At 47.0% G+C, this 144179-nt stretch overlaps 3 protein-coding genes and 1 pseudogene across 3 annotated transcripts; 2 read left to right on the forward strand and 2 right to left on the reverse strand.

Moving 5' to 3' along the window:
• Positions 1-60875: 60875 nt before the first annotated feature.
• LOC109775515 (xyloglucan endotransglucosylase protein 7) lies at positions 60876-63138 on the reverse strand. The gene is made up of 3 exons (XM_020334255.4): positions 62733-63138; positions 61565-61758; positions 60876-61464 (listed from the first exon to the last, which is right to left on the reverse strand). The coding sequence occupies exons 1-3, from the start codon at positions 63033-63035 to the stop codon at positions 61047-61049; spliced, it is 915 nt and encodes a 304-aa protein (XP_020189844.1). The 5' UTR covers positions 63036-63138; the 3' UTR covers positions 60876-61046.
• A 3928-nt stretch (positions 63139-67066) lies between these two features.
• On the forward strand, positions 67067-75409 carry LOC109775513 (syntaxin-132-like; annotated as a pseudogene).
• Positions 75410-75431: 22 nt separating this feature from the next.
• On the reverse strand, positions 75432-76280 carry LOC109775516 (protein CHLORORESPIRATORY REDUCTION 42, chloroplastic). Its single transcript, XM_020334256.4, has 2 exons — positions 75946-76280; positions 75432-75861 (listed from the first exon to the last, which is right to left on the reverse strand). Exons 1-2 carry the CDS (start codon positions 76206-76208, stop codon positions 75726-75728), a joined length of 399 nt encoding a protein of 132 aa, XP_020189845.1. The 5' UTR covers positions 76209-76280; the 3' UTR covers positions 75432-75725.
• Positions 76281-98551: 22271 nt separating this feature from the next.
• On the forward strand, positions 98552-98914 carry LOC141027369 (uncharacterized). Its single transcript, XM_073504375.1, has one exon. The coding sequence runs from the start codon at positions 98552-98554 to the stop codon at positions 98912-98914; it is 363 nt and encodes a 120-aa protein (XP_073360476.1).
• Positions 98915-144179: the final 45265 nt, after the last annotated feature.

Consider the following 144179-nt stretch of genomic DNA (forward strand, 5'->3'; position numbering starts at 1 on the left):
AGACGCTTCAATTCCATCCGCGATCAAGTCAAGGAGGGAGACATAGAGATTTGCAAGATACATATGGATCTGAATGTTGCAGACCCATTGACCAAGCCTCTCTCACGAGCAAAACATGATCAGCACCAAGACTCCATGGGTGTTAGAATCATTACTGTGTAATCTAGATTATTGACTCTAGTGCAAGTGGGAGACTGAAGGAAATATGCCCTAGAGGCAATAATAAAGTTGTTATTTATATTTCCTTATATCATGATAAATGTTTATTATTCATGCTAGAATTGTATTAACCGGAAACTTAGTACATGTGTGAATACATAGACAAACAGAGTGTCACTACTATGCCTCTACTTGACTAGCTCGTTGAACCAAAGATGGTTAAGTTTCCTAACCATAGACATGAGTTGTCATTTGATCAACGGGATCACATCATTAGAGAATGATGTGATTGACTTGACCCATTCCGTTAGCTTAGCATTTGATCGTTTAGTATATTGCTATTGCTTTCTTCATGACTTACATGTTCCTATGACTATGAGATTATGCAACTCCCGAATACCGGAGGAACACTTTGTGTGCTACCAAACGTCACAACGTAACTGGGTGATTATAAAGGTGCTCTACAGGTGTCTCCGATGGTACTTGTTGAGTTGGCATAGATCGAGATTAGGATTTGTCAATCCGATTGTCGGAGAGGTATCTCTGGGCCCTCTCGGTAATGCACATCACTATAAGCCTTGCAAGCAATGTAACTAATGAGTTAGTTGCAAGATGATGCATTATGGGACGAGTAAAGAGACTTGCCGGTAACGAGACTAGGTATTGAGATTCCGATGATCGAATCTCGGGCAAGTAACATACCGATGACAAAGGGAACAACGTATGTTGTTATGCAGTTTGACCGATAAAGATCTTCGTAGAATATGTAGGAACCAATATGAGCATCCAGGTTCCGCTATTTGTTATTGACCGAAGACATGTCTCGGTCATGTCTACATAGTTCTCGAACCCGTAGGGTCCACACGCTTAACGTTCGGTGACGATCGGTAATATAACTTTATGTGTTTTGATGTACCGAAGGTAGTTCGGAGTCCCGGATATGATCACGGACATGACGAGGAGTCTCGAAATGGTCGAGACATAAAGATCGATATATTGGAAGCCTATATTTGGATATCGAAATAGTTCTGGGTGAATTCGGGAATTTACCGGAGTACCGGGAGGTTACCGGAACCCCCCCCCCCCCGGTAAATGTATGGGCCTTATTGGGCCATAGTGGAGAGAGAGAGAGAGAGGAGACCAGGGCAGGCCGCGCGCCCCCTCTCCCTCTGGTCCGAATTGGACTAGGAGGGGGGCGGCTCCCCCCTTTCCTTCCTCCCTCTCTCCCCCTTCCTTCTCTCCTAGTCCAACTAGGGAGGGGGGGATCCTACTCCCGGTGGGAGCAGGACTCCTCCAGGGCGCGCCATAGAGGGTCGGCCCTCCCCCCTCCTCCACTCCTTTATATACGGGGGAGGGGGGCACCCCATAGACACACAAGTTGATCATTGATCTCTTAGCTGTGTGCGGTGCCCCCCTCCACCATAATCCACCTCGGTCATATCGTCGTAGTGCTTAGGCGAAGCCCTGCGCCGGTAGCTTCATCATCACCGTCATCACGCCGTCGTGCTGACGAAGCTCTCCCTCGAAGCTCTACTGGATCGTGAGTTCGTGGGACGTCACCGAGCTAAACGTGTACAGATCGCGGAGGTGCCGTACGTTCGGTAATAGGATCGGTCGATCGTGAAGACGTACGACTACATCAACCTCGTTGTCATAATGCTTCCGCTTTCGGTCTGCGAGGGTACGTGGACAACACTCTCCCCTCTCGTTGCTATGCATCACCATGATCTTGCGTGTGCGTAGGATTTTTTTTGAAATTACTACGTTACCCAACATACCGTGCACCATATGCGGCGTCGGAGAGTGCGACTCCACCTCGCCAATGTCCCTTGTTAGGGCTCTCGCGATCTCCCACATACGCTGCCTCGCACGGCGAGCATGTCGCGCTATACTTGCGTCGGCCGAGGCCCAAACATTGACCTCTGCCTCGACCCCCAACGAAGCGGTTGCGCATCTGCCACGGCGTTCGATGTTAGACGGACTGCACTTCCTCCGCCGAGTCAGCGGCGACACGCTCATGCCGGATCCTTGCGACATTTGGGCGGACGGAATGGATCCCTATAGGATGGAGTCCGACCGCTGCCGTCGGGCGGACTCTTCCTGGGAACAGCGGAGCGCATGGAGGACTACCATCACCTTGTTTGGGCCCCATGGGACGAGCTCCGGGGCAACGGATCCAGAGGTGTAGGACTCCGGATCCGCTGTCGGTCATGCCGAAAAAGGGGAAGATTGCTGGACGGGTTCTTGTGGGCCGACGGGAGTGGACTGGAGTGGAATGCGGCTAGGGTTTATGTGTGGCCGCTGCATCAGAGTGGGCCAGATCCGACGTGGTGGGTGCCCGGGCGTCCCATATTCACCGGACATATGAGCTGGATATGTGGTTGCTGGTCAGTGCTCGCGTTTGAGTGGATATGGGGCGTTTGGTTGTGTGGTTGCCGATCAGATGCGTTTGTAGGCAGAGACGGAAAAATAGTTTGTGCACATATGCCTAGCTAGCAGGCTAGTAGCATCCCGCCCAATTCCCAACACATGAGCTAGAAATCGAGAATGATTGTTGGGTGATGCTGACGAGAGCATTTCCAACAGACGCGCTAAATAAAGCGTGCGCTGTAAAAGTTGTCTATATAGAGCGCGCGATAAAAAACAGTGCTCCAGCAGAAGCTGTAAAATAGAGCATGCACAAAAACGAAGTTGTAAATTTAGCGCACGCAGGCTGCGGGGCTATAAATTTGGGGCGCCAACTTGTGCGCGCGGGCTGCTGCATGTGGGACCGCAGGGGTGGGCATCGTGTTTTTGTGCGTCTGGTAAACCTCCCGCGTGCAAAACCGCTATTTCAGCACTGTAAAACTTTGTTAGCGCGGAGATCAAGCATAGGCCATTGTTGGAGATGCTCTGAGGCCAATCAAGCATAGGCCGCCGATGGAGTATTTGACAAAAAACTACCACATTAGGGGTATCCGTCCCACAGAACTACCACTTTCAGAAAAGTGACTAATAACTACCGAAAATTTCTAATTTTGTGACAAAAAACTACCAAGTCGTGTTGATCGTCCATTTAGCCATTTTAACCGCTTAACTGACATGGATGGCCCACATGGTAGGCCGACGGCGGCCCTAACGGCTAACGGACGCCCGCTCGCGACCGTTAGTGGCCCGACTCGGTCGGAACCAGCCAGGGGCTAGGTCAAAACAACCGACCGGCCGGCCGACCCTCACTCACTCACTCCTCTCCCTGAGCTCTCTTCTTCCTCTGTTTCCTCCGACGACTGCGACGCGGCGGCGCGAGGATGCCTTCCTGGCCCAACAGCAACGAGACATCCGACGCCGACGATGACGAGCACATGGATGAGTACAGCAGCATGCAAATGGAGTATTTTGTAAGTGAGCTCACTCTGTTCTCTCCTATGTTAGGGTTAGGGTTAGGGTTTGAGCTCACTTTGCTCTTCCATGTAGTTCTTATGTGTGAGGTGTTGTGGCTGATATATATGGGGTTGGTACTGCAGCAAACTCATGACACGGTGATAGATCCAAGTTTCAGTGGGCTTGTGGTTGAATCTGACCGTAAGTGCATCCTGCACAGGCAGAGACCAGGCAGGTTTGTGGCATTTGAAGGGACTGACACTGGAAGGAGATTCATTGGATGTGCTACTACGGTAAGAGCAACTATTGTTAGTGGTTTTCATGTGTAGATTTATTTGGTGGTACATAGTGCAAACAACATTGATATTCTTGTTGTTTCAGTACCTGTTTACTGAAAACTGAAGTACAAAGCTGGTGTGGTGTTCATGTGTTAGCTAAATCTCTGATAGGAACTGAATCTAGGCAGCATCTAAAATTGGTCTAACTGAATTTCTTTGTTACTGCATTCAGACAAACATTGATATGTATGTATGAATTCTGTAACTGAATTTTACTGGATTTAGTTATCATTAATATTTCACTGCATTTTCAGGATGGTGTGAACTATGGTGTTCTGGAGTGGGTAGATGCCCCTTGGCCAGTAATTCTGCAGAGGTGTTTAACCAAGCTGTGGGATATGTATCATGAGGAGAACCTTGGTAGAGTCCAAGACAAAGAAGCTCATGAGATAGAGGTTGAGAAACTGAAGAAGGAGCTGGATTCTCTTGCCAATCAGTACAGTCAGCTTGTGGATGATGTATCCAAGCTGTTTGATTACCAGGATGGGCAGAAATCCCATGACATGGATTACACAAGCCAGGCAATCAATGAACTTAAGGAGAAGAAGCATCAGCTTGAGGAGCAGGCAAAGATTGAGGTTCAAATGGAGAAGCTTAAGCTGAAGAAAGAACAGAGGTGCATCCTGTAGAGTCAAGCTGATACCATTCAAAACACCAGGAAGGCCATGAAGGAGATACAAGTGGAGAGAGACCTCCTTAAAGAAGAGAAGAAGAAGCTGGAGCATGTCATTTCTGAGCTACTGAAGGCTGGTCATGGGTGCAAGGAAAAGCTGGACAAGATCAAAGAAGTTGTCATGGAGGAGTGATTTTTTAGGCATGGTTGGTAAGTAAATATGAGGCCTCTATATATAACTGGCCTAGCAATGAAGGAGTCTGATGCAAATATGCATCTCATCGGATGCAAATATGCATCTCAGTACTAATATTAGCTAATGAACTGCCTAAGCCTAAGAACTGCCTATGGTTTGAGATCATTTTGGTTGTGGTGTGGGGTGCTGTTATGGCCCTGATCTGTAATGCTCTAACATGATGTTATCTTTAATGCCCTGATGCTAAGTTAAGAACCTTATTATCTAAGCCTGCTGCAGTTTCTATCTGTCTTTTTTATCCTACCTGCAATATGGTCCTGAGAAGTTCGTTGTAACATTTCACAGATTGCACAAACTTGGTAACACTAAACAAAGGTAGGTAGTTCACATAGGAGGCACCATAGGTAGCATTACATAGATAGCACAATACTTGCTAAAACTGAAGATTACTGACACTGACGAAACTGACATAGGTAGTTCAATTGACGAAACTGACATAGGTAGTTCAACTACTGACGAAACTGAATCTGAAACTTATAGTTTCAGATTCACTTAGTTGTCTGTCCTGCTAAGTGTCCGGATCGTCGTACCTCTTGCTTCAGTTGGGTGGGATTTGGCTGCACCTCCACCTCCTCTTCCTCTCCGTCTTCATCGATGATGATGATGGGAGGAGGACGGCGGCGAGCCTGCACAGCTGGCTGTGCGACGATCTGTAGGTCGTCGTCGTCTTCGTGCAACTCTGCTGCGTTTGCATTTGATGTAGCTTGTGCTGTAGCGACATAGCGGTGGTCTGCCCACCGCTGCCTCTGCCCAGCATCGCCGGAGTCGGCCTCCTTCATTGCCCATAGGAGAATGTCGATGGGCATGACCACCTTACCTGGGTTTCCATAGCGCTGCTCCATGCGCTGCTTCTCCTCGCTAGTCGCCTTCTTCCTCACTTCCTCTGCTGCATCTACCAGCCCAATAGCGCTGGTGTACCTCATGGCGACCTTCATGTAGTCGAGGAAGAGTTCTTGGTCGCCGCGTGCTGAACCAAGAAGCATGGCAACCCATCCCTTGCCAGTTGGGAATGGGTTTAGCCATGGGTCTGGGGAAGGGGAAGAGGAAGAACCAGCCATGGTTGGAGCTAGGGAGAGGAGGAGTAGTTCTGGGTGCGGCAGAAGTGAGGTGGATAGGTGTTGGAGTAGTAGTTATGTGGATGAGTTAAGTGGGGGGAGGTGTTGTGTGGCAGTGGAGTAGTAATAGTGAGGAGATTTTACTAGTCTGTACAGGTGGTAGATGTGTTGTATTTAATGTTCAGAGTTTCAGTGTGTTGAAACTTGTGATAATTTGCTGCCATTTCTCATCGGGAAAGTGAAAGTTAGGTTCGAATGTAACCAAACGCAAAAAAGATTTCTCAAGTATTTACAGACATTCATGAACGTAAACCTGATTCATAAACTTAAACCAAATTTAGAAACATTCAGCAATGCTTAGATAGCATGATCCTTAACCAGATTCAGACATAGATAGAGACGAAACATTCAGTACCACGCATTAAAACGCATAAAACATAGATAGTTCGAGCTGATTTAAGCAAACATAGTACTAATACAGACGACGAAGATGACGATAATTTGGTGCTGCATCTCCATTGTTGCATGCTCTCTCACTCTGCAGACGACGAAGATGACGCTGCTCTGAACATTCAGAAGTAACAACAAGAAGTGCAGGCAAATGCAGTATAAAGGAAGAAATAAGTTCAGAGACATACATAAACAGAAAACACAGAGCATGCAGAGAACATGCAGAGAACTAATCCTCTCTTCCTTCGAACGCAGCCAACATCCTAGTCCACCGAGTCCTTGTTACTTGGAATCGATGGAAGCTTGCCATGTCTCTTGCCCACCAGATGACAAGGTCATCCGTGATGTGTGTTCCTTCTGGGAACGCCTCATTGAACTGTTTGACATCGTTGGCGTTGCATTCTGCCATAATCCTGGCAGCCAGCCTCCGCCGTCGCTCCAGCGCGTGCGCTCTGCGATTGGCCCTCGCAGCAGCCCTATCAACCTCCTCATGGTCATCCACTAGCTCTCCTAATGCTGGATCCATCTCTGGCTGAACTAGGGTCCGCGTGCTTCCGCGGCGGCTAGGTTTTGGGTTAGGGGAAAGAGGTTGTACGATCGCTGCGGCTTTTGTAGACAGAATGGCAGGCTTGGGAGGGGGGCAGAGAGATCCAATAACCGAGCCCGGTACCAGGCCCAAATTAATAAAGCATAACAGGGCAGCAGGCCCATCTTAGACAAGTTCAGTTTCAGACAAGTGCAGAAACTAAGTGCAGAAACTAAGTGCAGAAACTAAGTTCAGAAACTAAGTTCAGACTTACCATTAGTTACCACTTGCATAGAAGTAGCCCTTCAATTTGGAGCTTGGATACCTCTTCCTTTTGGTCCCTGCCAAACCTTGTGCAGAAGTTGTGGCAGATCTTGGTGCACTGAAGAATTTCTCCCTCTACCTGCAGGCCTGCCCCTTCTGGATGTACCAACAGGGGTTGGTGCTGATGCAGAAGGTCCTGGAGCAGAATGTGATGCTCTATTTGCTGTTGCAGTAGGGACTGATATGGTAGGATTGGCTCTTCTTCCAGTTGTAGCATGGCCTTGAGCTGGTGCAGCTGGTGTATCTGCATAAACTGCCCTGTTTTCCTGCATTCAAGAACCAGGACACATTTAGTGAGGTAAATACCATGGAAAAAGGAAACTTGTAAGTCATGTAATTACCTGATGTTTGTTTTTCCTCATCAGAAGCTTAGGCCTCGGAGCCTTCTGGCAACTTGTATACTTGTGTCCTTCTAGCCCACAGTTACTACATGTTATAGTCCCCATCCTACTACTATCTCTTGGACCTGGAACTTCAAACTGCCCTTTCCTCCTTGCAGTTTGTTTTTTCCCTGCCTTTTCTTTAAAAATAGGAGGCTCAATGTCTGCTGTGTTTGTTTGAGGCCAGCAATCTGGACCAGGGACAGGGTATATAATTTCTTTGTATGTCTCAAAATATAATGTCTTCTTGAAAAATCACTAACATAGTCCTCAGGATGTAGTTTTTGCATGGTAACAGAATATTGTTTTTGTATAATGTCTCCTTGCAGTTTTTGTATATTTTTCCATGTCAACAGAATATTGTTTTTCTTTGCTGGTAACTTGCCATATTGTTTCACCTGCTCTATCAGCGTGGCAATACTTGGCATGTTTCTTGTTCTCTTCTAAAATCTTTGCATAGTTGGGTGTGATTGTCCACCTGCTAATCTGTAACTTCTCTCTGGTCTGCTGCCTCTTGATCATCTGCTTGGTCCTAATCCCTTCAAACATTGTCCTTATAGGCTTAGCCCTAACATCCAGTATCATCTTGTTGAACACTTCACTCAGGTTGTTCACCATTAGATCTGTTTTGCATGTATGATCCATAGCAAACCTAGCCCAAGTAGAAGCATCAACCTTTTTTAGCCATTTCCAAGCATCCTCACACTGTGCTTTCAAATCTGCCATCCCTAATTCATGACAATGTTTTGTGTAAGAGTAGCTAGCCTGGTCCACACATTTCTTTAGTTCCTGCCCCCTAAATTCAGCTGCTTGGAAATTTGCATATATGTGCCTAAGACAGTACCTTTGAGGTGAATCAGGGAATACCTCATTTATTGCCTTAAGCAAGCCTTGTGCATTAACAAATTAGTAATGCACATGATCAAACTTAAATAATTCCAATAGGTCTAACCTTTTGCCTGTCAGATATGATGGTGTATGTTCCAAACTTGTTGCCACTACCAATGCAACATCTCAACTGAGTTAAAAACCAAGTCCAACTCTCTCCATCTTCCTTGTCAACCACACCAAAAGTTATGGGGTTGATGTTGTTGTTGCCATCCCTTCCTGTGGCTGCAAGTATTTGTTGTCCAGTGGTTAACTTGATGAAGCATCCATCAAGACCTGGATTAAGTGACAAATTAGCTACAACATAGAACTACTAGGAAACCACTAATTAATAACAGTTAAATCTTCAAAAATTACCTATAAATGGTCTGCAACCATTAAGGAAACCTTCCTTTGAAGCTGCTAAACAGTAGAAAAGATACTTGAATCTAGGAGTAGGTGCTGGGTTTTCTGGATCTTCAAATGTTGTCACTATACACCTGCTCCCAGGGTTTGTATCAAGAACAGCTTGAAGATAATCTCTTAACCTCAAATACTGCTGCTTGTGATCACCTTGCACCACATCAACAGCCTTCCTCCTTGCCCTATATGCCACACTCCTTGACACATCCACTGAAAACTTGGTCTTTGTCTTTTTAATTAATGCATCCACAGGAGATCTAATGTCTTCTCTCAATGCTTCCTATACTGATCTGGACAACCACTTTGTAGTAACCTTTGTGGACTCTGCACATGCTCCACAAGTGTGCACAATATCACACTTCTTGATGCAGAAAGTTTTCTCATGAGCTATTTTAGAGGCAGTGATATATAAATCACATCCTTGTGCTCTCTCTGAGCACCAAACAATAATCCTATCTGGGGCATTTCTATGGTATTGACAGTTCCTCAATGTCCTAATGTGAAAATCCCTAAGTGCATCTTTGTACTCATAAACACTGGTGAAGCACAATCCCTTACAACACTGTTCTTCTGGGTTTGGTAGTTTGGGATTGAACCATACCCTTTCCTTCAACTTCATATTCCTTCTCTTCCTACCACTTGGTAGTTTATAGGATCCTTCAGGCTCATCTTCTTCATCACTAATGCCATAATCACCAGGAAAACATTTTTCATCAGCTTCAGGCAACCAATCTGGTTTTTCCATTTTTTCAGCCTCATTGTGTGATCTAATTGTTGGACCAGGATTTCTCACTGGCTTTAGTTTCTGTGTCATTGGTCTATCTTCATCATCAGATGAAGAAACTGCTTGCAGTTCCACACTGTTGCCATCTGAATCAGACAGAAATTCTGATACATCAATGTCACCTTCAAAATGATTGAGGTCAGCTTCTCTCGGAAGAATACTTTTCTTAAGCTCTTTCTTTCTGTCCATGCTTGTATCCACCAACTTAGTGCAACTTTGTTGGGTGTTAATGCAATGATCAACAAAATAATAATCTCTGTTTTCATCTGCATTACACAGCTCATTTGCTCTCACAACTCTTATGTTCACACTCTTTTCATTTAGAGAGTGAAGCAACATCTGCTGCACATCATCTTCAGAAGATATTTTTTCTAAGCCTTCTATCCCTTTATGAGCATCACTAACATAGTACATATAATCATCAGAGCAGCAACCCTCACTCCTAATAAGAGATATCAGAGTCCCAAATGATATGTCTGACTGGTACATGTTTCTAACAATAGAATCTCTGCCTTCTAAATGGAACCAAATTCCCCATTTTGGGTCATCAATACTGGACAAAAATGGAATGAATTATTATAAAGAATGCACACTGCTAAAGTTTCTAACAATTTGCAATTACTCTGTTATCATACATTAGGGGAAATTGACCTAAAATACATCCTGTCAATAAAACTGAAAAAGAAGAAGATATGTTGTACATGCCGCCTCCCGCACGAGGAAGCTTGCGCCGGCCACGAGGTGCACTTCTTGTCGTCGTCGGTGGTGGAGCCGCCGCCAACTCCTGGGATGGCTCGTCGGTGGTCGAGCCGCCGCCGCCGCCAACTCCAGATTCAGGCTGTTGCGCCGCAAAGCTAGAGCTGCCTAGCCACGTATCGACCTCCGAAAGGTCGACGCGGCCCCCAACTACGTCAGGAGGTTGGCCGCCGAACAAATCGCCGTCGGGGTTTGGATCCACCGCCGCCATTACCACCGCCGCCTAGGGATACAGAGGAGAGAGCTCGGGGAGAGAGATGTGGTTCGGTCGGTCGGCCGGCCGGTCGGTCGTTTTGACCTGGCCCCTGGCTGGTTCCAACCGAGCCGGGCCACTAACGGCCGCCAATGGGGCGCCGTTAGCCGTTAGGGCCACCGTCGGCCTGCCATGTGGGCCATCCCTGTCAGTTAAGCGGTTAAAACGGCTAAATGGACGATCAACACGACTTGGTAGTTTTTTACCACAAAATTTTAAATTTTCAGTAGTTATTAGTCACTTTTAAAAAATGGTAGTTCTGTGGGACGGATACCCCTAATGTGGTAGTTTTTTGTACTCCCGCCGATGGGGCGAAGGGCGGCTTCATCGGTCGTTGGTTAGTCACTCAAATCGCTAGACCACACCTCCAAAGTTGAAGATCACTGTCGACCTGTCTCCCTGTGTATTTGCCCTTTTCTTACCGGCCATCACGATCAACTTTTCTTTACTGGTGCTCGCCTGCACTTCCTCCTCTAGGCTGGAACAAACACAATCTTGTTACTTGTACTAGTAGGCTCTACCCAAGATATCTATCTCCAATTTTCCACTCAGCCTCGGCGGCGCAAAATTTTACGCTTTTTTGGAGGCTCTGCGCATTCGAGCAACCGGCAACGCACGATGTACATTCAGGCAGCGCTGAAACCTGACAGGAAGGAAAGAACTGAACGAAAGCCTGCTCTGTTCATGCACCTGTCAGTCAGAGTGTCACACCAGATCACTTGACGGAATGGAAGACCAGCATCCAACGCACGACCGTGCCTGTCCTACCGGTGCTACGTCGCGTGCCCGGTCACGCGAACCCTAATTAGTCTGTGAAGCATATCTGCATGCATGCGTGGACGGAGATAACACGCCAGACCATTCATGCATGATCCTCATGTACGTACGTGCCATCGACCGGACGGTGCACCAACCGGGACATGCACGCACGTCGAGTCCACGGGAGGCTTGGATTGGACGGAGGCACGCCCAACGTCCGTCCCATCCCATGAATGCTCCTGCCGGACCCCATCTCTGCCGTGCCAGACCTAATATCTCTCCCGTGCTTGCTTGCATGCATGACATATACCGACCTATCACGAGAACGACGTACTGTAGGCCGTATTCAGGAGGCGAGCTGGAGGCAGCTGGCCGGGACTAGACCTTCCCTGTCGTCGACCAATTCCGTTGGTCTCCAACAGTGGCATTTGGTAGTGGTCGCCGTGCGTGCATGTAAATCGCCAGCACTGTCCGAAAGGGAGGCGTGGGAGAACCGTGGGGAGCTCAATTTTGAGGAGGGTGGTGAGCCGACGAGGATAATGCTGAGAGAATTCTTGAACTGTTGCACATCCGTTTTTTTCCTATTGGTGAAGTGTCGTGGCGAGTTGATGCGTTTGATGGGAACGTTGGATGGACAGGCAGACACGGTTTACTGTGCATACGCGAATCGGAATAAGTGTATGGTCGCACATGAATACATGGCGCTTTCTTTGTTTTTGGATTTTTATTGGAATGGCCAGTAAAAGGTACTGTATGATCTGCATAAGCACATGAGTGAATTAACTATTACTCCCACCGTTCCTAAATATAAGTCTTTTTGAAGATTCCAATAAAGGCTACATACGGAGCAAAATGAATGAATCTACTTGCCTCAAAATACTTATATTTAGAAACAGAAGGAGTATATTGCTGCGAACCGTAGAAGAGAAGAGTTAGAGAGGAGAAGAAGCTTCTTAAAAATTGGCGAAAATATCTTCCTACTTTAATAAAAATAAAAATATTCCCTGCAAAAAAAAATTACAGCACAAAACATTGACGCCCACATACATGCACTAGTATAAAACAAGGCTTTGGTTGAAGCTCAATCTACACATTAATCCCGGTTGCATTACGAACCGGGACTAATATGAGCACTAGTCCCGGTTCGAGCGGCTAGTTCGCCGGGTAGGCATTAGTCCCGGTTCAAATGAGACTTTTAGTCCCGGTTTGAGACACCAACCGGGACTAAATGGGTGCGATGCCCTTTAGTCCCAGTTGGTGTCTCCAACCGGAACTAAAGATTAGACCTTTAGTCCCGGTTCGAGCCACTATCGGGACTAAAGGGGGTGAGGCTTTAGTCCCCGTTGGTGGGACTAAAGATTAGACCTTTAGTCCCGATTCGAGCCACCAACCGGGACTCAAGGGGTTCTGAAATTTAATTTTTTTTGTTTTTTCATTTGTTTTTAGTTTCTGTATTAAATTGCTTATATCTTTTAGGATATTTGCTGTTTTTGAGTGATTCTTTTTGCATTAGATTCAAAAAAAATTCTAGTTTCTGTTTGTGCCATTAGTTTTCAAATTTGAATGATTTAAATATGAATTTGTTCAAATTTGCTTCAAACCCTAGATTGTGAATAATTTGAGTTTAAAATAGTTTTTAATTTAATTCTTTTTGCTCCTAGTCACATGTTAGATTGTTGTCACAGTAAGATTTATTTGCTTATTTTTAGAATAATTTAAATTAGGATTTTAATTAAAATAGTACTGTTTTGCTTATATAGTTGTTTTAGTCCTTTAATTGTTGTTTTCAATTATTTTTAGTTAGTTCTTTCTGTAGATTTTAACATGTTGTAGTATGCTTCTGTTAGACAACAGTAGGTAAATTTTTATAATTAATTAATATTAATGTCGCTACTGTTTTGTATTAATAGTTGTTTAGCCTTTAACAATAGTTGATAGAATTAGTTTTGCTATATTAAAAGGTAATTATTTTTGTCACTTTAATAGAACGTGACTCTGGCTTGGTTAACCTTAGTTGTGACTCTGGCTGGGACGGTGCTAGCAGATGTAGCCGACGGTAGGATTGGATGGACACCATCCCGGACTAAAGGAGTTCCGCAATTTTCAAACTCTACGCGCCCCCTCCCCCCCCCCTTATCGCCATTTCATTTTTGAAAAAAACAAAAGAAAATGATAAAAACTTCAAAAGTTAAAATCCTTCGAGATGTAGTTATGTTACTACATCTACTAGTTAGGAAAATTAAAAAACATAAATTTTGACATGTTTTGCAAAAAAGTGTTATAAAAAAGTAAAACGGCTATAACTTTTGCATACGATGTCGAAAAAAACGTATAATATATCCGGTTCCGATTTCGACCGCCATAGGCCGTTTTGCAATCTTTTAGAATCCTCAAATTCTGAAAGGAAAAAAGTTATCCTCAAATTTAAGTTTTTTTGAATTTTTGGTCAAACCGTGGTCAAACTAGTTATTCAAGAAATATTAGTGTTACTTAATAATTATTGTTTTTTAGAATAATAGTTTCAAACTCAAACCGTGCTTCATGCTCAAGTTCAACTCCTAAGGGTTAATAGGATTGACAGCTTACTATTGTCAGGAAAGCAACAAGTGCAGAGTTGGAAACTAGGGGGAATAGAACTCGGAAGTTAAGTGTGCTTAGGCCGGGGTAGTGAGAGGATGTGTGACCAGCCGGGAAGTTAGACGATTTGGAATGAGTGGTCCATACTTGAGCAGTGATGAGGGGTGATTAGAGATTAAATTGTCAAATCATTCAGAAATTTAAAAATCAGAAAAAAAAATCAAAATTTTATTTTTCAAAAAAATCCAGAAAACAAAATTTACAAAAATTCCTTTAGTCCCGGTTGGTGTTACCAACCGGGACTAAAGGTGGAGCTCCAGACAGCGGCCACGTGGAGCTCCTTTAGTCCCGGTTGGTGTTACCAACCGGGACTAAAGGTGGAGCTCCAGACAGCGGCCACGTGGAGCTCCTTTAGTCCCGGTTCATAAGCAAACCGGGACTAAAAGTTTTGGGCTTTAGTCCCGACCCTTTTGTCCCGGTTCCAGAACCGGGACTAAAGGCCCATTTTCTACTACTGATGCACATTCAAAATATTATTTTTCAAAAAAATAATCAGAAAAAAAAAATAAAAAAATTCCTTTAGTCCCGGTTGGTGTTAAAGGTGGAGCTCCAGACAGCGGCCACGTGGAGCTCCTTTAGTCCCGGCTCGTAAGCGAACCAGGACTAAAAGTTTTGGGCTTTAGTCCCGACCCTTTTGTCCCGGTTCCAGAACCGGGACTAAAGGCCCATGTTCTACTAGTGATGCACATACAGTCACCCATATGAACACACACATGAGGTATTAATTCCACCACAACGAGCCTAACCATTTGAGTTACGCTCAGTTCACAATATCTTCCTAAATATGAAGACATAATAATGTATAATTTATGTTACGATTTTGTTTACACAATTTTGAGATGTGTTATTTTATAGCACAGCGAAAGAAGGGCATCTGGTTACCCACTGGCTCTCATTCTGGTTTGGCGTAAAAAAATAACCTCACACCTTTCTTGGAAATATTCTGACATATGACAGTAATGTTGTGTTCCAACCATGGAATATATTTCGAAAGGAATGTTCATGTGCTTAACAAACATGTACATGCATTTGTTAAGAAAAATATTCAAGACTTTAAAAATGTTTATCCGTGGCAACTAAAATGTTGTGTGTGTCAAATAAAATATTTATTGCTCATTTATATAATTGTTTCGATCATTAAAAGTGCTACATATGAAAAGTAAATAAATCAAAGATATACCACTATACATTAAACTTATTATTCCTTATCACAACATATACTAATACTGTAAAATACATATTAGTTAACAAGAATATTTTTCCACATTATGAGAACATAAAGCATCAGTCAAAGAGAATATAATATTTTTAATTACTAATAAAAGGTAAACAGGCAAATGAAAAACAAAACAATAAACGATTTATGAAAAATATATTCAATGATAAAAAAACAAAAATTTAAAGGAAATAAGTATGAAAAACTAAACAAAAGCCCAAAAAATTATTGAAGAAAACTAAAAGGTTAAAAACCAAGGCAAAAGAAGAAGACGACGTAAGTAACGAGCTGAGCCCAGCACAGACGAGTATGTTGTTCAAGCATACTTTGGACACTGAGTGTGCAATAGGATTCACAGAGGATGTAGAGTCCAGAGAAATTTTTTTTTTAGGGGTGAAAAACAATTTATTCATCACAAAAATCCACATAAAGTGGGATACATGAAGGGTCATGGGGGTTTCCAAGCCACATATGGCGTCCCGGACCCTGCGAAAGAGCAAATTTAGCTAATCTATGTGCCTCGGCACGACCCTCCCAAACAAATTTGTAATTAAACGTAGTAGCACTGAGTTTTATTTTGCTAATGATAGTACCATATCGGCCTCTGATCCCCTTTTGAATGTCCGAGACAACTTGTTTGCAGTCTGAGGCAATGATGAACTGTTGCAGGTTGAGGTCCTCTGCCAAAGCTAAGGCCTCCCGGCAAGCAATTGCCTCCAAAACAGTAGGATCGCATACACCATAAGTGACGAGTGCAGAACTTCCAAGATAGAATCCTTGGTCATCCCTGCAGATAGCAGCAGCAGAGCCTCCCCGCTCGAACCTGACTCCTGCGTCCACATGAATTTTTGCATATCCCATAGGAGGAGCCTTGGGTCTAGCAGCAGGCGACGCATGCGATACCGGTCCCTGGACGGCCCGCGGATTGCTAGTACCAACGATTTCCAAATCTGATATATACCTGTTTACAAACGCATGTGTGGATTGAGGGCTCTGGAAAATACCTTCATGTATCGCCTTTCGTCGTGCCGACCAGATAGCCCACAAAGTTACCGCAAGCAACATGAATTTCTGCTGCGACAGAGTTTCTATGAGAGTAAACATCCATTACTTGGCGGAGGGTTCAATGATTTCCGTAATTTGCTGCACAAGATCACTGTCGCTGAGAGCCCAAGTGCACCTTGAAGCGGTGCATTCGATGAGAGAGTGCCGCCATGAGTCAGGCGCGCCACAAACCCCACAGCTGGCTGAATCTGTCATGCGGCGATGCATGCGTACATCATTTGTTGGTAGCGAGTGTCTGGAAAGGCGCCACAAGAACATCCTCACCTTAGCCGGAACACTCATCTTCCACCATCTTTTCCAGCTGTTCTTCTCTGCGTTTGAACTCGAGGTGCCCGCGGTTCCCTCCAACCATGCTTCTCTTCGCTGCTTCGTTGCTACGAGCATGTTATAAGCTGATTTCACAGTGAACAGGCCATGCTTATCGTAGTGCCAACTCCAAAAGTCAGGAATATTGCGGGTGCAGAGAGGAATCCAAAGAATAACGGTGGCGTCCATTGGCATGAAATTTGCCTCCACCACCATTCTATTCCAAGTTGCAGATGTATGGTCAATTAGTTCCGAGACCAAAGATGGTGGGTTCTGTACTCGGCTGCCGTATGGGCGAAGCATCTCATCCCTAGGGAGCCAGTTATCGTTCCAGATGTGAGTCGTGTCGCCATTACCCACCCGCCTTATTAAACCCTGCTTTAAGGTATCTCTTCCTTCGATGATTGCCCTCCATATCTGACTAGGGTGGCTCCCGAGGCTAGCCTGCAAGATCTCTGAATTTGGAAAGTAAATGCTTTTCAAAAGCCTTGCACTCAAAGTCTCTGGGTTCTGTAACAACCTCCATGCCTGCCTTGCCAACATAGCAAGATTGAACAACTCGGAATCTTTAAAACCCAGACCACCCATACCTTTCGGTTGGGTCATAGTTTGCCAAGAGACCCAATGAGGTTTGCGTTTTCCCTCTTTGCTTCCCCACTAGAATTTTCTTATTAGCATATTGAGGTGTTCACACAATCCTCTTGGGAGCTTGAAGCAAGACATAGAGAATACTGGCACTGCTTGAGCTACAGATTTAACAAGGACTTCTTTACCTGCTGCTGACATTGTGTTTGCAATCCACCCCTGGACTTTGCTCCACAACCGATCCTTTAGATATTTGAAGGCACCATTCTTTGAGTTACCAATGTCAGACGGCATTCCCAAATACTTCTCGTTTAATGTCTCGGTTGGAACATTGAGCAGCTCTTTGATCTCATTCCTCACAGACTCAGGCACTCCTTTGCTGAAGAAGACTGATGACTTTGCAAAATTTATACGTTGACCAGTTGCCTGACAGTATGTGTCCAGAACCTGGTTTACCTCATTAGCACCCACACTATTAGCCTTGAAGAACAGCAGGCTATCATCGGCAAATAATAGGTGATTCACTGGTGGAGCCGAGGGGGCTACCTGCAAACCACTTAAAGTGGATGACTCATTTCTGGATTTAAGGAGGCACGAAAGGCCCTCTGCTGCTAACAAGAACAAGTATGGGGAAATGGGGTCCCCCTGTCTGATTCCACGGGTTGGTGTGAACTCCTACAATTTATTACCATTGAACATTACGGAGAACTTAACTGTGGTGACAAGATTCATCACTATATCCACCCACCGCACTGTGAAGCCCAGCTTTAGCATTATAGCTCTCAAATATTCCCACTCGACCCTATCATATGCCTTCATCATATCAAGTTTCAGTGCACACGATTGATGCTTCTTCGCCTTATTTCGCTTCATAAAATGCAAGCATTCATAAGCAGTTATAATGTTGTCGGTGATCAGTCTGCCTGGGAAAAAAGCTGACTGCTCCTCAGAAATAATGTCGGGTAAGACTAACTTTAGGCGGTTGGATATTACCTTTGATGCAATCTTGTACAGTACATTACATAGACTGATCGGTCGAAACTGGGTTAATAGGGTGGGATTTTTTACCTTAGGTATTAGGACTAACACAGTCTCATTGATACTCGCCGCCGTCTCAGTACCCTCGACAATTTTCAGCACCACTTTGGTGACTTCATCACCACATATCTCCCAGTGACGTTGAAAAAATGTGCAGGATATCCATCCGGGCCAGGTGCTTTGAGTGGGAACATTTGGAATAAAGCATCCTTGACCTCCTGTTGGGTATACGGCGCGTTAAGCGATTCATTCATTGACTGGGTGACCTTACGAGGCACAGTGTCCAGAACTTGATTCATGTTTTGGACCCCCTCCGATGTGTAACTCCTCATAGAAAGCTGTAGTCAGAGACTCCATCTCACTTTTATCAGTAGTCATTTGCCCGTCCGGTCTCTGTAAGGATTTGATCTGATTTTTTCTTCTCCTTCTACTAGCTCTAAGGTGGAAAAAATACGTGTTTATGTCCCCATGTGCAAGCCACTCCAATCTTGCCCTTTGTCTCCATAGCATTTCTTCTCTGTGATACAACTCCGTGAGGCGATCGACAATTTTAATCTCCAAATGATTGGGACCTGATCTACCTTGGGAGTCGCGTAACTCCTGTAGTTGTCTCCTTAACCAAGAGATCTCCTGCCGAATATTGCCAAAATGAGTGCGATCCCACCTCGATAGATCCCCTGCCAGCACTTGCATTTTGTCCTTTAGCTCTTGGACCGATGAAGCCCCCGTCGCTGTCCATGCAGTCGCGACCACAGCCGGCAGCGCTGGGTCCCTCTCCCAGCATGTTTTGTATTTAAAAGACCTTGGCCCAGAGCTGCATGCATGCACCTCGCTATAACATACGTAAACAGGTACGTGATCGGATGTAGCTGCGGTTTTGTGCTCCAACGTAGCTCCCGGATAAGCAATTGACCAGGAAGGATTTGCAACACCTCTATCTAGCCTGACTCTAGTAAAGGTTCCTCCGGTGACCTTCTTTTCGAAAGTCCAGCTGCTCCCAATGTATCCTATATCTGAGAGGCCACACATATCCAAAGCATCTCGGAACAAATCCATCTGTGCCTGACTCCTCCTGCCGACGCCGTCGTGCTCGTGCGCATGGAGGACCTCATTGAAATCCCCCACGACTAGCCAAGGCAAATCACTCGTTCCGACGATACTGAAAGGATCGATACGGTCGACTAGCGGGGGGGTGAATAGGAGACTACAAATTTTACTCTTTCTTGTCAATTTTAAGGCTTAGCGGATAAAAAGGGTTCACTAGATATGCAACTAGGTGAACACAACCTATATGACAAGTAAGCTCTAAGCTAAATATGCTAGGCAACAAACTAATTAGCAAGCCAATAAGCATACAAGGCTAAGTAAAGTGCGGGAAAGGATTAACCACAAGTGAGACGAGGACGCGGATTTTATCCCGAAGTTCACTCTTCCTTGGGGAAGAGCTACTCTCCGTTTGGAGCGGTGCCGGAGCCAAAGCTTGCGGAACACCACCGAAGGCTCACCGTAATCTCCTTCGAGTCACCCCCAACGGATGAGCCTCGAATCACTCGGGGTTGGTCTTGAAGGCGACCACCACACATTTACAAACTTCTCCGGAGCACACCACAAGCAAGGAAGCTTCCGGAGGAACCTCTAACCGCCTAGGAGCCCAAGCTCCAAGAGTAACAAGTCATGGTGGATGAATGTTGCGGGGAACGCGATTTGGTTTGGTCAAAGTGTAGATTGGGTCTTGCTCTCCCAATCCCCAAAGTTTCAACAAGATTGGGTGGAGGGATTGAGAGTAGTGAGCAAAATGGGGTGTAGCAATGGAGGAGCTCAACAAGACATTAGGGTTGAGGGATGGAGGAGGAAGAAGGGGGCTTATATAGTGTTCTTGGCCGGGAGGGGATTTCTGCCCGTTGGACCCCGTGCGCACGGGCCAAGTCAGCCCCGTGCGCACGGGGTGTCCAATGAGTTTCGAGGTACCCTGCGCGCACGGGGGTCAGAGACCCCGTGCGCACGGGGTGTCCCGAAATATTCTGACTACCCCGTGCACACGGGGTGTCCAGAAGATTTCTGATGAGACATCACAGGACACCACGGCAAAGCACACAATAAGTGGAATATCTGAGGAGGTGTAGGAGGGCTGGTGTATCTGTCTTGGAGGCATTCCCACATGACACTAACTCCACGAAGACCCCTCTTGATAGTGCGGTTTTACCTACGACTCAAATCGAACCAAAACGAAAAAACTTCGAGTCGCCGGTAACCACGCCTTTGATCTTTTTGGACTGGGGGGTCGCACACCTCCATCAATGGACACCTTGGAACCAAAGTCCTGAGATAAACTTTAGCAACCAACATTAGTTCCACTAACCACATTGTCATCACACCAAAATATAATCTAAGTGATACTTGCACTTTCAATATCCCCCTTTTGGTGCATTGATGACAATATGGTTAGGACATGGCATACAGGATACAACTTAAGTAAACAACCATGCGACAATAGTTGATCAAAGGAGCTCCCCCTATATATGTGCAAGGAAAAAAATGCTTGATTATGCATCAAGCACACACATATGAGGCTCCCCCTAGATCCACATTGTCAAGGCATGCGATCAACATAATAATACCCAACACGGTGCCTAGATCACATGCAAGTGTGGTGAGCAGAAAACGTGAGACTAACCTATAGAAGCTTGATCATACTCCACAAGATATATCAACATAAGCATAGATAAATTCCATAAAGTAGATAGTCTCTCACATAGACTAGGTAGCGCACGACCACACCGTGAAAGCAAGTAAATAAGAGTATCTCAAGCCAAATAAACACAACCAAAACAAACGAGGGTCCTTGAGATCTCACCCAACTGAAACCAACTGCAAACGCCCCTAATATAACACTTCTCCCCCTTTGTCATCAAGACAACAAAAAGGGAAAAGGCGATGCTAACGAGACTCTAGACAAGAGGAGGTGCGCTCGAAGCATCATCATCATCATCAAAGTGCCATCCCTCCAAGGGAAAAGAACGAGCTGTGGCCACACTGTCGTTGTCCTCGGACCTTGGACCAACCTCCTCACCAGCTGCAGCACGCTCAGCCTTCTTCTGACGCCTCACCAGCTTGCCCTTGTTGATCTCCTTGACCTGACGGCGCTGAATGGACTGACACATTTTGAACATGTTGCTCACGGTCTTCAGAAGAGACTTCTTCTCCTCTCTGGTGAAACTGGCATCAGTAGCGACCTGCTTCCCTTTGCTACGTGGAATCTGCACATAGGATGAACATCCCTCAGTGTAGGTAGCACGACCCTCAAGCCTGGGGTTGCGCCCCTTCTTGGGAGGCACATATGGTGGAGGAGCAGCCGGAAGCCAGTTGGCATCACGCTTCGGAAAAGGAGGTGCGGTACTTGGCAATGTACCTGGTGGGACAGACAGACTCAATCAAAGCTTGGATGAACGGAGCATAGATGCATGACTTGTTCTCCTGAACACACTGCCTGATCTCAAAGAACATGAAGTCCAGAACATCCACTTTCTTCTTGTCATGAAGGTAGACAAAGATGTCCAACATGGAGCTCCTCAGATTGTGAGAGTCCCCGGTCTTAGGATTAAGCGTGTACCTAAGAATGTGACGCATAGTATCATAGGTTGGCTTCAAATGTTTGATAGAACCGGTGGTGAAGGCCTTGTCTGGCTTGTAAGCAAAAGCAATCTCATCCTTGTCTCTACCTGTCTCCCGAGCACGGCCATACTCAGGATGCTCCTCAGCAAAGAACCGATACGGAATGATGTCAGAGAACTTGGCCATGGAGGCCTCACACTCATATGTGCCAGACATCCAAGTCATAGTGCGAGCCTCATCATTGTGGAAGTATACGGTGGCAAAGAACTGCATCACAAGATCTTCACTGTACGGATGGTGGAAGGCGACGAACGGGATCAAGCCAAGCCTCCCAAGAGCATTATACACACCGGGATAGATATGATCATTGTCCCGAAGAGCCTCCACATTGATTTGCTTGTGGGGGGCAAACTTGTTTTTCTTGGTCATGATCAGCTCAGAGAACACACGGTGTTGAAAATCACTCTTGAATCTTGGGTCAACCCCTGCATCAGTGTTTGGCACATAGGGGAAATCCTGCCTGCGAGCCCAAAGCTCTGGCTTGGTCCACTTAGAGAGAGGTAGATTCTTGACATTCCGACCTCCTGGGAGCACATGTTCCTCTCCTTCCTCCTCATCAACATCATCAGCAGAATCATCCTCATCTTCTATCTCTGCATCTGCGGGGTTCTCATAGTGAGCATCTTCCTGCGAATCATACTCCTCTTCTGAATCCTCGAAGGATTCAATCACTGGCTGCTTGGAGGCGGCACGACGAACACGGCCCAGCTCAGAGCCCTGACCAATTCTTTCGGACGGCTGACGAAGAGCCAAAGTGAATCCCTGGAACCTGCCTTGGTGCGCTTGCGACAGAGCTCGGACCTCTTGTCAGCAGAGTCTGAAACACAACAGCAACAAAACACGAGAGACACAAATAAGTACAAGTGCTCGAGAAGCTGGCGAGGAATGGAAGACAGAGAAGAAACAGGACGGGCACCACTGTGTACCCCGTGCACACGGGGGTCCCGTGCGCACGGTACAAGGCCCGTGGACACGGGGTTCGCGCAGCGGCAACCACTTCCAGATCGAGATCCAGGAGTGAGTGCGGCAGGGAGAACCGCCACAGTAATGCCCATCCGATTCTAGTCTATCACAAGGGAACGACTGGCCTAGACTAGTAGAGGAGGAAACCCTAGACTAATAAGGATCCAAGGAGGAAAAAGAAGGACAAGGGGAGGGGGATACCAGAGGAGGACCCCATCCCGGGAGATCTCCACGGAGCAGCGAAGTCCCACGGCGCGCGGAGGAGCACCGGCGACAAGGAGGCGACGGCGGCGGCCTGGAGGCGATCTGGGGCGTGGAGGGGGCGACTGGGTGGGAAAGAACCCAACCTCCCCCCCCCACGTCCCACCTCTTCAGGGCCAGAAACCGCTGACCCCGTGTGCACGAGCTAAAGGCCCCGTGCGCACGGTACAAGGGCCGTGGGCACGGGGTATCCAGAGGATTTTGACAGGAAGAAGCTTGTTGGGTTATGGCTGAATGCAAATTCTTACCAAGACCCCAAAGAGCATTTCCGCCTCACTTCTGAACACGTCGCAGAAGAAATCCAACACTACTAGAAAGGAGTATGTGTAGCACTTGCACTGGAAGAGAATCGAGAAACACACACACACCGAAACACGAACACAAGGACAAGAAGAACCACACAAAAAATAAAAAAAGATCCAACCTCCAACGGAGGGCGGTGGCCGAAGCCACCATGTTTGAGTTTGTTTGGTATGGCACCGCGAAGATATGAACCTTGGGCCCAAGACCAATACTCATCTTTGAAGCACAAATGCCATCTTCAAATGGCTAATGTGAAAGATTTTGTTCAATTTATGCACTAGTAGGATAAGATAGCTCATTAGTTGAGCTAGCTCCCCCTACTTAGGTGCCTACATCTAAAACAAGATACTAGTAGAGTATGTGTGTGTATGCAAGAACCTCAATCCAAGTTACTTATATCCACGATATTCAGCTCATGCCTTAACTCGCGGAATCTTGCTTCATCAAGTGGCTTGGTGAAAATGTCGGCAAGTTGCTTCTCGGTGTTGACATGGAATAAATCAATGTCTCCCTTGGCCACATGATCTCGAATGAAGTGATGACGAATCTCAATATGTTTGGTTCGGCTATGTTGCACTGGATTGTCGGCGATCTTGATTGCACTTTCATTGTCACAAAATAGAGGCACTTTGTCACATTTGACACCATAATCCATCAAAGTTTGCCTCATCCATAATAATTGTGCACAACAACTTCCTACGGCAATGTACTTGGCCTCGGCGGTTGAAAGGGACACACAATTCTGCTTCTTTGAAGACCAACTTACCAATGACCTCCCTAGGAATTGACATGACCCAGAAGTGGACTTGCGGTCTACCTTGTCTCCGGCCCAATCCGAATCCGAATATCCCAATAACTTGAAAGTTGCTCCTTTGGGATACCAAAAGCCCAAGTTTGGGGTATGAACCAAATATCGAAGGATTCTTTTCACTGCCGAAAAATGGCTCTCCTTGGGAGCGGATTGAAATCTTGCACACATACACACACTCAACATAATATCCGGCCTAGATGCACAAAGGTAAAGCAAAGAACCGATCATAGAGCGATATACCTTTTGATCCACATCTTTACCATTGGGATCAAGATTAAGTTGGCCATTTGTGGGCATGGGCGTCTTCATGGGCTTGACATCTTGCATTTTGAACCTCTTGAGCATGTCTTGAATATAAAGTGCTTGGTTGATGAAGGTTCCTCCTCTCAATTGCTTCACTTGAAATCCGAGGAAAAACTTCAACTCTCCCATCATGCTCATAGCAAATTCCTTGGTCATAAGATTCTCAAACTCAACGTTAATAGCATGGTTAGTGGAACCAAAAATAATATCATCAACATATATTTGGCACACAAACAATTCTCCTTTTACCCTCTTCGTGAAGAGAGTGGAATCTATTAACCCGATCTGGAACCCCTTCTCGCTTAAGAACGCCGTAAGGTGATCATACCAAGCACGAGGTGCTTGTTTAAGTCCATAGAGCGCCTTATGGAGTTCATAAACGTGAGAGGGGTGATCGGGATCTTCGAAACCGGGAGGTTGTTTGGCATACACCAACTCCTTAAGAGGACCATTAAGAAATGCACTCTTCACATCCATTTGATACAATTTAAAATCATGATGTGAAGCATATGCAAGCAAGATACGAATGGACTCAAGACGGGCAACGGGGGCAAAGGTTTCACCAAAGTCCAAACCTTCAACTTGGGTGAACCCTTGTGCCACTAACCTTGCCTTGTTTCTAGTGACTTGTCCATGCTCATCTTGTTTGTTCTTAAAGATCCACTTTGTTCCAATGACATTATGATGTTCTTTGGGTCTCTTCACAAGAGTCCATACTTTGTTGCGGGTGAAGTTGTTGAGTTCTTCATGCATGGCATTTACCCAATCCGGGTCGTCAAGTGCATCTTCAACCTTAAGGGGCTCAACACAAGAGACAAACGAGTGATGTTCACAAAAGTTTGCCAAACATCTACGAGTAGTTACCCCTTTGTTGATGCTTCCATAAATGTTGTCGGTGAGATGTTGAAGATGCTTTAACTTGGCGGCCGCTTTTTGCACTTTAAGGGTAAGCTCTTCCTCACTTGGTTTTGAACTTGTGGAAGAAGCTTTGCCTTGGGAATGCTTTAGCCTTGGAGACACCCTTCTCTTCACAACCTCTAGTTCTTGATCACTTGGATGTGATGATGTGGAAGACACTTGAGGTTGGGATTGATCTTGATCTTGATCAAGAGCTTGACCTTGGGCCTCACGGATTGGTTCTTCGCCATTTGGTTGAGCTTGCCCTTGATCTTGCTCGGGAACATGAGGGACTTGATCTTGTTCTTGGATAGGTTCATGATTTCCCATAGCATCTTGACCTTGTGGTGGCGGTGATGACTTCCCTTGTGGAGAATCCACAAGAGGGGCTCTTACTCCTTCTTCTTCTACTTGGACTTGGGGTGTTTCTTGTGGACGAATGTGGCCTATCCCCATAGTCCTTATAGCTTGTGAAGGAGCCTCATCACCTACAACACTAGGAACAATTTGCTCCGCACGGGAACCGTTATCTTCATCAAACTCCACATTTACCGTTTCCTCAATACATCCGGTGGATTTGTTGAGAACACGGTAAGCATGAGAGTTTGATGCATATCCAACAAATATGCCCTCATAAGTTTTAGGCGCAAACTTAGCTAAACGGGATTTCTTATTTAGAATGAAACACTTACAACCGAATACTCGAAAGTATTTGACGTTAGGCTTTCTCCCGATTAGGAGTTCGTAGGGAGTCTTGTTCTTGAGCTTACGAAGATAAAGCCGGTTTGTAGCATGGCACGCGGTGTTGGTGGCTTCGGCCCAAAGCTTGTATGGAGACTTGTACTCGTCAAGCATGGTCCTTGCCATATCAATGAGAGTCCGGTTCTTCCTTTCCGCAACACCATTTTGTTCGGGAGTGTATGGCGCGGCATATTGATGCTTGATCCCCTCATCGCTCAAGAACTCGTTCATAGTGTAATTTTTGAACTCGGTGCCGTTGTCACTTCGAATTGCCTTGATCTCACAATTATGTTGACGTTGAGCTTCTTTGGCAAAGTTGATGAAGGTGTCTTGAGTTTCATCTTTAGTCTTGAGAAAGAACACCCATGTATATCTTGTATAGTCATCGACAATGACAAGGCAATACCTCCTCCCTCCCAAACTATCATAAGATGGAGGCCCAAAGAGATCCAAGTGAATGAGCTCGAGAGGCCTCAAAGTGGTAATGATAGTCGTCACCTTATGAGCTTTTTCATGAAGTTTTCCGGAAATGCAAGCACTACAAGGACGATCTTTGGCAAAAGACACATTGGTTAGTCCAAGGATGTGCTCCCCCTTTAAGAGAGCTTGTAAATTTCTCATGCCAACGTGTGCTAGCCGACGGTGCCAAAGCCACCCCACGTCGGCCTTGGCCATTAGACATGTTGCAAGATAAGTTTTCTCATTAGAGAAATCAACCACGTAAAGGTTGTCTTCAACATGCCCAACAAAGACCACTTTGAGATTGCTTCTCTTAAAGACGGTCACATGAAATTCACCGAAATGAGAATCATAACCGGCACGTGCCAATTGAATCATAGAAAGTAAATTGTAGTGAAGGGATTGAACAAGCATGACATTCTTAAGTGATGCATCACTAGAGATTACCACCTTGCCCAAACCCAATACCTTGCCCTTGCTATTGTCACCAAAAGAGATGTTTGAAGTGGCCTTGAGCGAATCAATGAACTCCACAAGCATCTCCCTCTCTCCGGTCATATGATTGGTGCAACCACTATCGATCACCCATTGTGTTCCACCGGAGGTATAGTCCTACAAGAATCAAGCTTTGATTTTAGGTCCCCATTTTGCAATGGGTCCTAGAGAGTTAGCAACAAGGGTCTTAGGAACCCAAATAGTCCAAGCATAATCATCATAGTTAGTGCCAACAAATTTAGCAAAGGTATAACCATCATCTCCTCTCATGAGGACATAAGATGGGTTGTTCTTGCCGGCAAACTCTTTGGGAATGGCCTTGTCCCTAGTGACCTTGCCATCCCCAACATTCCCTTTTTCCTTCTCCTTCTCCTTGTACCCTTCATGAACAAATGCTATCTTTTGTTGGGGAGGAGGAGTAGGACCGATCTTCTTCTTGTGGCTCTTCTTCTTGGTCTTCTTCTTCTTAGAAGAGGGGGTCAAACCCAATTCCCTCCTTGGCAACACACTCCTTTTGGTTGCTCAAGAGGTCATTGAGGTTTTTCTCCCCTTGAATGCACGACACAAGCCCTTTCTCAATTTAGGCTTTTAACTTCTTATTCTCCTCTTGGAGAGAGGTGCAATCATGAGCAAAGTTAGCCGTACAAGATTCATCTTTTAAATCAATATGAGGGACGGAAGTAAGAGCCTTAATGGTTGTAGCTTTAAGTTGAGCATAAGACTCGGTGAGGGCAATGAGGTCACCTTTGACAACCTTGGAACTAGTCACAAGGAGCTCATGTTCCTCAACAAGTCTCGTGTGATCAACTAGAAGCTTTTCAACCCTTACTTTAAGGGCATCTTTGTTCTCAAGAGCAAGTTGCAACGCATCATCGGTTTTAACGAAGTCAATTTTATGAGAAGACAAGGCTTCCTCAAGTGATGCTCTCATGACACTCTCTTCATGTAGCTCGTGCTCAAGGAGTTCGACTCTCTCTTTTTCCTCTATGAGGAGGTTTTCAACGTTCTCAATAAAATCATCGCGTTCGGCGAGTGATTTAAGGAGATCGCTAAAACGAGCACGAGCTTTACCATGAAGAGTTTTCATGAAAGCCATCAAGGATTCCTCATCATTATCCACACCATCATCACACTCATCCTCCACTATCTCACATGAAACATTGGGAGTGTGGATGAAGGGTTTTAGAGATTTGGACTTTGTTTTTACCTCTTTGGCCATGAGGCAATGATGAGTGAACGGCTTGTCCTCGTTGGGAGAGTCGAAGAGGCCGGTGGTGGAGGAGGAGGTAGTGGCATGCATGGCAATGGCGGCCGTGCCCACATGATCATCATCACCGTCATCTTCATCTCCGGACATGTACTCCTCATGAACAAGAGCCTTGTCATCTTTCCTCTTGGAAAACTTGGTGAACTTCTTCTTCTTGAGCACAAGCTTCTCGGACTTGTCTTCACGTCTCTCATAAGGACAATCGTGCACAAAATGTCTTGGGCTATCACAATTGTAGCATTTTCTTCGTCCAAACGATCTTCCTTGCAGATTCTTCCCTTTGTTTGCCATGGTCCCGGAATATTTCTTGACCAAGAGAGCCAAGTCTTCCGCAAAGTCATTTGCCGGGCATGAGGTGTCAACATCTTCCTCACAAGTCTCTTCAACAACTTCTTCATCCCTTGAGGGTTGGGCAACTACTTTCTTGGCCTTCAATGCAAGATTTGAGTTCTTGGTGGCTTGAGCTATGGCAAAGGTCTTCTTGGACTTGGTCTCCAAAAGAACATGAGTTGAGAAAGTTGATACAACTTGTGCCGCGGTCAACTTTTGATAGTCCGGGCGTTGATGTATCATCATCACCATGGTATGTTCCGTGAGAACCATAGCATCAATGAACTTGTCCTTAATGAAATCATCATTTGCCCAAGTGCACCCAAAGTTTCTCAAATTGAGCACAAGAGACTTCAACCTTCGATATACCTCTTCCGCGGACTCACCCTCATTTCTCACAAATAGGTTGACTTCTTGCTTGAGCAAAGCCAACCGAGATCTTCGAATTGCTTCATCACCTTCGAGGGCCTCCTCAAGGCAATCCCAAATTTCCTTGGCGGTCTTGAGTAGAGCAATGGAGTCACTATAGTCATCGGTCACCGCGGTGCGCAACATGTTGTGGGCGGTAGCATTGAGTTGATCATCAACCGCTTCTCTTGGAGTGAGATTCATGGGATCCTTGGGGTTGAAACCGTTGACCACAATCCACCATAGTTGTGTAGATGCACTGCGAATATGAGACTCCATATCTAGCTTCCACTTAGCAAACGCGTTAGCTTTCAAAGGGGGCGGAGGCCCCACAGGATTAATGCGAGGGTGCTGCAAGGGTTGTGGTGAGTAAAAGGGTTCCACGGCATTGTACTTGGGAACTTGAGTGCGAGCCGGGGATGCAAGAGGTTCTCTCAAATCATCCGCACCATGAACCGCATTTGGATCAAATGAGTTTGAGGCGGATGTCGAGGGCTTTAAGCGAGCATCAATTTCCTCCTTGACCGAGGAGCGAACTTCTTTCAACATAGCAGTTTTGAGGTCCGCAAACATTGAAAGAATATCGGCCGCGGTCAACGGGGCCCCCGGGTTAATGGGGGCGACAGGAGCAACGGCCGGAGCAACAAGTGCGTCGGCCGCGGCGGGGGGTAGGTTTTGACCATCCTCCGCAAGTGGTGCGTCACCTCCCTCATTCCCTAGATCGACCATATCCTCTAAGGTTGTAAAACCTTATATTAGAGCACGAGGCTCTAATACCAATTGAAAGGATTGATACGGTCGACTAGAGGGGTGGTGAATAGGAGACTACAAATTTTACTCTTTCTTGTCAATTTTAAGGCTTAGCGGATAAAAAGGGTTCACTAGATATGCAACTAGGTGAACACAACCTATATGACAAGCAAGCTCTAAGCTAAATATGCTAGGAAACAAACTAATTAGCAAGCCAACAAGCATACAAGGCTAAGTAAAGTGCGGGAAAGGATTAACCACAAGTGAGACGAGGACGCGGATTTTATCCCGAAGTTCACTCTTCCTTGGGGAAGAGCTACTCTCCGTTTGGAGCGGTGCCGGAGCCAAAGCTTGCGAAATGCCACCGAAGGCTCACCGTAATCTCCTTCGAGTCACCCCCAACGGATGAGCCTCGAATCACTCGGGGTTGGTCTTGAAGGCGACCACCACACCTTTACAAACTTCTCCGGAGCACACCACAAGCAAGGAAGCTTCCGGAGGAACCTCTAACCGCCTAGGAGCCCAAGCTCCAAGAGTAACAAGTCATGGTGGATGAATGTTGCGGGGAACGCGATTTGGTTTGGTCAAAGTGTAGATCGGGTCTTGCTCTCCCAATCCCCAAAGTTTCAACAAGATTGGGTGGAGGGATTGAGAGTAGTGAGCAAAATGGGGTGTAGCAATGGAGGAGCTCAACAAGACATTAGGGTTGAGGGATGGAGGAGGAAGAAGGGGGCTTATATAGTGTTCTTGGCCGGGAGGGGATTTCTGCCCGTTGGACCCCGTGCGCACGGGCCAAGTCAGCCCCGTGCGCACGGGGTGTCCAGTGAGTTTCGAGGTACCCCACGCGCACGGGGGTCAGAGACCCCGTGCGCACGGGGTGTCCCGAAATATTCTGACTACCCCGTGCGCACGGGGTGTCCCGAAATATTCTGACTACCCCGTGCGCACGGGGGTCAGAGACCCCGTGCACACGGGGTGTCCAGAAGATTTCTGATGAAACATCACAGGACACCACGGCAAAGCACACAATAAGTGGAATATCTGAGGAGGTGTAGGAGGGCTGGTGTATCTGTCTTGGAGGCATTCCCACACGACACTAACTCCACGAAGACCCCTCTTGATAGTGCGGTTTTACCTACGACTCAAATCGAACCAAAACGAAAAACCTTTGAGTCGCCGGTAACCACGCCTTTGATCTTTTTGGACTGGGGGGTCGCACACCTCCATCAATGGACACCTTGGAACCAAAGTCCTGAGATAAACTTTAGCAACCAACATTAGTTCCACTAACCACATTGTCATCACAGCAAAATATAATCTAAGTGATACTTGCACTTTCAGATACCCCTCATCATATCCCAGGTTTTGTATCGTTCATTGACTTGTGCCTCCCCGTACACAAAAGTAACTCTTGTCCTGTGATCAACCATTGCATCAACAATTGCATCAATGTGGTAATCAGAGTACCCGACAACTTCAAGCTTTATTTCATCATTCCAAAAAATACATAGTCCTCCACTCCTTCCACGACTACTAACAGCAAAATTTTTATTGAAACCTAAAGTGCCTGCTAGATTCTCTACTCGAGAGCCCTCTAATTGAGTTTCGACGATACATGCGATAGAGGGGGCAAGTTGCCTCGTGAGATCACGAAGATCACGAACTGTCGCGGGTTTGCCAGCCCCGCGGCAGTTCCAGCATAGAAGACTCATTGCGCTCGGCGCGACTCCACAAGGGAGCCCGCCAAACGCGCATCAAAAGGGTTGTTGCTGCTTGTTGCATTCAGGTTTCCTTGTTCAAACATCAACACAGTAGCTTTCGTCCTCTTTGGTTCTTGCTTAGAGGTTGGGCTAGGGGGTACCACCGCAGGGGGTAAAGCCAGAGGAGCTTGACCCGAACTGTTTTTTGCAGCATATTCTGGCACAACTGGCGCTCCCAAGCTGACTTGTGCTGCTCCACGCTTTATGTTGCCTTCAGCCCCTACCATGTCTATATCATCGTTAAGACTGGGATCATCCCGTCCCATGTATTCTATGCTTTCATGCTGGCCTGCACCCCTTTGATTGGCACCACGGCCAGCTCTGCCTCTGCCTCTACCACCACCTGATGCACTGTCGGCTCCAGGTCCTCGCCCTGGCCCCTTGAACCAATCAGCTCGAAGATTTTTGAAAACTAGTGCAGATGGAGGATGAATCCCGTTGCCACATTCTTTATATAAGTGACCTAACATACCACAGACGGCGCACCAGTCGGGCAGTCGCTCATATTTGACCCTGAAGATCTCCCTCTTCTTCTTAATCACCAAAGAAACAGCGTTCTTGAGAGATTTTGTGACATCCACCTTGACACGCACCCTGAAAAAATTGCCTTCGAAATCTTGGGATTTGGGTTCAGCATAGATGAAGTCTCCGACTGTGCCAGCAAGGGATTTGATCAGGCCAAAAAACAGTTCCGGGAGGTCGTGGGTCTGAATCCATTTTGTTCAAGCTAATCGATGACGGTCTGGTGATTCCATCATATGGCTCAATGACGACCGCCTTGCCTTTGAAGGTCCATGGCCCGTCTTCCATTACCCGCTCCCAATCCCCGAGGCAAGAGAACTTCAGGGTGTATAGGTTATCCTCCAGGGGACGAAATTTAACTTCCTGAGCAAGATCCCAGGCAACCCTCATGTTGCGAAAGAACCAATACTGACTATACGGCCTGTCGATGTGCACACGAGCAATTGCCATCCAACGAGCAGCTTCCTCCGGTAAATCACCGTCCTCCACAACTATGTCCACCAAGTCATCCTCCTTCAACCCTAGCTCCTTCATCATTGATTCCATGTCGCTCATCGTCGCTCCAGAAGCCGACGTCGAGCCCTCCATCGTATCTCTTGCCCGAGAAACTGCGGATTCCGCGGGCGGGATGTTCCCAAAACTGGCCTCCAGTCTGCCACAACGCCAGCCACCCGAGGGCGTCGGCGATCGGTGGTAGGGAAGCGGTGGGGATCGCGATCTCCACGTCAGGCGCGCCGCCGCCGGGAGGAAGAGAAAACCCTAACTAGAGGGGACTAGTTGTGACACTCGCACTTGTCAGGTGGCAGCGGTATAGTCCAGAGATAAATTTATTTGGTAGTTTCCATCTTCTCCACAAAACACATGATATGAGGTATTGGCCTAGTCCATGTTTTTCATGGCCGAATATCATCCCAGAAAAGTGCTTCCCATTTCTGTCCCTTCCTGTAACGAGCAATAAACCAAGCTCACCTACATCTTTTATACATGGGCCAGCCTTCGGCACAACCCATGGACAAGTAAATTTCTTTTCTATATAAATATTTAAAATTAATATATTATTTTTAATAATCTTCATCAAATAATAAATAAGTACAAGCATTAATGTGTTTCAAGTAATACATGGTCACACAAATAAAAACGGTTTATGCAATTTAAAAATGCTTATAAATTCTAAATGTTCTTGTATGTGACATCAAATGTTCTTGTGATGCAAGAAAAAACATTTACATATATGCAAAAAAAAAATGTTCATATATGTTTTAGATTTCCCTATGGAAATAATGACCATATATCTCAATCTGATATCCATTTTTTGAAAAATAATATTCAAGTGTTCATAATAATGGTCTTGTATATCTCATAAAATATATCAATGTATTTTAGGTAGGGAAAACAAAGAGAAAACGAAAAGGTGAGAAAAACAGCAATACTGGTCCAATGGGCCGGCACATGTAGCCATGTAGGGTAACACCGTGAGTGGACATTGCATATCGCTCATCATCATCATACCAGACATCTTAATGTTTTGAAACTCCAATGATAAGACGAGTGCCGTTCCACGCAAAAAAAGGAAAAGCGGAGGCCTTTCCAAAGCCTTGTTCTTGGGGCAACTAGGGTATTTCCTATTTGACACACTCTCTTTCAGGAGGGAGATTCTATTCCCCAATCTGTCCGGGCAAAGCAAGCAAACGCCCCCCCCCCTCCGCCCGTGATTTTGCGTTGGCCCGTTGTGTGGCGGGGTGCCTTCTTTCATTTTGCATTTTTCTTTTTCTTTTTATTTTTTTTGTTTTATTTGCTTTTAGGAAAATTCTTCGGGGTTTCAAAAAAGTTATGTATTTTAAAAAAATGTTCACTAATTTAAAAATTGTTCAAATTTTAAAAAATGTTCATGAATTTTGGAGGTTTTTTAGATTTAAAAAATATTCTACATTTAATATTCGTGTATTTCATAAAATATTCCAAATTTCGAAAAGAACTTCATGAATTTGAAAATTCTTTCTGGATTTCAAAGTCTTTTTGAATTTTAAAATCATTTCCGAATTTAAAAAATATTCGTGAATTTTAAAATTGTTCCTAAAAGTGTTCCCGTATTTCAAAAAATGTTCCCGTATTTCAAAAAAGTTCCGAATTTAACAAATATATCTAAAAAGTGTTCCCGTATTTCAAAAAATTCCGAATTTCAAAAAATGGCTCCAGATTTCATACGATTTTCATAAATTTAAAAATTGTTCCCGAATTTTTTAAAATAGTCACAAATTTAAAAATCTTCCCACATTTTGAAATGTTGTTCAGAAAGTTATAACATGTTTGTGTGTTTTCAAAACAAAATCTGAATTTTCAGGATTTTTTAAATAAAATTTGCACAAAATTTTAATAGTTGTTCTTGCATTTTCAAAAAATCACCAGCTTTTCAAAGTAAATGAATTTTGTCCTTTTCTAGAATAGAAGAAAAAATAATAACGAACGCTCGGTAGGATTGGCGGCCTAAGTTTCATATAGGGGCTCCCGTCTCGTCAGCATGCCGAAATCTCGAAGAAGAGAATCGACTGTCGAACTTGGAAAGAATTTGAGAATAATGCCGAAAAACTGGAAGAGCCAGGTGTTGGGGAACTTAGTAATTTCAAAAAAATTCCTACGCACACGCAAAATGATGGTGATGCATAGCAACGAGAGGGGAGAGTGTCGTCCACGTATCCTCGTAGACCGTAAGCGGAAGCGTTATGACAACGCGGTTGATGTAGTCGTACGTCTTCACGATCCGACCGATCCAAGTACCGAACGCACGGCACCTTCGAGTTCAGCACACGTTCAGCTCGGTGACGTCCCACGACCTCACGATCCAGCAGAGCTTCAAGGGAGATTTCCGTCAGCACGACGGCGTGATGACGGTGATGATGATGCTACCGACGCAGGGCTTCGCCTAAGCACCACAACGATATGACCGAGGTGGATTATGGTGGAGGGGGGCACCGCACACGGCTAAAAGATCAATGATCAACTTGTGTGTCTATGGGGTGCCCCCTGGCCACGTATATAAAGGAGTGGAGGAGGGGGGAGGGCCAGCCTAGCTATGGCGCGCCCTGGAGGAGTCCTACTCCCACCGGGAGTAGGATCCCCCCCTTCCAAGTAGTAGGAGTAGGAGAGAAGGAAGGGGAAGAGAGAAGAGAAGGAAGGAGGGGGCGGCGCCCCTCCCCCTAGTCCAATTCGGACTAGGCCTTGGGGGCGCGCGGCCTGCCCTAGGCAGCCCCTCTCTCCCCCCTAAAGCCCAATAAGGCCCATATACTTCCCGGCGAATTTCCGTAACTCTCTGGTACTCCGATAAATATCCGAATCACTCGGAACATTTCCGATGTCCGAATATAGTCGTCCAATATGTCGATCTTTACGTCTCGACCAGTTCGAGACTCCCCGTCTTGTTCCCGATCTCATCCGCGACTCCGAACTACCTTCGGTACATCAAAACACATAAACTCGTAATACCGATCGTCACCGAACGTTAAGCGTGCGGACCCTACGGGTTCGAGAACTATGTAGACATGACCGAGACTCATCTCCGGTCAATAACCAATAGCGGAACCTGGATGCTCATCTTTGCTCCTACATATTCTACGAAGATCTTTATCGGTCAAACCGCATAACAACATACGTTGTTCCCTTTGTCATCGGTATGTTACTTGCCCAAGATTCGATCGTCGGTATCTCAATACCTAGTTCAATCTCATTACCAGCAAGTCTCTTACTCGTTCCGTAATGCATCATCCCGCAACTAACTCATTAGTTACATTGCTTGCCAGGCTTATAATGATGTGCATTACCGAGAGGGCCCAGAGATACCTCTCCGACAATCGGAGTGACAAATCCTAATCTCGATCTATGCCAACTCAACAAGTACCATCGGAGACACCTGTAGAGCACCTTTATAATCACCCAGTTATGTTGTGACGTTTGGTAGCACACAAAGTGTTCCTCTGGTATTCGGGAGTTGCATAATCTCATAGTCATAGGAACATGTATAAGTCATGAAGAAAGCAATAGCAACATATTAAACGATCAAGTGCTAAGCTAACGGAATGGGTCAAGTCAATCACATCATTCTCTAATGATGTGATCTCGTTAATCAAATGACAACTCATGTCTATGGCTAGGAAACTCAACCATCTTTGATTCAACGAGCTAGTCAAGTAGAGACATACTAGTGACACTCTGTTTGTCTATGTATTCACACATGTACTAAGTTTCCGGTTAATACAATTCTAGCATGAATAATGAACATTTATCATGAAATAAGGAAATAAATAATAACTTTATTATTGCCTCTAGGGCATATTTCCTTCAGTCTCCCACTTGCACTAGAGTCAATAATCTAGTTCACATCGCCATGTGATTTAACACCAATAGTTCACATCACCATGTGATTAACACCCATAGTTCACATCGTCATGTGACCAACACCCAAAGGGTTTACTAGAGTCAATAATCTAGTTCACATCACTATGTGATTAACACCCAAAGAGTACTAAGGTGTGATCATGTTTTGCTTTGTGAGAGAAATTTAGTCAACGGGTCTGCCACATTCAGATCCGTATGTATTTTGAAAATTTCTATGTCTACAATGCTCTGCACGGAGCTACTCTAGCTAATGGCTCCCACTTTCAATATATGTCCGGATTGTGACTTAGAGTCATCCAGATCGGTGTCAAAGCTTGCATCGACGCAACTCTTTACGACGAACTCTTTATCACCTCCATAACCAAGAAATATTTCCTTAGTCTTCTAAGGATAATTTTTGGCCGCTGTCCAGTGATCTACTCCTAGATCAAAATTGTACTCACTTGCCAAAATCAGGGTAGGGTATACAATAGGTCTGGTACATGATGTCTACTACGCAACCTTCTCCTTGTAGACGTTGTTGGGACTCCAAGTGCAGAGGTTTGTAGGACAGCAGCAAATTTCCCTCAAGTGGATGACCTAAGGTTTATCAATCTGTGGAAGGCGTAGGATGAAGATGGTCTCTCTCAAGCAACCCTGCAACCAAATAACAAAGAGTCTCTTGTGTCCCCAACACACCCAATACAATGGTAAATTGTATAGGTGCACTAGTTCGGCGAAGAGATGGTGATACAAGTGCAATATGGATGGTAGATATAGGTATTTGTAATCTGAAAATATAAAAACAGCAAGTTAGCAAGCGGTAAAAGTGAGCGTAACGGTATTGCAATGCTAGGAAACAAGGCCTAGGGTTCATACTTTCACTAGTGCAAGTTCTCTTAACAATAATAACATAATTGGATCATATAACTATCCCTCAACATGCAACAAAGAGTCACTCCAAAGTCACTAATAGCGGAGAACAAACGAAGAGATTATGGTAGGGTACGAAACCACCTCAAAGTTATTCTTTCCAATCAATCCATTGGGCTATTCCTATAAGTGTCACAAACAGCCCTAGAGTTCGTACTAGAATAACACCTTAAGACACATATCAACCAAAACCCTAATGTCACCTAGATACTCCAATGTCACCTCAAGTATCCGTGGGTATGATTATACGATATGCATCACACAATCTCAGATTCATCTATTCAACCAACACATAGAACCTCAAAGAGTGCCCCAAAGTTTCTACCGGAGAATCAAGACAAAAACGTGTGCCAACCCCTATGCATAAGTTCATGGGCGGAACCCGCAAGTTGATCACCAAAACATACATCAAGTGAATCACGTGATATCCCATTGTCACCATAGATACGCACGGCAAGACATATATCAAGTGTTCTCAAATCATTAAAGACTCAATCCGATAAGATTACTTCAAAGTGAAAACTCAATCCATTACAAGAGAGTAGAGGGGGAGAAGCAACATAAGATCCAACTATAATAGCAAAGCTCGCGATACATCAAGATCGTGCCAAATCAAGAACACGAGAGAGAGAGAGAGAGAGAGATCAAACACATAGCTACTGGTACATACCCTCAGCCCCGAGGGTGAACTACTCCCTCCTTGTCATGGAGAGCGCCGGGATGATGAAGATGGCCACCGGTGAGGGTTCCCCCCTCCGGCAGGGTGCCGGAACAGGGCCCCGATTGGGTTTTGGTGGCTACAGAGGCTTGCGGCGGCGGAACTCCCGATCTATTCTGTTCCCCGATCGTTTTAGGGTATATGGATATATATAGGCGGAAGAAATACGTCAGGGGAGCCATGAGGGGCCCACGAGGGTGGAGGGCGCGCCCCCTACCTCGTGGCTCCCTCGTTTCTTTCCTGACGTGCACTCCAAGTCTATCGGGTAGCTTTCCTTCCAAAAATAACTTCACCAGAATGTTTCATTCCATTTCGACTCCGTTTGATATTCCTTTTCTTCGAAACACTGAAACAAGGGAAAAAACAGGAAGTGGCACTGGGCTCTGGGTCAGTAGGTTAGTCCCAAAAATAATATAAAAGTGAATAATAAAGCCCAATAATGTCCAAAACAGTAGATAATATAGCATGGAGCAATCAAAAATTATAGATACGTTGGATACGTATCAAGCATCCCCAAGCTTAATTCCTGCTCGTCCTCGAGTAGGTAAATGATAAAATAGAATTTTTGATGCGGAGTGCTACTTGGCATAATTTCAATGTAATTCTTCTTAATTGTGGTATGAATATTCAGATCCGAAAGATTCAAGACAAAAGTTTAATATTGACATAAAAATAATAATACTTCAAGCATACTAACAAAGCAATCATGTCTTCTCAAAATAACATGGCCAAAGAAAGTTATCCCTACAAAATCATATTGTCTGGCTATGCTCTATCTTCACCACGCAAAGTATTTAAATCATGCACAACCTCGATGACAAGCCAAGCAATTGTTTCATACTTTTGACGTTCTCAAACTTTTTCAATCTTCGCGCAATACATGAGCGTGAGCCATGGACATAGCACTATATGTGGAATAGAATGGTGGTTGTGGAGAAGAAAAAGGGAGAAGATAGTCTCACATCAACTAGGCGTATCAACGGGCTATGGAGATGTCCATCAATAGATATCAATGTGAGTGAGTAGGGATTGCCTTGCAACGGATGTACTAGAGCTATAAGTGTATGAAAGCTCAACAAAAGAAACTAAGTGGGTGTGCATCCAACTCGCTTGCTCACGAAGACCTAGGGCATTTTGAGGAAGCCCATCATTGGAATATACAAGCCAAGTTCTATAATGAAAGATTCCCACTAGTATATGAAAGTGACAACATAGTAGATTCTCTATCATGAAGATCATGGTGCTACTTTGAAGCACAAGTGTGGTAAAAGGATAGTAGCATTGCCCCTTCTCTCTTTTTCTCTCATTTTTTTATTTTTTATTTGGGCCTTTTCTCTTTTTTTGGCCTCTTTTTCTCCTTTTTTTATTTTTCGTCCGGAGTCTCATCCCGACTTGTGGGGGAATCATAGTATCCATCATCCTTTCCTCACTGGGACAATACTCTAATAATGATGATCAACACACTTTTATTTACTTACAACTCAAGAATTATAACTCAATACTTAGAACAAGATATGACTCTATATGAATGCCTCCGGCGGTGTACCGGTATGTGCAATGACTCATGAGTGACATGTATGAAAGAATTATGAAAGGTGGCTTTGCCACAAATACGATGTCAACTACATGATCATGCAAAGCAATATGACAATGATGATGCGTGTCATAATAAACGGAACGGTGGTAAGTTGCATGGAAATATATCTCGGAATGGCTATGGAAATGCCATGATAGGTAGGTATGGTGGCTATTTTGAGGAAGGTATATGGTGGGTGTATGATACCGGTGAAAAGTGCGCGGTATTAGAGAGGCTAGCAATGGTGGAAGGAAGAAGGGTGCGTATAATCCATGGACTCAACATTAGTCATAAAGAACTCATATACTTATTGCAAAAATCTACAAGTTATCAAAGAAAAGTATTACGCGCATGCTCCTAGGGGGATAGATTGGTAGGAAAAGACCATCACTCGTCCCCGACCGCCACTCATAAGGAAGACAATCAATAAATAAATCATGCTCCGACTTCATCACATAATGGTTCACCATACGTGCATGCTACGGGAATCACTAACTTTAACACAAGTATTTCTCAATTTCACAACTACTCAACTAGCATGACTCTAATATCACCATCTTCATATCTCAAAACAATTATCAAGCATCAAACTTCTCATAGTATTCAACACACTCATAAGAACTTTTCTTTTACTAATCTTGTATGCCTATTATTGTTAAAGCAAACTACCATGCTGTTTTGTAGGGCTCTCAAAATAATCTAAGTGAAGCATGAGAGTTCATCTATTTCTTCAAAATAAAACCACCATTGTGCTCTAAAAGATATAAGTGAAGTACTAGAGCAAATGACAAACTACTCCGAAAGATATAAGTGAAGATCAATGAGTAGTCGAATAATTATACAACTATGTGAAGACTCTCCCATTTAATAATTTCAGATCTTAGTATTTTATTCAAATAGCAAGCAAAACAAAAGAAAATAAAGTGACGCTCCAAACAAAACACATATCATGTGGTGAATAAAATATAGCTCCAAGTAAAGTTACCGATGAACGAAGACGAAAGAGGGGATGCCATCCGGGGCATCCCCAGGCTTAGGCTCTTGGTCATCCTTGAATATTACCTTGGGGTGCCTTGGGAATCCCCAAGCTTAGGCTCTTTCCACTCCTTATTCCATAGTCCATCGAATCTTTACCCAAAACTTGAAAACTTCACAACACAAAACTTAACAGAAAACTCGTAAGCTCCGTTAGCGAAAGAAAACAAAACACCACTTTAAGGTACTGTAATTAACTCATTCTTTATTTATATTGGTGTCAAACCTAATTTATTCCAACTTCTATATGGTTTATAAACTATTTTACTAGCTATAGATTCATCAAAATAAGCAAGCAACACAATGAAAACAGAATCTGTCAAAAACAGAACAGTCTGTAGTAATCTGTATCAAACGTATACTTCTGGAACTCAAATAATTCTAAAATAAATTGGTGAACCTGAGGAATTTGTCTAGTAATCATCTGCAAAAAGAATCAACTAAATATCACTCTCCAGTAAAAAGTTGAAGCTAATCTCGTGAGCGCTAAAGTTTCTGTTTTTTACAGCATGATCATAAAGACTTCACCCAAGTCTTCCCAAAGGTTCTACTAGGCACAAACACTAATTAAAACACAAAACCACATCTAAACATAAGCTAGATGGATTATTTATTCCTAAACAGAACCAAAAATCAAGAAACTAAAATAAAATTGGGTTGCCTCCCAACAAGCGCTATCGTTTAACGCCCCTAGCTAGGCATGATGATTTCAGTGATGCTCACATAAAAGATAAGAATTGAAACATAAAGAGAGCATCATAAAGAATATGACTAGCACATTTAAGTCTAACCCACTTCCTATGCATAGGGATTTTGTGAGCAAAAAACTTATGGGAACAAGAATCAACTTGCATAGGAAGGTAAAACAAGCATAACTTCAAGATTTTAAGCACATAGAGAGGAAACTTGATATTGCAATTCCTACAAGCATATATTCCTCCCTCATAATAATTTTCAGTAGCATCATGAATGAATTCAACAATATAACCAGCACCTAAAGCATTCTTTTCATGATCTACAAGCATAGAAAATTTACTACTCTCCACATAAGCAAAATTCTTCTCATTCGGGATAGTGGGAGTATCATAAGAGACTTGGATACTATAAATTGTTTCCACATTAAAAGAGTAATGTTCAGAAAAAGGGTAATCATAATCATGACAAGTTTTATAAATATAATCATGACTACTTTTTATAGCATAAGTTTCATCACAATAATCATCATAAGTAGTTTGTTCTCATCATAATCGATTGAACCTCTTCCAAGATAGTGGAATCATTGCTAAATAAAGTCATGACCTCTCCAAATCCACTTTCATAATTGTCACAATAAGATTCAACATCCTCCAAAATAGTGGGATCATTAATTCCTAAAGTTGACACTCTTCCAAACCCACTTTCATCACTATAATCATCATAAGTAGGAGGCATGCTATCATTATTATAAATTTGCATATCAAAACTTCGGAGACTAAAAATGTCATCTTCATTAAATGTAGCATCCCCAAGCTTGGGACAAACATTAATTGCAGCAAATATATTCTCAAATACATCATCTTCATCAAACATAGCATCCCCAAGCTTGGGCCTTTTCATATCATAAGCATAATCACTCTCATCATTAATAGTATGGATAGCACCAATAGTATAGCAATTATCATATTCTTCCAAGCAAGTGCCAAAAAGATTTTCAAGATCATAAGAAGTATCATTATGTTCACAATCATAATCATCACAACAAGCAATAGGCATAACAAGATCATCATCAAATGCATCATCTTCCACAATTATTTTTGATTCATTTTCATGGGGCACAACAATAATAGAAGCAACATTATTTGGGAGAGATATCTTTTTACCTCTCTTAATTTTTCTTTTCTTCTTCTTCACCTCATGTGTGGGTTCAATCTTCTTTTCAGAGCTCCTTATTAATGAGATTGGTCGAATAGAAGGCTCCTCCTCGTTACCTGATTCATCATAAGAAATAATAGGAGAATATTGGGAGGTCTCTCCCCTTTCGTTAGCATTCTCTTCATCTTCTATTTGTTTTCTTTTCTTTATGTAATTGGCAATATAAGTATTTTCAATGCAATTCACCGCACAATACATATAAATATTCTCTAGATCAAAATCGAGAAATCTATCAAGATTAAACTTGGGAATACCCTCGGTTATACGTTTCATTTCCTCATACCCCGAAAGAAGACTAAGCTCTTTATGATGCTCAAGGGTAATAAAATTATCACAATTTTTGGATACGATTCGGTCATGAAACAATTTGCATTGGAGATTTAAATGACCATGTTCATTGCAAAGTTCACAAGGGGCGCGAAAAATATTGAATTTTTCAGCACAAACATCAAGACTTTCTTGCAACAATTTAGATTCTAAATACTTATGCCTCTTGCAATATCTATCTTCCCTATTTGGTGTATACTTTCAAACGCAATGCACTCCACAAAAATTGACATGTTTATAGGAGACATTTTCATCATAACTAGTGCAATCATCATTAGTACCATGGATATTCAAGGAGTTCACACTAACAACATTTCAATCATGCTCATCATTCAAAGATTTAGTGCCAAACATTTTAATACATTCTTCTTCTAACACTTTGGCACAATTTTTCTTTCCATCATACTCACGAAAGATATTAAAAAGATGAAGTGTATGTGGCAAACTTAATTCCATTTTTTGTAGTTTTCTTTTATAAACTAAGCTAGTGCTAAAACAAGAAACAAAAAGATTCGATTGCAAGATCTAAAGATATACCTTCAAGCACTCACCTTCCCGGCAACGGCGCCAGAAAAGAGCTTGATGTCTACTACGCAACCTTCTCCTAGTAGACGTTGTTGGGCCTCCAAGTGCAGAGGTTTGTAGGACAGTAGCAAATTTCCCTCAAGTGGATGACCTAAGGTTTATCATTCTGTGGAAGGCGTAGGATGAAGATGGTCTCTCTCAAGCAACCCTGCAACCAAACAAAGAGTCTCTTGTGTCCCCAACACACCCAATACAATGGTAAATTGTATAGGTGCACTAGTTCGGCGAAGAGATGATGATACAAGTGCAACATGGATGGTAGATATAGGTATTTGTAATCTGAAAATATAAAAACAGCAAGGTAGCAAGCGGTAAAAGTGAGCGTAAACGGTATTGCAATGATAGGAAACAAGGCCTAGGGTTCATACTTTCACTAGTGCAAGTTCTCTCAACAATAATAACATAATTGGATCGTATAACTATCCCTCAACATGCAACAAAGAGTCACTCCAAAGTCACTAATAGCAGAGAACAAACGAAGAGATTATGGTAGGGTACGAAACCACCTCAAAGTTATTCTTTCCAATCAATCCATTGGGCTATTCCTATAAGTGTCACAAACAGCCCTAGAGTTCGTACTAGAATAACACCTTAAGACACATATCAACCAAAACCCTAATGTCACCTAGATACTCCAATGTCACCTCAAGTATCCGTGGGTATGATTATACGATATGCATCACGCAATCTCAGATTCATCTATTCAACCAACACATAGAACCTCAAAGAGTGCCCCAAAGTTTCTACCGGAGAATCAAGACGAAAACGTGTGCCAACCCCTATGCATAAGTTCATGGGCGGAACCCGCAAGTTGATCACCAAAACATACATCAAGTGAATCACGTGATATCCCATTGTCACCACAGATACGCACGGCAAGACATATATCAAGTGTTCTCAAATCATTAAAGACTCAATCCGATAAGATTACTTCAAAGGGAAAACTCAATCCATTACAAGAGAGTAGAGGGGGAGAAGCAACATAAGATCCAACTATAATAGCAAAGCTCGCGATACATCAAGATCGTGCCAAATCAAGAACACGAGAGAGAGAGAGAGAGAGAGAGATCAAACACATAGCTACTGGTACATACCCTCAGCCCCGAGGGCGAACTACTCCCTCCTCGTCATGGAGAGTGCTGGGATGATGAAGATGGCCACCGGTGAGGGTTCCCCCCCTCCGGCAGGGTGCCGGAACATGGTCCCGATTGGGTTTTGGTGGCTACAGAGGCTTGCGACGGCGGAACGCCCGATCTATTCTGTTCCCGATCGTTTTAGGGTATATGGATATATATAGGCGGAAGAAATACATCAGGGGAGCCACGAGGGGCCCACGAGGGTGGAGGGCGCGCCCCCCTACCTCGTGGCTCCCTCGTTTCTTTCGTAACATGCACTCCAAGTCTATCAGGTAGCTTTCCTTCCAAAAATAACTTCTCCAGAAGGTTTCATTCCGTTTCGACTCCGTTTGATATTCCTTTTCTTCGAAACACTGAAACAAGGGGAAAACAGGAACTGGCACTGGGCTCTGGGTCAATAGGTTAGTCTCAAAAATAATATAAAAGTGGATAATAAAGCCCAATAATGTCCAAAACAGTAGATAATATAGCATGGAGCAATCAAAAATTATAGATACGTTGGAGACGTATCAGTACACAGCATGGCATACTTTATAGAACCTATGGCTGAGGCATAGGGAATGACTTTCATTCTCTCTCTCTATCTTCTGTTGTGGTCCGGCTTTGAGTCTTATTCAACTTCACACCTTGGAACACATGCAAGAACTCTTTCTTTGACTGTTCCATTTTGAACTACTTCAAAAACTTGTCAAGGTATGTACTCATTGAAAAAAAACTTATCAAGTGTCTTGATCTATCTCTATAGATCTTGATGCTCAATATGTAAGTAGCTTCACCGAGGTCTTTCTTTTGAAAAAACTCCTTTCAAATACTCCTTTATGCTTTCCAAAAAAATTCTACATCATTTCCGATCAACAATATGTCATTCACATATACTTTTCAGAAAAGTTGTAGTGCTCCCACTCACTTTCTTGTAAATACAGACTTCACCGCAAGTCTGTATAAATCTATATGCTTTGATCAACTCATCAAAGCGTATATTCCAACTCCGAGATGCTTTGCACCAGTCCATGGATGGATCGCTGGAGCTTGCACATTTTGTTAGCACCTTTAGGATCGACAAAACCTTCTGGTTGCATCATATACAACTCTTCTTTAAGAAATCCATTAAGAAATGTAGTTTTGACATCCATTTGCCAGATTTCATAAAATGTGGCAATTTGCTAACATGATTCGGACAGACTTAAGCATCGCTACGAGTGAGAAAATCTCATCGTAGTCAACACCTTGAACTTTGTCAAAACCTTTTTCGACAAGTCTAGCTTTGTAGATAGTAACACTACTATCAGCATCTGTCTTCCTCTTGAAGATCCATTTATTTTCTATGGCTTGCCGATCATCGGGCAAGTCAACCAAAGTCCACACTTTGTTCTCATACATGGGTCCCATCTCAGATTTCATGGCCTCAAGCCATTTCGCGGAATCTGGGCTCATCATCGCTTCCTCATAGTTTGTAGGTTCATCATGGTCAAGTAACATGAACTCTAGAACAGGATTACCGTACCACTCTGGTGCAGATCTTAATCTGGTTGACCTACGAGGTTCGGTAGTAACTTGATCTGAAGTTACATGATCATCATCATTAGCTTCCTCACTAATTGGTGTAGGAGTCACAGGAACAGATTTCTGTGATGAACTACTTTCCAATAAGGGAGCAGGTACAGTTACCTCATCAAGTTCTACTTTCATCCCACTCACTTCTTTCGAGAGAAACTCCTTCTCTAGAAAGGATCCATTCTTAGCAACGAATGTCTTGCCTTCGGATCTGTGATAGAAGGTGTACCCAACTGTCTCCTATGGGTATCATATGAAGACACAATTCTCTGATTTGGGTTTGAGCTTACCAGGATGAAACTTTTTCACATAAGCATCGCAACCCCAAACTTTAAGAAACGACAACTTTGGTTTCTTGCCAAACCACAATTCATATGGTGTCATCTCAACAGATTTAGATGGTGCCCTATTTAACGTGAATGCAGCTGTCTCTAATGCATAACCCCAAAACGATAGTGGTAAATCGGTAAGAGACATCATAGATTGCACCATATCTAATAAAGTACGGTTACGATGTTTGGACACACCATTACGCTGTGGTGTTCCAGGTGGCGTGAGTTGCGAAACTATTCCGCATTGTTTCAAATGAAGACCAAACTCGTAACTCAAATATTCTCCTCCACGATCAGATCGTAGAAACTTTATTTTCTTGTTACGATGATTTTCCACTTCACTCTGAAATTATATGAACTTTTCAAATGTTTCAGACTTATGTTTCATCAAGTAGATATACCCATATCTGCTCAAATCATCTGGAACGTCAAAAAATAACGATACCTGCCGCGAGCCTTAACACTCATCGGACCACATACATCGGTATGTATTATTTCCAATAAGTCAGTAGCTCGCTCCATTGTTCCGGAGAACGGAGTTTTAGTCATCTTGCCCATGAGGTATGGTTCACAAGCATCAAGTGATTCCAAAAGCCCATCAGCATGGAGTTTCTTCAAGCGCTTTACACCAATATGACCTAAACGGCAGTGCCACAAATAAGTTGCACTACCATTATTAACTTTGCATCTTTTGGCTTCAATATTATGAATATGTGTATCACTACGATCGAGATCCAACAAACTATTTTCATTGGGTGTATGACCATCGAAGGTTTTATTCATGTAAACCGAACAACACTTATTCTCTGGCTTTAAATGAATAAACGTATTGCAATAAACATGATCAAATCATATTCATGCTCAACGCAAACACCAAATAACATTTATTTAGGTTCAACACTAATCCCGAAAGTATAGGGAGTGTGCGATGATGATCATATCAATCTTGGAACCACTTCCAACACACATCGTCACTTCGCCCTTAACTAGTCTCTGTTCATTCTGCAACCCCCGTTTCAAGTTACTAATCTTTAGCAACTGAACTAGTATCAAATACTGAGGAGTTGCTATAAACACTAGTAAAGTACACATCAATAACATGTATATCAAATATACCTTTGTTCACTTTGCCATCCTTCTTATCCGCCAAATACTTGGGGAAGTTCCACTTCAAGTGACCAGTCCCTTTGCAGTAGAAGCACTTAGTCTCAGGCTTAGGTCCAGACTTGGGCTTCTTCACTTGAGCAGCAACTTGCTTGCCGTTCTTCTTGAAGTCCCCCCTTTTCCTTTTTCCCTTTTCTTGAAACTAGTGGTCTTGTCAACCATCAACACTTGATGCTTTTCTTGATTTCTACCTTCGTCAATTTTAGCATCACGGAGAGCTTGGGAATTGTTTCCGTTATCCCTTGCATATTATAGTTCATCACGAAGTTCTAGTAACTTGGTGATAGTGACTAGAGAACTCTGTCAATCACTATCTTATCTGGAATATTAACTCCCACTTGATTCAAGTGATTGTAGTACTCAGATATTCTGAACACATGCTCACTAGTGAGCTATTCTCCTCCATCTTGTAGGCAAAGTACTTGTCAAAGGTCTCATACCTTTCGACATGGGCATGAGTCTGAAATACTAATTTCAACTCTTGGAACATCTCATATGCTCAGTGGCGTTCAAAACGTCTTTGAAGCCCCGATTCTAAGCCGTAAAGTATGGTGCACTAAACTATCAAGTAGTCATCATATCGAGCTTTCCAAACGTTCATAACGTCTGCATCTGCTCCTGCAATAGGTTTGTCACCTAGCGGTGCATCAAGGACATAATTCTTCTGTGGAGCAATGAGGATAATCCTCAGATCACGGACCAATCCGCATCATTGCTACTAACATCTTTCAACTTAGTTTTCTCTAGGAACATATCAAAAATAAAATAGGGGAGCTAAATGCGAGCTATTGATCTACAACATAGATATGCTAATACTACCAGGACTAAGTTCATGATAAATTAAAGTTCAATTAATCATATTACTTAAGAACTCCCACTTAGATAGACATCCCTCTAATCATCTAAGTGATCACGTGATCCAAATCAACTAAACCATGTCCGATCATCACGTGAGATGGAGTAGTTTTCAATGGTGAACATCACTATGTTGATCATATCTTCTATATGATTCACGCTCAACCTTTCGGTCTCCAGTGTTCCGAGGCCATATCTGCATATGCTAGGCTCGTCAAGTTTAACCCGAGTATTCCGCGTGTGCAAAACTGGCTTGCACCCGTTGTATGTGTCGGTGTGGAACGACACCTATGGGATCACAAGAATCCCTACTACGGTTGCCGGGCCGCGGGGTTGCGAGAAGAGCAGGGTTAGTAGCCAGCACAAGGATCGTTTACCCAGGTTCGGGCAGCGAGGATGCGTAAAACCCTAGTCCTACTTTGGTGGGTGTATTTCAGAGAGTTCTTGAGCTCTCGAACTAGCTGTGGTCAGTGCGTGGTTCGAAAGAGCCGAATCCTTCTCCAGTATGCCATGGGCCTCATTTTATAGTCGAAAGGGGCTGCCACAATGGCACACAGGAGGTGGAAAGGCGTACAGTGCCCTGAGCTTATCGCTCATATTACATGACAAGACGCATTTAATGCGTAGCTTAGGTGTCCCCTTGCTTTATTGGGGACGGGGGTGATGCCCGTCCCGTCCATCGCCGCTCCTCCTCGCTTTGACACGCGCCCTGGCCAGTGAGGCGTGTGGTGCCATGTAGGCAGGCAGGCAGCTGAGGTGGCGCAGTGGCGGAGCCTTCACGAAGATCTGCATGCCGCCACGCTGGTGCTCGATGAGTTGGCCTAGGAGCTGCATGTTGCCACGCAGGTGCCCGCCCAGCTGGTTGGGCTGGCAGCTGCATGTGAATGGCGGTGGAAGTTTGGTTGGCGTGGGCCTGGCGGTGGCCCTGCTGGCGTCCTTGGTGAGGGCCTTGCCGGGTGGCCCGGCAAGGGTCTTGCCGTGGCGCGCTGTCGTCCCCGGCAAGGGCCTTGCCGGGGGTCTGGTGGTCTTCCTCGGCAAGGATCTTGCCGAGGATCGTCGTCTTCTAATCCTCATCTGATCTTGAATATGTCTTCACAAAGATCTGCATGCCACCACGGAGGTGCCTCCCGAGCCCTGGCCCGACGTGGATGATGGCGTCGGGGACCGTGGGCTCAAGGGTGGCTCGCTCTGTTGGTGTGGGGTGAGCTACCCCCGCAAGGATCTTGCCGGGGCTGCTGAGGCTGCCCCAGCAAGGGTCTTGCCGGGGGAACCTACTTCGTACCTTTGCTCTTTGTGGTCTTGGCCTTGGCGTTGCTCTTATTATCTTGGGCTTTGGTCTTACCTTGGCTCACCTCCCCTGTTCTGCTTGGCGTGACCGTAGGCACGGCTCCGACTGCACGTGCACAGGTATAGGGGTACAAAAACGCACCCCTCTTTGTGTACACCGACAGGAGCCCGCGGGCCTGGGCCACACGTAAGCGCGACACGTTGTTGGGCCAGGCCCAAAAAGGTGCGCAGGCAGGCGGGGCGGTTTTGACCGCGGTCAAACTTTTCGCGCGCGGCGCGGCGTGGAGGGGTGTGCGTGACGTGGGCGGCATGTGTGGGGCGGTTCCTGCACGCATGCGTCACATCGCAGTAAATGGGCAGCGCGACCCACGGCTTCCCCATAAAAAGGGATAACCGCGGGCGCACTATTCCTTTTACCCTTCGCGCAAGCCCAATCTCGGAAACCTCCGCCTGGCTTCCTCTTCTTCTCCAAGCTTCATCCCTGCTCGCAGCCGTTGCGCTTCCGCCGCCCTCTGTCCTGTCCTCCTCCCCCAGCCGCCATGGCGCCAAAATCCACTAAGGGCAAGGGAGTGGCTAAGGACGCCAGAGCCGCGGAGCCGCCGGAGAGTGCGCTGGCGGTGCAGCGGACGCAGTCCGCCTTCTTCCCCTTGACAGTTGACGTGTTCGAACTTCGGGACTCCTTCAGGCCCCTGTGGGGAGTGAAGATAGGGGGGAGAATTCGGGGCATCCAGCCACGCGTGTCATCATCGCTGACTGCGCCGAGGCTGCCCCAAATCGGTACCCCTTCTTTGTCGATTATTTTTTCTGCGGGCTCTGTCCTCCCTTCTCCGATTTCTTCAGCGATGTCATGCATACCTTTGGCTTCCGCCTCCTGGATTTTACTCCGAATGCGGTGGCGTGCATGGCCCTTTTCGCGCATCTCTGCGAGGGCTTCGCCGGGGTGCACCCCAACACGGCGCTCTTCCGCCATTACTTCTCCCCTCGGATCTAACCAGGGGGCGCCATCTCCGGTTGCATCGCCTGGGTCTCAAGATCCAAGGGAGCGTATCCGGAGGGCGCCATGAAGGAGAGGTGGGAAGAATGGCGGGGCCAGTGGTGCTGGATCGAGGAGAAGGACCCCCCGGCGTCCTGCGAAGTTTGACGGGCGCCGCCGGTCCGCAGAAGCGATTGGAGCGACGTCGATGCTGACGACGAGAAGCTCACGGTCGCCACCACCAGGATCCTCCGGCTCACCGAGGCCGGCCTCACCCTTGAGATGATCGGGGCGGACTTCATCCGCCGCCGGATCGCTCCACTGCATAACAAGGGGAGGCCAGCCTGGCTCTTCATGAACCCCGCTGACATCATGCGGCTTCGTCCCGGCCTCGACCACAATTTCACAGTGATGGGGCACGCCCATTTCTGCCAGCGGCTCTTCCAACTTGACGTGGGCCGCGACGGCGAGGTCGAGCGGACCGGCAAGGTCGCAAGGGCCGCCGCGAAGGCCGGCAAGGTCCTCAAGGGGCCTCTGTTCAAGCTGCCGACGGGGGTGGTCCCGTTGTGAAATAACTCCCGCCGGTCCGATATCATTGCCATGATGCCGGAATGCAATGCGCATGGCCCTGACCCGAGCTGGAAGGAGCCGGAGGACGCCAAGGTGCAGCAGTTTTTTGACACTCTGCACGAGGGGTACGTCAACGCCGACGCCGAGCGGCTGCTTGTCCAGGACACCACCCAGGCGGAGCTGGACTACATCGCCACCAGGGCGAGGGAGGCACAGCTAGCCAAGGAGGCCGGCAGCGCCAGCGGTGTGGAGGACAAGGCCGCGACGGCCGCGGAGGAGGAGGAGCTCGCCCGATGGGCGGCGGCCGCCGGGGGAGCCAGCAGCGCCGGCACCGAGGCTTCTCTGGTTGAAGATGTGACCGGTGAGTCGTCGGAGGAGGAGGCCGAGACCGCAGGCCCGACGCCGGCTATGGGGAGAGGGCGAGTCCTGCGGCGGGCCTGTTCCGGCGAGCCGGTCCGGCCCGGCAGGGCTGCGCGTCCAACAGCTGACCTTGGAGGGGTCCGGGCGCCACACGAGGGCCGCATCGACAAAGAAGCCAGTGAAGGTCGCGGTGAAGAAGAAGACAGCCGCCCCCTCTTCGTCCACGCGTGTCCAGACACCACCTCCTTCTCCTCCTCCGGCGGATGTTGATACGGAGGTTACTTTCGATTATGGATCCCTCAGCCCGAGGAGGAAGAGGAAAACAGCAGAGGAGGAGGCGGACGACGAGTAAGTATCTGGTTCCTTTTCGTTATCTCTGCCTTCTCAATCTGTGTTGCTCGTCTTGACTTGTCTTCGTCTTTGCAGGGACGTGAAGACGCTGGCCCAGAGAGTGAAGAGGGCCAAGGTCTCGGCGGGTGGCCAGCCCCCAGTTGGTACTTCGAGGGCGCCACTTGTGGTGTTGAGCAGCCCGGACAGCAGCCCCCGGCATAGCCCCCAGCGTAAGTTCATCACTCTTCCCCCGTCGACATGTGTTAGGGGCACGACACTTTGGTGCTGACCTTGCCAGGTATGCAGGAGGAGAGCAGCAGCAGGAGGAGCCACAGAGGGCTACTCCCAACACGCCGCCCCCATCGACCGCGCCGCCCCGAGGGGCGTCCCTGGCAAGGGCGCCAGGCACCGAGCCCACGCACATGGAGGAGGAGGAGGAGAACTTGGGCGCCAGCGGCTTTGCCTTGACGCCAATATTGGCGGGGAGGGGACTTCCATTTCCTAGCCGGGTACTGGCACAGGTAAGTCGTTTGTCGTTCGTCCCTGCTTCTTTTTCTTTCCGGCTCTTGGTCCTGGCCTTGCCTCACCCCCTTCTTCGGCGTCCAGATTCCTCCTCGGTGAACCCAGAGGACGTGGACGCCGTCATTGAGGACGTCGCCAAGGCCGACGAGGCAACGCCGAGAAGATCGCCACCGAGCAGGCCACCAAGGGCGCTGCCGAGGACGCCGCCAAGGGTCCTACCGGGGAGGCCGGCAAGGCTGCCGCTGAGGAGACCGGCAAGGAGCCTACCGGAGAGGCCGACGGGGCCGCTGCCGAGGAGGAGGAGGAGGTAGCTGATGACCAGCCTTCCTCTTCTGCTGCTTCCGGCTCCGGCAAGTACCTGAGGGTGAGCAACGACTTGTTCGTCCACCTTCCAGGCGCGTCGAGCAGCAGGACACCCGTTGAGGGAGAGGTGTTCGACGATGAAGTGCTTGCCGCTGCCGGGCTTGAAGTCGTCGACGAGCCGATCGTTGGTGGCGACGGTTCACAGGAAGAGCGGCTCCTCCACGCCATGGGCGCCAGCTTCCGGAAGCTCCAGGCGCTCCACCGCGCCTGCCTGGACAAGGCTAAGTCTAGGACGGCGGTGGTGGAGAAGGCGGAGGCGGACCTCCAGAAGCGCGTTGCCGAGACGCAGGACCGGTTCCACGAGGCCCACAAGGAGCTCAAGGCTGCCCAGGGCGAGCTGGCCAAGCGCGACGTGGAGCTCACCATGAAGCTCGCCGGCGTCGAGAAAGCTCAAGAGATGGCAAGGAACTTGGCCGCGTCCGCCGAAGCCGCCCGGACCCAGCACGAGGCCGCGCTGAACTCCCAGGAGGAGGACCTCGCTGCACGCGAGGAGAAGCTTGCCGCCATGCTTCGCGGCAAGGATGTAGAGGTGGAGAAGCTTGTCTTGCAGCGTACCAGTGAGCTGGAGCAGAGGCACAAAGAGGCACTCAATGCCCAGGCCCAGGTTCACGCCGGCAAGGTGGAGGAGTTGGAGGCGGAGCGCGACGGGCTGAAGGAGCAGGCCCTGAAGCTGTCCCAGGAGAAGGACACGCTTAACAGTGCCTTGACAGAGGCGCAGGGCGCGGTCGTCAGCAAGGCTGGGGAGCTCTCCGGGGCTAACAGCTCCATCAAAGACCTCAAGCTGAAGCTGGTGGGTCTCGAGAAGGTGCTGTCGGAGGCCAAAACCCGAGAGGGGACCCTGGCCAAGGAGCTGGAGGCCGAGAAGAAGTTGCGGAAGAACGAGGGCCTCAACTTCGCGGATCACGTGGAGGGCGAGAACCGTTGGCTCGATCGCCTCGCCACCGTCGCCAACCAGGCCGCCGCACAGCTGGCCATCATGGGGATGCCGGACGTGAGGTATGTCCCAGAGCGGAGCGTGAGCGCCAATTGCAGCCTGACCATGTTCTTTGAGAAGGTCGTCGGCGCTCTGGAGCGGCTCCACGCCAACCGGGCGGCCTCACTGGCCGACGAGTCCCGGAGGCTTTGCCAGGGTGCCATGACCAAGGTTCTCACCAAGGTGGCGCACTGGTACCCCGACCTCGACTTCGGCGCCGCGCTGGAGAGCTTGCCAGAGGGTACTGACCTTGCGCCGCTCAGGGAGCACATCAAGCCCATCATTAGCCGAGTCGGCGAAATTCAGAGGGTGGAGGGCCAGCGTCGGGATTAGGCACCCCGTTCTTTATCGCCGCTGCAGATTCACAACCAAGACAATCGCTATCTCTAGTTAGAACCGCAGCAACAATTCGATGTAATATAACTCTGCAGCACTTTCAGTATTATGCATGTTATTTTCCTGTTCGATTTTTCTGTGTGTTCACCCTACGTTAATTGGGTAGGTTCACCGGCGCGTAAACCCAGGGCGGCGTCTTGGGGACGGATCCCCATTGGCCTGCCGGGTGTGCTTGCTGCCGGGCAAACCACCTTGCCGCCCTTAGCGCGGCCGCCCGAATTGTCGAGCTTGACTCGAGTCAGAATCGGGAGCGTTGCCAGGCACGGAAGGCTACCCCGCCACTCTCGACGCGGCCGCTTGAGCTGTTGAGCGGACTCGAAACAAGACAAGGGCGTTGGGAATCGCGGGAGGGCCCCCATGCATGCAGGTTTCTCACACATAGGCAAAATCTCCGAGGACGATAACCTTATAGAAAGAAGGAAATAACTCAAAGCTCTGAATGGCTTAGCTTTTCTGTCGCCGCGCCGGCGTCGTTCTTCCGGCCGCCTTCTTCTCAGGAGCCAAGGGCGATGAAGAACCGCTAGGTTAGCTACTAGGCCAGATTCTCACAACTACGCATGCCCCCTGCCTGGCGCGCCAAAGATGTCAGTGTGGAACGACACCTATGGGATCACAAGAATCTCTACTACGGTTGCCGGGGCACGGGGTTGCGAGAAGAGCAGGGTTAGTAGCCAGCACAAGGATCGTTTACCCAGATTCGGGCCGCGAGGATGCGTAAAACCCTAGTCCTGCTTTGGTGGGTGTATTTCAGAGAGTTCTTGAGCTCTCGAACTAGCTGTGGTCAGTGCGTGGTTCGAAAGAGCTGAATCCTTCTCCAGTATGCCATGGGCCTCCTTTTATAGTCAAAAGGGGCTGCCACAGTGGCACACAGGAGGTGGAAAGGCGTACAGTGCCCTGAGCTTATCGCTCGTATTACAGGACAAGACGCATTTAATGCGTAGCTTAGGTGTCCCCTTGCTTTATTAGGGACGGGGGTGAGGCCCATCCCGTCCGTCGCCGCTCCTCCTCGCTTTGACACGCGCCCTGGCCAGTGAGGCGTGTGGTGCCATGTAGGCAGGCAGGCAGCTGAGGTGGCGTAGTGGCGGAGCCTTCACGAAGATCTGCATGCCGCCACGCTGGTGCTCGATGAGTTGGCCTGGGAGCTGCATGTTGCCACGCAGGTGCCCGCCCAGCTGGTTGGGCTGGCAGCTGCATGTGAACGGCGGTGGAAGTTTGGTTGGCGTGGGCCTGGTGGTGGCCCTGCTGGCGTGCTTGGTGAGGGCCTTGCCGGGTGGCCCGGCAAGGGTCTTGCCGTGGCGCGCTGTCGTCCCCGGCAAGGGCCTTGCCGGGGGTCTGGTGGTCTTCCTCGGCAAGGATCTTGCCGAGGATCGTCGTCTTCTAATCCTCATCTGATCTTGAATATGTCTTCACAAACATCTGCATGCCACCAAGGAGGTGCCTCCCAAGCCCTGGCCCAACGTGGATGATGGCGTCGGGGACCGTGCGCTCAAGGGTGGCTCGCTCTGTTGGTGTGGGGCGAGCTGCCCCGGCAAGGATCTTGCCGGGGCTGCTGAGGCTGCCCCGACAAGGGTCTTGCCGGGGGAACCTGCTTCGTCCCTTTGCTCTTTGTGGTCTTGGCCTTAGCGTTGCTCTTATTATCTTGGGCTTTGGTCTTACATTGGCGCACCTCCCCTGTTTTGCTTGGCGTGACCGTAGGCGCGGCTCCGACTGCCCGTGCACAGGTATAGGGGTACAAAAACGCACCCTTCTTTTTGTACACCGACATATGTGAACGTAGAGCTTATCACACCCGATCATCACGTGGTGTCTCAGCACGAAGAACTGTCGCGACGGTGCATACTCAGGGAGAACACTTGTACATTGAAATTTAGTGAGAGATCATCTTATAATGCTACCGTCGATCTAAGCAAAATAAGATGCATAAAGGATAAACATCACATGCAATCAATATAAGTGATATGATATGGCCATCATCATCTTGTGCCTTTGATCTCCATCTCCAAAGCACCGTCTAGGTTACTTATGCAAACCCACGGGGGATATCTAGAATCACTTTCGGCTACTAGATCGAGCACCAGTGATTTCGTATCCGATCAAAATCTTGGCTAATTGATCGAAGTGGGATCGCAAAAACGTGTCAATAATGACAACGCTGGGCGAAAAGGCTAAAGACTTTCTTGGTTGTGACAGAACCACTTATCTTTCGCCCACCATTGTCACCGGCGCGACACCTTGATCTCCATCGAAGCATCGTTGTTGTCTCGCCAACGATTGCTTCTACGACTATCGCTACCGCTTAGTGATAAAGTAAAGCAATTACACGGCGATTGCATTTCATACAATAAAGCGACAACCATATGGCTCCTGCCAGTTGCCGATAACTCCGTTACAAAACATGATTATCTCATACAATAAAATTTAGCATCATGTCTTGACCATATCACATCACAACATGCCCTGCAAAAACAAGTTAGACGTCATCTACTTTGTTGTTGCAAGTTTTACGTGGCTGCTACGGGCTGAGCAAGAACCGTTCTTACCTACGCATCAAAACCACAACGATATTTCGTCAAGTATCTGTTGTTTTAACCTTCACAAGGACCGGGCGTAGCCACACTCGATTCAACTAAAGTTGGAGAAACTGACACCCGCCAGCCACCTGTATGCGAAGCACGTCGGTAGAATCAGTCTCGCGTAAGCGTACGCGTAATGTCGGTCCGGGCCGCTTCATCCAACAATACCGCCGAATCAAAGTATGATATGCTGGTAAGCAGTATGACTTGTATCTCCCACAACTCACTTGTGTTCTACTCGTGCATATAACATCTACCCATAAACCTGGCTCGGATGCCACTGTTGGGGAACGTAGTAATTTAAAAAAAATCCTACGCACACGCAAGATCATGGTGATGCATAGCAACGAGAGGGGAGAGTGTCGTCCACGTACCCTCGTAGACCGTAAGCGGAAGCGTTATGACAACGCCGTTGATGTAGTCGTACGTCTTCACGATCCGACCGATCCAAGTACCGAACGCACGGCACCTTCGAGTTCAGCACACGTTCAGCTCGGTGACGTCCCACGAACTCACGATCCATCAGAGCTTCGAGGGAGAGTTCCGTCAGCACGACGGCGTGATGACGGTGATGATGATGCTACCGACGCAGGGCTTCGCCTAAACACTACAACGATATGACCGAGGTGGATTATGGTGGAGGGGGGCACCGCACATGGCTAAAAGATCAATGATCAACTTGTGTGTCTATGGGGTGCCCCCTGGCCACGTATATAAAGGAGTGGAGGAGGGGGGAGGGCCGGCCTAGCTATGGCGCGCCCTGGAGGAGTCCTACTCCCACCGGGAGTAGGATTCCCCCCTTCCAAGTAGTAGGAGTAGGAGAGAAGGAAGGGGAAGAGAGAAGAGAAGGAAGGAGGGGGCGCTGCCCCTCCCCCTAGTCCAATTCGGACTAGGCCTTGGGGGGCGCGGCCTGCCCTAGGTAGCCCCTCTCTCTCTCTCCCCTAAAGCCCAATAAGGCCCATATATTCCCCGGCGAATTCCCGTAACTCTCCGGTATTCCGATAAATACCCGAATCACTCGGAACCTTTCCGATGTCCGAATGTAGTCGTCCAATATATCGATCTTTATGTCTCGACCATTTCGAGACTCCTCGTCTTGTCCCTGATCTCATTCGGGACTCCGAACTACCTTCGGTACATCAAAACACATAAACTCGTAATACCAATCGTCACCAAACGTTAAGCGTGCGGACCCTACGGGTTCGAGAACTATGTAGACATGACCGAGACTCATCTCCGGTCAATAACCAATAGCGGAACCAGGATTCTCATATTGGATCCTACATATTCTACGAAGATCTTTATCGGTCAAACCGCATAACAACATATGTTGTTCCCTTTGTCATCGGTATGTTACTTGCCCGAGATTCGATCGTCGGTATCTCAATACCTAGTTCAATCTCGTTACCGGCAAGTCTCTTTACTCGTTCCGTAATGCATCATCCCGCAACTAACTCATTAGTCACATTGCTTGCAAGGCTTATAGTGATGTGCATTACCGAGAGGGCCCAGAGATACCTCTCCGACAATCGGAGTGATAAATCCTAATCTCGATCTATGCCAACGCAACAAGTACCATCGGAGACACCTGTAGAGCATCTTTATAATCACCCAGTTACGTTGTGACGTTTGGTAGCACACAAAGTGTTCCTCTGCTATTCGGGAGTTGCATAATCTCATAGTCATAGGAACATGTATAAGTCATGAAGAAAGCAATAGCAACATACTAAACGATCAAGTGCTAAGCTAACGGAATGGGTCAAGTCAATCACATCATTCTCTAATGATGTGATCCCGTTAATCAAATGACAACTCATGTCTATGCCTAGGAAACTCAACCATCTTTGATTCAATGAGCTAGTCAAGTAGAGGCATACTAGTGACACTCTGTTTGTCTATGTATTCACACATGTACTAAGTTTCCGGTTAATACAATTCTAGCATGAATAATAAACATTTATCATGATATAAGGAAATATAAATAACAACTTTATTATTGCTTCTAGGGCATATTTCCTTCACCAGGTAGGATCCTAGGGGAAAACCTGTGGGTTAGGGCCCACTCAAAAGAAACACCGTTGGAACGATTTTTCAAAAGAGAAATAATGCACCAGAATGATTATAAAGAATATGATCCACCGAAAGCTTGAATTGGGTTCACCGGAGAAGAAAACGAAATGGAGAATGACGACTAGAAACTCCTAAACATCTTCACGAGGAATTCACCAGATGAAACATGAAACAAAAGGATGATGAGACTTCACACGATAAACTGGATACTTGATTCGAGATTTCAGACTCCGTGAAGAAAAAGGGCGTGAGGGTGGGAAAAGAAAACCAACTTGGGACGGGGAAAACGACGCCGTTGAGAAAGATGAGAGTTGATCTTGCAAAATATGAAGAGGGTAAGTGAAACACACCGGTTGAAAAATAGCTAAGATCGCAAAGATCGAGAAATACCCGCATGATCCTAAAGAAAATTTTAAAGGGAAAGAGGAGTAGAATCAAAACACCTACGTCACAATTCCTCACTAGAGCGACAAGGGGATAAGGAGTAAAAGAATTCCTACTATCCGATATAACTAGACTGCTACACTTACGGATATGTGCTACGGATTTATTCTTAGAGCAACTCCAACGCGGCGACCCATTTCATCCGCGCGTGTCTGTTTGGGACGGCGCAGACAGAAAAGTCGGCCCAACGCGTCGACTCAAACGGACGCGCTCCGCTTTTCGTCCGCCTGCCGACCCATTCCCGGCCCATTTTTGAGCCACATTTGCGTCGGCGCGGACACGAGGCGGACGCGCGCGGCGCCCGCCTACTCCTTCCCCTGGCCCGCCAGTTGGTGGCAGCCCCTCCACCAGCTTTGGAGGTATTCAAGGTCCAACACGATGGCAAGTCCTTCAACCTCTTGCATTGTTGGAGAGTCATCAAAGATGAGGAGAAATTCAAGGCGCAATATGCCGCCCTCATGTCGCGTGGGGGGAAGAAGGTCGTGGAGGAGGTTGGGGACGGCGAGAAGCCACGGCCGCGGGGGAAGACCAACCCCAAGAAGGAAGACAAGTGGGAGGACATGATGACCAGGAAGGACTCAAGGGAGGAGAATCGCCGGCAGGACAAGGAAGAACAAATGAACGTCTTCATGGAGATCCAAAGGAGGAGGTTTGAAATGGAGGCGGAGAAACAAACAAGGATGCTTGAGATGGAGGCGGAGAAGCAAGCCAAGATGTTAGAGATCAGGGCCGCCAATGCCAAGATCAAGGCGAAAGAAATGGCTCTTGCTAAAATGATGACGGTGGTGGAGACCATGAAGGTGGATCTCAACACCGTGTCGCCAAGGAAGAGGCTGTGGTTCGAGAAGATGCGGTCCGACATGCTTAAGTTCGACGACGAGTGACCTATGGCGGTGAGCGCCATCCTTTTTTGTATGTCGTCAAGTGTGCTGGCATGACCACGGCCGCGACGGTGTGGTCGAACTTCCGCCCCTTTTTGTGTGCTGGCATGTGTGCCGGCCGCTGGCAAGTGCACCAGCTGAACTGTGTGGTGTTTTTCTAAAGCTGGCATTGTATGCCGGTGTTGGCATGGAGCCGGCGTTGGCATCGAGCCGGCATGAACTTCGGGCGACGACATGACCGTTGGCATGATCTATGACCGTAGACCTTTTTCAAAATTTACGTGCGGATATGGAATGGGTGGCGGCCGTTGGGCGCACTGCCAACCAAATCTTAAAGAGGATGGACGCCGAGCGGGCAGTCCACCCAAACGGACAAAAAACAGATAAAAGCATCGTCCGTTTGAATCGGCGCGTTGGAGTTGCTCTTACGGACTGAAGCGTCGTCCGTGAAAACAATCTGTAGAAAGCTTCCGTTAGTGTAGCATTTTTGGTAGCCGCCGTAGTCACGAGTGGGAAAGAAAAAAGCAAAGGGGGCAAACACAGGATAAAAACAAGAAACTGCGACCTACAATTGTCCGATCATGTTTTTCCACAGACGAAACTGAAGCTCTTTTAATTCTGCTGGTAGCAAATCCAATCCCTGCAAACGAGTCACAGACAAAGCGTACTCTCTCTACCGCCTACGCTACGCATGAACGAATTGATGGGCGCCATCAGATCAGATCCTGCCGATGGGGATGATGCACTCGGTGGGGAACGCGTGGGGGTACCGCTTCCGGTCGGCGCAGTAGTCGTAGGTCATGTAGTTCATGCGCACCCAGTTGAGCGTCATCCAGCTCCACCAGTCCAGCCGCTGCGCCATCCACGACGACGCCGACGACGGCAGGTGGTCGCCGCCGCACCGCGCGGGCGACGCCCCGCCTTGCCAGACGCAGGCGCTGGTCGCGTCGAACCGCCGGTACGCGGCCACGAACGGCGCCTCCGACCAGTCCGTCTTGACGCGGCCGCCCTGCGTCGCCCACTCCTCGGCGTTCCAGATGCTGGCGAAGACGTGCACCGGCTGCCGCGTCGGGAACGGCACCCCGTTCGCCTCGTTGTTCTTGAACACCCGGATCGGCGTCCCGTCGATGTACAGACTGTAACGAACCACAATCAATCAGCAAGATCATGTCAGAGAACTCAGGATGGAGAGATGAACCATTGACGACGATGGTGCTGTGGAGAAGGGATCCGTACATGATGTTGAGCGGGTTCCAGAGGATAGAGTAGGTGTGGAAGTCGGCGGTGGGGTCGAACCAGAGCACGAACTGCTGCTCCCGCTCGCCCTTGCCGTCGCTGAAGATGTTGGTGTGCAGGATGTAGGGCTCGCCGCTCACGTTGCCCAGGAACTCGAAGTCCACCTCGTCGTGCCGCGCGCCACCCGTGCAGATCTGCATGCAATGTCGATCTTCATTCTTAGTTATATAAAATGGAATGCAGATAAGATTTAAACGTGGACGCCATGACTACATATTATGCTCAAAGGGGCAGAATAATTCCAGATTCTGTCGCCTGAAGAATACAGACTTCAGATTATATCTCCTCAAGAATACAGTATTCAGATGGTGTTTAGTCGGCCTTGGTGGAAACCACGTCTGAGAAAAACCTGGCTCGTTCACCATGATTAGATATGCTCGAGAAAATTATTGTTTTTCCCTCCTCAAAACGGCAGAATAATTTCAGATTTTGTCTCCTGAATAATGCAGAATCCAGACTCTATCTCACATTATCCAGATGGTGTCTAGTCGGCCTTAGTTGAATTCACGTCTAAGACAGACCTGGCTAGTTCGCCATGAACGTTTCTTAAATGCAATTCATGACTTAATTAAGCCACTGTACATCTGCAAGGACGATGCTCTCACTTTTTTCACCTCAAAAGAAAATGAAATGCTCTCGTATCCTTATGTACATACACACAATAAGTGTAGTAGATCTGTGGTGCTACTGGTACAACTTCACCCCCGTTCATTGCAAAAACCCAATTTAATCCATCAATTACTAACACATTTATGCGTCAACTAGTACAAAATCCACTGCAGTTGGGCGTCAGTTAACCTCTGAATTCACACTTGTTTCCTCCGGGGACTACGTTAATGTGCTCGAGAGACAAATGCAGGGGACCAACAAGACATTTTTCACCTTAATGTGCTCGAGATTTTTTACCGTTTGCTTTCTGAATCAAAAATCACTCTACGAATGACGAGTGTCGAACTCGTGTGGGTACTGGGTAGGTGTTGTCTGAACTCTGAACAGTGTCAACCTTTTTTTTACTCCGGTTAACGAAATGGGCAATGCCGGTTAACTGGGCAGACGGAAACGAGAAGGAAAATGCAGTCGACCAGCAGGGAGATCCATGTACACTTACGTAGAAGGAGGTGATGGTCCCGGCGGACTCGCCGGCGACGAGCCTGATGTCGAGATCGAACCGCCCGAAGAGGTACCGGTCCTTGGACTCCAGCCTGGACCCGGTCTCCCGGTCCAGCGCCAGCTCCACCACCCGGCCGTCGTCGAAGAAGCGCGCATTGCGCTTCCCCCACACGGCGTCGAAGTCCCGGTGCAGGCTCCGGCTCCGGCCGGCCTCCACGGCGGCCGCCGCCCCCGTCGCCCCTACGGCCAAGGTCACGGCCACGGCCACGGCCAGCAGCCGCCAGAGAGAGCCGCTCAGCATCTCCGCGAAACCTTCTCCTGTGAAATTTTGAAATGGGGTGGCGATCTTCGGCGAGATGTCGCGAGAAAGTGAGAGGAGGGGGGCGACGGGGGCTCGTGAGCAATTTATGGGCACCGTCGTGGTTGCTTTCGCCAAGTGCCAGCGGGTGCGGGGACGGGGCGGGCCGGCATGGGCGCCGCTTTTATGTGGCCACGGCCGTGTGACCGGGACGTCGTGTCTCGGCAACACGACGGGGCTACAGAGTCGACGGCAGCGGGGATCGGATCCGTGGGACGTGCTGTGTGCTCGTGGCTGTATGGGTCGCGCTGGCTGATCTCTCCGGCAGCCGGCAGGTACTACGACGTGGCTGCTGTACGATACGACGTGGCAGTCGCGTAAATGATACTCGTATCTTTCACGGTGGCGTGCTGAAAACGGGCCGGCGGGCGGGGAGGGTGCATGACTGAGATGAGTGCGCGGCACGAAGCGAACGGGGGATGTGATCACGGCGGGCCGGCCGTGGCCGGTCGGTTCGGGGATTTGAATGCGAATATCAACTCGGCTGGGTCGACCGAGCTGTGGCAAGCATTTACGTGCGCGGTGTAGGAGTAGCCGGCTGGACGCCCGTCGACGGCGATCCGCGGGAACGGCGTAGGCTAGGGACCTCGCGTGCGTGGTGCTACGGCACCTTTCACATGCCTGCTCCACCGTACCTTGTTCTTGATTATTGACCTCAAAAGGGCGAAAGTTCCTTTCTACCCCCGAGCTGGGGTGAACAGTAACTCAAAAACCATATTTAAAATGTTTTGAAAAAATAATTTTCTAATGGAAAACTTTGACAAATGTTCTAAGAGCTTGCAAAATTTCATTAAGTAAGTCGTGGGAAAACAATGCTTTCAAAAGTAGCATTTTCATTGTATCAATTTTTTTCCATGACTTTCACAAATGTGATGTCATGAAAGTTTGCAAGTTCTTAAAATATTTGTCAAAGTTTTTTATAAAAACAATTCAGATTTTTTTTAACATTTTAAAAATATTTTTTGGTTTTACGGTTCACCCAAGCTCATTTGAACACAGGTGCAAAAACTTAACGTCCTCGAAAGGGCTTCTTCCTCTTTTGTGTGACAGCGGGCATGCGTGGCTAGTTTGTCATTACAGGCCAGATGAAACGGCGATCGATCGTGACAATGCCAAAATATGTCCAAATCCTACCCTGTGTACCCGCAAAAAAAATACTACACTATGTAATGTTTACTAGGTGCTGACGTCAGAAAAAATGTTTACTAGTAGATGCTATGTAACCTTCAAAAAAATTTACCTAAGAGCATCTCCAATGACGACTCGCAAAATTTCTCCCGCATCTGTCCGCAGGCAGGGGGACCAGTCCGTGCACACGGATGCGGAAGGCCGCCATCCAACGCTATCCAGTATGTCTCCGCCAGTAAATTCAAATTCAAATTTACTCCGATCTACATAGTGCGCCGGATCACATCAGTGTCGGATCGCATGCGCAATCGCAACAAAAAAAGACAAATATGCTTAGTTTTTACATGCCCGAATCCAAAAGAACATCAGTCCGATAGTCCATGTAATTTTCTGCCATGTCGGACCGGCAATCCCAACCATTTGCTCCCCAATCAAGGTGTTGCCGTCGCCACTGGATAGACAACCTCCACGCTCGCGTCCGCGTCCGCCTCCGCCGCGTCCTCATTGTCCGCCGCCGTCAACTGATCTTTCTGCCGCTGCAACATCTGGTAGCGGACGGATGGCACGGACATTCTTGTGTCAGCATCCAAAGAGTCCACATTCAAGGTCGACATCTTAGCGTCCTCCGCATAGGCGGCGATTTTCACCCTCGTTTCCTTGAGCGCGGCCTTCCTCTCTTTGAGCTTGAACTTCTTGTTCGTAGCCTCCATCAACAATTTGAACCTCTCCGCCTTTTTCTTCTTCTTAATGTATGAGCGCTTCACGCATGCCTCCTTCTTCTTCGCCAAGATGTCCTCAAACCTCTCCGTCAGCTTGGCCGCCGCATCTTCTAGCTACGCCCTCTCCTCCTCCCACTTCTTCCCCCGTAAATTTCTTCTGACCTTTTTCAGCAGTTCTTGGGTTGGGTTGGTAGGGTCACTGGTTTCTTCCTCGGTGGCTTGGGCAGTGGTCTTGGCTATGAAAAGGTTCCACTTCGGTTGCCATTCAACTTCAACCAACAATGCATGACGGTGAAGGACTTCTTCTTCAACTTCTTGTACACCAAACAAGCACGAGTACGCTACAAAGTGAAACATTGTGAACAATGTATATCCGGCTAGTGATCAACAAGACTAAGGATATCAAGCTAGTGAGCAACAAACAATGCATGTCTGGCTAGTGATCAACAGAACTATGCATATCCGGCTAGTGGTCAACAAAACTATACATCTCCGGCTAGTGAGTAAAAAAAAATGCATGTCCAGCTAGTGATCAACAAAACCAAGCATTGGCGGCTAGTGAGCAACAAAACAATGCATGTCTGGCTAGTGATCAACTTACTTGCTCGGTGATTTGTGCACCGCCAGGCCACCGTGCAATGAGATGCTTCAAGTGCCCATAATACTTGGACACGACCTCTTGGATGGTGTACCATCGATGGTTGAGGGACTTCCATTCACGGTTGCGGATGACCGTGTCGGAGTAGGGCGCGAAATGCTTGTGTTCATGGAACCATATGTGAATGTTACTCCAAAATGTTGTGCCCTTTTGCTCCGTGCCATGGACAGGTTCGAGGCTAGTGATCAACCGAACAACTCGTCCTCCCTCATGTTGAAGTTTTCTCCTCTACACTTCTTCTTCGGATTGCCGGTTGTACCATCCGGATAATCGTCCTCGCCGTCCTCCTCCTCCTCCCCCTCTGGCTGCTGCTGTCCGACGGCCCAGTGCTACTGTTGCCGTGTGCCATCGCTGGTCTGGGTGTAGGACTGCTTCGTGGCCGTCTCGGTGTAGGACTGCTGCTGATGGTAGTTGCTGGATTGGGTGGGATCCGAGTCTTCCACCTGCCTGTCCTCATAGCCCCCTCATCCTCCTTCGCCTTCGTCGTGGATGATGTCGAGCATCTCCCTGTCCAGGTCGTCGTACGTCGGCTCCCTCGCTCTAGGCATTGCAGCGAATAGCATGCGGGACCCATCTGCTCCCCGTCCGTCGTCCGCGCCCGGACAAGCTGCGACAAAGAATACTCAAAGAAGAGTGGCGTCACGTTAAAGTTGATGATGTAAGGCACCGTGTTGGCATGCCACGCGAGCAGATCATACGTCTGGGTACAAGAGCAGGCATTGTATTTACACGGTGAGTCATGTTCGAGCACGTGTTTCGTGTATTCTACAAGTTTAGTATCAAAGTGACCACCCGACGCAAGTTTAGGCACTCCAGTGTATTTACCCCTTTTTTCTTCAGCTTTTCCCAAAAGTGAATGCTTATACAATGTGAAGTAATTATCTCATGATTGTTAGATACGTTAACAAAAGAAATATATAATGCAGGGATAATTAGATGCCAAAACTATTTTCGAAAGTTCTCTTTTCCTTCTCCTAGAAGAATAACCATTTCCCATCATTTTATCTCAAAATAAGAAAAAGAAGAAAAGTCCATTTTACTACCCTGAACAAATTTGCTGGTTCACATTACCCCTGACATATATTTCTGCTCCCTTCACCCCCCTAAACAAACCCATACCGGTCAAAATCAGCCCCTGGGTGGTTTGCCTCTATTGACTGCTGATGTGGCACCAGTCAACGAAGTTTTGACCTTCGGGTGGGCCTCGGCTGAGATTTGCTGGACAACCTGTTGCGCTCCTTCCTTCCCGTCTCTTTCTCTTTCCTTCCTCTAAATGCCATGGTCGCCGCTCTGTTCTGCAGATCAGTGCTGCTGAGACCCACCGTGGCCACTCGAGACCACCATCACCGTTGGCCTCGAGCGCCCTCCACCTGGATCCCGCCGCCTTGCCGTAGATCTGCGTCCGTCATCGCCGTTCGTCGCCCAGCACCCGTCCCCGTCGGGCGCCTGCTTCGGATCCAGCGAGGACCATGCAGCCGCCGCTGTGCAAGCTCCTCTGCCTCGCCAGCGCCGAGGCCGATGGTGGGGCCGCTGGACGGTGGGGAGGTGCTGGAGGTCCGGAGGTGGCTGGTGGCAAGCTCCGGGTCGGAGCAGAAGTAGTGAAGCGACTGGCGGCGGAGCAGCGCTAGGAGTGAGAGGTCGTCGGCGTGGAGGGCTTCAGCAGCGACGCAACAGCGCGGTGGTGCTCAGACGCAGACGTGCACAGAGGAGGTCGGGATGTTTTCATGGCGGCTGCGGAGGTCCTAGCCTCCCGTCGACCAAAGGCGGCTGACCATGGGCGTGGAGGTGGCAGCAAGGGTTGGTGGGCTAACAGGGCGACGGTGTGGGTGAGCAGGTCGGGGGGGGGGGGGGGGGGGGGGGGGGGGGGGCAGCGAAGCAGGGAGGCGCTTCGGCAGTGGGGCGCGAGCAAGCGAGCCGAGGCACATGTTGGCGGCGAGGATCCGGCGTCCTGCAGGAAAAGGTGGAGGGAGCGGGAGAACCAGGGAGCAGGGCAGTGGTGCTTCGCCGCCGCCGGCGTACCGGCGACGGCCAGGACCAGTGTGATCGGGTGTTCACGCGGGATCGGGTTGGGCGCAGCTCCAGCTCCTCCCGGCGGCGACGACATAGGAAACAGGAGAAGGAGGACGACACTGGTCAAATACCGCCTTGACTTCTTCCACGGCAGCAAACCACCTAAGAAAACCCACCTAACACGATTTCTGACCGGTATAAGATTGTTTAGGGGTAAGGGAACTGTAAAAATGTCAGGAGATAATGTGAACCAGCAACTTCGTTCAGGATAGTAAAATGAGAGTTCCATTTCTGCCGCTAGAAGGTACTCCCTCCGGTCATTTTTAGTTCGCATATAAGATTTGTCTGAAGTCAAACTTCATAACTTTGACCAAGTTTATAAAAAAAAACCAACATTGAGAATGTGAAATCAACAACATTAAATGCGTCATGACTTTAGTTTTCATATTGTATAAATTTAGCATTGTACTCCCTCCATTCTAAAATAAGTGTCTTAGCCTTAGTATAATTTTGTATTAGAATTAGTATAAAGTTGAGACACTTATTATGGGATGGAGGGAGTAGATGTTAATATTTTTTTATATAAATATGGTCAAATTTTATGAAGTTTGACTTCAGACAATTCTTATGTGCAAAGTAAAAAGGACCGAGTAGCTGCAGATGAGTGAGAGACCCCGTCGAGTTATCAGTCTAACAAATCCACAGTGGGTCCGACCTGCCGCAGCAGACGAGACGTCCACCTTAACCCCAGCTTAAACCCCACTGGTTAAAGCATCTCCAACGGTACAACGGCCACCCCCCTCTATTTCTCTCCTCGCCGCCGTCTGCGCCCTTCCTCTCTCCCCGCCGCGCCTCCCGCTCCGCCGCCATGATCAACCTAGTAAGTCCCCTCTCTCCCTCTCCTCTGAACCCTTTGCCTCGCCGAGCGGCGGGGAGCCAGCACACGAGCTCGAGATCTGGGCGGGGGCTGCTCCCCGTGCCCAGGGAGCCCAGCCGGCGAGCAGTGAAACAATTGTAGGATTTTGCAGGAACCCTTGCGTGTCACATACTCTAAACATTCCGATTTTGCAGGATTCCTTTGAGCTTCCTCGGCGGGATTCCTCGAGAGATGGGGACGTTGAAATGACTTTGGACGTATGATAAGTTGTATGTACGCTGTATGTATCCCTATTGGGCCGGCCCAAGAAGGTGGCCGCAGTACCGGTCGCACCTACGGCAGCGATATAATAATCGCTAAAGAAGGAATAAAGAGTGACCTCACAACGATTCGAACTCTACGCCTCTAGCTCATAAAGTCCAGCTGCTAACCAGCTAAGCTGAGATGCGTTGTTGACAAATAAAGGGCGCGTCAATTTAAGAACTAACTACAACGGAGAATCCGGGTAGTTTTTGGACTTTTTATCTTGTCCTTGGAAAATCGTGAATTTTTTTACATGACTAATGTTTGAAAATCCAACAATTGTTTCAACAACTCTAACAAACTTTGAAAAAAAAATCATGTTTTTAGAAACAAGCCTTTTATGATTGGAACCATTTTTTAAAATCCTAAACATTTTCTGAAAACACGCTGACATTTTTGGAATTTACAGAACAAAACTTGTTAACGGGAGTATTTTCGAAATTCTGAACAATTTTTCAAAAGCGCGAACAATTTTTGAAATTCCCAATAATTTTTTGAGTTTTGAAAAAAAAATTCTAAACAGGAACATTGTGAATAGTTTTCACAAAACAATAACCTTTTCTGAAATAGACCATTTTCGATTGGATGGTGTTCGGGTAGGCCAAAAGGGTCCATATGAGAGCACGTTTTTTTCGCATCGTCAAATGACCCCAATAATTTTCCATGAACATATATAACCAATTCGAGACACCATGCCTACTTGTTTGAGTTTTCGAATTTTTCTGCATTTTCTGGAGTTTTCTCGGTGAAAAGCGACCAATAAATGGATGGAGGTGACCCAACTTGCATACGATGTCGAAAATCATTCAAACCTGACATGAATGCCTATCATGTGCATGCCCACCCGATAGAAAAAGTTGGAGTCATTTCATGCATGTCCAAAAATAAACCATGTTTAACAGTTGTTCCGGCATGCGAGAAGGGTCTGTATGAGAGTACGGGGACATTTTGTGAAATTCCAGATAAATTTTTATAATTTATATTGAAAAAAACTTAAATGGCCAGTTCAAGGCATCATGCCAAGTTGTTTGAGTTTTTGACAATTCTTGCATATTCTAGAGTTTTCTTGTTGAAAAATGGTCGGACGTGATGCAACTTGCATATTGTGTCGAAATTCGTTCAAACCTGGCATGGATCCCTACCATGGGCATGCTCACCTGCTAGCAAAACTTGGGGTCTTTTCATGCATGTCCAAAAATATACCATGTTCAATGGAGGGTGTTCAGGTAGGCCACACGGGTCCGTATGAGAGTAATTTTTTTGGCATCTTCAAATGATCCCAAATTTTCTCCACGAGCTTATATGATCAATTCAAGGCACAAACCCAAGTCGTTTATGTTTTTGACAATTCTTGTATTCTCTGGAGTTTTCTCAGATAAAATGACTGATAAATGGACAGACATCACGCAACGTGCATAAGGTGTCAGAATTCATTCAAACCTGACATGGATGGCTACCATTCGCATCCCCTCTGCTAGTAAAAATTGGTGTTATCCCAAGAATGTCCAAAACTAGACCATGTTCAATGAAAGATGTCAGTGTAGGCCCAAACAAAACGTGTCCAAAACTAGACCATGTTCAACGGAAGTTTTGGTGGCTCTTCATATTTCTTTAAAAGTGTTCAAAATGTTGTTCAAAAAAAAATCTTAACATTTTGAACTAACATATCTCCTTCATTTTTTCGAAATGTTCATGCTTTTAAAGAATGTTGTTCAATTTTTTTGAAAAATGTTCATGCTTTTATGCAAAATGGTTTTTTTCAAAATGTGTTCAAGTTGTTCAAAAATGTTGGATTTTGAAACATTATCCAATTTTTAAAAATTCATTCAGAATTTTCAACAAAAGTTCAAAAAATTGAAAAGGTGCCTGGATTTTACGTTTTTGTATTCTACCTTGGTGTTACTCCCTCCATTCGGTTTATTTGGTCCGAGAGCCAGCAAAACTCGTACTACCAATTTACCATGTTTATTATTCTAAAAAAAATGTACTACCATGTTTATTAGGGTGCTGCATAGTTTCTAAAAACAAGGCTGTTGCATTTAGGCACGCCACTTTATTCCCTTGATTCCAGCGTCTCTCCATGGAAGCTAGCGCATGGGGCTCTTTGATTGGATCAGGCAGTAGGCATTGCATGTACGGTTAGTTAATAGGCCTAATAAATAGCGGCAATTTGCCGCAAAAAAAATTTAATAGCGGCAATTAGCTAAGAGGTTTATTTCCAATTTCTCTGCCTGTGTAATTTTCTTGGTCTTCCAGTTTCGGCTGAATTCTTAATAGCGTACGCTCCTATTTATTCACAAACACTAGTCAGCTCGATTGGTGAGCCACTCAATTTTATGTGCAAGAGGTGCGTGGTTCGATTCTTAGCGGGTGCAGGCACTTATTTTGTGTGACTTTTTACATCTCGCGTCGCGGTCCCTACAGCCGTCACCTAATGGGCCGGCCCAGTAGAGGGTGCCTCACGGCGTATATGTTCAGGACTATTAGCCAAAAAAAAAAGTATATGTTCAGGATGTATTTTAAAAAAAGACAATCCTACCCTTTACTATGAAGAGGTATCAAGAAATCTCGTGCGTTGATGTGTTGGGGTTGTACCGAAGCAGAAGTGTTTTAATTTCCCTATTGCTGTTTCTGGTCCTTATGTTATGCTGACATCAATTCTCATATTAGTAATGATGGAATCTCGTGTGCCTTGATGAATTTATCAATGCCCCGCAGTTAAATATAATATATATACCTCACCTTTGCCTGCAGATTGCAAAGGAGGAATCAAAAGCAGTTGCAGGAGCAAGCGCCATGAAAGGTGAGAACTCATGTGCTTTAGCAGAGCCAAACCTTATCTGAAATGAGTGTGAACTCTCTTGAAAATTTCGCTATGCTTTTATAGTCACACACATCAATACATTTTTGTAGCAATTAATCAGTGAATGGAGAAAGATATTCATGAAGTGGGGAGAACTGCTCCTATGGCAAAAACAGAAGTTGATGAACTGGAAAAGATGTATGTTTTCACTTGACCTTGCTCGTGTCTGCTATTCTTTCCTAGATGTATCCGCATAAATAAAAAGATGGGCATGCTTATGGTTTGCTGCCTCCCTGTGCTACAGAGCGTGTCTAACTGGCAGAAACCTGGATGCGGGAAGGGGTCTGCGGTAGATCGATCAAGGGAACAGACTACTGGGTAAGTTTACTGTCAATTTGTGTTTTCAATCTCTTGCCTGCATGAATTAGTCGTTGTTCACTGTGCTTACTGATGTCTACAGAGCAGTGAAAAAGAAATTGAAGGAACGGATGGACGATTTTCAGGTATTGTTTTCCTCCAACTGGAGTGATGATTTTCTTGTTCTGTGAACTTGCGAAGTGGCCCGCGCAAATGTGCGGGCAACGCTGTAATGAATCTGATATATTCGAGCGTTTTTTTATCAGATGAAAGGTTGCTTACCATTAACGAAGTATCTTAATCATTATAAGTAGTAGTTAAGTACAGCCTCTTAATTCAGTTAATCCCATGTGAATATATGGTTTCAGTGCTCTTTATTGTACTCGCTCCATTTGTTAAAGACATCCCTAATCCACCAGGAATGGGTTTGATTGTTGTGTCTCATTAAACGAAATATGCTTTTAGTGGATGTGACGTTTCCGCCGATGGAAGACACATATGGTGACGCCACTGAGATCCGGTGCCTTGACTGAGCCAAGGCACCGGTGAACAGTGTGGTGCCTTGCCGACTTGGCCGTTGGATTGAAAACGGACAGGCAAGATCACGCACTGTAGATTATGTACTGTAGCTGGTCCTGTAGCACCGACCTGTGAAAGAACTCTGTAGCAGATTGTACTGTGGATGGTTCCTGTAGCAGTGCCCCTATTCATGTTCATCCGACCATTGATTCTCGATTTGACGGACATAAATGGAGGGCAAGGCACGACACTGTTCGCCGGTGCCTTGGCTCTGTCAAGGCACTGGATCTCAGTCCTGTCACTGTTCAGATCGTGTACCATGCATCCTTCCAAGGATTTTAATTCACTTGCTATATACATGGTAGGGAGCATTGTCAATGTTGAACGTTCCAAAAAAACTGCATACAAGTGAACTCAAATTGGTATCTTTCGGTCGTCTGCTCTTCACCTTCCAGATTCATGAGCAAAGAGAGTTGGGTAGTTCCAAATTTGTCGTCATCCTTCAGGGTCGTCGATGGTGAGGAGAGCCTCCACAGCAGCGAGCGGTCGCCATTCCTGCCATCTCCTCTTGACTTCTTCTCCAAATCCACCTCCTCTCATGTCTTAAATCTACCCGACTCCAGGGCATCGAATAATGAGAAGATTTATTCAGGCAATACACATACAATAATTGTACCTTTTATCTGTTAATATCATATCATTGCTAATAAGTTCATTAGTCATTGATTAACTGATTCCCAAAGTATTAAAACTTAACCTTGATTGTCCATGCATATCTTGTCCCTTGTAGAGAACTAATGCGCTTAACAATTAGCAGTTTAGGTGCGATATCTGTGGAATCTTGTAAAATAGAATTAGAGAGGTTAATATAACACATAATACATATTGTTTTATTTCTTAAGAAATAGCATGAGAGATGAAATAGATCAAGTTACCCAAACTCTTAGGCATCTACATTGCTGACTACTTGTTTACGATTGGTTGACAGCTGATGTGTAGCACGTATGCTTCCGTTGATTGCATCTCTGATCATAACAGAAGAGGACCATACTCATAGGCTGCACACTGATGTGCAGCACGTATGCATCCTTTGATTGCATCAGAGATCAAAGCAGAAAAAGGTTGCATCTTGCATGCATGATGGGATCCCGTGCACTACTCATGTATCAATGTACTATGTATCTTGCATCTCTACTGAATTACTGATTGACTCGATGATGCTGGACGAAGAAACCCTCTGTCCCGCAGACGATAATGATGGCGGCGGTCGAGGCCGTATGAGCCACGTGGAAGGCAAGATCGGGAAACTGCTACGGTCAAATAAGACAGGATTTGCCGCGGCAGGCGGATACTTTTTTTTTTGCAGCGGCCGCCGGAGATTTATGAGAGAGCGTGCAACAGAGATTTTTTGTTTCTCTTTCTTTCCAATCAGGGATGGAGAGGATAATGCTTTAGGTCAGATGCTTGCATGGCATAGGTGGGTAATTTCTTTAACTTTACATGTTACGGAGATCGAACGGCTAAAACTCCATCAGATGAAGGGCTGGTATTTTCTGATTAACGTGGGATTTTCTAGCTATTTTCTCTATTTTTGACCCATATTGTGTTTTTAGTATGTAATAATAATAATAGATAGAAGATAGATAGATAAATGTTCCCTCTAATGCCTAATAATCTTTAGATACACACAAAAAGTTAAAACCAGTTCCATGTTTCTATTTACTACTCGGCTATTTGATATGCCCACCCTCATAGAGCAGCGGGAAGAAACCACTCTGCTTCCCCATGTCTATGAGCCATCCTGGTATCCAGGATCCAGCTATATGAATTCTGAACATCTAGCTCTTCATAAGCAGTGGAAGTGGCTTCGTTGATGCTTCTATGTTATAAAAAGTAAAAGAAAGATACTACTGAACTGTGTTTTGCAAATTGTCCTCCTTTAGACTTTCATTAACTTTACAAGATTGTTTCTTGGCCATTATGGTAGATTGATAGTGTGCTATAAGCCTGATGTCTCTGAAGATAGAGTATATAATGTAATCTTGCAACTATGTGAGTGATACGGTGTTGTTACCCTCTGATGCAGGTATTGAGAGAAACAATCCGGCAGGAGTACTGGGAAGTTGTCGAAAGAAGGGTATTTACTGTAACTGGTAATCGCCCTGATGAAGAGGTATAATTGCAACTTTTTTTCCATGGTTAAATTTGTGCTTTGATTTGCCATGTTTTTTTCTTCTTCTATTGTTTATCTTACAGTGTGCCTCCTTTGTTACTTTGGAACCTGCAGACAATTGACGATTTAATCGAGACAGGGTGAAGCGAGCAAATTTTGAAAGATGCGGTTCAACAGCAGGGGAGAGGCCAGGTATATGAGTTATAACTTGGTCATTATTTGGACACTTGTGGGGAAATGCATCAAAATCTCATCAGTATAATCTTCCATCTTCCAGATATTGGATGCTGCTGCTGAGATACAGGCGCGGCATGATGCTGTAAGAGATCTAGAGAGCAGGCTTCTGGAGTTGCAGCAGGTTACCTTTCATTTGCATAAGCTCTTATACAATTTTATAGTTCACACCATGCATATGTGAATGGCAGGGGGGTAATATGTACCCCATTTCCTGGGCTTTGCCTTGTAGATATTCCTGGATATGGCAGTATTGGTTGAGTCTCAAGGAAACATGATCTATAGAGACACATGTAAGACCACTTCTGAAAACAGCTTGTTTCAAATAGCCTAACCGATTTTTATGAAGCAAGCTAACGAAATGTTGCTAACATTTGCACTGTCATGCCACTTTGTTTTTCCAAGGTTTCAAATGCTACTGATCACATACAGCAAGGTGTGGGTGCTCTCCAGAAGCAAAGAAGCTGCAGAAAAACTCGAGAAAGTGGTTAGCATCGTGGTCGGGATTAAACAGCCATGGAAGAAGTAACCCTTGAGCACAACCTGAAACCCAAGATCTCGGCAGAATATATATGGATATAGATACTGTTTTTCTGTGTGTGCAATCTGTGAGTTCTATGACCGATTCACACTCTTCTGTGGCTGCACCTATGTTCAACCAGACAAAGCCCCTGGAGGCTGCTGCTAATTCGTTTGTGCTTCGCGTGCTCCAGCTATTTTATCGGTGAAAGTGGCGAACGCGAAACCAAAATCTGCATCCTTGTTCCTGAATCCTGAATTCACTCATTGCAGTTTGTGCAGCATACTAACATGTACTAAGAATGTTTTGCTGTTTGTTGCTGGATCTGATGCTCATTCATCCTGGGGTTGATCGTCGCCGCCTTCGTCCTCGACGACCTCCAGGGGCATGAAGTGCTTCCCGTCTAGCAGGTACGTGCCGACGGCGAGCCGCACGGCCCAGACGTCCTTCGGCTTCCGCGCCATTATCCTGCGCAACGCCGCGGGGATGTCAGGCGTCAGAGGCATCACATATGCATTCAAGTGCTTGTATATAAGAGTGTAGGAGCGCTACCTCCCGACGTCGCCGCGCTTGACACGGCCGGCGTTCTGCCGGAGCGACGGCACCGACGCGGCGGTCTTGAGCATGGGCGGCTCCTCGGTGATGACAATCGGCGAGCCGACCTTCAGCTTCGCCTTCGAGGCGTCGGGGGCGTCGCGGTTCACGCACCGGACGGCTATGGCGGCGGGGCGTCGTCGGCCCGGAAATGCTGGGAATCGCGGCGGTGGGGCGTAGTAGGATGACGGATAAACAGCGGCAGCCGCTGGCCGTAGCATCCTGCCCTGCTGAAACGGGATAAAGATAAGATGCCTTGTGCTTGGAGAAATGCCTAAATGCACTCGGCGGCAGCTGGTCCGGGCAGATGCCCAGCTCTACTAGTTGGTCCACGCTAAGGTGGGGTCCACCGCAGCAGCAACAAATTATTTCGATACAATGCATGCAGGAGAAATCAGGAGAAAAATCACATGTAACTGGCTGGTGGACCAAGTCGGCTGACAGTTTGATTCCACCTGCTGCCCACGACCTAAATCAATCAAGCCCTCCATTTTATGAGAGCTTAGGGCAGGACCATCAAACCCCCCACAAGTGTATGGACCAAGCTGTTCGTATGCAATTTCTCATCCAATAGCATCCCGCATCAATCCGCAGACCAGTCCCGTCGTCCGTTTTTCCGCAAACCAGGGGCTTTGCAGGAATCCGAACGCTAGCAATGTAGGACTCTGACACCCTCGGTCCATCAAAAACCCTGCGCGAACCCCGTGTCCCTATCATTTTCTCTTTCTCTGGATCCGCTTTCTCTCTCGTCGAGGCCGCTGCTCTTCCACCCCCACCACCTGCCGAGCCCTTCTCGAAACTTCGTGACCTCGACTGCTACACCCGGTCTCCACGCCACTTGTCTCCCGCAGTCGGTCCAGACCTCTCGATCGTTCGCCGCGCAAGTACCATCCGCCCCTACGAGGTGACCACACCCAGCAAGTGTTTGGTGAAATGCCCGTGCTAATTTTTTTCCCTTCTTTGAAGCAATGGATTCAGACAGTGAGTACACAAACGAGCACAACTAGTACGTGGATTTAAAAAAAAAGACGAAAGTTTTAGGCAATAGGGTTGGATGGCCGACTAAGCATCACTGTTTGCGGACTGGTCTCCACCATTCCATGGAAGGATACGATGTCCAATTTAGAGGTCAAAGTTAGAGATGCCCTTAGGGCACCTCCAACAGCGTACATCAAAATGAACACACGAAATGTTTGCGGACATGTCTGGACAACGGGCAGGGGAGATGCCATCCCACTAGGTGCACCAGGTGCGCACCCTGTGTCCAGTGAAGAGATAAGATAGAAGTGAATGAAAGAAAGAATTGGGTTTGCGGTGGGGTCCAAGGCTTGTCCGTAGTGTGTCCGAACTGCCCCTCCATTTCTATGTTTGGTATTCGATTGGGAGATTTTGAACATTTGTTCGTATCCATAGACGATTGACGTACCTCATTGAATGACAAAAAGTGCCCGAACCATCGGGGTCGTACACTCATAAGCAATTTGGTGCATCCCATTGAAGATGCCCCAAGATACCACGAGAATACCTCATGTGTAGGGCCGCATTAAGGGCATCTCTAACGGCAACCCGCAAATTTCCTTCTGCATCCGGTCGCGGACAGGGGGACCAGTCCACAGAGACGGATGCGGGAGACCACCATCCAACGCTGCCCGCATACATTACAAACACTTTTTCAACAAACCGGATGAAATTCATGCAAACATGGGCGGATTTCATACAAACCGGATGACATTCATGCTAACACGGTAGATTTTCATTACATTTCGAACATCTAGAAAAAAACCTATCCTACGGCAGCGGCGCCCGGCGTCCAAGCCCGTGTTGTCCTCCATCCACCGTCTCCATGCGCACCGGCGATAAGACCCGTGAAGTGAATCCGCGGTCTCTGGTGAGGAAGAGTAGAACACGGGAGATGGACCGGCTCACATGGGACACAAGGCCCTTGCCACCTCCCGTGGCCTACTCATCCTTGGAGGAGCCCGTGACCTGTCTGTCACTGGTGGACGTGAGGTCGATGGAAATGGTGGCGTCGGCGCTGTCGGCGGTGCGTAGAAGGCGCATCTGGCGTTGTTCTCCTCCGCGAGCGCCTGCAGCTGCATGTACACAGCGGCCGCTTCCTGGCGAGTGGCGGCTTGAGCACGGACGGCATCATAGATGGCACACCGCTCCATGACGAAGTTGGCGTTCACCACGGCCATGGCCGCCACCGCCTCCTCTCTCGCGCGCTCGCTGTAGATCTGGCCTTCCGCCAGGCAGTGCTGCCCCAGGAGGAACAGGTTGCACCGCTATTGCTCATGCGCCTGCTGGAATGCCAAACAAAGGCGCCGACGCAGGCTGCACCTTCGCCGTGGTGGTGTTGTAGTTCTCCTGCGCCTGCTCCATGATGAAGCTGGGGTGCACAGGAGGCGCGGGAGCTGGGGTGGTGTCGTCGGAGCCCGTCTCCATCATGGTGTCATCCTCGTTGTTGGAGACCTCGTGCAAGCTGGCCTCGATCCGCCTGGCACGACGACTCTGCCAGGTGGTGGCAAGGGTGGCCAGCACGTGCTTCATCTCAATGGAAAGGCTCTCCCATAGAGCTTCGCTGCCTGCAGTGCAAGGGAGGAGGATGCAGAGCGGCTTGTGTTGTAGAGTGGAGTTAGTTAGGTGTGGCCGGCTTTAAATAGCGGATTCTAGTGAGGCCGGGTGTCCGGGTGCGTCAATGCGGCGCCGGGGTGGGTTTCTAGGCCGGCGAGCCTGCTTAATGGTGGCATACGAACGGACAGGGCATTGAATAGGCATGGTAGATATATGTCTCGTCTCGTCTAGTCACGCGTCTCTGGCATTGAACAGGCACATACACCGGAGACGCAATGCGGGTGACGCACTCGTCCAGCGCGCCACTTCAATGGCGGAGGCAGTGAGAGGTCGCGTCCGCCCGGAGCCGTCTTCAATGTTGAGCGACGTGCTCTAGAGCGGCATGAATGCGGGTAGCCGGCACCGGGTGCGAACGCGCGTGGGCGAGGAGGAGGGGGTTTATGTGGGCTAGGGCGGTCAGAAGCGGGATTGGGAGCGGTCCGGACTCCCGTAAAGCCACCCACGTTTGTCTCCGATTTGCAGGAGAAAGTACGTCGAGACCGCGCCGTGGACCGATACAGGACCGCGTTGGATGGCTTCCGCGGTCCGGACAGATACGGGAGGTTTGCGGGTCCACCATGACCCATCTCTAAATTATTGTCGTCTCTTCAATTTTTGTGTAGTTAGGGAAACTCCAACGTGCTTCACTAAAATAGACATCATCAAGTGTTGACGGACACGTTTCCACGTGTCCACGGATAATTGAATGAGAGCCTCTTCGGTCAATACCACAATGGCGATTAGGTGGCGTTGAGGCGTGGCGTCTTCAAGGAGTTTGGACTGTCACGCACCCCTCAAACCCAACCCATATCTAGGGCGAAAATGGGATGCCTAGGTGTGCCCGGATGCATCCGCCACATCAGACAGACGGGAGGGACCTACGCGGAAAGCCTCGTGTCCACCAGGCGCCTCCTTCGGTTTGGTGCAAACGCATTCATGGTGCCGGTCTGGTGTGCCGCCCGAGGGGCTAAATCCGGCTATATATATCGGATGATGGGAAACCCTAGCCTCGTCCCATTCTCCTTCTCTTCCTCCTATTCGTCGTCGTCGCCGCTGCTCTCTCCCTCTTGCACTTCCAATTCAAGCTCGTCGTCATTCGCCATGGTCCGACAGAAGATCACATATTACAAGATGCTCACGCCTGAAGATCGGGCGGAGATCAAAGCCGAGATACGCGCCACGAAGGAGGGACGCCACACCATCGAGCTTGCAACAATGGGGGGAGGAGAAGTTACCGGAAGTAGATGTGCTGGAGGAGGAGGAGCCAGTCGCAGAGGACGAGGATAGGACCATGGAAGAGTACGTCGAGGAGGCGTTGAGCATGGAGCCTGGCATCTTTGCCATGGTGGAGGCGGCTGCGGCATTTGAGGCGGAGCATACCGCCATCCTCAACTCGATTCAGTCCGAGTGGGAGGTGGCGGCCAACCGATGACGACGACGATGAGGGGAAGCCGGAGTTGTGGCCCGCCGCCAATGACCACGAAGCCGGTCCTTCCAATACGAGGGTCATCGACATCACCGATATTTAGCTTCTTTTGCTAATGTATGATTTAGTATGTAGATGAATTTTAGGTTGCATGTTGTAGTATGAAAATAGGAGTTCCGGTTTGAAGATTTTGGTTGTAGCGTCGGCCAAACGAGGGATGACCTGCTCATGTCTGCGGATTTATAGAGGGTCAAATTTGACATGTCTGACTGTAGATGCTCACACACGCCAACAAGTTTGAGGACCAAATGTGTATTTTTTCCTCGCAATTGGAGGCATATACTTCAGACATTTTACAATTCGAATTGGGATCTGGTAATGCCCGAATGTCACGTACGAGCACATGGCAAATCGATTTTTTATGGCAAGTTTAGTGATACGAGGATGACAACTTTAGTCGGAAAGTATAGTAACTTCATGCTTTTGTTTTTGTTTTGGATAGAAAAATATCGTGTGTGTCAACTAACTAGCCACGCTTATTGATGTCTACTACACAACCTTCTTCTTGTAGACGTTGTTGGGCCTCCAAGTGCAGAGGTTTGTAGGACAGCAACAAATTTTCCTCAAGTGGATGACCTAAGGTTTATCAATCTGTGGGAGGCGTAGGATGAAGATGGTATCTCTCAAACAACCCTGCACCAAATAGCAAAGAGTCTCTTGTGTCCCCAACACACCCAATACAATGGTAAATTGTATAGGTGCGCTAGTTTGACGAAGAGATGGTGATACAAGTGCAATATGGATGGTAGATATAGGTTTTTGTAATCTAAAAATATAAAAACAGCAAGGTAACTAATTATAAAAGTGAGCACAAACGGTATTGCAATGCTTCGAAACAAGGCCTAGGGTTCATACTTTCACTAGTGCAAGTTCTCTCAACAAGGATAACATAATTAGATCATATAACTATCCCTCAACATGCAACAAAGAGTCACTCCAAAGTCACTAATAGCGGAGAACAAACGAAGAGATTATTGTAGGGTACGAAACCACCTCAAAGTTATTCTTTCCGATCAATCCATTGGGCTATTCCTATAAGTGTCACAAACAGCCCTAGAGTTCGTAATAAAACAACACCTTAAGGCACAAATCAACCAAAACCCTAATGTCACCTAGATACTCCAATGTCACCTCAAGTATCCGCGGGTATGATTATACGATATGCATCACACAATCTCAGATTCATCTATTCAACCAACACAAAGAACTTCAAAGAGTGCCCCAAAGTTTCTACCGGAGAGTTAAGACGAAAACCTGTGCCAACCCCTATGCACAGATTCCCAAGGTCACGGAACCTGCAAGTTGATCACCAAAACATACATCAAGTGAATCAATAGAATACCCCATTATCACCACAGGTATCCCACGCAAGACATACATCAAGTGTTCTCAAATCCTTAAAGTCTCAATCCGATAAGATAACCTCAAAGGGAAAACTCAATTCATCACAAGGAGATAGAGGGGGGAGAAACATCATGAGATCCAACTATAGTAGCAAAGCTCGCGTTACATCAAGATCGTGCCACATCAAAAACACGAGAGAGAGAGAGAGAGAGAGAGAGAGAGATCAAACACATAGCTACTGGTACATACCCTCAGCCCCGAGGGTGAACTACTCCCTCCTCATCATGGAGAGCGCGGGGATGATGAAGATGGCCACCGGTGATGATTCCCCCCTCCGGCAGGGTGCCGGAACAGGGTCCTGATTGGTTTTTAGTGGTTACAGAGGATTGCGGCGGCGGAACTCCCGATCTAGGTTTCTTTTCGGGGGTTTATGTATTTATAGGAATTTTTGGCATCGGTCTCACATCGGGGGGGGGGGGGGGGTCTCCGAGTCATCCACGAGGTAGGGGGCGCGCCCAGGGGGGTAGGGCGCGCCCTCCACCCTTGTGGATGGCTCGGGACTCTTCTAGCCCAACTCTTTTCCTCCGGGGGCTTCTTTTGGTCCATAAAAATCATCAAAAATTGGCACGTCAATTGGACTTCGTTTGGTATTCCTTTTCTGTAGGACTCAAAAACAAGGAAAAAACAGAAACTGGCACTGGGCTCTAGGTTAATAGGTTAGTCCCAAAAATCATATAAAATAGCATATAAATGCATATAAAACATCCTAGATGGATAATATAATAGCATGGAACAATCGAAAATTATAGATACGTTGGAGACGTATCAAGCATCCCCAAGCTTAATTCCTTCTCATCCTCGAGTAGGTAAATGATAAAAACAGAATTTTTGATGTGGAATGCTACCTAACATATTTATCCATGTAATTCTCTTTATTGTGGCAAGAATATTCATATCCATAAGATTCAAAACAAAAGTTTAATATTGACATAAAAATAATAATACTTCAAGCATAATAACAGGGCAATTATGTCTTCTCAAAATAACATGGCCGAAGAAAGCTTATCCCTACAAAATCATATAGTCTGGCTATGCTTCATCTTCATCACACAAAATACTCCAATCATGCACAACCCTGATGACAAGCCAAGCAATTGTTTCATACTTTTGACATTCTCAAACCTTTTCAACTTTCACGCAATACATGAGCGTGAGCCATGGACATAGCACTATAGGTGGAATAGAAGGTGGTTGTGGAGAAGACAAAAAGAGGGAGATAGTCTCACATCAACTAGGCGTATCAACGGGCTATGGAGATGCCCATCAATAGATATCAATGTGAGTGAGTAGGGATTGCCATGCAACGGATGCACTAGAGCTATAAGTGTATGAAAGCTCAAAAAGAAACTAAGTGGGCGTGCATCCAACTTGCTTGCTCATGAAGACCTAGGGCATCTGAGGAAGCCCATCGTTGGAATATACAAGCCAAGTTCTATAATGAAAAATTCCCACTAGTATATGAAAGTGACAACATAGGAGACTCTTTATCATGAAGATCATGGTGCTACTTTGAAGCACAAGTGTGGTAAAAGGATAGTAGCATTTCCCCTTCTCTCTTTTTTCTCTCATTTTTTTGTTTTCCTTTTATTTGGGCCTTCTCTTTTTTTTATTTGGCCTTTCTGCCCCCCTTTTTTATTTCCTCACATGGGACAATGCTCTAATAATGAAGATCATCACACTTCTATTTACTTACAACTCAAAAAATTACAAATCGATACTAGAACAAAAATATGACTCTATATGAATGCCTCCGGCGGTGTACCGGGATGTGCAATGACTCATGAGTGACATGTATGAAAGAATTATGAATGGTGGCTTTGCCACAAATACGATGTCAACTACATGATCATGCAATGCAATATGACAATGATGGAACGTGTCATAATAAACGGAACGATGGAAAGTTGCATGGCAATATATCTCGGAATGGCTATGGAGATGCCATGATAGGTAGGTATGGCGGCTGTTTTGAGGAAGGATATGTGGTGGGTTTATGGTACCGGCGAAAGTGGCATGGTACTAGAGAGGCTAGCAATGGCGGAAAGGTGAGAGTGCGTATAATCCATGGAGTCAACATTAGTCATAAAGAACTCACATACTTATTGCAAAAATCTATTAGTCATCAAAACAAAGTACTACGCGCATGCTCCTAGGGGGATAGATTGGTAGGAAAAGACCATCACTCGTCCCCGACCGCCACTCATAAGGAAGACAATAAAAAAATATCTCATGCTCCAACTTCGTTACACAACGGTTCACCATACGTGCATGCTACGGGACTCACAAACTTAACACAAGTATTTATGAAATTCACAACTACTCACTAGCATGACTCTAATATTACCATCCTCATATCTCAAAACAATCCTAAACAATCAAACTTCTCATAGTGTCGTGGATTTGTCATGGCAGATGTCCTAGTGAGAGGACTTAGTCGTGAGGCCAACACATCTATGTGGTAGCTTGAGAGGGGTTGAGCGGAATCGAGAAACACAACACAAGACAAGGATTTAGATAGCTTCGGGCCCCGGAAAACATCATCCGGTAACAACCCTACATGCTGTTTGTGGCTAGGTCTCATTATCATCATGAGAGAGTCGCCGGTAAACCGGCTCTTTGTGTCCAGCCCTAGAGATTGTTTCTTCTTTCTTGTCCCTCTTTGGGGAGCCCTGCCCCTCCTTATATAAGTGGAAGGGGCGGGTTACATGTGGAGTCCTATTAGGATTAGGACTAGTCTACCTTCTAATACAAACCGGATACAAGTCCGGGTCTTAACTCCTTATAAGGTAAATATTCCTTATGCCTTTCCTCGTAAACCGGCCCACCATAGTATGAACCGGCCTTCTGGGCCTTGGGCCTTGTCATCCGTCTGGCCCGCCCGCCGGGTTACCAGTGAGTCGCCAAGTCCGGCCGGGTTATACTTCGTGCCGGGTTATGCCGCGGGGTATATCCCCGACATTAGCCCACAGTTTAATTTGGATTTATCCATGTTAAACTGATCTGCAACATAAACACAAGAACAAATTTGGCGGGTTGTGCTCTGGTTTAAATATTCTTATAAACCGGCACTTAATCATCCTTAAGTCCTTGTCATTTCTTCCTTCTAAAAAATCCAAGTCAATATACCAGCTTCATAATCAATTTGCTTGCAGAAGATATTTTGTAAATAAAGAATCCATTTGAATCGGCCTGCAATGCTCTGATTTGACAAAAATATTGGTCTTCAAATATTCAACTGATACCAGCCGGCTTGAAAATGTAGAACTTGCCGGTTTATCATTGCCAAAATTGCCGGGTTATAAAAACTGATGATCCCGGGTCATGACCGTTTATAGACACCGAGTTATGATTGTTGCCAATACCGGGTCACACAATTAATCTTCCTGATTTGCCCAAAACTGAGAATTTGAAGATGTTTCTCCTTTATATGCACATTACCTATAGCCCCCAAGTCTTAAGAGGAGAACATAGTGATAGCTTAATACTTGTTTCAATATAAATGTTGCAACCTTGAAGAAATCCAGATTGTTCATCTTAGTCACTAGTCACAACTTAATATTCCACATATGTAGCCCCCAAGTGCCGGGTTGTTATGCTTGCAGCAACCTGGGACTTGAAATTGCCTGATGCTCAAAAAACTTCAACCAGTGTAGCCCCCAAGGGCCGGGTCATTATGCAATAATGAGCTGGGACTTTATAAATATGATCATGTAGATTTGAACAGCAACGTGTAGCCCCCAAGGGCCGGCTCAGTAAGATAATATTGAGCTGGGACTTTGTAAATACTTCATTGAAAATAACATCATATGATGTAACCCCCATCATGGGGCTTGAACCCACGTCCACAAGGTTAAGAGCTTTGTGCTTTACCAACTGAGCAATAAACCTTTCAATATAATGGATTAAAGTTTGTGTACCTTAAATTTTTTGACAGAAGCAATTGGTAGCCCCCAAGGGCCGGCTCATTACACTGTGATGAGTCGGGTCTTCAATACGGTGAGCAAAAAAATGACTTTGCATTAGCTCGCAAGTGTCATGGTGCATGCTTGCAGCGACATGAGACTTGCATTCTTGATGTAATCTCAACTTGAATAATGTAGCCCCCAAGTGCCGGGTCATAAGCCTGCAGTGACTCGGGACTATTCCTTCAATTGTAGAATAAATCATATCCATCGATAATATAATAGCCATTGCGCTAAAGCGACTTTGAAAACCTTAATCATAATACTGGTTATTGATAACCATAATAAAATCCAGCCATGTTGGCTATTTGAAGATTTGAATAATATAATCCAATGATTTATAAGCGCATGATTCCAATGGCGCAATCCCAATATATACTGGCGACTTATAGTCCAAAGCCAGGCCGGGTTAATAAACACCGGATATTATCTCATCTCATACTGGCGACTTATAGTCCAAAGCCAGGCCGGGTTAATAAACGCCGGTGATTTATAATCATGCTTTATTCAACCTGTTTCTGCATACAACAAATTTAAAGTGTCCTGTGACATTGAATCACATCATTGGTTTACCAACTTTTTGTAGTAAGGGTGATAACCCTAATCATGAGTACTGATAACTCCTTCCATATTGTGCCGGTTTATGATAAAACTGTACCGTGTGGTGATAAACACCGGATTATCCATATATAACACTTGCGACCTATAGTCGAAACCAGACCAGGTTAATAAGCGCCGGATTATAACTGATCATGTACTGACAACTTGTAGTTGAAAGCCGAGCCGGGTTAATGAACGCCGGTTTATCAAAAACATTATAAATCTCATCAAAGGAGAAAAAACTTGGCAAATAAAAGCATATGAAAACTTGTAGTCGAGGCTTTTCACGGGCTGCCAGGCCCCAAATCGAGGCTTTTCATGGGCTGCCAGGCCACCGAGTTAAACCATTTTACAAAGCCTTTTAAGATGGACCTCAATCTTTAACCAATCGTCATCTTAACTTTGACAAGTTCAGGGTCTATGAGATTGACTTGTCAAGAGTTCGGCGGGTCATACCAGGTTTACCTGGACGGAGTGGCTTACTTAAAAAGGCAGGATACCCCAGAGTTTTAGGTGAATACACCTGGCTTCCAAGCCATGGCTTGATAGCCTATTACAAGTGTAGATTCTTTGTTCATTGCGAAGCAAAGAATCCCCAAGCAATATTTTGAGCTGTGCCCAGCGGGTGCCTATGTTTGAGTTGTGCTTTTGCAACACTCTCTTTGGCCCCTAAGTAATTTTCTTTTGGCCTTGGGCCGATCAAGAGGTGTAGCTATGGTTCGAATACAACCAAGCCCCCAAGTGATTTTCCTGGTGGCCTTGAGCCGATCAAGAGGTGTAGCTATGGTTCGAATACGACCAAGCCCCCAAGTGATTTTTATATATGGCTTTATAAGCCGGATCAATGGGTAAGCAGAACTCCGCTTTATAAATAGAATCCCCCACGTGATCAATAATATGATAATCCAATAAGGCAGGATACCCATGTTTGACCCGCGCATGATGGCAGCAGGTCCTCTTCGGCAACCTTTAACTTTTTGCAAGAGATAAATTCTTCTTGAACCGGATGTTAAACCGGATATTGAGAGCTTCAAAGCTTTATGGGAGACATCTTTCCCTTGAACCGGATTTTAAACCGAAATCTTCATTTTCAGCCGGAAATTTTCTGACGGCCTTTAAACTCGAACTTGCGAGAGATTAATTCTTTTTGAACCGGAAATTCTTAAACCGGATTTGAGAGCTTCAGAGCTTTGTGGGAGAACAGATTTCCCTTGAACCGGATTGTAAACCGGATATTTGAGAGCTTCAGTGAGACTGACTTCCCTTGAGTCGGATTTTAAACCGGAATCCTTTCTGATGACCTGGAACTTCTTCATTGAGCCGGGATTTTGTAAATGTCATATACATTCTAAGCCGGAAATTTTCTGACGGCGTTTAAATTTTCATCAATATAACAGTAGCCTCCGGGACCGGGTTATCTTTCCCTCCATCGTCCTGGGGTTCTTAAATTTGCTGCTGAGTCATGTCATTGTAGCCCCCGAGTCTCAAAGGTGACTCGAGGAGTTGGCTTGAGACTCTCCATATTTGACCGTGATATAAACCGGCATAACTTGTATATCATTGGTGTTGATAGCACGATATGAATCCACCAAAGGTTGAGGTGACCGCGGCGGGTTATAAATGATCCCGTATGAGCCGTGCCAGCAACTCAGCCAATGGTTCCTTCCAACTGGCGATTTGAAGTTTACCAAACTGTAGTGGTGGCGACTTGTGCGCCTGCCCATTGAGCCACCCAGTGTAGACGGCGATTGATAGTATATGATAATTTGCCTTCATTTTGTTGAAAGAAAACCGGGCTACCCAAGCTGTGACTTGCTCATACTCAATAAACAGCTCATGCAGACAGGTGCGGCCCGGTGTGTTGATGTAGACCGGGCCGTACGGGCGGCGGTTTGTGCGCGTCCATTCATCGGGTAATATGTTACAGACTATCGCCGGGCGGAATATTGTCAGCCCGTGCTCCATACCCATGGTATAAACCACATTTGTAGTGAATGATTGTCCTGTATATAAAAATACACAGATCAAAGTAATCGTTCTTTGACAAAAAATAACACGTGCTAATAAAATAGACTTTAGATGGATAGCACCTGATTCGTTTAGGCCGGAAATAACCCTCCATGAAGTTGATGATCACTAGGTGAAACTGAAATCACTCACGGGTGAGTCGGCCGCGGGAGCAGACAGATGAGTCGGCCCGGTGTTGTAAGCCGGTGCGGACGAGCAAGTTGTCCTCCGCGTTGTAAGCCGGCGCGGACGCGTGAACCGGCCGCGAGGGCGGACGGGCGAGTCATCCGTGGCGTTGTAAGGCGGTGCGGACGGGCGAGTCGGCCGGCGCGTTGATGTAAACCGGACTGCAATACGCGTGTCCGTGAAGCTGCGCGGCACAGCCGAACGTGCCTCTGCGGTATAATACCACCCCCTTTTCTTTTAATAGCTGTCATGCATAAAAATATTACAGGCCAGAGTAACTGTTGTCGGATGAATTAATATGTACTGATAAAATACATTGGAAAAATAACACCTGGTATTTTTTGCCGGATGAAGACGGATACTGGCGCTGGATAATGTATAGTGCTACTTTTGTTTTTGACAAAAGAATTGATTGGTTCTCTTGTCTTCAAGTGCCTGAGGTCTCTACGTGATGTATTTGGTTGTTCGTCAAATGCCAAATATTAGTAATCAGCACACATAGGAAGTACAGGTCTCAATCTCCTTGGGACTCGGACAGCCGCGTGTGAACAGGAAGACACAGCAGCAATCGGACATGTCCATTACACGGATTGAATCTGCAGTGAAATTCCTGATGGTCTCGGTAACCTGCGTATGATTGGAGTCTGCTAGTACCGGCCATGAATTAACTGTGGCATTGCTTTCTCTCCTCCACGTCATGTGTATACCATAGATTGGCTTGTCTTCTTATGCACAAAAGAAGGAGAATTTCTTTGGGAGTCCGTAGTGCACCCTCCAGAATTGCCTTGAGAAACGAGATTTGATTCCTGTGGGGTCTTCGGCTGGTTCTGCTTCATGATCAATGACCCGGCGGGGCTTGCGCGCTGTGGACACACTGGTCCTTCGCGTCCAGCGTTTTGAGCTGATGAATTTTTTCTTTTCTTTTTCTTGGAACATCCGCCGAGTAAATTGACCGTGCCTCGCGGGACTTGATCCGTATGACTGTTGTTTAATGGAAAGTAGACCCCCGCGGCCGCGCGTACAGAGGAAACCTTTAATCTCCTCAATATCACTTCCCGTAGATCAAAAATCTTTTTCTTCACGCCCATGATTTGTTGCAGTTGACTCCTGAATTTTGCCGGATCTGTTTAAGGTTGTACCATGCCGGGTTACCCTGCGCGATTGCTCTGTGCCGGCTCTTCTTCATCCGGCATATTGTGAGATTCTCGGTCCCTTGAAGTGATCCCTCCAAGAACTCAACACCACCGTGCCCAAGCCCCACGGTGGGCGCCAACTGTCGTGGATTTGTCACGGCAGATGTCCTAGTGAGAGGACTTAGTCGTGAGGCCAACACATCTATGTGGTAGCTTGAGAGGGGTTGAGCGGAATCGAGAAACGCAATACAAGACAAGGATTTAGACAGCTTCGGGCCCCGGAAAACATCATCCGGTAACAACCCTACATGCTGTTTGTGACTAGGTCTCATTATCATCATGAGAGAGTCGCCGGTAAGCCGGCTCTTTGTGTCAAGCCCTAGAGATTGTTTCTTCTTTCTTGTCCCTCTTTGGGGAGCCCTGCCCCTCCTTATATAAGTTGAAGGGGCGGGTTACATGTGGAGTCCTATTAGGATTAGGACTAGTCTACCTTCTAATACAAACCAGATACAAGTCCGGGTCTTAACTTCTTATAAGGTAAATATTCCTTATGCCTTTCCTTGTAAACCGGCCCACCATAGTATGAACCGGCCTTCTGGGCCTTGGGCCTTGTCATCCGTCTGGCCCGCCCGCCGGGTTACCAGTGAGTCGCCAAGTCCGGCCGGGTTATACTTCGTGCCGGGTTACGCCGCGGGGTATATCCCCGACACATAGTATTCAATGCACTTTATATGGAAGTTTTTATTATATCCCTCTTGGATGCCTATCATATTAGGACTAAATTCATAACCTAAGCAAATTACCATGTTGTTTAAGACTCTCAAAATAATATAAGTGAAGCATGAGAGTTCATCAATTTCTTCAAAATAAAACCACCGTCGTGCTCTAAAAAGATATAAGTGAAGCACTAGAGCAAATGACAAACTACTCCGAAAGATATAAGTAAAGATCAATGAGTAGTCGAATAATTATGCAACTATGTGAAGACTCTCTAACATTTAAGAATTTCAGATCTTGGGATATTATTCAAACAGAAAGCAAAACAAAATAAAACAAAATGACGCTCCAAGCAAAACACATATCATGTGGTGAATAAAAATATAGCTCCAAGTAAAGTTACCGATGAACGAAGACGAAAGATGGGATGCCATCCGGTGCATCCCCAAGCTTAGGCTCTTGGTTGTCCTTGCATATTACCTTGGGGTGCCTTGGTCTTCCCCAATCTTAGGCTCTTGCCACTCCTTATTCCATAGTCCATCGAATCTTTACCCAAAACTTGAAAACTTCACAACACAAAACTCAACAGAAAACTCGTAAGCTACATTAGTATAAGAAAATAAATCACCACTTTTGGTACTGTTGTGAACTCATTCTAAATTCATATTGGTGTAATATATACTGTATTCCAACTTCTCTATGGTTCATACCCTCCGATACTACTCATAGATTCATCAAAATAAGCAAACAACACATAGAAAACAGAATCTGTCAAAAACAGAACAGTCTGTAGTAATCTGTAACTCTCGAATACTTATGTAACTCCAAAAATTCTGAGATAATTGGTGGACGTGGGTAATTTGTCTATTAATCTTCTGAAAAACGAATCAACTTAAAATTACTCTTCTGTTAAAAATGACAATTATTCTCGTGAGCGCAAAGTTTTTGTTTTTTACAGCAAGATCGCATTAACTTTCACCCAAGTATTCCCAAAGGTTCTACTTGGCACTTTATTGAAACAACAGATATAAAACATGATTACTACAGTAGCTTAATCACGTGGACACACAAAAACAGTAGGGGTAAATATTGGGTTGTCTCCCAACAAGCGATTTTCTTTAGTGCCTTTCTAGCTAGGCATGATGATGACAATGATGCTCGCATAAAAGATAAGAATTGAAACATAACGGGAGCATCATGAAGCATATGACTAGCACGTTTAAGCCTAACCCACTTCCTATGCATAGGGATTTTATGAGAAAACAACTTATGGGAACAAGAATCAACTAGCATAGGAAGGCAAAACAAGCATAACTTCAAGATTTTCAATACATAGAGAGGAAACTTGATATTTTTGCAATTCCTACAAGCATATACTACTCCCTCATAATAATTTTCAGTAGCATCGTGAATGAATTCAACAATATAACTATCACATAAGCACTATTTTCATGATGCACAAGCATAGAATTTTTATTACACTCCACATAAGCAAATTTCTTCTCATGAATAGTAGTGGGAGCAAACTCAACAAAATAACTATCATGTGAGGCATAATCCAATTGAAAATTAAATTCAAGATGACAAGTTTCATGGTTACCATTATTGTTTATAGAATACATGTCATCACAATAATCATCATAGATAGCAACTTTGTTCTCATAATCAATTGGAACCTTTTCCGAAATAGTGGATTCATCACTAAATAAAGTCATGACCTCTCCAAATCCACTTCCATAATTACCACAATAAGATTCAACACCCTCCAAAAGAGTGGGATCATTACTTCCTAAAGTTGACACTTTTCCAAACCCACTTTCATCAATATAATCATCATAAATAGGAGGCATGCTATCATCAAAACAAATATTCTCATCAAAACTTGGGGGACTAAAAATATCATCTTCATCAAACATAGCATCCCCAAGCTTGTGGCTTTGCATATCATTAGCATCATGGATATTCAAGGAATTCATACTAACAACATTAAAATCAAGCTCATCATACAAAGATTTAGTGCCAAACATTCTAATGCATTCTTCTTCTAGCACTTGAGCACAATTTTCCTTTCCATCATTTTCACAAAAGACATTAAAAAGATGAAGCATATGAGGCACCCTCAATTCCATTTTTTTGTAGTTTTCTCTTATAGACTAAACAAGTGATAAAACAAGAAACTAAAAGATTCAATTGCAAGATCTAAAGATATACCTTCAAGCACTCACCTCCTGGGCAACGGTGCCAGAAAAGAGCTTAGTTGATGGGATGTTAGTGCCGCTTACCTAGCCTCCCCGGCAACGGCGCCAGAAAAGAGCTTGATGTCTACTACACAACCTTCTTCTTGTAGACGTTGTTGGGCCTCCAAGTGCAGAGGTTTGTAGGACAGCAACAAATTTCCCTCAAGTGGATGACCTAAGGTTTATCAATCTGTGGGAGGCGTAGGATGAAGATGGTATCTCTCAAACAACCCTGCAACCAAATAGCAAAGAGTCTCTTGTGTCCCCAACACACCCAATACAATGGTAAATTGTATAGGTGCGCTAGTTCGACGAAGAGATGGTGATACAAGTGCAATATGGATGGTAGATATAGGTTTTTGTAATCTAAAAATATAAAAACAGCAAGGTAACTAATTATAAAAGTGAGCACAAACGGTATTGCAATGCTTCGAAACAAGGCCTAGGGTTCATACTTTCACTAGTGCAAGTTCTCTCAACAAGGATAACATAATTAGATCATATAACTATCCCTCAACATGCAACAAAGAGTCACTCCAAAGTCACTAGTAGCGGAGAACAGACGAAGAGATTATTGTAGGGCACGAAACCACCTCAAAGTTATTCTTTCCGATCAATCCATTGGGCTATTCCTATAAGTGTCACAAACAGCCCTAGAGTTCGTAGTAAAATAACACCTTAAGACACAAATCAACCAAAACCCCAATGTCACCTAGATACTCCAATGTCACCTCAAGTATCCGCGGGTATGATTATACGATATGCATCACATGATCTCAGATTCATCTATTCAACCAACACAAAGAACTTCAAAGAGTGCCCCAAAGTTTCTGTCGGAGAGTCAAGACGAAAACGTGTGCCAACCCCTATGCATAGATTCCCAAGGTCACGGAACACGCAAGTTGATCACCAAAATGTACATCAAGTGAACCAATAGAATACCCCATTGTCACCACAGGTATCCCACGCAAGACATACATCAAGTGTTCTCAAATCCTTAAAGACTCAATCCGATAAGATAACTTCAAAGGGAAAACTCAATTCATCACAAGGAGATAGAGGGGGAGAAACATCATAAGATCCAACTATAGTAGCAAAGCTCACGTTACATCAAGATCGTGCCACATCAGAACACGAGAGAGAGAGAGAGAGAGATCAAACACATAGCTACTGGTACATACCCTCAGCCCCGAGGGTGAACTACCCCCTCCTCGTCATGGAGAGCGTCGGGATGATGAAGATGGCCACCGGTGATGATTCCCCCCCTCCGGCAGGGTGCCGGAACAGGGTCCCGATTGGTTTTTGGTGGCTACAGAGGGTTGCGGCGGCGGAACTCCCGATCTAGGTTTCTTTTCGGGGGTTTCTGTATTTATAGGAATTTTTGGCGTCGGTCTCACGTCAGGGGGGTCTCCGAGTCATCCACGAGGCAAGGGGCGCGCCCAGGGGGGTAGGGCGCGCCCTCCACCCTCGTGGATGGCTCGAGACTCTTCTGGCCCAACTCTTTTACTCTGGGGGCTTCTTTTGATCCATAAAAAATATCAAAAATTGGCACGTCAATTAGACTCCGTTTGGTATCTTTTTCTGTAAAACTCAAAAACAAGGAAAAAAAACAGAAACTGGCACTGGACTCTAGGTTAATAAGTTAGTCCCAAAAATCATATAAAATAGCATATAAATGCATATAAAACATCCTAGATGGATAATATAATATCATGGAAGAATCATAAATTATAGATACGTTGGAGACGTATCACTTATGTCACTAGAATTGCGATCAAAACATTCGTTTTGCCATATGCTCGTACCTAACTTGACCAGGTACTTAGGGCATCTCCAAGGCAGACATGTAAACCTCCCGCAACCGTTCGCGCTGTCCAGACCGCGGAAGCCATCCAACGCAGTCCTGTATCGGTCCGCGGGGCGGTCCGTGCGTGATTTCTCCCGCAAAACAAAGACAAATGTAGGGGAGGTTTGCAGGAGTCTGGAGACACAAAACGTACGAATCACCGCATGCCCACCCGAAACCCTTTCTGGACCCCGCGATTCCATCCTCCCCATTTTCTCTCTTTCCTTTTTTCTCTCTTGTCGTCGCAGCCGCTCCACCACCCCAGCCACCACGCCACACCCCTATCAGAAAACTGCGTCTCCGTCACCTCTGGCGATCCAGCAGGGCTCCCCGCCGCTTCTCCTCCGTCTCCGTTCAACCCCCTATCCTCCGACCCCCCCGCCAGGTACCATGCTCTACCATGCCCGACAACTGTTCGATGAATCACCGAAGCTGGAAGCAGTTGTCCCTTCTTGTTTGTAGCAATGGATTCTGATTTGAAGTACCTATATGAGTAGTATGTTGAGTCCTCTGACGGCTCGTCGGACGAGGAGGAGTACTCCAATGAGCGGTGATGTAGGGGAACATAGTATTTCAAAAAAAAATCCTACGATCACGCAAGATTTATCTAGGAGAAGCATAGCAACGAGCGGGGAGAGTGTGTCCATACCCTCGTAGACTGAAAGCGGAAGCGTTAAGTAACGTGGTTGATGTAGTCGAACGTCTTTGTGATCCAACCGATCAAGTACCGAACGCACGGTACCTCCACGATCTGCACACGTTCAGCTCGGTGACGTCCCTCAAACTCTTGATCCAGTTGAGGCCGAGGGAGAGTTCCGTCAGCATGACGGCGTGGTGACGGTGATGATGAAGTTACCGACGCAGGGCTTCGCCTAAGCACTACGACGATATGACCGAGGTGTGTAACTGTGGAGGGGGCACCACACATGGCTAAAAGATCAACTTGCGTGTCTATAAAGGAGGGGAGGGAAGAGGTGGCCGGCCCTAGGGGGCGCGCCAGGTGTGGGGAATCCTACTAGGACTCCCAAGTCCAAGTAGGATTCCCCTCCTCTTTCCTATTCCTAGTAGGAGAAGGAAGGGAAGGGAGAAGGGGGGAGAAGGAAAGAGGGGGGCACTGCCCCCTCCTAGTCCAATACGGACCAGCCCATGGGGGGGGGGCGGCCACCCCTTTGAGGCCCTCCTCTCCTTTCCACTAAAGCCCATTAAGGCCCATTACTTCCCCGGCGAATTCCTGTAACTCTCCGGTACTCCGAAAAATACCCGAATCACTCGGAACCATTCCGATGTCCGAATATAGCCTTTCAATATATCGATCTTTACCTCTCGACCATTTCGAGACTCCTTGTCATGTCCGTGATCTCATCCGGGACTCCGAACAACCTTCGGTACATCAAATCACATAACTCATAATACAAATCGTCATCGAACATTAAGCATGCGGACCCTACGGGTTCGAGAACTATGTAGACATGACCGAGACACCTCTCCGGTCAATAACCAATAGCGGAACATGGATGGTCATATTGGCTCCCACATATTCTACGAAGATCTTTATCGGTCAAACCGCATAACAACATACATTGTTCCCTTTGACATTGGTATGTTACTTGCCCGAGATTCGATCGTCGGTATCATCATACCTAGTTCAATCTCGTTACCGGCAAGTCTCTTTACTCGTTCTGTAATGCATCATCCCGTAACTAACTCATTAGTCACATTGCTTGCAAGGCTTATAGTGATGTGCATTATCGAGAGGGCCCAGAGATACCTCTCCGACAATCGGAGTGACAAATCCTAATCTCGATCTATGCCAACCCAACAAACACCTTCGGAGACACCTGTAGAGCATCTTTATAGTCACCCAGTTACGTTGTGACGTTTGATAGCACACAAGGTGTTCCTCCGGTATTCGGGAGTTGCATAATCTCATAGTCAGAGGAACATGTATAAGTCATGAAGAAAGCAATAGCAATAAAACTCAACGATCATAATGCTAAGCTAACGGATGGGTCTTGTCCATCACATCATTCTCTAATGATGTGATCCCGTTCATCAAATGACAACACATGTCTATGGTCAGGAAACATAACCATCTTTGATTAACGAGCTAGTCAAGTACTCCCTCCGTCCGGGTTTATAGGCCTCTCAGCATCACAAGCATGTCCCCTTTTATAAGGCCCCACTTTGGAAAGGTGCATGCATGCAACCATTTCATTGGTTGCATTGAAAGCCATTGTTGTTGGTGTCATGGCTGGAAAATTAATACCCTTCATGTGTGCTTTTTCATTGGCTGCATGCATGTGAGAGAGTGCATTGGGAGTGGAATAGAAGAATTAATGTGAGAAAATTACTATGTGTCTTGGTCTAAGAGAAGTTTTCTTTAGGCCTAATAAACCCGGACGGAGGGAGTAGAGGCATACTAGGGACACTCTGTTTTGTCTATGTATTCAAACATGTACTAAGTTTCTGGTTAATACAATTCTAGCATGAATAATAAAAATTTATCATGATATAAGGAAATATAAATAACAACTTCATTATTGCCTCTAGGGCATATTTCCTTCAGTCTCCCACTTGCACTAGAGTCAATAATCTAGTTCACATCGCCATGTGATTTAACACCAATAGTTCACATCACCATGTGATTAGTTCACATCGCCATGTGACTAATACCCAAAGGGTTTTACTAGAGTCAATAATCTAGTTCACATCGCTATGTGATTAACACCCAAAGAGTACTAAGGTGTGATCATGTTTTGCTTGTGAGAGAAGCTTAGTCAATGGGTCTGTCACATTCAGAGCCATATGTATTTTGCAAATTTTCTATGTCTACAATGCTCTGCATGGAGCTACTCTTGCTAATTGCTCCCACTTTCAATATGTATCCAGATTGAGACGCAGAGCCATCTGGATCGGTGTAAAAGCTTGCATCGGCGTAACTCTTTACGACGAACTCTTTATCACCTCCACAACCGAGAAATATCTCCTTAGTATTCTAAGGATAATTTTGACCGCTGTCAAGTGATCCACTCCTAGATCAATATCGTACCCCCTTGCCAAACTCATGGCAAGGTACACAAAAGGTTTGGTACACAGCATAGCATACTTTATAGAACCTATAGCTGAGGCATAGGGAATGCCTTCTATTTTCTGCCGTGGTCGTGTTTTGAGTCTTACTCAACTTTACACCTTGCAATACAGGCAAGAACTCCTTCTTTGACTGTTCCATTTTGAACTACTTCAAGAATCTTTTCAAGGTATGTACTCATTGAAAAAACTTATCAAGCGTCTTGATCTATCTCTATAGATCTTGATGCCCAATATGTAAGCAGCTTCACTAAGGTCTTTCTTTGAAAAACTCCTTTATGCTTTCCAGAAAATTCTACATCATTTCCGATCAACAATATGTCATTCACATATACTTATCAGAAAGGTTGTAGTGCTCCCACTCACTTTCTTGTAAATACATGCTTCACCGCAAGTCTGTATAAAACTATATGCTTTGATCAACTTATCAAAGCGTATATTCCAACTCCGAGATGCTTGCACCAGTCCATAGATGGATCGCTGGAGTTTGCACACTTTGCTAGCACCTTTAGGATTAACAAAACCTTCTTGTTGCATCATATACAACTCTTCTTTAAGAAATCCATTAAGGAATGTAGTTTTGACATCCATTTGCCAGATTTCATAAAATGTGGCAATTGCTAACATGATTCGGACAGATTTAAGCATCGCTACGAGGGAGAAAATCTTATCATAGTCAACACCTTGAACTTGTTGAAAACCTTTTTGCGACAATTCGAGCTTTGTAGATAGTAACACTACTATCAGCGTCTGTCTTTCTCTTAAATATCCATTTATTCTCAATGGCTCGCCGATCATCGGGCAAGTCAATCAAAGTCCATACTTTGTTCTTATACATGGATCCCATCTCAGATTTCATGGCCTCAAGCCATTTCGCGGAATCTGGGCTCATCATCGCTTCCTCATAGTTCGTAGGTTTGTCATGGTCAAGTAACATGACCTCCAGAAAAGGATTACTGTACCACTCTGGTGCGAAACATAACCATCATTGATTAACGAGCTAGTCAAGTAGAGGCATACTAGGGACACTCTGTTTTGTCTATGTATTCACACATGTACTAACTTTCCGGTTAATACAATTCTAGCGTGAATAATAAACATTTATCATGATATAAGGAAATATAAATAACAACTTAATTATTGCATCTAGGGCATATTTCCTTCAGATGATGCAAGCAGTCCTTGAAGACGCGAAGCGTGCAGAGGAGCATGTTCTCAATTTCAAGGGCTCGATCAAGGGTCATTGAGTGCTCAATCACAACAGGGTGTGCGGGCATTTGACACTGATGGCCGACTACATTGCCCCCGATGCACTATTCGCTGACCATTTTCGCCAGCATTTTCGGTTGCGCAAGACTGTCTTCGATCATTTGTACCATGGCGTCCGGTCCTACGATGACTACTTCATCCTGAAGAAGGACACTGTGGGAACGATTGGCTTCTTTGGTTACCAGAAGTGCACGGCTGCACTCCGGATGCTTGCATATGGCACAACCGCTGATTCGTGGGATGAGTACCTACAGATGTCCTATAGCACACATGGAGATGCCATGGTCAGGTTTGCAACTGTCGTGGTCGAGGTGTTCGGACCTCGGTACCTGAGAGAACCAACTATGGCAGACACCGAGAGGCTCCTGGCAATCTCATAAACACGAGGGTGGCCAGGTTTGCTTGGATCTCTTGACTGCACGCATTGGAAATGGAAAAATTGTCCGAAGGCTTTACAAGGGCAATATCAGGGTCATGTTAAGAAGCCCACCATCATTCTTGAAGCAGTTGCATCACATGATCTTTGGAGTTGGTACGCTCTCTTTGGCATGCCCGGGTCTCACAATGACATCAATGTGCTGCAACGATCGCCGTTGTTTGCGAGGCTGACTGAAGGAAAAGCTCCTCCTTGCCACTATGCTGTCAATGGACATGAGTACAACATAGGCTACTATCTGGTTGACGGTATCTATCCTCCATGGGCTACCTTTGTCAGCATCATCTCAAACCCAGTTGGCCAGAAAAAAGGCTCACTTTACCGAAAAACAAGAAGCAGTTAGGAAGGTATCGAGAGGGCATTTGGAGTTCTTCACGCCCGTTTTGTAGTTGTTCATGGACCTGTAAAACAATGGGATACGGAGACCTTGTGGGAGGTGATGACATGTTGTGTAATCATTCATAACATGATCGTCGAGGATGGGGGTGACGATGATGCCGCAACTCTGGAATTTGAGAATATGGGTGATCCTATCCAACTTTCTGACCAGAATCCGGCCACATTTGAGGATTTTATTCAAATGCGTCAACAAATTCGCATCGATCAACTCATGCAAGGAAGATCTGATTGTGCATCAGTGGGCTGTGAAAGGGAACAACAATGTTGAGATATAAAATATTCGAACCTTCTTAAATTTTAACTAGTGTTGTATACAGCTATTTGAACTTCTGTATCCTTTGCATACGGCTACTTGATCGTGCAGACTAGAAAAACAAATCCAATGGCCGGAAGTATATGACTATGGTTGGATGTCGACCTTCCGTATCTGTGTCCGCGGACTAGTCCCTTTAGACGACGCGAAACATTTTTTATGGGTTGCCTTTGGAGATGCCGTTATCATTTTCGTTCGAATTAGGTCCAGGTCGGCAGGTCGGCAGCGCGCGTATGGTCCCGAGCTGCATCTGTAGCAGTAGGTAGTAGTGCGCAAGTGTGCAAAAGGTATGTCCCGTTTTGCATGGCCACCGGGGTGTGACAGGAATCATGTGTGTGGCTTTGTGACCATGCAAAAAAAAATGTGTGTGGCTTTGTGGTACAAGTACAGTCAGCGATGCTCTCTGTACGTTCGTTTTGTTTACTACCACTACTCATATTGCTCAACCATCATATGATGTCTTCCCACAGCTATTAATAATCCAATCGGATGAACCTCCCGTTTGCAATGCTTAGAGCACCTCCACCCGCGCCCCCAACAAGCCCCTTTTGGGCGATTTTTTCGCGCCGGCGCTCAAAAATTGGCCCAGTCGCGTCCCTAGGCGCCTGTTTTTCGTCGGTTTGGGCCAAAACTGGCGCCGGCGGACTCAGACCAAACCCGGCGTGCCGGGGGCGCCCGGGGACTCTGGGGCAAGCGATTTTGGCACGGAAAAACTGCGGGGCCGCCGAGTCAACGACACTCGCCTCGTCATCCTCACAATGCCTAGGTTTCCCGCGGGGAATCAATGCCAAGGCTACCGTCGGTCAGCCTTCCATTGATTCCTCAGGGGCGGCGCGGCGACGCCCCACCTCCCGCCACGCGTACACACGACGCCCACCCCTCGGCCGCTATAAAGTAACGCCTCTCCCCTCGCCTGTGGCCACACACCGCCCACAGCCGCCAAGCTCTGCCCCTGTCTCCCCGTGCGCAGCCACCGCTAACGTTCCTCCCCTCTCTCCCCGTGCCCAGCCGCGACGATGGGCAAGCGTTTCCCCGGCGATGGGGCGGCAGCCAATGGCTTCAGCCGCCGCTCTTTGCACGAGTGGGAAGCCCACTTGCTGTTCGAGGCGAACATCCCGGCGCCTCCCGACATGAGCGTGCCGGGGAAGTGGAAGCTCAGCGTCGGTGGCGTCCCCATCCCCCCGCTGCCCGACGCCACCGCACGCCCCGACTACTTCGCCGACGAGGTCGACCGCGTGCGGGCGTCACTGACGGAGAAGCAGCGGGCCCTCCCGCAGTACGCCGCCGGTAACCACGAGGCGTGCGCGGTGTACTTCCAGCACCGGCAGGCGCAGCGGCTGGCCTCCACTTACAATGCGTCGGTGGTGGGGGGGACCAAGAACAGCGAGGGCCGCCGCCTGTGGTGGGGCGCCCCCGGCCGCACGCTCCACGCCGTTCTCCGGCACCTCGAGGGCGGCAACGACCCGCCGTTGACGTATCCTACTGCCCCGATCCGGAGCGGCGGCTATCGGTGTCAAAACCGGCGGAGCTCGGGTAGGGGGTCCCGAACTGTGCGTCTAAGGCGGATGGTAACAGGAGGCGGGGGACACGATGTTTACCCAGGTTCGGGCCCTCTCGATGGAGGTAATACCCTATTTGCTGCTTGATTGATCTTGATGATATGAGTATTACAAGAGTTGATCTACCACGAGATCATAGAGGCTAAACCCTAGAAGCTAGCCTATGGTATGATTGTTGTTGTCCTACGGACTAAACCCTCCGGTTTATATAGACACCGGAGGGGGCTAGGGTTACACAGAGTCGGTTACAAGGGAGGATATCTACATATCCGTATCGCCAAGCTTTCCTTCCACACCAAGGAGAGTCCCATCCGGACACGGGACGAAGTCTTGAGTCTTGTATCTTCATGGTCGAACAGTCCGACAGAAGGATATAGTCCGGCTGTCCGAGGACCCCCTAATCCCGGACTCCCTCAGTAGCCCCTGAACCAGGCTTCAATGACGATGAGTCTGGCGCGCAGATTATCTGCGGCATTGCAAGGCGGGTTCCTCCTCCGAATACTCCATAGAAGATTTTGAACACAAAGATAGTTCCGGCTCTGCAAAACAAATTCCGCATACCATCGTAGAGAGAATAATATTTCCACAAATCTAATCTGCTGACGCATTTTGCAGCATGACATCACACCATGGCCCGGTCATTATTCGAACCGTTTTTCACAACCAGCCGCTGCACATATTGCGAGGCGGTTTTCTTGGCACGTCTTGTCGAAGCAGAGATCGTGTCCCCTTATCACGGGATTCCCATCAATACAGGTGTGGGTAACCCAACCGCGCCATCAATTACGGCGCTTGGGGAATAAGCGGTTTTACCAGGCAAGTGGGGAGGCGCAGAATCCCTGCTGCCTTTATAAGGGGGTAAGGACTCCCTTTCGCACCCACGCTTTCTACTTCCCGATTCATTCCCCTCCGCCCAAGCTCCAGCGCCCAGGCGTTCATCTTCTCTGCCCACAAAAGGCCTTCCGAAGATGTCCGGATCCGGAGCAGGAGGCAAATGGATGGCCTCTACCTCCGAGAGAAGGATATCAAAAATCTTCGGGAGGCCGGGTACCTGGCCAAGAAAATTAGCCACCGACTCCCGACGGCGGGACAGATCGTCCCTACTCTGGAACCCCATGAGAGGGTTGTATTCCTCCCTCACTTTGTCTGCGGGCTGGGGTTTCCCCTCCACCCGTTCGTTCGCGGCATCATGTATTACTATGGGATCGATCTTCACGATCTGTCCCCTAATTCTTTTCTCAACATCTCGACATTCATTGTCGTGTGCGAGGCTTTTCTCCGCATCTCGCCGCACTTTGGTTTATGGCTGAAGATTTTTAACGTGAAGCCCAAGGTGGTGGGCGGCGAGCACGCCGAGTGCGGGGGCGCTATGGTGAGCAAGATGCCCAACGTCATATGGCCAACAGGAACCTTTAATGATTCTGTCAAGGAGTGGCAATAGCAGTGGTTTAATATCACTAAGCCGCGCGGCACAGAATGGGCCGCCTCCCCCGAGTTTCGATCCGGTGCCCCCCTGCGGCTTACATCCTGGGTCAAGAAAGGCCTGGACTGGTCCTCGTCCGACGAATTGTCGGTGCTCCAGACGCGCGTTAAAGATATGGGAGACAAGAACATTGAACTTGTCAATGTGGTCCAGGTGATGCTAATTCGCCAGATCCTGCCTTGTTAGCACCGGACTTGCAATCTATGGGAATTCGATCCGGCCAGGCACCAAACCTTGCGAGTGCTTTTCGGCTCTTCGCACAAGGACATCTGGAAGGTGCTTTTCAAGTCCAGCAAATCATGGCCGGACTCCGCCGAGGACCGCGGGTACCAACTGTCCCGCCCTGCAAGTTCAGTAAGTCATCAAACTTTTTACCCGCGTAACCCAAAGGAAGCGCTTAGCGTGTTTTATATAACTCTCCCAGGGCTGGACGAAGAAGGCGGAGCGGATCCATTGTCCGGCCCCGCTGCCCAAAGAACCGGCCGTCCCACTTCTGACGAAGATGCTGGTCCCGGTGCCTTACAAGGTGCCGAAGAAGACGGCCGGGAAGGAGGCCAAAAAGACCCGGGGCGGCCTTCGTCGCCGCGGCACTTCGGACACAATATCTGAAGGCTCTGATGCCCATTCCGCCTCCGAAGAGGACAAGGAGGAGGAGGAAGATGAATCCCCTGCGGGGGGAAGAAAGAAGAGGATGGCCTCAGTACACTTGGAGGCCGAGCTGCCCAAAAGGGGAAAGGCTCCTCTTCCGGAGGAGTCCGCTGCCGCCGCCGACAGCGGCCCGGCATGGGATCCCAGGGCCCAGCCCCTGGTGAACTCGTAAGTATATAAAATCCGAGTATGTTTTAGGCGTCCAGACTCATCATGGCATAGTATTTTAACCTAAGCCATATTTTTTTGTAGTCCGGCGAGGTCCCGTACCAAACAATCCTCATTAGAGGATTCGCTGAGCTCAGATGCTATGGAGAGCGGGACGCCTCCAAAGGCCCCTTCCTCCAAACAGGTGCATAACACCGATACTTCGTCCCAGAAGGACCCCGGCCAAGGAGGGGAGAAAAAGACCGTGAAGGCACCACCTGGAGGTCAAACCTCAGGGGCCGGACACATGGGGGAAAAGATTCCCATGGGAGCTGACGGCGGGGGCCATCCTGAGTTTGGCTCCCAGCTGGATGCGATTCCGGAGATCTATACGGCTCCAGAATCAAGCAGGCAGCCTCCCTCGGCTGGAGGGGGCGTGCCTGTTCCATCAGCAACCTCTGTCCAACCAGAGGTGTCGGATGCTTTGTTGGTGGCGCTGAAGAGCGCCTCCATCGTTGATGAACACTGTGCCCTTATGGGCGCGGAGATTGAGAAGATTCAGTCAGCTGAGAGTGGACTGAACGAAGCCTGTATCAGCCTTATAAGAGGCTTTGAGGTATGTTTTATGAGTTTTCGAAGAGTTTCATAGTATAGATAGTAGCCCCTGATACACTGTTCGGTGAAAGAAAGAACCGGACAGAGGATCGAATTTATGTTCGCAGGAAGACTCATTGGATGACATATATTTCTCTTCTGTTATAAGCAGGCGTCTATAGCGGCCGCTGCTTCTCATACTGCGGAGATCTCCGGGCTGAATCAAAGTCTGGAACGAGCCAAAAAAGAACTTGGCCAATTGAAAATGCAGTTGAGAGATAAACAAGGTATGCACAAGTCTTGTTCGCGTTTGCGAATGAATTTTCAGTATGAACTAAGCTTCATGATTTGCGCTAGGGATTGTGACCGAAGTCGAAGCCCTTAAGAAGGCTGCGGCCGAGGCCGAGAAAAAGGCGGCCACAGAGCAGGCTCTTCGTGAGAAGCACGAGGCCAGGGTTATTAAAGCTGAGCAGGAGCTGCAAGAGGCCGTGAGGAAGTGCAAGACCTTGGAGCAGAGTTTAATGGAGAAATAATCCGAACTCACGCAGGCGCATCAGGCCACGAGCGATGCCCGGGGGGAAACCCAAAGCGCCCTGCAGGGGATCCAAGAGGCGAGAAAGATTGCGGCTGGTAAGGCTTTTTCCATGTAAAGCAAGTATTTGAGGGGAAAACTATGTTTCTAATTTTGAATCCGGATTTATCAGGGGTATTTGCCGAGCTACCCCTCAGCATATCAGATGCCGCCCAATTCTACCGAGCCGAAGAAAGGAACACTTCAGATAAGCTCTTCTGGTTGCAGTATTTGGCACCGAATTATCCGGTGCCTTTTGCCGATCAGCTGAAACAGCTGATCGAACTGCATAAGGCGGCGGAACTAGCCATGAAAGATTTGGTTATCCGGCTATGGCCTGCCGAGCCGATTCCAAGCAGCTACTTCGGGCTCGTGAAGCGGCTTGTAAGCGCTTGCCCTCGACTTGACGTCATCAAGCGGTCGGTCTGTATAGAAGGTGCGCGAATGGCCTTTGCCCGCGCAAAGGTGCACTGGGGGAAGATGGATGCTGAGAAGCTGATGACCGAAGGGCCGCCAGAGGGAAAGGAGCACCGCAAGCCCGAATTATATTATGAGAGTGTCCTGAAAGGATCCTACCTTGCAGCGGAGCTATGCGCCAAGGACATTATATTTCCATGAATGCCAATCATGTTGTCCTTTGTAATGTTTGAACAAGGTCATTTATTTGTTGCCTGTTATATAAAAGTTTACCCTCATGTGCGGCCGTTTTATATGTTAAACCTGAGAGTTGGCCAGTTGTCGGCTTCTGCCCCCACGTAAGAAGTACGGGGGTGTTCGGGATAAACGTGAGCACTCTTTATCCCAGTTTTGGGTCCTTCGAAGGAGGTGCTCAGCACAACAAACCAGTCAATTGGACTATATGGCTTTATCACTCTCACTTAGCCATAGGATCTTTAGTAAGGTAGGAGCAACCCTGGTGTTCGGAAGACCGTACTAGGGGCTCTATAAGCGCCTGATCGGAGAAAAAACCGATCCATCGCATGCTGCATTGGTTATGGCATTATGCGGGAGAAATCCTTAAAGATTTTGTGACCTCTCGAACAGCTGACCAGCTCGCGCCGTATCATGACAGTCAGTTTTCGGCTTTCTCTACTAAGGTGCTCGTCCGGAAGGACCGGGACACAATCGCAGTAGTTCTCCCAGTGCTACCTTAGCCGATATAGCGGAACGTAAGGTACCAAAACATGGGAGCCAGGCAAACCCAACTATTGACCCAAGACATGATTCGGAGCTGATGCATATAATGCTATAGGTTCGGGGTGCCGAACTTCCATGAAGGTGTTCGGACTTTATTGCCGTGTTATGGGTAAAATGAAGCCCCTGGCATATTTTAAGGCATATCGCTGTGTACGGATGCCACTTGACAAAAGAATTTCAATAAGAAATAACAGCAGGTAAACGTCATATAAATCCACATGTTGTATTTGAATAGTACGTCTATGCATATGGGTACAAGTAATGTGATAAAAAAGGAATATGATTGCGGAACCTGCTGAGACCAGGGGGGAGAGGCTGAGTGCAGATCCGTAATATAACCGGATGGTCATTGCGGGGAATGTCTAAGGATTCCCTTGCGCGTTCAAGCTGTCTCCGTATAGCCCGTCCTGGTCGGCGCGAAGGTGAACCTGTGAAGGAAATGTAAGAAATATTTGCGTGCCGGAGAGCGGTTGAGCCGCTGAATGCGGTCTGTCCTAGCCTTCGCCGGAGTGTTTAATTAAGCTCTGGACGAGCCGGGCTATCCTTCCGCGAAGTAGTTCGGAGTCCCTTGACGGTGTCCGGGAGCCTGGACGTCGACTCAAGGTTCGGCTGCAAGGTGCTGCTCGTTGCTTCTGCTGCTAAGGCAGTGGTGTATTTGCTGGTGCCGGGGGAAGGTTCGGCCTTGCCATTAACTGTGATGATGCCGCGTGGACCGGGCATCTTGAGCTTACGGTAGGCGTAATGTGGCACCGCGTTGAATCGAGTGAATGCGGTTCGTCCGAGTAGTGCCTGATAATCACTGCGGAAAGGGACGATTTCGAAGATTAACTCTTTGGTACGGTAATTTTCTGGTGATCCGAAGACTACCTCAAGGGCGATGGAGCCTGTATAGCTGGCTTCCACACCTGGTATAATGCCTCTGAAAGTGGCTTTAGTGGGTTTGATCGCCGAATGATCGATGCCCATCTTGCGCACTGTGTCCTGGTAAAGCAGATTTAGACTGTTGCCTCCGTCCATAAGGACTCGAAAGATGGTGGAACCCGTCTATTATTGGGTCGAGGACTAGTGCGGCTGGATTGCCCTGATTGGCGTTAACCGGACGATCCGTGCGGTTGAAGGTGACCGGCCCTAGTTTATATTGTGGGACGACTAGTTCCGTTAAGTCGGCATCCCTAAGGGTGCATATCCGGTCCGAGTTGGTAATTTGGGTGGTATTTACCACATTCACCAATTGAATATGCGGGGGAAATTTCTTTTGCCCTCCTGTGTTTGGTGATCTGGGCTCTTCATCGCCATCATCGCTTTGAGGGCCCCCTTCTCCGTCTTTGGCGCCTGCCCTGCCGGCTTGTTTGAAGACCCAACATTCTCTGTTGGTATGGGTGGCTGGCGTTCCTGGGGTGCCATGAATTTGGCATTGGCGATCGAGTATGTGGTCCAGACTGGATGGACCCGGATTGTTATTTTTGGGTGGCCCTTTCCGCTGACCGGACTTTGAGCCCCTGAACCTGGCATTAACTGCCATATTTTCGGCGTTTTCACCATATTTGCGGCGCTTGTGTTTGTTTCGTCGTGGTTTGCCGTTGCTATCCCTGGCTTCTGATATGCCAGGTTTGCTTGCTGTATTGGTACTACGAGCCAACCAGCTATCTTCGCCCGCGCAAAAGCGGGTCATAAGTGTCGAGAGGGCTGCCATTGATTTTGGCTTCTCTTGGCCGAGGTGCCGGGCGAGCCATTCGTCGCGGATATTATGCTTAAATGCCGCTAAGGCCTCTGCATCCGGACAGTCGACAATTTGGTTCTTCTTAGTTAGGAACCGGGTCCAGAATTTCCTGGCCGATTCCCCTGGCTCCTGAGTTATATGACTTAAATTGTCAGCGTCCGGCGGTCGCACATAAGTGCCCTGGAAATTGTCCAGGAATGCATCTGCTAGGCTCTCCCAACTTCCGATGGAGTTTGCCGGCAAGCTATTGAGCCAATGCCGAGCCGGCCCTTTGAGTTTTAGCAGCAGATACTTGATGGCATGTAAATCATCCCCGCGGGCCATGTGAATGTGGAGGAAGAAGTCTTCTATCCATACCGCGGGGTCTGTAGTACCATCATATGATTCAATGTTTACGGGTTTAAACCCTTCTGGGAATTCGTGATCCATTACTTCATCAGTGAAGCATAGGGGGTGCGCAGCGCCTCTGTGCCGGGCTATATCACGACGCAGTCCATATGAGTCTTGTCTGCTGTATTCGGCCCGGCCGGATTTGCTTTTAGCATATCCGGCGTGACGGTCATCGTCCCGCGTTGGGGCGCGCCCCCGTGATCCGTAGATCGATCTTGCATGTTTTGCTTTGTTTTCCAATACGTCTCGCAGGTTCCGCGTGTTACCCCGGGCCTTGGTATTTTTGTTTGAATGGCGGTGGGGTGCGGGCTGTACTTCGGGCTGATAAGCCTCTCTGTCTCAGCCGCGTCATACGCTGGTGATATAGGTTTCAATGCTTCCTCCTCGAGTTGGGGTAGCAACCTGCGCTTTGGGTAACTCTTGGTTGGTCGCTCGAGTTCGTATTACTTGGCTGCCAGGACTTCAGTCCATCTATCCGCTAGCATATCTTGATCAGCTCGAAGCTGTTGTTGCTTTTTCTTCAGGCTGTTTGCTGTGGCTATAAGCCGACGCTTGAAGCGCTCCTGCTCGACGGGATCCTCAGGCACGATAAATTCTTCGTCACCAAGGCTCACCTCGTCTTCGGAGAGAGGCATGCAATTGTCATCCTCTGATTCTCCGTTTGCTGCCTGTTCCGGAGGGCTAGCTTGTTCATCTGCCCGCTCGAGGTCTGGCTGTAGGGGATTATCGTCGCCTTTGGCACTATCCGGAGCGTTATTGTCTCTTGTGCCGGTATCTCTGCTTTTGCTGTGGCGAGACTTAGAGCGGTGCCGCTGACGTCGGTGCTTGGATTGCTTCTTGGAGGGATTATCCTCCGTTGTCTTATCGCCATCCCCCTCTTTGGGGGTGTCCACCATGTATATGTCATACGATGAGGTGGCAGTCCAGCGCCCTGTGGGCGGTGGTTCTTGTTCGTCTCCTGCATCGTCGTCCATACCGTCGATGTCTTCGAAGCCGAGTCAAGCATGTCGGTTAAGTCGTCGACAGTGGCTACTAAGTGGGTGGTGGGTGGGGAGCGAATTTCTTCGTCGTCCGCATCCCATTCTAGCCGGACATAGTTCGGCCAAGGGTCTCCTGACAGGGAGAGAGACTTCAACGAGTTTAGCACGTCGCCAAAAGGCGAGTGCTGGAAAATGTCCGCGGAGGTAAACTCCATGATCGGTGCCCAATCGGATTCGATGGGCACGGACACAGGCGGCTCGGAGTCCATGGCCGAGGACGAATCCAACGGTTCGGCAACACGGGTCTCGTAGGAGGTGAAGTCAGTATTCGGCTCTATCGCCGCTGAGTGTGCGGCCTCCGTGGCGGGGTCCATCCACTCTCCTCAGATGGCGCAATTTGTTCTGGATTGAGGGCCGGAGTAGTTGTAGGTGTGATCTCCCGAACACTGTCCGACAGCAGAGCTAAATCATGCTCGTCGTGATTGTGCGGCGCACCTGACATGGGCTCGAATCCGTCGAAGATCAAGTCTCCGCGGATGTCGGAAGTATAGTTCAAGTTTCCAAACCTGACCTGATGGCCAGGGGCGTAGCTCTCGATCTGCTCCAGATGGCCAAGCAAGTTGGCCCGCAGTACAAAGCCGCCGAATAGGAAGATTTGTCCGGGGAGGAAAACCTCACCCTGGATCGCATCGTTGCCGATGATCGAAGGAGCCATCAAGCCTTATGGTGACGGCACAGTGGAACTCTCAATGAAAGCACCAATGTCGGTGTCAAAACCGGCAGATCTCAGGTAGGGGGTCCCTAACTGTGCGTCTAAGGCGGATCGTAACAGGAGGCGGGGGACACAATGTTTACCCAGGTTCGGGCCTTCTCGATGGAGGTAATACCCTACTTCCTGCTTGATTGATCTTGATGATATGAGTATTACAAGAGTTGATCTACCACGAGATCGTAGAGGCTAAACCCTAGAAGCTAGCCTATGGTATGATTGTTGTTGTCCTACAGACTAAACCCTCCGGTTTATATAGACACCGGAGGGGGCTAGGGTTACACAGAGTCGGTTACAAGGGAGGAGATCTACATATCCGTATCGCCAAGCTTGCCTTCCACACCAAGGAGAGTCCCATCCGGACACGGGACGAAGTCTTGAGTCTTGTATCTTCATGGTCCAACAGTCCGGCAGAAGGATATAGTCCGGCTGTCCGAGGACCCCCTAATCCTGGACTCCCTCAGCGGCCAATGGATGCCGAGGAGGACAGCAGCCTCTTCTTCCTCCTCCTCCCGCTCCTCCTCACACTCCTCTGGGTCGCCGGCGCTGTTCAGCGTCAAGGCCGAACCCGCGGAGACGCCGCTCGGCTGATGCACCCGCAGCACCGGCATCGTCATCAACGAGGGCGGGCGCTGAGGGAGTCCTGGATTAGGGGGTCCTCGGACTACCGGACTGTTGGACTATGAAGATACAAGATTGAAGACTTCGTCCCGTGTCCGGATGGGACTCTCCTTTGTGTGGAAGGCAAGCTTGGCAATTCGGATATGTAGATCTCCTCCCTTGTAACCGACTCTGTGTAACCCTAGCCCCCTCCGGTGTCTATATAAATCGGAGGGATTAGTCCGTAGAAGAACGATCATAACCATAGGCTAGCTTCTAGGGTTTAGCCTCTACGATCTCGTGGTAGATCAACTCTTGTAATACTCATATCATCAAGATCAATCAAGCAGGAAGCAGGGTATTACCTCCATCGAGAGGGCCCGAACCTGGGTAAACATTGTGTCCCCCGCCTCCTGTTACCATCCGCCTTAGACGCACAGTTCAGGACCCCCTACCCGAGATCCGCCGGTTTTGACACCGACATTGGTGCTTTCATTGAGAGTTCCACCGTGCCGTCACCATAAGGCTTGATGGCTCCTTCGATCATCGACAACGATGCGATCCAGGGTGAGGTTTTTCTCCCCGAACAAATCTTCGTATTCGGCGGCTTCGTACTGCGGGCCAACTCGCTTGGCCATCTAGAGCAGATCGAGAGCTACGCCCCTGGCCGTCAGGTCAGATTTGGAAACTTAAACTATACTACTGACATCCGCGGAGACTTGATCTTCGACGGATCCGAGCCTATTTCAGCTGCGCCGCACAGTCACAACGAGCATGACTTGGCTGTGTCGTCGGATGGTGTTCGGGAGATCACACCTGTGGCTACTCCGGCCCTCAATCCGGAGCAGATTGCGCCGTCCGAGAACAGGTGGATGGACCCCGCCACGGAGGCCGCGCACTTAGTGGCGATAGAGCCGAATACTGACTTCACCTCCTATGAGACCCGTGTTGCCGGACACTTGGATTCATCCCCGGCCACGGGCTCCGAACCGCCTGCGTCTGTGCCTATTGAATCTGATTGGGCACCGATCATGGAGTTTTCCTCCGCGGATATCTTTCAGCACTCACCACTGGGCGACGTGCTAAACTCATTAAGGTCTCTCTCCTTGTCAGGAGACCCTTGGCCGAACTATGTCCGGCTGGAGTGGGATGCGAACGACGAAAAAATTCGCTCCCCACCCACCAGCCACTTAATAGCCACTGTCGACGAGTTAACCGACATGCTTGATTTCGACTCCGAAGACATCGACGGTATGGACGACGATGCAGGAGAAGAACAGGAACCACCGCCCACAGGGCGCTGGACTGCCACCTCATCATACGACATATACATGGTGGATACACCCAAAGAAAACAATGACGAGGAACGGAAGGACGCAGAGAAGCAACCAAAGCGATGACGTAGGCACCGCTCCAAATCCCGCCTCGGCAAAAACAGCGATAACAGCGCAAGAAAGAATAATACCCCGGTCGACTCCAGAGGAAACGATGATGACATGGACCCAGCGACAGAGCAGGATGAGCCAGCGGACGGTGAACATAGTACGGAGCCGCTGTCCGACAACAGTGACGCCGAGGGTAAAGCTAATCAACCTGTCTCCGGAGAGGAGAACAGTCCGGACGACGATGCACGCATCATCCCGGAAAGGCACTTGGAGCAAGAGAACCTCCATAGAAGGCTTCTTGCCACCGCGAGGCGTCTAAAGAAGCAGAAGCAAAGGCTCAAGGCCGCGCAAAATACACTCAACAGTAGATGGAACAAAGTGCTCGACACTGCAGAAAAGTACGGTGGGAGTCGCCACACAAAAAGCTATCGAAAGCGCAAGCTGCTGCTTGAATTCGATGATGAGGCTTTAGAGCCTATACAGCCGAAAAATAAAACGGCCGATCAGCCGGATCGACCACCCCGTGGCCGCGATAGGGCAGCTAACGATGTCGGTATGACCAGGTCTATCTATGGATCTAGGAAGCGCGCTCTGGCATAGAATCAAAACCGAACACTACAACCGTCAGAACGCCATGACACATCCAAATACAGGGGTGCCGCGCACCCCCTATGCTTCACCGATGAGGTGCTGGATCACGAATTTCCAGAGGGATTCAAACTCGTGAACATAGAGGCATACGACGGAACGACAGACCCTGGGGTCTGGATTGAGGACTTTATCCTCCATATCCATATGGCTCGCGGAGATGATCTCCATGCCATCAAATACTTGCCCCTCAAGTTGAAAGGACCAGCTCGGCACTGGCTGAAGAGCCTCCCCAAAAACTCAATTGGAAGTTGGGAAGAGCTTGAGGATGCTTTTAGGGATAATTTTCAAGGGACCTATGTCCGGCCTCCGGATGCAGACGATTTAAGTCATATAATTCAACAACCCGGAGAGTCAGCCCGAAAGCTTTGGAACAGATTCCTCACTAAGAAGAATCAAATTGTCGACTGCCCGGGCATCGAAGCCTTAGCGGCTTTCAAACACAGTGTCCGGGACAAATGGCTCGCCAGACACCTCGGCCAGGAAAAACCGAGGACAATGGCAGCCTTAACAAGCCTTATGACCCGCTTTTGCGCGGGCGAAGATAGTTCGCTGGCCCATAGCGGCACCAGCGATCCAGGCACATCCGAAGTCAGGGATGGTAATGGGAAACCGTGACGCCATAAAAGCAAGCGTCGAAGCAATGAAGACAGACCAGACAACATGGCGGTAAACGCCGGATTCAGGGGCTCTCAACCCGGTCAACGGAAAAAGCCATTCAAAGGCAGCAGAGATGGACCGTCCAGCCTAAACAAGATTCTAGACAGATTATGTCAGATTCATGGCACCTCCGACAAACCGGCAATTCACACCAATAGAGAATGCTGGGTCTTCAAGCAAGCCGGCAAGCTAAACGCCGAGCACAAGGGGAGAGAGACACCAAGTGAAGACGAGGATGAGCCTCGCCGGCAAAACACCGGGGGACAGAAAAAATTCCCACCAGAGGTCAAAACAGTGAACATGATTCACGTAATGAAGAGGAGGAGCAAACGCGCACTCCGAGACGTATGCACCGTGGAGCCTGTCACCCCCAAGTTCAACCCTTGGTCGTCCTGCCCGATCACTTTCGATCGCAGGGATCACCCGACTAGTATCCAGCACGGAGGATCTGCTGCCTTGGTGCTAGACCCAATAATTAATGGATACCATCTCACCCGAGTCCTTATGGACGGCGGCAGTAGTCTCAATCTGATATATCAGGACACAGTCCGCAAAATGGGGATAGACCCGACAAGAATTAACCAAAGCAATACTACCTTTAAAGGAGTAATACCAGGCCCAGAGGCACACTGCACGGGCTCTCTAGTACTAGAGGTTGTATTCGGTTCTCCCGACAACTTCCGAAGTGAAAAGTTAACCTTCGACATCGCTCCATTCCGAAGCGGCTATCAAGCACTACTCGGAAGAACGGCCTTCGCTCATTTTAACGCAGTACCACATTACGCTTATCTTAAGCTCAAGATGCCCGGTCCACGTGGCACCATCGTAGTTAGCGGAAACACAGAGCGCTCCTTGCGTACGGTAGAATGTGTGGCGGCTTTAGCAGCCGAACACTGACTGGCCTCTCCAACCAGAATAAAGGATCGGTTGTGAAGACCGCGGACACGGCTAGACGAGTCCGGCGCAACACTGGCTGTAACAGCTCAGATAAACCTGAGATTTGGTTGATGGATATACCCCAATAGGTGGTGCTAGGGGCTTCCCGCATGTAAAAAGAACTACAGTTCGGGTTGACCTTATTTAGATTGAATTTTAATGGTTTATTAAGAATAACCAATTTTTCGCACGAATACTTTCACCTGAGTTTTTTTCTTTTATAGACGATAATCGTGCTACACCCTTCTAGGATACGGCACAACGGAGACACAGGCGCAGATGTGCAGCAGGGCCCCGCTCAAAGGTTTCTTTTTAGATTAAGACCCTGTGTAAACCTTGCTTACTGTCTCTTGTTGCTTCACACCCTCCGGATACTCAACACAACCGAGAGGGATGCTGGCGTTATTGGCATTTTGCCATGTCAGACTAATGCACGTACCTGGAAATTCAGGGTTCATTATCAAGGGCGTTACTCAGCCCGGTATATGTTGTAAAGACCGAATACCTTAGGGAGTGTTCGGCGTCGCGAGTTTGGCCTTATATGCATCAGCTCCGAATCATGTCTTTGGTCAATAGTTGGGTTTGCCCGGCTCCCATGTTTTGCTACCTTACGTTCCGCTCTATCGGCTAAGGTGGCACTGGGAGAACTACTGCGATTGTGCCTTGGTTCATCTGGACGAGCACCTCAGTAGAGAAAGCCGAAAACTGACTGTCATGATAAAGCGCGAGACTGGTCAACCACTCGATGACTCATCGGAATCTTCGCGATTCCTCCGCATTAACGAAGGACCGGTTTCCCGGTCATGTATGTACGCGCACCGTATTCGGATAGACGCGGAAGTACCAGGGGCTATATAGTAGCCCCACCGTCAAACTCCTATAGCTATGTGAAAGTGTTAAAGCAATATAGTCTGATTGCCTTGTTCGCCGCGCTATCACCTCCTTAATGGACCAAGACGTTGGATCAAGTGTGAATACGCGTTTTTCCGAACACCCCCGCATTATATGCGAGGGGGCTGAAGCTGACGACTGCAAACTTTCAGGTTATATACATACATAAATGGCCGCACAGGAGGCACCATCATACTTTCAGGCAAAAGTATAAACACAACCTTTATAATCAAAATAGCATTGTTTTTACAATTGGGATACATGTCACTAGAACATGATACTCTTCGAGCACTGAGCCTCTATTAAACGAGCGCCTTCTAGGACTTCTTCAAAATAGTGCTCGGCCGATACCTGGCCTACGGCCGAACTCTGGGTTGTAATAGCGGTGGCCTCCATATCTGCCCAGTATGTCTTAACATGGGCAAGGGCCATCCGTGCACCCTCTATGCACGCCGACCTCTTTGCAGCGTCGATATGCGGCACAGCACCAAGGAATCGTTGTACTAAACCAAAATAACTATTCGGCCTTGGTCCTTCCGGCCAAAGATGATCCACGACAGACCTCATGGCAAGCCCGGACAACCTATGGAGCTCAGCCCACTCGGCCATTTGCTCATTTAACAGCAGCGGACGCGTTGGAGCACTGAACTACGACCAGAACAACTTTTCCACTTCATGATCTTTTTGATCTTTGAAAAACTCAGTCGCATCAGCAGCACTCGTTGCCAAGTCCAAGTACGCGTCTACAGCACTCCATAATTGATCCAGAGGGGCACACTTCGGATCTCCGAACTTCGTCCGCAACAAAAAGGGCTTCCCAGCCGTGATATCCCCGGCTTGACGAAGCTCCTCCTTCGCCGCTCTGATTTTAGAGCGGGTCTCCTTGGCTGCTACCATGGCTTTCTTCAGGTCCGCCGCTTTCGCTTGGCTTTCCTTTTCAAGAAGCTCATACTGATCGGCGACATCCTTAAGCTCAACAGCCATCTTGGCTATTTTATCTTCGCTCCGGTGATGAGCAGCCTGTTCGGCTCTTAATTCTTCGACCGCCTTTAGGGCGGCCACATCACTTCTCCTGGCTTGTTCCTTGGCTCGGGCAAGCTCCGCCTGAAGGGTCTCCACGGCGGCAGCTCCATCTGTAGTCACAGCATATTATAGATACTAGCATCATGCTCCTCTTAATATCTGTTAACCACCGGAGAATAGATACCCTGTGCCTCGTCAAGCCGCTTGTTTACAAGCACGATGTCGGCATCTGCCGCATCAAGTCGCCGCTCCAGTTCGGCAAACTCACAAGTCCAGCCAGCCATCGGACCCTCAGCCGCCTGCACATAAAAGCAGCATGATCATTACCTGGGACTATGATCCTCTGTTTGCCGCCTTTGGACAGCAACCAGAGTCTCAGGGGCTACTATCTGCATGGGCACTCCTAGCGTGTGCGGTACCGTCGAAAAATATATATATTACTTTGCGTACCTCAAAGCCTTTTAGCAGGCTCATAAAAGCTTCATGCAACCCACTTTTGGCGGATGAAATCCTCTCAACCACTGTACCCATTAAAGTACGATGCGCCTCTGAAATAGCCGCTTGCTCCAGAAGAGCCATCAGTACGTCCGGTTGTGCACCGGACAATCCCGGACTCTTTCTGTTGCTCTCCTTAGGAGCCGAATCCTCTGGACTTCGGGTGGCCGAAGGGTTACCTTCTGGCCTTGGCGGATCGGGAGAAATCCTCCGCGACGACACCTCAGGGTCGTCCGCCTCATGAGGCGGGGAGACAGGGGGAGGCGTTTCGCTCTCCATCATCTCCGGAAGAAGATCCCCCGAAGACGAACTCTGTCGAGAAGGGCTACGATCCGAACTGCAAGACATACGTCTCGGTTATTGTCCTCGGAGATGAAGCAGGATATATTTACCAAAAGTACTCTTGTTCACTTACAGTTCGGTGGAGGGCTGACCCCCTTGCGGGCACAGTGCGGTAAGGACGCCCTCCGGGGCAGGGCCCCCTGGCGAAGGTTTCTTCCCTCGTTTGGAAACCCTTGTTTCCAAATCTTCAGAGGCGGTCCTTTTCCTTCCTTGGGGAGAGGGAATTTCAGATTCTTCTCCCCGATTATCCTCCTTCGCGGAAACACTAATTCCCCCGGTTTGGATGAGTAATGCGTGAGGCCCGCTTTCGGCTTCTTTATTCCTCCCTTGATCTTCCCCTGATGGCGCTTGATAAGGTGCGAGCTCAAGCATCCTGGCTAGTACAGGATCCGGTGAGCCTTCGGGGAGGGGGGCCAAACACCTGATCATCTTCGCCTTTTTTATCCAGTCCTGGTCAAAGAGCAATTTTTCAGAATGATGTTGTGACAAATTAAAAGACAGCGTGTTCGGTCACAGAATTACTTACGTGGGTATCTGGACGATTGCAGTTTAGACCTGCATCCTCGGTGGTGTCCGGACACTTTATTCGTGATCCGAAGAACAACCCATACATCCCTTCGAGCGTCACGCCGAAGAATTGCTGAATAGTTCGCGGTCCTTCCAGGTTGAACTCCCACATACGGAGAGGTCGACGTTGACATGGCAGGACCTGATGAACTAGCATGACTTGCATTACCTTGACAAGGCTGACATCTCTCTGGAGGAGATCTCGGATGCAACTCTGCAATGTTGGCACGTCATTAACTGGCCCCCAGTCCAGCCCCTTGTTGACCCATGACGCCAGTTGTGGCGGGGGGCCCGAACGGAAGGCGGAGGCAGCTACCCACTTAGTACTTCGGGGAGTTGTGATGTAAAACCACTCCCGCTGCCATAGGTCGGACGTCTCCGGGAAGGAACCCTTTGGCCATGGAGCATCGGCGCCTTTGCTTATTATGGCACCTCCGCATTCTGCGTGTCGCCCATCGATCATCTTCGGCTTCACATTGAAGGTCTTGAGCCATAAGCCGAAGTGTGGAGTGATGCGGAGGAAGGCCTCACACACGACGATAAAAGACGAGATGTGAAGGATGGAATCTGGAGCTAGATCATGGAAATCGAGCCCGTAATAGAACAAAAGCCCTCTAACAAAGGGATCAAGACTAAAGCCTAGCCCTCGGAGGAAGTGGGAAACAAATACGACACTCTCGTTGGGTTCGGGAGTAGGGATGACCTGCCCTTGAGCAGGCAGCCTGTGCGAGATTTCGGCGGTCAGATACCTGGCTTCTCTTAGCTTCTTGATGTCCTCCTCTGTGATAGAGGAGGCTATCCACCGGCCTTGAAGGTTGGATCCGGACATGATTGAAGGTCCGAAGCGCTTAGTCGGAGCCTCGGGTGTTGGAATTCGAGGTGGGGGAAGGGAAGGATCAAGCGCGAGAAGAAAAGGACAGGCCTTGGCCCCTTTATAAAGAGGGTGAATATCAAGCGTCCTCCGCGTGGCCGTTTGGAACTTGCCTAAAATCGAGGAGTCATACCAACGGGCACGATTGGGTTACCCGCACGCGTATTGATGAGAAACCCGTGATAAGAGGAACACGATCTCTGCTTTGACAGGACATGCCAATAAAACCGCCTCGCAACACGTGCAGTGGCAGGCTGGGAAAAACGGTTCGTCATGACTGGACCACGGCAGAACGTCACGCTATGAAAAGTTGTCAGCAGATTAGATTTGTGGAAATATTGTACTCTCTACGGTGGTATGTGGAATTTGTTTTGCAGAGCCGGACACGATCCTAGTGTTCAAAATCTTCTATGGAGTATTCGGAGGAGGAACCCGCCTTATAATGGTCCCGGGCCATGGTAAGGCGACACCCATGGGAATACCGTGCGTGAGGCCGCAAAGTGATATGAGGTGTTACCGGCTAGATCGATGTGACTTGGAATCGGGGTCCTGACATTGGGTTTTACCTTAATGAACGTTAGTAGTTGCAGATGCTTGCTAATAGTTCCAATCATAAGTGCATAGAATTCCAAGTCAGGGATGACATGCTAGCAGTGGACTCTCCCACATAAAACTTGCTATCGGTCTAGTAAAGTAGTCAATTGCTTAGGGACAATTTCGCAACTCCTACGACCACTTTTCCACACTCGCTATACTAACTTTATTGCTTCTTTACCTAAACAGCCCCTAGTTTTTATTTACGTGCTCTTTATATTCTTGCAAACCTATCCAACAACACCTACAAAGTACTTCTAGTTTCATACTTGTTCTAGGTAAAGCGAACGTCAAGCGTGCGTAGAGTTGTATCTGTGGTCGATAGAACTTGAGGGAATATTGTTCTACCTTTTGCTCCTCGTTGGGTTCAACACTCTTACTTATCGAAAGAGGCTACAATTGATCCCCTATACTTGTGGGTTATCAAGACCTTTTTCTGGTGCCGTTGCCGGGGAGCAATAGCGTGGGGTGAATATTCTCGTGTGTGCTTGTTTGCTTTATCACTAAGTAATTTTTATTTGCTGTTCTAAGTTGTTCTCTGTCTTTAGTTATGGATATGGAACACGAAATACAAAAAAATTAGGTTTACTTGCTACTCATGGAGATGGGGAACCTCCTCAAACCATCGATGCTCATTATGTGAAATATATTATGTACTACTTTGATAATCCTGAGAAAACCCCATTCAATTATGTTATGGGAGACACATTGGATCAACGTGAATACTTTAGGGGTTATCGCTTGACTCAAAAAGGGAAACTATTTTGGGATCAAATATATATGTTGTATTGGTATGCTAGGCAACTATGCTTGAGATATGATTATACTTGTTGCTCTAGGATGAAGGCTCCACACCTTCCCTTTTCATGCAAATTTAATGATAATGAAACCTTAGCTTCTTATGCTAATGGTATATATGATTACTATGATGTGGAATGAATAGAAGAATTTGTTGCTTTTAAGGGTGCTTGTGAAATTGAATCTTTGTTTAAAGAGTTTGAAGATTTTGATGATTCAGTTTCTGGACCTGTAAATATAGCTATCCTTAAATATTGCTATGAGAACTATAAATACAATTAGGATATTGATGAATTTATTGAGAAAGTCTCCGCTGTCCGAGAAGAGACTAATATTTTGCAGGAGTCTATGGAAGAAGGAATTGATGAATCTGTGGGCTCATTGGATGAAAAAGATGATGAGGAGAGCGAAGAACAAAAGGAGGAAGATCGGATTAGCTACCCGTGCCCACCTTCTAATGAGAGTGACCCTCCAACTCATACATTGTTTAATTTCCCTTCGTGCTTACCGACGGATGAATGCTATGATCCCGTTGATTCTTTTGAAATATCCCTTTTTGATGATGCTTGTGCCCAAGATGCCAATATGAATTATGCTTATGGAGATGAACCTGCTATAGTTCCTTATGCTAAACATGAAATTGTTGCTATTGCACCCACGCATAATAGTCCTATTATCTTTTTGAATTCTCCCAACTACACTATATCGGAGAAGTTTGCCCTTATTAAGGATTATATTGATGGGTTGAATTTCACTACTACACATGATGATTTTGATAGATATAATATGCATGTGCTTGCTGCTCCTACTTGCAATTATTATGAGAGAGGAACTACATCTCTGCCTCTCCATGTTTCATATATGATAAAATTGCAAGAAACTGTTTATACTATGCATTGGCCTTTACTATGTGTGCATGAATTGTTCTTTTATGACATGCCGATGCATAGGAAGAGAGTTAGACTTCGTTGTTGCATGATATATGTTACTTTGTGCTCACTACTAAATCACAAATTATTGTTAATTAAAATTGGCTTTGATATACCTTGGGATCTGGGTGGATCCATTACTTGAGCACTATATGCCTAGCTTAATGGCTTTAAAGAAAGTGATGCCAGGGAGACAACCCGGAAGTTTTAGAGAGTCATTTATTTCTGTTGTGTGCCTTTATAAAGTTTAGAAACAAAAATAATGTGCCAAGATTTGCCTTTAGGATGTTTACATTGCTTGTTGGTCTGTGCGGTGCAAAACAGAAACTTTGACTGTAGTGCGCGATTTTACATTTTTTACTGGAACGTCGAACGGTTCTGAAACTTTTTGCAGTGTCTTTCTATACAAATTATTTATTTTTCCTAATTGTTTCAGAAGTTTTGGAGTACCAGAGGTATGGTGAATGTTCAGATTACTACAGACTGTCCTGTTTAAGACAAATTCTGTTTTTGATGCATAGTTTGCTTGTTTTGATGAAACTATTGATTTCTATCACTGGATTAAGCCATGGAAAAGTTATATTACAGTAGCTACAATGCAAAAAGAAAATATGAATTGGTTTGGAGAAGTACTTAGAGTAGTGATTTGCTTTATTATACTAACGGATCTTACCGAGCTTTCTGTTGAGTTTTTTGTGGATGAAGTGTTCGTACATCGAGGATGTCTCAATGTGAGGAGAAGTAGGAGAGGCAAGAGCTCAAGCTTGAGGATGCCCAAGGCACCCCAAGTAAATATTCAAGGAGACTCAAGCGTCTAAGCTTGGGGATGCCCCGGAAGGCATCCCATGTTTCTTCAACAAGTATCGGTATGTTTTCGGATTCGTTTCGTTCATGTGATATGTGCAAATCTTGGAGCGTCTTTTGCATTTAGTTTTCACTTTTATTTTATGCACCATGCTGGTATGAGATAGTCCATGGTTGATTTATAGAATGCTCATTGCACTTCACTTATATCTTTTGAGTATGGCTTTATAGAATGCTTCATGTGCTTCACTTATATCATTTGAAGTTTGGATTGCCTGTTTCTCTTCACATAGAAAACCGCCATTTGTAGAATGCTCTTTTGCTTCACTTATATTTGTCAGAGCGTGGGCATATCTTTTTTAGAAAGAATTAAAATCTCTTGCTTCACTTATATCTATTTAGAGAGATGACAGGAATTGGTCATTCACATGGTTAGTCATAAAATCCTACATAAAACTTGTAGATCACTGAATATGATATGTTTGATTCCTTGCAATAGTTTTGCGATATGAAGATGGTGATATTAGAGTCATGCTAGTGGGTAGTTGTGGATTGTAGAAATACTTGTGTTGAAGTTTGTGATTCCTGTAGCATGCACCTATGGTGAACCGTTATGTAACGAAGTTGGAGCATGAGGTATTTATTGATTGTCTTCCTTATGAGTGGCGGTCAGGGACGAGCGATGGTCTTTTCCTACCAATCTATCCCCCTAGGAGCATGCGCGTATTACTTTGTTTTGATGACTAATAGATTTTTGCAATAAGTATGTGAGTTCTTTATGACTAATGTTGAGTCCATGGATTATACGCACTCTCACCCTTCAATCATTGCTAGCCTCTTCCGTACCGTGCATTGCCCTTTCTCACCTCGAGAGTTGGTGCAAACTTTGCCGGTGCATCCAAAACCCGTGATACGATACGCTCTATCACACATAAGCCTCCTTATATCTTCCTCAAAACAGCCACCATACCTACCTATCATGGCATTTTCATAGCCATTCTGAGATATATTGCCATGCAACTTCCATCATCATCATATACATGACTTGAGCATTTATTGTCATATTGCTTTGCATGATTGTAAGATAGCTAGCATGATGTTTTCATGGCTTGTCTGTTTTTTGATGTCATTGCTATGCTAGATCATTGCACATCCCGGTACACCGCCGGAGGCATTCATATAGAGTCATATCTTTGTTCTAGTATCGTTATAATATTGAGTTGTAAGTAAATAAAAGTGTGATGCTCATCATTATTAGAACATTGTCCCATGATCAAAATAAAAGTGGCCAAAGAAGCCCCCCCCCAAAAGAGATAGAGGCCAAAGAAGCCTACAAAAAAGAGAAAAAAATGAAAAAATAAATAAAAAAGGGACAATGTTACTATCCTTTTACCACACTTCTGCTTTAGAGTAGCACCATGTTCTTCATATAGAGAGTCTCTTGAGTTATCACTTTCATATACAAGTGAGAATTTTCATTATAGAACTTGGCTTGTATATTCCAATGATGGGCTTCCTCAAATGCCCTAGGTCTTCATGAGCAAGCAAGTTGGATGCACACCCACTTAGTTTTAGTTTGAGCTTTCATACACTTATAGCTCTAGTGCATCCGTTGCATGGCAATCCCTACTCCTCACATTGACATCAATTGATGGGCATCTCCATAGCCCATTGATTAGCCGCGTCGATGTGAGACTTTCTCCTTTTTGTGTTCTTCACACAACCTCCACCATCATATTCTATTCCACCTATAGTGTTATGTCCATGGCTCACGCTCATGTATTGCGTGAAAGTTGAAAAGGTTTGAGAACGTCAAAAGTATGAAACAATTGCTTGGCTTTGTCATCGGGGTTGTGCATGATTTGAATATTTTGTGTGATGAAGATGGAGCATAGCCAGACTATATGATTTTGTAGGGATAAGCTTTCTTTGGCCTTGTTATTTTGAAAAGACATGATTGCTTTATTAGTATGCTTGAAGTATTATTGTCTTAATGTCAAATGATAGACTATTGCTTTGAATCACTCGTGTCTTAATATTCATGCCAAGATTAGATTACACGATCAAGATTATGCTAGGTAGCATTCCACATCAAAAATTATCTTTTTTATCATTTACCTACTCGAGGACGAGTAGGAATTAAGCTTGGGGATGCTCATACGTCTCCGTCGTATCTATAATTTTTGATTGTTCCATGCCAATATTATACAACTTTCATATACTTTTGGCAACTTTTTATACTATTTTTGGGACTAACATATTGATCCAGTGCCCAGTGCCAGTTCCTGTTTGTTGCATTTTTTTGTTTCGCAGAAAATCCATATCAAACAGAGTCCAAATGGGATAAAACTGACGGAGATTTTTTTTGGAATATATGTGAATTTTGGGAAGTGGAATCAACACGAGATGATGCCCGAGGGGCCCACGAGGGTGAGGGGCGCGCCCCAGGTGGTCAGGCGCACCCTGAGCCCTCGTGGCCACTCCGTAAGGCGGTTGAAGCCCTTCTTTCGCCGCAAGAAAGCCAATATCCGGATAAAAATCGTGTCCAAATTTCAGCCCAATCGGAGTTCCAAATCTCCGGGAATATAAGAAACGGTGAAAGGGCAGAATCAGGAGCGCAGAAAAAGAAGGAAACAGAGAGACAGATCCAATCTCGGAGGGGCTCTCGCCCCTCCGCTGCCATGGAAGCCATGGACTAGGGAGAAGGTCAAGGAAGAAGAAGAGGAAGGGGGCCCTCTCCCCCTCTCTTCCGGTGGCGCCGGAACGGCGCCGGGGCCATCATCATCACTGCAATCTACACCAACACCTCCGTCATCTTCACCAACATCTTCATCACCTTCCCCCATCTATCTACAGCGGTCCACTCTCCCGCAACCCGCTGTCACTACTAGGGAAAAGCCTATACACAAAATCTTACCAGCAGCACGCTTTAAAATAAGGCGCTGCTGCTACGTAGCAGTAGCGCGCGCAAACAAAACTCGCTGTTGAAATAAATATAGCAGTAGTGCGCCCTCTCTAAGACGCGCTACTGCTATAATTCCCACGACGCCGCCGCGAGGCTAGTTCTAGCAGCAGCGCGTTAGCACGAAGAGCGCTACTGCTACGGATCATTGCACCAGCGCATTTCACCAATAAGCGCTACTGCTAAGTTTACTACAAAAATTTAGTCCCACCTCGCTCCGTGAAGAGAGTTTCTACCACCTTAAATATGTTACTTCTCAAACTTTGACAAGCACTTGGTCTTCATTGTACTCTATGTGTAGAATTTGTGGCCGCAATATGAGTCTTCACCAGTTCCTAAACCGGTGATGACTCATATTGACAAATCAGATTGTACACAAAAAGATCGTTGATGATCAATGTATTTTGATGTCTATTTTTACATGCTGACACATAGTAGTAGCACGTTCTTTGTGAAAGGCGCTACTGCTAGGTAGTTTAGCAGTAGCGCCTTTCTCTATAGCGCGCTACTGCTAAGCCATTCCATCCCCCGCCCCCCACTCTCCTCTATCCGATCCACTCACACTCACACACTCACTGGATCTCCCCCTCAACCCCCCGCGCCGGTCCTCCCCCGTCGCCCCTCCTCCTTCAGCGCCGCCGTCACCTCCTCCTCCTCGCTGGACTCGGTACCGGCCTCCTCCTCCGTCCTCCCTCCACTCGCCGCTGGCCGGCCCCTCCTCGCTCCGCCTTCCTCCTCCGTCCTCCCTCCACTCGCCGCCGGCCGGCCCCTCCTCACTTCGCCTTCCTCCTCCGTCCTACTCTCTTCTCCCTCCTTGAGTCGCCCCTCCTTCTCCCTCCTCCCTCCTATATTTTGATTTAGTAGGCTAGTTCATATGCAACATTTTGATTTAGTTGATATGATTTAGTTGATTTAGTAGGCTAGTTGATTTAGAACATTGTGATTTAGTTCATTTAGTAGGCTAGTTGATTTAGTTTATTTAGAACATTTTGATTTAGTTGATTTAGTAGGCTAGTTGATTTAGTTGATTTAGAACATTTTGATTTAGTTGATTTAGTATGCTAGTGGATTTAGTAGGCTAGTTGATTTAGTTGATTTAGTATGCACCATTTTATTGTTATTTTTTCTGTACATGGATAGGTACATGCTTTTGTTTTTTTGTAATAAGTTATTTTTTGGCAAAATGTAGGTGCCAATTTAGTTAAATTTGCCACTTGTTTTTTTAATCAATTATCTTAGGCAATAGGGGCCAAATTAGATGAAATGTCTTGGTAGGTGGTACCCTGATTTGGTAGATATTTGTGAAAAGTTTTTTCGGCAATAGGAGCCACCGAAATGCTTTGGTAGGTGGTACCTTGTCATCTAATATGTTACTAGATCTTAGGATTATAATTGTCCATCAAATTGCTTCTCGCGGAAGAACAAAAAATATCACATGCTACTGTTTTTCTTTCCTGTGAAGTGTATCGTTAATCCTTTGCTCATATTGCTTTAGGAAAATGGCGCCACCACCACCATCACTATGTCGACTGTGCAAGTCAAGGTGCGCCAGCAGCCTTGCAACTGGCAAGCTGTTCGACATCTACTTCCAGCCGAGTTTTCGTCATGCGGCGGTAAGAAATTAGATGAAATGTAACAACTATTTTATTTTTAGTGTTGGCATTACTGCATTGTGTCATTTTTCTTTTTTTACACAGATCATCCCATGCAATGTGAGGTTGAAATTCAACAAGCTGACAGGAGACACTATGACATTTGAGGCTCCTGGGGGCCGTACACTATGGAGGTCGAGAAAGGACGCAATATGTAGCAGATTGGAGGAGATGGATGGGCGTTTCCTCGCCCGCATGCGTCTTACTGGTGGTGAGTTGACCAGCTTCTCCTTCAGAGCAGAAAGACCCAAGCTGGCTGTCATTTATCTCAACCTGGTGGAAGATGATGAAGATGACGAAGATGATGAAGATGACGAAGATGATGAAGATAATGAGAACACACTCGATGAAGATGATGAGAACCCACTTCATGAAGCCATCGTAGCTCAAAGAATGAGGCTGAGTGAGGAGGAGGTGTGCAACCTATGGGACATAATTCCGCCACGTGATGACTTTGTCGGGGTGCCATTCGTGACCCGCCTGACAAGTACCATGGTCGATCGGCATGAAATGGTATGTTATACTGACTGTAGTAATTTGATGATATATATATGCTTTATTTTTATACTTACAAATGCAAATTATCCGATGATATGCTTAGTGTAGAGTCCAATGATATACTTTGTGGAATCTAGTCGATGATATGCTGTAGTGTAGAGTCTGATCACATGCTTATTAGTGTAGAATCCAAGGAACTATTAATAGTGTAGATAATCCATATATACTTATTAGTAGAATTCATGATTAATTAGTACAAATGCGTAGTACTGTGTTTTTTGATAGTGTAGAAATCTAGACTTAATAGAAATATATTTGCAAGAGTATGTGCGAGGCTATTTATTAATTGATATGTTTTTCTTATTCAGAAATTGCCAAAGAACCTATCTGTGAGTTGTGGTATCGAGCCTGATGAAGAAGGCTCAGCTGGACTACGCCTTACCGCAAGGGGCTCCGTCACCACCTGTACTTACCGCATGGACACAGACGGTCGCACACACTTAAACTCGGTTGGGTGGAAGAGATTCCTCGTTGGCAAGAATCTTCGTGTTGGACAGGCCATCCTAATTACTATTAGGAACACCCACCGCCCAGGCTTGAGGATGATGATCGTCGTTGATATCATCTAGAACTACATATGTGTGTGTGGCTGTATCATCTAGAACTACATATGATGATCGTCGTCGATATCATGTAGAACTACATATGATGATCGTCGTCGATATCATCTAGAACTACATATGATGATCGTCGTCGTTATCACCTAGTACTGCTTGAGGATGCATGTTGAGTATATATGAAATTGTTATCTAGTACTCCCTCCGTTCCAAATTACTCGTTGTGGTTTTAGTTCAAATTTGAACTAAAACCACGATGAGTAATTTGGAACCGAGGGAGTACTACCTAGTACCTATAATGCTTTATGAAATTGATATCTAGTAGTACCTAGTATCTGGAAATTGCAGTTTATTGAAGCTGAAACGGGGTAGGAAGCCGGGGGAAATGATGAAAGATATAGCAGTAGCACGGGGCTAGGAAATCGCTACAACTAATTAATAGTAGCGCGTTCCGGAAAAGGGCTGCTGATATAGTCAATAGTAGTAGCGTGGGTACAGACCGCGCTACTAGTAACAGTTAGCTGTAGTGCCTTATTGGTAGCGCGGCTGCCCGTGCTGCTGATAGCCTCAACCCGCGCTACTACTAGGGTTTTCCCTAGTAGTGTGTACCCTCTACTTGAACATGGTGCTTTATGCTTCATATTATTATCCAATGATTGATGTCCTATGATGTCTGAGTAGATTTTTGTTGTCCTATCTGTAATTGGTGAATTGCTATGATTGGTTTAATTTGCTTGTGGTTATGTTGTTGTCCTTTGGTGCCCATCATATGACCGCGCGCGTGGATCACACCATAGGGTTAGTTGTATGTTGATAGGACTATGTATTGGAGGGCAAGAGTGACAGAAGCTTCAACCTAGCATAGAAATTGATGCATACGGGATTGAAGGGGGACCAATATATCTTAACGCTATGGTTGGGTGTCACAGCCCCAGTTCAGGCCTTGCCTGCCTTTGCATTAGCCTCCATGCATCATGTCTAAATTTTATGAAACTTTGAAATGGGGGCTGATAAACCCTAGCAGTAAATGAAATTCAACTAGGGTCCAAATAAAATCATTTTCAATGAACCTGAAATGCCCTTCTAAAATATTCATCATCTTTGCCTTGGTCTTAAACCTCTGACAAAAATGGTGCACATATTTCTAGGACATCATAGGGTCACTGCATTAAATCATACTCTATTTGCATTTGGGCATTTAAATGCTGTAAAATATTTTAAATGTCCAAATAATCCTAAACTGAAATGTTCCATGATGGTTATATCCTATACAGTGGACATGAGCAGTTTGGTGATTTTTGAAAGTGTTTAGGTATTTTTAATAAAGCCAAAACAATTGCAGAAAATAGAAAACAGGAAGTTTTAGAAAAGAGAGAGAGAGGAAGCTTACCCGGACCACCTACCTAACTGGGCCGGCCCACCTGGCCCGTGCCAGTCATCACCTACCTCTGCCAGTAGGCAGAGGAGGGAGACAGCGCACGCGCGCCCGTGCGCCACCTCTTGCTTCGCGCTGGCGAGCTCTCCCTCCCCCCCTCGCCCCACGGAGACGCCGTGAGACCTCTCTCCCCTCCCACTCACTCGCTGCTCCCTCTCCCTCCTCTGTTCCTCTCCCGCAGCACACCCGAACGCGCTCGTCACCGCCGCTCGCTGTCACCGCGGCCACCGTCCACCACTCGCCTCGCTGACGCGTCCGGAAGAACCGCAACACCTCCCACGTCCCTTCCGCCGACTCACGCCTCGCCGGAAGCCCTGCTCCATCGTCACTGCGTCGTCTTCAACCTCTCGTTCGCCGAGATCGCCGGCAACCTCCCGTCGTCACCAGCCCCTCCCCGAGCTCGACGAGGCCACCGCTGCAACCGCCGTGAGCTCCCAAACTGAACCCCCCTTTCCTCCGACCCGTTTGCACGCTGTAGCCGCGTCCCGCCTGTGACCGAATGCGCCGTCGCTTGCGCTCGCCGCCGATGACGCTCCGGCGACCAAATGGTCTGCCCGGCGCGTCCAACCCACTCACCGCATCACGTAGGGCACCGCTAGCGCCTCAGCTCGCTTGCTCGCACACCGCAACGCTGCCCGCACCCACACCCGAACTCTTGCGGCCGCAATCGAGCTTGCCGCTGTCGACTCCAGCCACCCCAGGCCCAACCACGGCCACCAACGGACGCGTCGTTGCGCCAGCTACCCGTAGAGCCCAACGGCGCCTCGAACGGTGCCCCGTAGAGGAAACCCGAGGCATAAGAGCACCGCTGACCTCGCCGGCGGCTAACCGCCGGCGTGTTAGGCCTGTTGACCAGGGGTTTGACCTCCCCTGGGTCATTGACATGTGGGGCCAGCCCCTACTAATTTCCTAGTTTAGGTTTAACTAAAATAGGATTAGCCCCTATGACACTGACAAGCGGGCCCCACGTCCAGGTTTGACCTGGAACGCCCAGTTGACTTGCTGACGTCACTGTGACGTAATGCTGACGCTATAAATCATTTTCTGGATTTATTCTTATTCAGGAAATTCCAGAAAATCCTATAAACTTCTAAAAATCATAGAAAATAATCTATAGCTCAGAATGAAAAGATTTATATATGAAAAATGATCAAAAAAAATCCAATCTATCCATCTGTACTGGTTTCATGCATGTCAGAGCAACCTAATCTTGCTGTTTTAGATGAAACAAGATAATGCACTTATATGAGTTCATATTTTGAGTTTGCATTTGAATCGTTGATTCAAATGAACTCAAACCACCCTGTTCAAATCTGCATTAGCCAAAACACACTCATTTTGCCATGTCATGATCATGCATCATATTGTGCATTGCATTGATTGTGTTCTTCCTTGTTTGCCGGTAATTGTCCCCTCTCACTAGACGTGGTTTCAACGATGAGATCGATGACACTGATGAAGAGCTATACTATCTTCAGAAGTGCGAGGCAAGCAAACCCCCTTGTTCATTCCGATACATGACTCCCTCGCTAGGTCGTGGCAGACTCCCTCGCCAGGCACGACTCCCTCGCCTCGCCAGGCTTCCGCTTGACGGTTGCCGAGATACACGACGTGTAAATGGTGGTAAGTGGCGAGAGCGTGTGTGAAGAAGTACACCCCTGCAGGGTTAACATCATCTATTCGAATAGCCTTGTCCGCGAAAAAGGACTTCTGGGTTGCCTGTACAGTTCATAGACAAGTGAAAGTGGATACTCTAAAATGCGCAAGATAAGCGTGAGTGCTATGGATGGCGTTCTCGTAGGGAGACGGGGGCGGATCCATAGTGGTGTATTGATATGGTGAATATGTGGACTCGTGTGCGCCACATCAACAGAGTTACTTGCAGTTGTAGATCAGGTTAGCCACCGAGTCAAAGCTGGCTTGCTGTAGTTAAAATCCACCACCCCTTTGTTGATACCGATGCATATGTAGTTAGTTCTGATGTAAGTCTTGCTGGGTACATTTGTACTCACGTTTGCTTATTTTATGTTTTGCAGAGAGACTTCAGTCTCGCTAGTAGTTCCGCGTGGACTTTGACGTTTAGCTTGTTACCTCAGCTACGATCTTGTACCCTTGGGAGGGTCTTGTAGATAGTCAGGCTTCTTAGCCTTCTTCATTTGTAGTTGTCTGTACTCAGACAAGTTAAGCTTCCGCATGTGTTTGTTGCTTGTATGCTCTGTATGTTGGGTCATCAGACCCATGTTTGTAATATCTGGCTCTTCGGAGCCTAATGAATAATACTTTGAGTCGTAGAGTTTTTGTTGTGATGCCACGTTGTAGTTACACATATCGAGCATATTGTGTGTATGATTGAAATGCTTGGTATGTTTGGGATCCGACAACCTAGTTGTTTATCCTCGGTAGTCTCTCTTATGGGGAAATGTAGTCTTGTGCTTCCATGAGCCATAGTAGTCCGCTACAGCCCGGTTCACCGGAGTCGTGCTAGCCCAGCACTACTGCTCCGAAACACTTGATTGGCCGGCATGTGATTCACTTCGTTCCTGTGTCTGTCCCTTCGCGGAAATGTCATGCAGTGACATCCGGAGTCCTGCCTAGCCTGCTACAGCCCGGTTCACCGGAGTCCTATTAGCCCAGTGCTACAGCCCGGATTCGCACGTTGCTGACCGACATGCTCGATGTTGATTCATGTATGCCTGTCCCCGTAAGTTAGTGCCACTTTGGGTTCACGACTAGTCATGTCGGCCCGGGTTCTCTGTCATATGGATGCTAGCGACACTATCATATACGTGAGCCAAAAGGCGCAAACGGTCCCGGGCCATGGTAAGGCGACACCCATGGGAATACCATGCGTGAGGCCGCAAAGTGATATGAGGTGTTACCGGCTAGATCGATGTGACTTGGAATCGGGGTCCTGACAGCTTTGGTATCAGAGCCTGACTGCCTGTAGGATTACCAAGCCAAACTGGTCAAAGTCGAGTCTAGAAATGCTTTAGTTATATAAGGGAATTGGTTGTGGAAGGGAACGTAAGGCTCTTTTTACTCCTTATACCCTATGTCCTTCTGATCTGAGTCATCCTCTTCCTTTCTACGGGGATTAAGAACTAGGCCTTCTCATCTATCTATCAGGATGACGAGTTACTATGATAGAGACTTATAGGATTGATGGATTTAAGCCCCAGTTCAGTTTCTACTACTTCCGTGTGTTCATAGTTGGTCGGAATCTTGATATTGTGCTTCTGAGTGGTTATGCCACTATTTTGCAGGATGTCTCAAATCTTTTTGAGCATTTACAACCGTTATGCTGTCCGAGTCATCCTAGGTTTCTAAACAGTCTGATGCATTTGCAAATCCCTTCTTTCCGTTCCCGATGTTTCTTTGGGCCGGTTTAACCACACTAAACGGTCTGTTGAGGTACTCCATTGCCTTGACATATATGTTGGAGCTAGTATTATGACCCTAGGAATCCTAGAGAACCACCTAGTAATTTTGCAATGCTTTATATTCCTAGTGTGATGATTCTGGTCATCATTATCGAGAGCATCCCGTGATGCCACTTAGTAGTAGGTATTCTACTCCTGGGTTTCTAAACCCGAGATTTACCCTACTTACTTCATGTTGATAGTTTGCTAGTTCCTTTAGGATATTAGTAACCTTGCGATAGTACTCGAGGTCCGTGGTATTTCCTTCTTCCAAATACCATGAACTGCTTATGGCAGAAGTTCTTTGAACCAAATGATCACAACAAGAGTGCTCTTGATGAGTTCTCCATTCTGCATTGTGAATCTGTCAGTCCTACCTTTCTGTATGGATTATCTTGAAGAAATATGTTGAACTTGTTTGACATACTATATCTATGCACCCGCAACTCAGAAAACCATATGTTCCTTTGAGTTGTCTCTCTTTAGTTGTATCCTGACCCTCGTCTATCAATTGATAGTCAAGAGTATGTGTGCATTCGTTCACCGATACCTATTACTCTTGTGGTTTGTCAAGCCATTCTATTCCAGAATGACTAGGAGAAGCAAACTCCAGTACCTCATCCATATCCAGGATTGGGTCAAAGCAGTTGTGTTCCGCAGATCAAATATTAATCCAGCTTTTGTTCTGTTCTACCTTGGAGTATTACCATCCTTATATTAAGATTATCATGGGAATTGCACACCATCCTATGAACTCTTGATACAGTGATACTTCTCGCCATCATTATTCATTCCTCGGTTCCAAGTTATTGTAACCGGAACTCCAACAAGTGAATCATGATGTGTGAAATCTATACTCCTAGCAACTCCGTTGCCTGGTAGTTAAATGGACAATAACCTCATTCTTAGCGCGTTGATTATTGAATCATCACCCTAAGGTTGATCGTGCTACCTAGTCCATATTTCTGGTGCATTCCTCGATCAAGGAGTTAGAATTGTGTCAATCCTTGCTTAATTGATGACATCATCTTGCCTCGAAAGCAAGATTGCTCCCGAGCTTAATAACATATCGGTGGTTCGTGACTTTCCGAATATCTTCTCGGGAGTGCTACCAGGTTGTCACCTGACCGCTATGTTAAGTTCGTGATCAAGTTGGTTTCTTGTAAACCACCCCTTCTCCAAGAATCCGTGTTGGATATCCCTGAGCTGGTTGGTTAAGCTAAACAACAACTTGGAGAGTTGGAAGATAAAAGCTTGTCTAACTTAGTTCATTCCAAAGGGTTATCCTTGTGTGTGTATGTTGAAGAAAGATGATATCTTCATCGATTGATCCTCGTGATAAATTGTTGGCGCTATTGTCCTATCCAATCTTTGATTTGACCGTGGGCTATCATCAAATCAAATCAGAACCAACGATGTTCGTAGTGTTGTCTTACTCGTGGTTGATCCCTCAAGCATACACCATTATATCTTTTGGGTCTGACCAATGCTATCATCTTGTTCACCTAATTGTGGAATTCCACTTATATGGAAGCCTGGATGGATTGTTGTTGAGCCCATTGACAACATTTTCATCCTGTCCATGATTCATGTTGAACATCTAAGCTAGTGTTGGAAACTTGTGTAAGCATTTTCCTCGTGCCAGCTCATGAAGGATATGTTTGGATGTAAGTAGTGACTTCCTCTTAGTTCACGTGCATTGATGCAAGTTGCCGCCGTGAATTTGAGAAAGTTTGTTTTGCCTCCTCCGGAATCATCCCAAGTCAGTCATGCATATGTGCGAAGTATTCTGTGGTTTGGAGACTTGCAACCTTCATTCCATATGTATTCCCTAGCACCTCAAGCCACTGATTGATTTGTTCAAGGAACAGGAGTTTGTTGTGCTAATACTAGTTCATGCCCAAGATTCCGTTATCCTCGATGATGGTTCCCAACCTGAACTCGGTAGTGTTTTATTGAAAGACTACTATGTGGTCATGCTTTTCTGGGACATCGTGTTCACATGTGTGTAGCAGAACCCGCTCATGTTTTGGAGCTTGCTACCGTAGTTCATTTCCCGAGAATCTCGCAACGTCGTCTCGTCGATTTGTGTTGCAAACTTTCATTTTTCTCTCTAGACTTGATGGGTCTAGAATATGCTGACACCAACCAGATCTGAATCTCAGGCAGATATGATGGTTGGAACGTTTCCCAAGAACTATAATATTGGTCTCTCTGTAACCGGTAAAGTGGATGCCGTGGCCAACACACCCAGCCGGAAGACCTATTATTGTAGTATCTTGCTTGAAGAAGTTGGCCACTCCCCATAAGGATCTCGTAGAATTTATTCCAGTAGTTGTTCCTTATAGATTTTTGTGTTCCCGAAGTCCGACCTTTTACTTGATGTTCTAGATATAAAACCATATCTATGAATGGATTACGCTAGCACATCAAGGAGAACATTAGAAGCGGAGTGCTAAATGTCTCTCGGTCGATCATCCAGATTCTGTTTCCTTAGCCTTGCTAAGGTGAAATCTGAGAAGGTGTTATCTTCCTTTGTATCCGCATCATCCATCACTATTCATCATGGTAGTATGATGTGTTGCTAGGATCCCCGACACGGATGTTGGTAAGACCTTGATGAGTATGGAAATGTGCAAGTTCTTGAGAGCACACTCAGTCACTAGGTTATATCCTCGGCATTATCTGGAATGTGTTCTCCGCTTGCTGAGTTGTCTTGTAACTCTAGTTTCCTTCCAAACTGAGTATGCCATTTCTCCGAACTCCTTCAAACAATCGTTTGGGAATTGCCTTAGGCTGGTATAGAGAATTTCAATGATCTCTGAATCAAAAGTAATTCTTTTTCCACTTAAGGGAATATTTCTGTAAGCCACCTTCCCTAAGGTGCCATTATGGAATCATGGCAGATAACTCCTTGTTATCTTGAAACCATGCACCATCTTGTTCAGCGTGGAATTGTGCTTATCAACTAGAACCTTCGTCATCTGTTTCACTCCATCCCTCTAGATGTATGCTTCGTGTCTCAGCTCGAGAAATGTTGCGATGTCTCACTCGTGAGTTGATCCTGAGTTGTTCGATCTTCGAGAAGATCGATCCTTCTAGAGTTTCCTTCTCCTCTTGTTGTCATGTTGGCTGGAGTTCTCAGAGCAAGACGACGAGACAAAGATGATGATTGAATCAACGCCTTATGAATTGCAACCTGGATCGTGAAGATTATGTTAGTTTGCGTTTCCCCTTCATCTTACCCTACGCTTGAATCTCGGGACGAGATTCTTGTTTAGTGGGGGTTAGTTGTCACAGCCCCAGTTTAGGCCTTGCCTGCCTTTGCATTAGCCTCCATGCATCATGTCTAAATTTTATGAAACTTTGAAATGGGGGCTGATAAACCCTAGCAGTAAATGAAATTCAACTAGGGTCCAAATAAAATCATTTTCAATGAACCTGAAATGCCCTTCTAAAATATTCATCATCTTTGCCTTGGTCTTAAACCTCTGACAAAAATGGTGCACATATTTCTAGGACATCATAGGGTCACTGAACTAAATCATACTCCATTTGCATTTGGGCATTTAAATGCTGTAAAATATTTTAAATGTCCAAATAATCCTAAACTGAAATGTTCCATGTTGGTTATATCCTATACAATGGACATGAGCAGTTTGGTGATTTTTGAAAGTGTAGGTATTTTTAATAAAGCCAAAACAATTGCAGAAAATAGAAAACAGGTAGTTTCAGAAAAGAGAGAGAGAGGAAGCTTACCCGGACCACCTACCTGACTGGGCCGGCCCACCTGGCCCATGCCAGTCATCACCTACCTCTGCCAGTAGGCAGAGGAGGGAGACAGCGCACGCGCGCCCGTGCGCCACCTCCTGCTTCACGCTGGCGAGCTCTCCCTTCCCCCCTCGCCCCACGGAGACGCCCTGAGACCTCTCTCCCCTCCCCCTCACTCGCTGCTCTCTCTCCCTCCTCTGTTCCTCTCCCCGCAGCACACCCGAACGCGCTCGTCACCGCCGCTCGCTGTCACCGCGGCCACCGTCCACCACTCGCCTCGCTGACGCGTCCGGGAGAACCGCAACACCGCCCACGTCCCCTCCGCCGACTCACGCCTCGCCGGAAGCCCTGCTCCATCGTCACTGCGTTGTCTTCAACCTCTCGGTCGTCGAGATCACCGGCGACCTCCCGTCGTCACCAGCCCCTCCCCGAGCTCGACGAGGCCACCGCTGCAACCGCCGTGAGCTCCCAAACCGAACCCCCTTTCCTCCGACCCATTTGCATGCTGTAGCCACGTCCCGCCTATGACCGAACGCGCCGTCGCTTGCGCTCGCTGCCGATGACGCTCCGGCGACCAAATGGTCTGCCCGGCGCGTCCAACCCACTCACCGCATCACGTAGGCCACCGCTAGTGCCTCAGCTCGCTTGCTCGCACACCGCAACACTGCCCGCACCCATGCCCGATCTCTGGCGGCCGCAACCAAGCTCGCCGCCGTCGACTCCGGCCACCCCAGGCCCAACCACGCCCACCAACGGACGCGCCGTTGCGCCAGCTACCCGTAGAGCCCAACGGCGCCTCGAACGGTGCCCCGTAGAGGAAACCCGAGGCACAAGAGCGCCGCTGACCTCGCCGGCGGCTAACTGCCGGCGTGTTAGGCCTGTTGACCAGGGGTTTGACCTCCCCTAGGTCATTGACATGTGGGGCCAGCCCCTGCTAATTTCCTAGTTTAGGTTTAACTAAAATAGGATTAGCCCCTGTGACAGTGACACGCGGGCCCCACCGTCCAGGTTTGACCTGGACCGCCCAGTTGACTTGCTGATGTCACTGTGACGTAATGCTGATGCTATAAATCATTTTATGGATTTATTCTTATTCAGGAAATTCCAGAAAATCCTATAAACTTCTAAAAATCATAGAAAATAATCTATAGCTCAGAATGAAAAGATTTATATATGAAAAATGATCAGAAAAATCCAATCTATCCATCTGTACTGGTTTCATGCATGTTAGAGCAACCTAACCTTGCTGTTTAGATCAAACAAGATAATGCACTTATATGAGTTCAAATTTTGAGTTTGCATTTGAATCGTTGATTCAAATGAACTCAAACCACCCTGTTCAAATCTGCATTAGCCAAAACACACTCATTTTGCCATGTCATGATCATGCATCATATTGTGCATTGCATTAATTGTGTTCTTCCTTGTTTGCCGGTAATTGTCCCCTCTCACTAGACGTGGTTTCAACGATGAGATCGATGACACTGATGAAGAGCTATACTATCTTCAGAAGTGCGAGGCAAGCAAACCCCCTTGTTCATTCTGATACAATCCCACTCTCTCGCTCCTGCTCTCTTTTACTGCATTAGGACAACAACGATTCAACTGTTACATGCTGCGGTAGTTGAACCCCTTTCTTCTGCATGACCTGTCCTTGCCACAGTAAATAGATGAAACCCACTAGCATGAGTAGGAGTTGTTTGAGCCATGATGTGCCTACTCATTCATGCTTGTTTATCATGCCTGCTACTGCTTAGAGTTGAGTCAGGTCTGATTCATCGGGGAGGAATTGGAATGTGGTGAACATGTCCTACTGTTGAGAGCTAAGTGTGTGAACACGATTTGGTACAGGTAGCGGTGAGAGGCCATGTAGGATTACATGGTGGGTTGTCTCATTGAAGCCGTCCTCAGGAACTGAGTTCTGTGTTTGTGATCCATGAACAGCTACTACCACGCATTGGAATGCTTAAGTGCCCCTCTCGACTTATTAATCAACATGATCTCTGTCCAGGAGTTGCAACTAGTTTCTGGTGTTTGTAGGTAGTGTTAGTAGTCTACCAAGTGGCACCCGGTATAGGTGGGCTTGGGACAGACTAGGCACCATGGCCGAGTATACCAAGCGCCGCCCGTTTGGTGGGCTTGGAACCCTGTACACATCGTTTGGGGCCGTGAGCGACACCCCGGCCGGATCTCCTTGCGGATGGAACTCGAATAGGCGATAAACCTGGACTAGAGACTTGTGTGGTTAGTCAGGTCGTGGCCGACTCCCTCGCCAGGCTTCCGCTTGAAGGTTGCCGAGATACACGACGTGTACATGGTGGTAAGTGGCGAGAGCGTGTGTGAAGAAGTACACCCCTGCAGGGTTAACATCATCTATTCGAATAGTCGTGTCCGCGGAAAAGGACTTCTGGGTTGCCTGTATAGTTCATAGACAAGTGAAAGTGGATACTCTGAAATGCGCAAGATAAGCGTGAGTGCTATGGATGGCATTCTCTTAGGGAGACGGGGGCGGATCCATAGTGGTGTATTGATATGGTGAATATGTGGACTCATGTGCGCCACCTCAACAAAGTTACTTGCAGTTGTAGATCAGGTTAGCCACCGAGTCAAAGCTGGCTTGCTGCAGTTAAACTCCACCACCCCTTTGTTGATACCGATGCATATGTAGTTAGTTCTGATGTATGTCTTGCTGGGTACATTTGTACTCACGTTTGCTTATTTTATGTTTTGCAGAGAGACTTCAGTCTCGCTAGTAGTTCCGCGTGGACTTCGACGTTTAGCTTGTTACCTCAGCTATGATCTTGTACCCTTGGGAGGGTCTTGTAGATAGTCAGGCTTCTCATCCTTCTTCATTTGTAGTTGTCTGTACTCAGACAAGTTAAGCTTCCTCATGTGCTTGTTGCTTGTATGCTATGTATGTTGGGTCATCAGACCCATGTTTGTAATATCTGGCTCTTCGGAGCCTAATGAATAATACTTTGAGTCGTAGAGTTTTTGTTGTGATGCCACGTTGTAGTTACACATATCGAGCATATTGTGTGTATGATTGAAATGCTTGGAATGTTTGGGATCCGACAACCTAGTTGTTTATCCTTGGTAGCCTCTCTTATGGGGAAATGTAGTCTTGTGCTTCCATGAGCCATAGTTGTCCGCTACAGCCCGGTTCACCGGAGTCCTGCTAGCCCAGCACTACTGCTCCGAAACACTTGATTGGCCGGCATGTGATTCACTTCGTTCCTGTGTCTGTCCCTTCGGGGAAATGTCATGCGGTGACATCCGGAGTCCTGCCTAGCCTGCTACAGCCCGGTTCACCGGAGTCCTGTTAGCCCAGTGCTACAGCCCGGATTCGCACGCTGCTGACCGACATGCTCGATGTTGATTCATGTATGCCTGTCCCCGTAAGTTAGTGCCACTTTGGGTTCACGACTAGTCATGTCGGCCCGGGTTCTCTGTCATATGGATGCTAGCGACACTATCATATACGTGAGCCAAAAGGCGCAAACGGTCCTGGGCCATGGTAAGGCGACACCCATGGGAATACCGTGCGTGAGGCCGCAAAGTGATATGAGGTGTTACCGGCTAGATCGATGTGACTTGGAATCGGGGTCCTGACATTGGCTTTTACCTTAATGAACGTTAGTAGTTGCGGATGCTTGCTAATAGTTCCAATCATAAGTGCATAGAATTCCAAGTCAGGGATGACATGCTAGCAGTGGACTCTCCCACATAAAACTTGCTATCGGTCTAGTAAAGTAGTCAATTGCTTAGGGACAATTTCGCAACTCCTACCACCACTTTTCCACACTCGCTATACTAACTTTATTGCTTCTTTACCTAAACAGCCCCTAGTTTTTATTTACGTGCTCTTTATATTCTTGCAAACCTATCCAACAACACCTACAAAGTACTTCTAGTTCCATACTTGTTCTAGGTAAAGCGAACGTCAAGCGTGCGTAGAGTTGTATCGGTGGTCGATAGAACTTGAGGGAATATTTGTTCTACCTTTAGCTCCTCGTTGGGTTCGACACTCTTACTTATCGAAAGAGGCTACAATTGATCACCTATACTTGTGGGTTATCAATCCGTCGCGTGTTCACGAAGAATACCACCCCGAAACTCTCTCTTCGCAGCAGAGGGAGGAACTGCACCGCCGCAACGTGGAGGCGCTCCACACTCCCATCGTCGGAGAAACCTCTGAGGCTCGGGCCTTGGAGGCCATGCGCCTGGCCACCTTGGCTGAGCGCACTCGACTGGAGAACCTTCAGCATGCACTCGACGAACGCGCTCGGCAGCAGATCCCTGAGTCCAGTCGACGGCAATAATTGTTCCCGCCTTAACCTCAGGTATACCGCACTCAGATTTAGAATCTCACGGCTGCAGCTTGTATAGCAGAGTCCATCCAGCCGTCCCAGTCAGAGGCTGGACGAGGTTTGATGCAGATCTGGACACTACTCCGGGCAGCAGGAGAGCAAAACACAACAGTTTCTCAGTCGCGCAAGAGAATCCATAGCAAATCTGTGGTGGCTGACACAGTCCAGTCGGCTCATAGCCCTAGATCGCCTCTGCGGCGTGAGGGACGTGGGCATCGCCAAGATCAGTACTTGAGTCGGAACCACGAATAGTACGATCATCGGCTCGACCGCGATGACCACCGTCGAGTGCCTACGCCCCCTCCGAGATGCGGATCATATGCGCCCCGGCATAATGATGACAAGAGCCCGTACAGTGACGAGCGGAGGTTGCCAGTCGATCCCAGAGAGCCAGGATTTGATGCGAGGTCAATTCTGGTGCAAGGCTTGGTCGACAGGAACCGAGCACACAGAGAGGGGCAGGACAGAGATCGCCCGACTGGAAGCAGAGTGCATGTTTCTGGTCCCGAGTGTTTTAGCAGAGCCATCAGAGCTGCGGAGATCCCTCCCAACTTCAGGTTGGTGACTGGAGTTAGTAAGTTCACTGGTGGGACGAAGCCTGACACTTGGCTTGAGGATTACCGAGTGGCTGTTCAGATAGGTGGTGCTAATGATGAGGTGGCTATGAAGCACCTCCCCCTGATGCTTGAAGGATCAGCTAGAGCTTGGCTGAATCAGTTGACTCCAGGCAGTATATTCAGCTTGGGAGAGTTAGCCCGAGTGTTTGTCAGAACGTTCGAGGGCACATGCAAACGACCTGCAGGGTTGGCAGAATTGCAGCATTGTGTACAAAAACCGAATGATACTTTGAGGGATTACATCCAGAGGTGGACCACTTTGCATCACACAGTGGAGAATGTGTCTCAGCATCAAGCAGTTTGCACCTTCAAAGAGGGCGTTCGGTATCGGGAGCTTAACCCGAAATTCGGTCGGACATGAGACATGACCCTGACCCGAATGATGGAAATAGCCACTCGGTACGCGAATGGCGAAGAAGAAGACCGACTCCGCAGTGGTAAGAGCAAACCAGTCTTCCTAGGACACTGGAGGAGGTAATTCCAATCGGAAGCAAAAGCGCAAAGCAGAGCCTGCAGGTCCGGGAGAGGTTGCAGTCGCGACCCAAGGAAAATAGGGAAAGCCTAAAGGGCCCTGGGTCCCCAAGAAGGTAAAATATCAAGCAGGAAATGATGTGTTGGATTTGCCCTGTCACATTCACACCAAGAAGGATGAAGAGGGTAATCTGATTTATCCCAAACATACCACTCGACAGTGTCGACTCCTTATCCAGCAGTTTCGAGAGAAACAACCCAGTGAGAAAGAGAAGGAATCTGATAAGGATGAGGACAAGGAAGAGGATGATGATGATTTTCCCAATGTCAATTCTACTTTGGTGATCTTTGCTGACATTGAAAGCAAAAGCCGACTGAAGGTCATCAACAGGGAAGTATACATGGTTGCTCCGGCAACAACGACCTATTTGAAGTGGTCAAATACTCCCATCACATTCGACCAGTCCGACCACCCCCCGCGCGTCGCCACCCCTGGGAGGCAAGCGTTAGTGGTCGAGCCAGTCGTTGGCGGCACCCGACTGACCAAAGTCTTGATGGCTGGCGGCAGTGGTTTGAACATTTTGTATGCTGAGACCCTCCAAGGGATGGGCATTCCGATGTCCAAGCTCAGCGAGAGCAACATGCGGTTCCACGGAGTCATCACTGGAAAGAAAGCCGATTCACTCGGCCAGATCACTCTTGACGTGGTTTTTAGTGATTCAAAGAATTATCGTAAGGAAAAGTTGACATTTGAAGTTGTGGATTTTCATAGTGCTTATCATGCTATCCTTGGTAGAACTGCATATGCTCGTTTCATGGCTCGACCGTGTTACGTGTACCTCAAGCTGAAGATGCCTGGCCCTAGGGGCGTGATCACAGTCACTGGTAATCGGCAACGAGCAGAAGAGTGCCTCTAGAAGGGCTCAAAGATTGCCGATGAACAAATGGTAGCAATAGAAATGGAAGAATACAAGAAGACTGCAGATCCGAGTGATTTGTTGAGACCTAAGAAGCCTGCTTCAGACTCTGCATTTCAATCGTCTGGTGAAACAAAGTCAGTTCATATTCACCCGACCGATCCCAATGCTGCTCCGACTCATATCTCAACAACACTCGACAGCAAATAGGAAGAAGCGCTCATCCAGTTCCTCCGTGAGAACTGGGATATCTTCGCATGGAAACCTTCTGACATGCCGGGTGTACCCAGGGGACTGGCTGAGCACCATTTGCGAGTCGACCCAAAGGCAAAACCTGTCAAAGAGCATCTTCGACGGTCCGGCGTGGAGAAAAGAAAGGCAATTGGCGAGGAAGTGGCTCGGCTTCTGGCAGCAGAGTTCATCCGAGAGATTTACCACTCCGAGTGGCTCGCCAACGTCGTCATGGTTCCCAAGAAAGATGATCACTCTGTATGTGTATTGATTTCAAGCATATCAATCGGGACTGCCCAAAAGATCACTTCCCTCTTCCCCGCATCGATCAGATAGTCGACTCGACTGCGGGATGTGAGCGATTGTCCTTTCTGGACGCATATTTCGGGTACCATTAGATCCGACTGTATGGACCCGATGAAATAAAAACAGCCTTCATCACCCCGTTCGGGTGCTTTTGCTATGTTATTATGCCCTTTGGTCTCAAGAATGCCGGTGCCACATTCATGCGCATGATTCAGAAGTGCCTGCTCACTCAAATCAGTCGGGATATGGAAGCATACATGGATGGCATCGTGGTTAAGTCACGTGAAGGTTCCGGCCTGCTGACTGACCTCGCTGAAACCTTTGCCAATCTGAGGAGATATGATATCAAGCTTAATCCGTTGAAGTGTACATTCGGGGTTCCAGGTGGAAAGTTACTCGGTTTCCTCGTTTCCGAACGTGGGATCGATGCAAACCCAGAGAAAGTTGGTGCAATACTCCGAATGAAACGCCCTGTGCGTGTACACGGCGTTCAGAAGCTTACTGGTTGTTTGACCGCTTTGAGTCGATTCATCTCTCGTCTCGGTGAAAAGGCATTGCCTCTTTACCGATTGATGAAGAAATCTGATAAGTTCGAGTGGACTCCTGAAGCTGATGCAGCGTTTGCAGAACTCAAAACCCTACTTTCCACCCAGCCGGTGCTCGCTGGTCCAATCAGCAAAGAGCCTTTATTGCTTTATATTGCAGCCACTGGACAAGTTGTCAGTACAGTACTCACGGTCGAGCGGGAAGAAGAAGGTAAAGCCTACAAGGTTCAACGCCCATTGTACTATATTTCTGAAGTCTTAACTCCATCCAAGCAGAGATATCCGCATTATCAGAGGCTTGTCTACGGAATTTACTTGACCACGAAGAAGGTTGCACATTATTTCTCAGATCATTCGATCACAGTCGTCAGCGATGCTCCATTGTCAGAAATTTTGAACAACAGAGATGCGACTGGTCAAGTGGCAAAGTGGGCGATTGAACTCCTTCCATTGGATATCAAGTTTGAGGCAAAGAAAGCAATCAATTCCCAAGCAATAGCAGATTTCCTCGTTGAGTGGATTAAGGAGCAGCAACCGACTCAGATTCACTCGAAACATTGGACTATGTTCTTTGATGGATCCAAGATGCTGAATGGTTCTGGTGCTGGAGTAGTCCTGGTATCCTCGCAAGGCGACAAACTCAGTTACGTTCTCCAGATTTACTTTGATTCCTCCAACAATGAAGCTGAATATGAAGCACTTTTGTATGGGTTGTGTATGGCCATTTCAATCGGCGTCCGTCGCCTAATGGTCTACGGCGACTCAGATTTGGTGGTTAATCAAGTGATGAAGGAGTGGGATATCAGGGGCCCAGCTATGACTGACTATTGCAATGTAGTGAGAAAGTTAGAAAAGAAGTTTGAAGGGCTAGAGCTCCATCACATTCCCCAACTGAAGAACCAAGCAGTTGATGACCTGGCAAAGATAGGTTCTTAGAGCATCTTCACACACCATCAGTTCAAGAGGATCCCTTCACAGAAGAGCCCCCACAGCCTAAGAGCTCGACTGATCCGACTGAAGTCGAAATTCTAGCTGTAGTCGACTTAGTCATGGAGGTTTTGGTCGTCATTCCTGATTGGACAGTA

Source organism: Aegilops tauschii, chromosome 7 (genome assembly GCF_002575655.3).
Source record: "Aegilops tauschii subsp. strangulata cultivar AL8/78 chromosome 7, Aet v6.0, whole genome shotgun sequence".
Taxonomy (NCBI): Eukaryota; Viridiplantae; Streptophyta; class Magnoliopsida; order Poales; family Poaceae; genus Aegilops; species Aegilops tauschii.

Excerpts from the sequence above, each read along its gene's own strand:
- LOC109775515 (XM_020334255.4), bottom strand. The coding sequence starts at position 63,035 with ATGCTGAGCGGCTCTCTCTGGCGGCTGCTGGCCGTGGCCGTGGCCGTG. Across the intron at positions 61,759-62,732 it reads GGACCATCACCTCCTTCTAC|ATCTGCACGGGTGGCGCGCG; the intron begins GTAAGTGTACAT and ends CATTGCATGCAG. Across the intron at positions 61,465-61,564 it reads TGGAACCCGCTCAACATCAT|TCTGTACATCGACGGGACGC; the intron begins GTACGGATCCCT and ends GGTTCGTTACAG.
- LOC109775516 (XM_020334256.4), bottom strand. The coding sequence starts at position 76,208 with ATGCTACGGCCAGCGGCTGCCGCTGTTTATCCGTCATCCTACTACGCC. Across the intron at positions 75,862-75,945 it reads AAGCGCGGCGACGTCGGGAG|GATAATGGCGCGGAAGCCGA; the intron begins GTAGCGCTCCTA and ends GGCGTTGCGCAG.
- LOC141027369 (XM_073504375.1), top strand. The coding sequence starts at position 98,552 with ATGGCCGACTACATTGCCCCCGATGCACTATTCGCTGACCATTTTCGC.